Genomic DNA, 143232 nt, shown 5'->3' with positions numbered 1-143232 from the left:
CAGATATATAAAGGTGGATGAGATGAAATGGATTTTTTATTGGAACTTTAGATTGGGTCCTGTATTTATCTCACAGCTGGGGAAAATCAAAGTGAAGAGAGAACATCTTTTCTATCACACCATCTCATGAGATTTTTCAATCATTTTTGGTCCCTATAATGCTGAACCTAACTTCCACATGTTTGGGTGGTGTTCTAGGGGAACACAGGTCTATGTACTTAGTTTAACCTTCTAAGGTCCTGATCTCTGCAGGTGGAATCTCAGGCTACAATATCATCGGTGTAGTATAAAGAGATGGCCTTGGAAGAAGACTTTTGGTTTGGATCCTGCCTCTAATCTCTAGCAGTATGACTGGGCAAATCACTCTAATTCTGTGAATCTCAGTTTCCTTATTTATTAAGTGGTGATGATGGTATCTTCATTATTTAACTCCTAGCCCCATTGTGAAAGTCAAATGAAATAATACTGTATATGTTTTGTAATTCTATGCATTAGAAATGATAATATCATTGATATTATAATTAACTAAAGAGTAGGAACCAAAACTTAGGTGTCAGGACTCTTTTTCAACTCACTGTGTACCTCATTCTTTTGGGATAAGTAAAGCATTGCACTATTAAAATACTCTGGAAAAAGTGACATTATTAGAAAGTAAGGCACTATTAGACATTAATATTGTGACTGTGAGTTTAATCAGTTCCTCTAGTATTTACAACCTGTCTCTGAATAAATTACTTAAATGTCAGCTAGATAGTACAGTGGATAGAACACCAACCTAGGAATCAACAAGATCTGGGTTCAAATCCCACTTCAGATACTAAGCCCTGGGATCACCTAAAACCTCTGAATCTTTGTTTCCTCACCTCTAAAGTAAGGGAATTGGATTAGATGCCCCTTCAAATACCTTTTAGCTCTAAATCTAATGTAAGTTTTTGAAGGCAGGAATTTCTTGTCTTTGTATCCCCAATGCTAATCTCTAGCACACACTAGACACTTAATAAATGCTAATGTTATTTGTGAGAGCAGGTTTTAATAGTGAAGATGAATAGAAAGAAAAACTACAGTAGGTATTTATTAATGGGTATGCAGCCATTGGGCATTAAATCATACTTTGTGGGGAACAGGGGTCAGAGAGAAATGTGCCTATTTCAAAACTTTGTTTAGGTCTAACTTTGCCATTTCACAGAGAAGAAACTGGGTCCAAAGAGGTCAAAATCTGAGGAAATGAGTTTGGAGTTCTGATCCATCAGTTATTAATTTTGTGACCTTGGGCAAACACCTTCTGCTCTGGGCCTCATCTTTAAAGATGAGGGGATTAGACTAGATGAATTTTAAGGGCTCTTATAGCTCTAAAGTCTATTATTCTATTAATTTAGCTGGAAATAAAGTCTAATTCTTATTTAAAGTAAGCTGCCTCTAATTAATCAATTAAGCATTTATTAAACACTCACCTTAATATTTGGCATTTGTGGTAGGTTTCTGAGGATATGAAGACTATCATCTGTCTATATCTATCTATCTATCTATCTATCTATCTATCTATCTATCTATCTATCTATCATCTATCTATCAATCAATCTATCTACCTATCTATCATCTCTATCTATCATCTATCATCGATCTATCTATCTATCATCTATCTATCTATCGATCCATATATCTATCATCTATCTATCTATCTATCATCTATCTATCTATCTATCATCTATCTATCATCTATCTATCTATCTCTCTAATCATCTATTGGGCTAAATGAACTGGCTGGGCTGGTTGGTCAGACAGTCTGAAATTCCTACTTGATGCCACGAGAGGGCGCTTTAACCACAAATTCTCAGCCTAACGGGCCTTTCACTTCTTTCCAGGGTCCTGGGACTCCAAAAGAAGAAAGCAGGGAGGGAAGAGTAGAGTTTATAGAAACTAGGGAAAAAAGTCAGCTCAAATCACACCCATGACTAGGGGCTCTCTAGATTCCTCTAAGACCCTGTGGTCAACGCGAGAGCAACCCCCAGATGGAACTGCCTGGAAACCATCTTTGCAGGCTGGGAGAGGCGCAGTTGAGTGTCCCTGGACTTTGGGAAGTGCAAGCTGTGCCTAGGAAACTGAGGGATCTGGTTACAAGAAAGATTAAAGTAGCTAAATTGGGCCTGGGGCAGGGGGTGGTGTTAGAGAGAGGAAAACTGAAACTGGAGTTTGATGGGACTGCAGAGCCAAAGGTTGGAACAGTGAAAAAATAAAATCATAAAAACATGAACAGGAAGCCCTAATGACCCCAGAAAGGGTAAGAATGTGGGGGTCACCACCCCCAAACATTCTTTTTTAGAGCCTCTAGACATAACCCTTGAAGGGGGATGGTGTACAAGTAAGGGAGGGAGAAGGGAACAAGAGAAGCTTGTTGCAGTGGTGGGGGAAGGGGGAGCCCTTCTTTTCTCCTTCCCCACTGGAACTCTGAGGCAGACGTGAGCGTCCAGTCCAACCTCTGACACACACTGGATTGGGAAGAAAGCTGTAGAACAGTGGAATCCCACAGACTCAGATTTAATCCCTAAACTCTGCTATTTACTTAAGTGTGACCTTGGGCAAATCATTTAACACCATTGGACCTCAGTTTACCTATACATTCAGAATATTAGCTTGTAGAAAATGTCCTAGATTTGGAATCCTGATTTCATATCTTACCCCTGGTGCTAATTACCTATAATAAGTGTATGTAACTATGGTTAAGTCATATAGCTCAGCTTATTTGGGTTGGATCAGGTGGTTTCTGAGGTGCATTTTAGCTTTAAATTTATGATTGTTCGACTTGGATTAGATGACCTCTGGGGTCACTTCTAACTTTAGAACTATGAAACTACTAAGCAGGGGCTGGAAAGAACCATAACAATGTGTGACCTTGGGTAAGTTGTTTCATCCCTGAAGACCCCAATTTTCTCAGAATTACGTGACCTCTTGTTGGAACATTCTAAGTGTGTATGATTCAAGGATTCTCTTTCAGTCCTCTCAAGAAACATTTATGGGAAATGGCCCCCAGCCTTGCCCATGGCCACCCCTCCCCCCCAAGGAGAGTGAGCCACAGCACCTGCTGCAGCCCCTCCCACTCCCAAGGGCAGGCTGTCATCTGGCTATTCCTGTAATAGTACTGGGGAGAGACACCCTCTGGGTTAGAGTGGGGCGTGATATGGAATGAACCAAATAGGAAAGGCCACGTCCCGCTGTCCAGAGGGACCTTCGTCTAAAGAGAAAGGAAGGATTGACATTGCAGGAGACAGAGATCTCTGGTAGCCAGTGGAAGTCTTTGGAGGGCTCAGATGGTCCCGATATTGGAATGACCAGACCACGGGACAAGGAAACCACTTGTATCCTGGCCCCTTGTTCTTTCTTTAACTGATCACACCTCAAGGGAATCTCTAGCTGAAGAAAATCACACAGTTTTTGAGATCAGAAAATACAGGAGCCCAAAGTTAGGACTGAATTCTTGCTGGTCATGATATCATTGATTAATGTGTTGGCTCAGATGGAGTCTCACCCCTCAGCCCTCCCTATCTTACCAAGTCCTGATCTCGCCTGCTTGGGGGTGCTGCTCAAAGGCCAGTGGGGGGCACTCCTAACCAAGGGCCTCAGCCTGGAGGAGTCTGCACAGGAGGTCAGTTTGGATCTGACCCTGATTCTTTCAGCCCTCATCTGTGTACTTTCTTTATTCATGTTACTCTCTTGCTCAAATATCCTCAGTGGCTTCCTATGAAATCATATCTAACTACTTTTGCCTGAATTTCAAGGTCCTTCTCACTTGGCATCATTTTCAGACCACCATTATCCCTCACATGAAACTTCTATTCAAGGCAGAACAATTTATTTCCATATAGCTTTGCTATAATAGAAGAGATCCAGGCATATGGTCCAGACAGGGTTTAGTACTGCTAAACTTGTGATCTAATGAAGGGGGGGGGGTCTAGATTCCCTTTTCTTGTTCACTTAGCATTGAAGCCTTACTCTAGGGACCTGGTCGTAAATGATTTCAAACAGGCGTAGGATCATCCTCGTGCCCAACAATGACTGTTACTTGAGTTAAGTAGGATTTGGCAGGAATATTAGAAATCTTGTTAGTAAGAGGTGATGAATGTGAAGATCTTGACTGTTGGATAGTTTTTAATCTTTCCTCAGTGGGAAAAAAGAGTTTTCCTAGAATGGAGAAGTAAAAAGATAGAATGTAAATAAATTATGAAATAAATATTTATTTCTCACACACATAAATAATGTTGTTGTTAAGTTGTTTTTAATGGTGTCTGACTCTTCTTGACCTCCTTTTGGGGTTTTCTTGGCAAAGATGTACTTTTTCAACTCTTCTTATAGATAAGGAAACTGAGGCAAATAGGTTTTAAGTGACTAGCCCAGGGTCACACAGCTAATAAATGTCTAAGACTGGATTGGAACTCAGGTTCTCCAGATTCCACTGTCTCCATTCAATTGCCCCCATAAATGTAAATATTACTAAAATACAAATGACTGCTGCAGGCATACATTGATACAGTTTAAAAAAGAGTTCAGTAACTTAATAACTATTGCTACCATCTGGGAAACTGATAGTCACACTTCTTCAGAATTGGAGAGACGCAACTCACCTCATTTAATAGAGGAAGAAATGAAGCTCAGAGATTAAACGTCACACAGAAGCAGCAGAGCTGAGATGTGAATTGATGTTTTCTAAGTTGATTCGGGTGTGATTTCCACTGTACCATATGAGCTTATATTGTTCTTCTATTATTTCCTTTCCCTCCACCTCTGTTCATCCAAATCTCTCCCACATTTCAAGGCAAATCTTATATTTTTCCACGAAAACTTGGGGTCCACTCCAGCCCATCCTGATCTTCCCCTTCTCTAAATGAACAGCATCTAACATTCACAATAGAGTGTCTTGCTCTGCTGCATTTGCTAGTTCATTTATGTCTGCTAGTCTTGCATCCTAAACTAGACCATAAATTCTTTAACAGTAGAGACAGTGTCTTTTCCTTAGCCTCCAATGGTGCTAAATAAATACACACAAATGGATGAACATATCTTCCTACTTCAGGCTGAGCTCATACTAATTTAAGATTCTGAAGGGATAATAAAGAAAAACAGTACTTTATTTTTCTATAGCAGTTTATAATTTTTAGAGCTTTTCAGAGAAGTTCAATTCATTTGGCTTTCAATGATCCTATATAATAATCGGGTCAACTGTTGTTATCCCCCTTTTACAGATGAGAAAACTGAGGAACAGAGAGGTTAATTGGCTTGCCCCAAATCACTTGACTCTTTGGCAAAGATGACATAGTATTAAATAATCTGTATTGGAGGATCTGTGGAAGACAGGTCATAAAATGCAATGGGCAGAACTGTGACATTCTGAACCATTATAGAAAATAATATGGACAGAGCATAGGTTCTAGAGACAGAGCAGGTGGGTTCAAATCATTATCCTGATGCCTATGACTTATATGACCTTGGGTAAGTCACTTAGCTTCCTTAAGGATCAATTTCCTTATCTGTAAAATGATTTGGGATTGGATCAGATGGTCCCTAAGATTTTTTCTAGCACTATGACTCTAGAACCAGTGAAATTTATATGGCATCATATTTTCTCTCTTGTTCATGCTTAAACCACTGTCTTCCTAAGAATCTTGGCTTATGAGAAATCTGTGAAGAAAGGAGAGAGACTGGCAGATTTTTCTTTTTTTTAACTTCTCATACATCTTGGGGGGGAGAAGGAAGAATTTGTATAGGACCAATTTTGTCCTAAGAACTTCATTTGATCCTCACAACAAATCTGGGTTTTGCTGTTGTTTGGGCAGTGTGTTGCTGCCCTTCAGTATCAAAGATGTCTGCTAGATATTACTTCTACATGTCTGCTTCATGATTTCAAATAAAACTTCATGTCATACAAATGAGGGGGTATTGTACAAAGACACCATTCTCACTATCTCTTCCAGAATCATTTGGACCCAGTGGGCCTGCTATAGTAGGAACAAGACTGGTGTTGGCCTGTATATAATGGGAAACCTTGGCCTTTTAGATGTCTTTCCCAGATCATCAGGTGCTGTCTAAGTCTTCATGACCATATTTGGGAGTTTCTTGGCAAAGACACTAGAATGGTTTTTGCCATTTCCTTCTCTACCTCATTTTACAGATGAGGAACTGAGACAAACAGGGTTAAATGATTTGCCCATGGTCACACGGTTGGTAATTGTCTGAGGTCAAATTTGAACTCAGATCTTCCCTACTGCTGGCCATCTTTTCACCAAGCCACCTCACTGCCTCTAGATTGTTTTACCCGACTTCCTTGGATCCTTTAGACACAATTTTGAAACTTCCTGCCCTTCCTTTTTCCTCTCCCCACCCCCAGTTTAGTCCTTCTCTATTGTTATGATCTGACTCCTGATCCCTAGACATTTCTATCAGTTAATTAATCAATCAATCAATCAGTATGTAAGGGTCTACTATAGACTAGTCTCTACACTAACCATTGGGAATATAAAAAAAAGGACAAAAGACAGTTCATGCTCTCAAGGAGTTTACTGTCTTATAGGGGGAGAGAAGATATAAACAAATATGTACAAATAAACTGCATACTAGATAAATAAGAAATAATTAAGGAATATCTAGGAATAAGGGTGATTAGGAAATGCTTAGTGAAGATGGGCAGCTAGGTGGTGCAGGGGAGAGAGCACCAGCTCTAGAATCAGTAGGACCTGAGTTCAAATGTGGTCTCAGACATTTGACACTTACTAGACTTGGGCAAATCACATAACCTTGATTGCCTTGCATCCAGGGCCATCTCTAGTCATCCTGATTCATATCTGGCCACTGGACCCAGATGGCTCCGTCCTGATTCATATCTGGCCACTGGACCCAGATGGCTCTGGTGAAAGGAGTAAGTGAGGCTGGTTTTTTAGCACAGCACCTCTCTCTCAAATCCAATTCATGTGCATGTCAGGGCATTGCCACCCTGCTGTTATCTCTTCTTAGAGAACAAGGACAAACAACATCCTTAGTGAAGATGAAATTTTAGTTGGGAGTGAAAGAAATCAGGAAGTCAGAAGGTGGAGATGAGAAGGGAGAACATTTTAGCTATGAGGGACAGCCAGATAGAGAAAATGTCTGAATTGGAGAGATGGAGGGTTTTGTCTGTATAATGGCCAGGAAGTCATTGTTACTGGTATCAAGATTATGTGGTAGGAAGAAAGTTGTTAGAAGACTGGAAAGGCAGGTGGGGCTGGTTTTGAAGTGTTTTGAAGATCTGTTTGACTCCATTTGAGCTTTTTTATATTTGATCCTAAAAGTAACAGGAAACCACTAGGAATGTAGGGATAGACTTGAGGCAGGCAGACCCACTAGAAGGCTAAATAATCAAGGTGATGAGGTCCTGCATCAGAATGGGGACAATGTCAGAAGTGAAAGGGGATGTAACAAAGGTGAACTCAATAGGCTGGCAACAGTTTGGACATTGGAAATAAGCAATAGATAGAAGTAGAGGATGACTCTTAGGTTGTGAGGGGAGGATTTGGGGGAAAGATTATGAGTTCTGTTTTACGCATACTGAGTTTAAGATGTCTATTGGACATTCAGTTCAAGATGTCTGTTTTTTCAATGGCTTAAGGATGGGTTGTCTGTGGTTTGGGATTTTTTGGGGCCCTTAAAATAGATTTTTATTGATCTTTTTCTTACATTGCCTGAATTCCCCTCTGAATTGCTTCCTCTCTCACAGAACCATTCTTTAAAAAAATTATTTTTACATAGAGAAAGAAGAGAAAAAATTCAGCAAAACTAATCATATTGAAAAAATATTACCTCAAAATGTGCCATTTCACTCACATGGATCTCCACCTCTGCAAAGTAGCAAGAAATATGCCATGTCCTGGAATTTCACAACATTGAGTTTTTAAAAAAATAAGTTTTAATTGATAGTTTGGTTTTAAATAATCTATTTCTCCTGGTATGTTTCTCCTCCCAGAGAACTCTTTTTAAAAAAGAGGAAAAAAACAGCAAAATATCAAGACATTGAAAAAATCTGATAGTATTTACAATGCCCCTGCTGTTGGACTCCATACCATGGCAAAAGAATGGAGGGAAATGACTTCTTCTAACTTTTCTTAGGGGTCAAGCCTGATATTTGACCAATTCTTGGTAATTTTGTAATATTCATTTTTTAATTGTTTAAATATTCAGTTTTGGTTGATTTGTGTTCATTATTCTTTCCATTTTTAATTTTGTAGTTATTGGGTTTATTGTTTTCTTGGTATTGTTTACTTCACTTTGTATCAGTTCACATAAGTCTTTTGATGCTTCTCTGTATTCAAAATATTTGTCTTTTCTTACAGCAATTATCCCAATTCGTTCAACTTTCCTGAGTCAATTGATATCACCTAGAATCCAGGTCTTTGTTGTTATATAAAGTTATAAATATTTTGGTGAATATTGAATTTTTCTTTTTTTTAATGACTTGGGGAATATTTATTTATTTGTTTTTATTTTGTTTTATTCAAGATATTATTTGAGTTTTACAGTTTTCCCCCCAATCTTACTTCCCTCCCCCCACCCCCCACGGAAAGCAATCTGTCAGTCTTTACTTTGTTTCCATGTTGTACATTGATCCAAATTGAGTGTGATGAGAGAGAAATCATATCCTTTAAGAAGAAACAAGAAGTCTAAGAGGTAACAAGATCAGACAGTAAGCTATCTGTTTTTTTTGTTTCTAAATTAAAGGGAATAGTGCTTGAACTTTGTTCAAACTCCACAGCTCCTTATCTGGATACAGATGGTATTTTCCATTGCAGACAGCCCAAAATTGCTCCCAATTGTTGCACTGACGGAATGAGCGAGTCCTTCAAGGTTGAACAATACCCCCATGTTGCTGTTAGGGTGTACAGTGGTTTTCTGGTTCTGCTCATCTCACTCAGCAGCAGTTCATGCAAATCCCTCCAGGCTTCCCTGAAATTCTTGGGGAATATTTAAAACAAGCAGTGAGGTTCCAGAGTCAAAGAGTATAAACTCTTTTTAATTTGTGACAATTCCAAATAGCTTTTTAGAAGGGTGAGAATAATTTACAACTCCACCAAAAATGTGTATATTCAGGGTTGTTTTGATTTTAACTTCTCTTCTTATTAGTTATTTAGAGGTCTAAAATATTTTTTAAAAATTTATTCTTAAAAATTTGGATATAGCAAAGATCAAATAAAACAAGCATTTCTATGTAGAGTAAAAAAATCATACGTGAAACTGAATTTCTATCATGTATAGCTTAATTTTCTTTTAAAATTTGTAATAACTTCAAAGGTAACCTTAAATCTGTTCTGCTTGTTTCTGGCCTTCAATTATCTTTTGTGTGTTAAAAAAAAATGCTTCAGTGACCTATTTTTCCTCTCTTTTTTCCCTTTGTCTACCCTGTTCTTAATTATCTTATCTCTTCTACTTCTTCTCTATCAATTAAAAGAAACTCAGAAAAATATCATTCTTCATCCTGCTCCTACCACTATATGTATTAAATTAGCCTATATTTAAACTTTGTTGAAGATCTCTCTTAAATTAGGAAATTAGCCTTTCCATGGAATTGTCCCTGGGTGAAACTTCCCCTATGATTTCCTTTGAATAGTAGAGATGTGTCATAGGGGGCTTAGGGACCCTCTTTTTTTTTTTACCAACTAAGCAGAGACTTTCTCTTCTGCTCAGCCAACATTCCTAACCTTTTGATAACAAACAATTCTCTTCTTACTTCCACATACTATAGACTTTAAGTGTACATTCTGTAGTCTAAATCTTGGACCATAATGATGTTATATACTTCCTCAACTTGAACTTAGGTCTCTCACTCTGGAACCCTATACTCCTGAGTGGTGACAATATAACCAGTCTACCCAAATCTGCAACCCTGCTGCTCTTCAACTGTCTTTATCTCATGCCATATGAGAGGATATCATCAGGGAAGGCAGTTAGGTAGAACAGTGGATGGTGCACTGGCCTTGGAGTGAGGAGAATGGGAGTTCCAATCCTGCCTCAGACACTTGACATTTATTAGCTGTGTGTCACTTAACCCTGATTACCTCATATTCAGGGCCATCTCCATTCATCCTGAGTCATATCTGATTATTGGATCTAGAAGGTTCCAGAGAAGAAAGTGAGGCTGGTGATTTAGCATGGCACCCCCCCCCACTCAAATCCAATTCATGTGCCTGTCATGCCATTACCTCCCCTGATATCTTCTTCGAGAATGAAGGACAAGCACCAGAACTATTATCATGAGATGATATTTATCCATTCCTCCTTACCTCTTTCTATCTCTAACTCTGGAAAATCTATTTATTTATTTATTTATTTATTTATTTATTTATTTTTTGCAAGGCAAGGGGGTTAAGTGGCTTGCCCAAGGCCACATGGCTAGGTAATTATTAAGTGTCTGAGGCTGGATTTGAACTCAGGTACTCCTGACTCCAAGGCCAGTGCTCTATCCACTGTGCCACCTAGCTGCCCCTTGGAAAATTTAATAAATCAATTTCACTATTGCTGGAAAGGACATAGTAATCACTTGTCCTTGGTAACAGTCATCCCTAGGACTTTCCTGTCCAAAACACCTCTAGTTGGTTACCATTCCTCTCTGTATGTTGTCTTTCTGTATTAGATTGGAAACTCATTGAAGGTAGGGACTGTCTTTTTTGGGGGTTATTGCCAAATTTTAGCACAGTTCTTGGGGCATAATAACTTCTTAATAAATATTTTGATTCATCCAGTTCATTCATTCACAAGGAAAAAATAAGAAAAAAAAACAAATTCAGCAAAAGCATGTAAAAAAAAGAGAATACTTATCACATTGTTCCAAGTAGTTAATACTCAAGTTTATGAATCTGTCTTGACTAATTAATGATCAATGTTAATAACTGACCAGACTTGATTTAGGCTTTTATCTCCTCTCATCTGGACTACAGTAAAACCTCAATTATCTCTCTACTTCCAGGTTTCTCCTTCTTTTTCTAATCAATCTCCACAAATAAAAACAATACTGCTCAGGCTAAGTCTAACCAGGTCACTCCTTTGCTCAAAAACCTTTGCTGGTTCACTATTACTTGGAGGATAAAATACCAACTCTTAGCCTTGGAGTCAAGAGGATGGGAGTTTGAATCCCTCCTCAGACACTTGACATTTATTAGCTGTGTATCACTTAACCCTGATTGCCTCACATTCAGGTCCATCTCCATTCATCCCAAATCATATCTGACCACTGGACCCAGAAAGCTCCAAAGAAAGTGAGACTGGTGATTTAGCATTTAGCATTTACAGTTCTCTTTGATCTGGCTCCTAACTTAATTTTCAGTCTTTTTTTTTTCATACTGTTCCCTTTCAGTTACCTAACCTTTCCACCAAAATAGATCACTAGCTTATTCCCTAGGCCAGACATTCTATTTCTTTTGAGGTACAAGGGTTTTCCCATGTCTAGAACAAAGGCCATCCTCATCCTACCTTTCTGAATTCTTATCTGAATTTTCCTTTGACATTTTTTTCAGGTGTCACTTCTATGAAATATTTCCCAAGTCTTTACACATCAGGGTTCTCTCCCTTCTCAGCTCTTCCTATATTCAGGGGATATGAACTCTCCTCTAGGAAGCTTTTATGTTTGTCTTCTTAGAACTTGGTAGAGTGCCCACAGAAAACATTTAACAAATTTTGATGAATTAAATGATGTTTGGGGCAGAGTAGTTTCATGTAACAAATAATCATTTGGTGACAAAACATATGTTTCTCCCCACCAGGATGTCTTTATAACCTTTATTCTTCACGAGCCTCTCCTACCCCAGCTTTGGACCTATTATTTTGAATTTCCTTTCCTGACTGAACTTGGCAAGGATGTGTTTTCAGACAATAATCCATGCTCCAACCCTATCTCTAGGGCTGCTAAATGGTTCAGTAGATAGAGTCCAGCTTGGAGCCAAGAAAACTGAGTTCAAATTCAGTTTCAGACACTTACTAGTTGTATGTCCCTGGGCAAGTCATTTAACTTTGCCTCAGGTTCCTTATGTGTGAAATGAACTGGAAAAGGAAAGGGTAAACCACGCCAGTATCCAGTCAAGAAAACCTTGTATGGACTTATGAAGAGTTAGATGTGGCTGCCCAGAAACCCTATGTGTTCCTATGGCAGGAATTTGAGTGAGTTGATCCACCATGTAGGCCTTGCCTACATGATCCAAATCTTGAAATGTCACCTTTCTCTTTTGACCCTTTCCTTCCCACTATGATTTGAAATTTTCTTCCTGGGCCCTCTGGACAGAGTCCATTAGCTTTCCCTAAAATCCTAGGTTCTCTCTCAGCCAACCAGGAAGATTTCTGTTGACTGGTGGGCTTTTTGATACTCCAATCATACTTTAATCATGATCTCAAGAATTTCCTCATGTCCCAACCAAGTTGGAAAAGGATAAAAGGATGTCTAAAATATTATTACAGCTTTTCCCCATTACTTAGAAAAGGAATAATTCAATCTAACAGTTCATTCCCAAAGTTTACAGATATTCGCTTTTCTTCTAAAGCTAATTTATCTCATTGGTTTGCAATAGACATAATATATTTTTGGTTTACTGAATCTTCTGATACCTGAAACAAACTCATGTTTGTTCTAGAAAACCTGTGGAATCCTGCCTCCTGTTAAATGTAGTGCAATGTTCACAAGAAAAGTGGATGACGACTGAAGTAACCAAAACCAGAAGAACATTGTACACATTAACAGCAACACTGTGTGATGATCAGCTATGATGGACTTAGCTTTTCTCAGCAGCACAATAATCAAAGACAATTCTAAAGGACTTGTAATGGAAAATGCCATCCATTTCCAAAGAAGGAACTATGGAATCTGAATGCAGACCAGAGAATACTGTTTTCAATTTTTACACTTTATTTTGTTTTTCTTTTTCTCCCTTTTGTTCTGATTCTTTTTTTACAACATAATTAATATGGAAATATGTTTAACATAGTTATATGTGTTTAATCTTTATCAGGTTAATCATTATCACTATCAAACGGAAGGGGAGAGAAAAAAAATTGGCACTCAAAACCTTATAGAAAAATGAATGTTGATAACTATCTTTGCACATAATTGGGTAAATAAATAAATTAAAAAAAAAAGAAACAGTGTATGAGAAACCCTTCTCTGTTCTTGTCTTAGAATTCTGTCCATGTTCCCCAGAGAGGTGATAGAGGAAGTAGAACTCTTTTTTTTCCAACAACTTCCCTGGCAAGATTCAAGTTTAACATGAGGGGAAAAAAAACCACTGAAGAAAATTCACCAGGGACCAAGGAAGGAAGACCACAGTTTATAAACACAAATGGAGGAAGAGTAGGCTGAAGTGGTGGGGATGTTAAAGAAGGATCTGGGATCAGAGTGGGCCACAAGCTGTATGTGACAACAATATAGCTTGGATGCTGAGAAGAGGAGGTGGATTTTCAGGATATAAATAGCAGGGCAGCATGCTGGAGCTGTGAGGTCATTCTCTCGTTATATTCAACTCTCTTTGGGGTCCGTTTAAAGCACTGGTTTTTGCAGCTTCACAATGATGTAGGAAACTTGGAGAAAGTCCAGAGGAGAGTGATAATTACTGAAAAAAGACATGAGGAAAGATGAAAGGAATTGGGATGATTCAGCCCAGAGAAGAGAAAGCTGATGCGCTTATAAAGAAATGTCTTAAATGGGAGGGAGGAGAAGCTCTCTTAGATGAATTCCAGAAACTCTTTAATAGATCTACATTTCAAATCAACACGGGGTGGGGAGTTGGGGGTGGTGGTGACTTTTTTCTCAAAGAACTGACTTCTGGGATATCCAGATTGCCCCATCTGGCCTCATTAAGGAATGAAAATCTCTTTCCCTTTAATCTAATGGAAGCATTAAGAAAAGAAAAACATATCCTAAAACTTCAACAAACAAGTTTAGGAAAAGGAATCATGGAACAAGATTATAAAGCATATGATCTATTTACAGAGCTATTCCTTCATTTTAACCCTTTTTGGTACAGTCACCTGAGAAGGCCAAATCTTGAGTCCTTAAAATTCACCTTCACCCCTACCAATCTATTTGGAGAGCAGGGATAGTAGACAGAAGCACATCTCATCAACATCCATCTCTCTGTTGGTTGAGATGAGAGATTCCAGACCATGAAAGCTATGTTTTTTTTTTTCCTCTTTAAAGGTACATTAGATACTTGATAGTCTGAGAATCACCCAAGTGCTCACAATGCTGGGGGGCAAAGAGGAACAAAGGAAAGGAAGAACACAATCTATTCCACAGATATCACAGAATAAAGTGCAGGAAGGTCTCATGGCTCCAAATGTGATTGAGGAACTCACATTTCTATAAGTTTTACAAAGTAAAGTACTTTGCTCATAACAATCCTGGGAAGTAGGGAGTACATTTAATAGATGAGAAAACTGAGTTTCAGAGAGGGATGCGATTTGTCCCTGGTCACAAAGTGGAGCTGGGATTTAAACCTAGGTCCTGGGTTCAAATTCTACCTCTGACACAACTCTAAGTTTAGCTATCTTTTCACTACTCCATGCTGTTTTCTATGCATATAATAACCTCCTGAACTCTTACCTATTGGAGTCAGTTGATGACTTAATGGGTATGGAAGCTAGAAGACCTGAGTTTGAATCCAGCCTCCTTTATATACAAGCTGTGTGACCTTGAACAAATAATTTAAACTGTGTCTCAGTTACTTTAGTTGTAAAATAGGGATAATTAAAAACACCTTACCTTTCAGGTTATGAGCATCAAATAAGACAATGTTTTTTGAAAGTGCTTTGGGCAGTCCTGAAGATTACTGAATACAGGATTTATAACTAGAACAGACCTTGGAGTTTAAATCTAACCTCAGACATTTACTGGCCTTGTGATCCTGGGCAAGTCATTTAATCCTGTTTGCCTCAGTTCCTCATCTACAAAGAGAAGGACATGTTAAATCATTCCAATTTCTTTGCTAAGAAAAATCACAAATAGGGTCTTGAAGAGTCAGATACAACTGAAATGACTTAACAACAAATTTATTTCACATATAATTCTTTTGTATTTCCTTACATAGTTTTGTGTTGCCCTACTCCGTAGAATGTTAACTCCCAGAGAGGAGGAATGGTCCTGTTAGTTGTACTTGGATCCCTTTAACCTAGCACAGGGGTTGGGAATATAGAAAAGGATTATTAATTGATTGATTGATCTAGTCTAGACCCCTCATTTTTCAGATGAGGAAACCGAGGCTTTGACAAAAAGTCATTTATCAGATGAACTTTTAGTCTCCTCCCTTTCTGAATTCTTAGCCCATACACAACCTCCCTATACCAAACTGTTGAGGAATTTTATTTTTTTCCTTTAATGTTATAAAAGATGGGAAAGAGGAGGGCGAGAAGTTGGACTTAGGGTATGTATTTGATGTTGGGGAATGCCAGTGATCATTCTACTTAATGTCTCTTTGGGATTAGTTCCAGAGGGAAAGAGGTTATTGAGCTCTGTTCAATGGACTGAGACTCTGCTTGGAGGTAGAGATCTTCAGATAGAAGCTGGCTAATTATTTATTGGGTATGTTATAGAATGATGCTTTTCAGGACTGGATTGATCTGGATGGCTTCTGAAGCCTATTCCAATCTGGAGTTTCTGGGACTTGGTAGAGGGTATCACTTTTCCCTAAATCACACAGCACAGGATGGAACCTGGGAGTCGTTTTTTAAAATCCTTATCTCTCTCTCTCTCTCTCTCTCTCTCTCTCTCTCTCTCTCTCTCTCTCTCTCTCTCCCAAATCCTGTGAATCCCACCTCCACACGATCTCTCATTAGAATCAAATCCTTCTTCCTCCCTCACTCAGTTTCCCCTCTGGTTTGGGTCCTCATCATCTCTAGCCTGGATACATCATAATGGTCTCTTGGTCTCCTTGTCTCCACTCTATGCCATTTCCATTCTATCCTCTACAACTGCCTATTTAGGCATAGAACTGACTTTATCATTCCCTTACTCAAAAATCTTTGGGGGGGGGGTCATCCTAAAGTCAATAGAATGAAATACAGACTCTTTGCTCAGCTAAAGTGAGAGCCCTTCACATTTTGGCTCTAACCCATCCTTCCAACCTAATTTCACACTTCTGTTCATCAAGAACTTGATGTTCCAGCCAAATTGGATTACTAGCATGTTTTTGCCCCATGTTCACATTTTTACTTATTCACACAAGCTCCCTCTACCTCCCCTCACCTAGCTGATATTCCTTCATTTTTTTGCCTATTTTTGCCTATTTTTCTTTCTGGTCAAGCAATGGTGTCACCTCTCTTTGATTCTCCTTTGTCCCAGGTAGTCTGGATCTCTCCTTTGCTCATATGGCATTCTATCTTGTATCATAACCATTTGTGTTTCTATTTCTATTGTAGCCACCCCTCCTCATTAGATTGCAAGCTTCCTGAGGAGAGGGGTTAGTTTTCCAATTTTCACCTTCAACATTGGAGTAGTGCTTGGTGAATCTGAAAGGACTTAATAGATGTTTGCTACTGGGCCAAGCAGTTGGTACTGGAAGTATTTAGAGAGTACCTTGACAGATTTTGGAGGGGACTGTGGGACAATAAGATAAGCAAACTGATAGTCAGTAAAATAGATATGTTCAGGGGCAGGGAAGAAAGAAGCCTGAATTTTGAGAAGAAATAATCCCTGAATCCTCCCTCTCCTTTTTCCTGAGAGAGTAATGACCCGATTATCCCCTCATCTCCTTTAGGCATTCCCTTCCTCTTTCATTCCCCATCTTTCTCCTTAACTTACAGTGTTCTTCTCCCTGCTTGGTGATTTGAATGATTCCTGTCTTCTCTCTTCTGTCCAGACTACTTTTTCTCTGTCTGAAAAAACCATCTCCTATTTGGGTAGAGGAGGTGGGGGATGGGGCAGAGGTGAGAGGAGCAGCCTTGAACTTCTCCTACTTGGGCAGAAAGTTCCTAGCACTTTATGTCTGTAAAAGGAATAGAGGACAGGAGGGGGCCGAGCCAAGAATGAGAACAGAACTGGGGAAGAAAGGGAGGTCTGGACCTATGGAATCGGACTGGGAGCCAGAGTTTTTGAGGAGCAAGGGTGGAGGGGTCCTATGAATGAAGGGTAGAGTTCAGTGGGCTCTGGAGTCCAGGGGATGGGAAGTTAGGGAGCCTATCCTCTCACTTTGCAATTTTACTTTAAGGTGGTGAAAAGACATTTGAGAAGGTAGGGGAGGGACCAGAAGGATATGTCAGAGATTAATAAAGAGGAAAGTGAGCCTGCCCCTACTCCCTCCCATCATCCTTACTGCATCCCATCACAGAATATTGATTTCCCCTCCTCCAGACACACTCTCCCTCCCTCCCTTCCCACCCATTCGTGTTCTGTCTTGAAATTCCTTCCCTTTTACAGGCACCACTCAGGATCTGGTCTGTGGGGCTGGAGGGGATATCGGTGTTGCTGCAGCCACACATGAGACTGAGATTATAGGAAAGGAGAGGAGGAGAAGAAGGATGCTCAGAAAGAACCCTAAGGAATCAGAAATAAGGGGATACTATCTGCAGAGGAATGCTGGGATGATGGCCTTAACTTGATTTTCTAACTCTCTTAGTCCCTGATAGACCTGGGAAAGCAAACTAGGGTCTGCTTCTCCTTGTGCCTGTCATTATAGAATTCAAATACTGCATTATTCTAATCTGATCTCCAATAATATATAGGAACTCCCTAGACAATATCCCTGGCAGATTTTGATCCTGCTTCTACCTGAGTTTTTATGGAGGTAGAGAGCTCTCTACCTGATCCCTTCTCTCTACAAAGCAATTAACTGAAATTTCTGGAAACAATAAGCACTTATATATAAATATTTTTATAAATATTATTTATAAATACTTGTTGGGTTGAATTCAATTGGCCAAGGCAGGGACAATGGAGGCCTTTTCCTGGTGGGGACCCTTACATCTAGCTGGAGAGGCAAGAGGGTCACTCAAGACTCAGGAGTCAGAAGATGATTTAGTAGTGTAGACTTGGATTGGAAGAAACTGGATTGTTTCCCATTCAATTCACTCAATGTCAGTGTATTCCAGTTATGGCTTAGACTTCTGTGAAGCATTCTTTTGACTTTATTCATGGGGGCACATCTTTTTCCTTTGAGTCTTGGTTTGAATTTTTTCAGTAGAACTGAGTCAATTCATGCTAAGTTTGGTGAATGAGGTGAGTGGTCATAGGATAGCAATGCTTTCCTTCTGTCTAGCACTTGCTATTTACCAGAGGTTTGCTGCTCCTTTGGCTCATTCAGATCTAGCTAAACAATAGCCCCATAAAGTAAGCAAGGGAGGAATTCTCCTGACCTCTGTGTCTTTGCTTAGGCTGCTTCAATGCTGGAATGATTTACTCCTCCTTCTCTGTCTGCTGGGATCCCATCCATCAATAAGCAGTTAGGTGACACAATGAATAGAATGCCTTGGAGTCAGGGAGATGGAAGTTCAAATCTTATCTCAGACACTATTTGTGTGACTCAGCCTCAGTTTTCTCATCTGTAAAATGGGAATAAGAATAGCACCTATCTCCCAGATTTGTTGTAAGGGGAAAAATGAGACTTTTATTTATTTTGAGTTTTACAATTTTCCCCCTAATCTTACTTCCCCCCCCCACAGAGGGCAATTTGTCAGTCTTTACATTGCTTCCATGTTGTGCATTGATCCAAACTGAATGTGAGAGAGAAATCATATCCTTAAGGAAGAAACATAAAGTATGAGAGATAGCAAGATCAGACAATAAGATATCAGTTTTTTTTCTAAAATAAAGGTAATAGTCCTTTGTCTTTGTTCAAACTCCACAGTTCTTTGGATACAGATGGTATTCTCCATCACAGATAGCCCCAAATTGTCCCTGAATGTTGCACTGATGGAATGAGCAAGTCCATCAAGGTTGATCATCACCCCCATGTTGCTGTTACAAGGTTCTTCTGGTTCTGCTCATCTTGTTCAGCATCAATTCATGCAAATCCCTCCAGGCTTCCCTGAATTCCCATTCCTCCTGGTTTCTAATAGAACAATAGTGTTCCATGACATACATATACCACAGCTTGTTAAGCCATTCGCCAATTGAAAGACATTTACTTGATTTCCAATTCTTTGCCAACAGAAACAGGGCTGCTATGAATATTTTTGTTCAAGTGATGTTTTTACCCTTTTTCATCATCTCTTCAGGGTGTAGACCCAGTAGCGGTATTGCTGGATCAAAAGGTATGCACATTTTTGTTGCCTTTTGGGTATAATTCCAAATTGCTCTTCAGAAAGGTTGGATGAGTTCATAACTCCACCAACAATGTATTAGTATCCCAGATTTCCCACATCCCTTCCAACATTGATCATAGTCTTTTCTGGTCATATTGGCCAGTCTGAGAAATGTGTACCTCAGAGATGCTTTAATTTGAATTTCTTTAATAAGTAATGATTTAGAGCAGTTTTTCATATCACTATGAATCACTTTGATTTCCTCATCTGACAATTGTCTCCACAAATCCTTTGACTATCAACTGGGGAATGGCTTTTTTTAAAAATTTGACTCAATTCTCTGTATATTTTAGAAATGAGTCCTTTCTTAGAAATACTAGTTGTAAAGATTGTTTCCCAGTTTACTACATTTCTTTTGATCTTGGTTACAGTGGTTTTGTCTGTGCAAAAGCTTTTTAATTTGATGTAATCAAAATCATCTAGTTTGTTTTTAGTGATGTTCTCTATCTCTTCCTTAGTCATAAACTGCTTCCTTTTCCATAGATCTGACAGGTAGACTAGTCCTTGATCTTCTAATTTGCTTATAGTATTGTTTTTTATGTCTATGTCCTGTATCCATTTGGATCTTATCTTGGTAAAGGGTGTGAGGTGTTGGTCTAATCTAAATTTCCTCCAGACTAACTTCCAATTTTCCCAGCAGTTTTTACTGAAGAGAGAGTTTTTATCCCAATAGCTGGACTCTTTGGGTTTATTAAACAGCAGATTACTATAATCATTGCCTGCTATTGCACCTAGTCTATTCCACTGGTCCACCATTCTATTTCTTAGCCAATACCAGATGACTGATGCTTTATAATATAATTTTAGATCTGGTAGGGCTAAGCCACCTTCTTTTGCACTTCTTTTATTGAATTCCTGGAAATTCTTGACTTTTTATTTCTCCATATGAATTTACTTACAACTTTTCCTAACTCATTAAAGTAATTTTTTTGGAATTTTGATTGGTAGGGCACTAAACAGGTAGTTTAGTTTTGGTAGAATTGTCATTTTTATTATATTAGCTCGATCTATCCATGAGCAGTTGTTGTTTGCCCAATTATTTAAATCTGATTTTAGAAAATGAGATCTTTTAAAAGCATTTTGCAAATCTTAGAGTTCTATATAATCAATTACTAAACCCCAATTTAGATGCCTCTTCTTTTTCTTCCTCTGTGTTTCCAACAGTAACTAATCCCCACATAATTCCTAGTACTTTTCTTTATACTTAGCACAAATTATTATGTATCATTGTTATATATGTTTGTGTTATAGAATTACAGCTTTTAAACTGGGAATGTAATGCAGAAAGCTGAAAATAAGTTTCACAGCTAGTGTTTCTGTTAAAAGACTCATTTCTAAAATATATAGAGAACTGAATCAAATTTATAAAAAATATTTCATTTCCCAACTAATAAATGGCCAAGGGATAAGAACTTGGAAGGATCTTAGAAACCCTTCATTTTACAGATGAGGGAACTGTTAAAATGTGTAGATGAGTCTAAAAGTGGTCAAGGGATTTGCCCAGTCACACAGCTAGTGTACAAGATAGGATTTAAACTCAGGTCTTGGGAGCAGCTAGGTGTCGAAGTGGATAGAACACTAGCCCTGGGGTAAGGAGGATCTGAGTTCAAATGTGACCTCAGACACATAATTACCTAGCTGTGTGACCTTAGGCTAGTCACTTAACCCCATTACCTTAAATAAAAAATTAAAAATTAAAAAAAGATAAACTTAGGTCTCTTTCAGAATTCTATCTACTTAGATCACTTGACCTCTTGGTTCACTCCAATATATTGGGAGTTCCATGGGGGCAGGGACCTTTTACACAATCTAATGAAAAATTTTTAAACCTGAATTTGAATCCTTATTTTACAAATGAGGAAACTGAGTCTCAGAGAAGTAAAATGATTTGCACTGGTCACATAGTCAGTGAGGAGAGGAGTGATCTAGTAGAACTCAGAATTCCTTTTAAAAATAGGTTAAGTATTTAATATTTTATTTTTTCCCCAATTGCATGTGAAGACAATTTTTAAACATTTATTTTTATATTTGAATTCCAAATTTGCTTCCTCCCTCCTTCCTCTTCCCCCTCATTGAGAGGAAAAAGCAATTTGACAGAGAACTCAAAATTCCTAACAGATTCTTTTTTTGGGTTTTTTTTTTTGCAAGGCAAATGGGGTTAAGTGGCTTGCCCAAGGCCACACAGCTAGGTAATTATTAAGTGTCTGAGGCCAGATTTGAATTCAGGTACTCCTGACTCCCAGGCTGGTACTCTATTCACTGCACCAACTAGCTGCCCCCCTTACAGATTCTTGACACAAATTCCACTTTATCATGATATCTATAACTGGCTCATAGCAATACCATTTTCAGTCAAAAATGGGGTGTGATTATAAAGTGAGTAGACTTGTTTCTGTGAGTGTAGGTTGAACTGAACCCAGAGGTGCTCCCTTTAGAGGGTTCCAAGAGCATGAGACCAGCCAGGAGGCCACCTTCCAAGGGGTCCAGTTTGGAGGATGATCCTCTCTTGGACTGCAGAAGTTGGGTGTGCTCATTTAAACAACAAGAGGAAATAGCAGCCAGCAAACCAGGCTCATCACTTCTAGTCTCTGTTTAGATAAGAAGCATAAAGTCTCAGAATTGGAAGGGTCTTCTGAAGTTGTTTACTGCAATCCAAACTCCATTAAGAGCCTTTTCTACAGGAAGAAGGGCAACTAGTGAGTGAAGAGGACAAAAACCAGTTATGGAGTCAGGAAGACCTGAGTTCAAATCTTGCCTTTGACATTTACTCACTGGGTGACTTTAAGCAAGTCATTTAACATTGTTCTGCCTCAGTTTCCTTATCTGTAAAATTAGGATGTTAATCATACCTAGCTCTTAGCATTGTTATGAGGAGTGAATGACATATAGTAAAAACACCTAGCACAATGCCTGGAACATAATAAACACTATATAAATGTTGCTTCTTCTTTTTAATGTTTTTTTTTCCTTGTTCTTTTTCTGTTTAAGTGATCATCCAACCTCTGCTTGAAGACTTGAGTAAGGGAAGTGGAAAACCCACCATATCTCAGGGAAGATCATGTCATTTTGAGATGTTTTACTTGTTAGGAAGGTATTCCTTATATTGAAACCTAAATATGCCTCTCTGGAATTTCCATCTATTTCAGAGGTATTGTGTTATGTGACCAGCACACTGGACTGAAGGACCTGAGTTCAGATTCTCAATAAGACTCTGAATAACTGTGTGACCCTGGGCAGATCACCTAATCTGGGTTCAGATTTTACAACAGACACTTAATAACTGTGTGACTGAGTTCATATTGTACATCAGACACTTGATAGCTATGTGATCCTGGTCATATTATCTAACCTGGATTCAGATTTGACATCAGATAACTAATAGCTGTATGTCTCTGGACAAATAACTTCAGCTTGATTTCCTCATCTAGGATGCTACTTTGCCCTCTATTTCTAACTAGAACATGTAATCCCTTTTCTATATAATAGTCCTTCAAGGACTTGAAGACAGGCTATCTTGTCTTCTTTAGGGCATATTTTCCTTTAACTTGATCCTTGATCCTTGAACCAGTCTCCTCAGGGTATCATCTAAAGGTTCTTTCCCATACTTTTCTCTGGATGTCAGCTTACATTATCCTTCCTAAAATGTGATGCTCTAAATTGAGGACAATGTAAGATCATGGTTTTAGAGTTGGAAGGATCTTTGGAGGGCTCCTTTGAATCCGAACTCCTTTGTTTAGAGGCCATTGAGTACAAACTGCTCCCATTCAGATTATTCTAGAAGGTGATGTGAACAATGAAGAGTGAAGCCAGACAATTTTCTCTCATTGGAATAAGCTCCATGAGGGCAGAAACGGGCTTTCTTTCTTTCTCTAGCTCTTGGCATAATATCTAGTTTATTGTAAGAGCTTAAAAATACTTGTGGAATAATCTCCTCTAAATGCAGCCTAAAGTCACATGAGTTTTTTTTTTTGGTTACCATATGACATTATTGACTCATATTGAGCTCATAAGCTACTTATACACCCCATAGTTATTTTTCAGAACTGCTTTTCCAGCAATAATCTCCTCTCCTGTCATCTAGTACTCGTAGAGTTTTGCACTTAACCTTACCATTTCCCCAATTACATCTTGTTTGATGAGATTTGGGTTCTAGCCTGTTGGGATCTCTTGGGATTTCTTGGCAGTGCTTCCCCATTGCCTACCAAATACAGTTCCAATCTCTTAAGGTGCTACCCTTTCTGCTTTTTCAGCCAGATGCTACATTATTAGCCTTTGTGTATTTGTTCTACTTTCCAAACCGAAGTGAATTAGTCATCATTTAATACTCATAGTCTATATTTTCTCTCTTCTTTTTCTTTGCTGGTTTCATTCTGGGCTTAGGTGCTCCCTTAACCCTGCCCTCTTCAAGGCTCAGTTTGACATGGTGCTTCCTTTCCTTGCTCTCCAACCTGGAAATTATCTTTTCTTCTGCAATCTGATGGCTGTCTGTATTTCTCTTGCACACTTAGGACTTGTTTTATATTACAATCATTTATTTATCTCCTCTGAGGTCCTGTTTCATCATGGTCTATGGATGATCATGGTTTTGAAGTTTTAATGAAATGAAAATTATAACAGAGTTAGCCAATCTTGAAAGGTCAGAAAGAAATATGGTCTTTTGTTTGACCCCCAGAGTGGCTAAGGATGGAAAGATTTTTTTTTTTTTGGTTTGGTAACTAGTGAAATCATCTAAGGGTTTGAGAAAATATCTACATTTGTGATATCATAAAATCTCAAGATTTTAAGCTAGAAGGAACTCTTGTTCCAATCTGTTAATTTTATAGATAAGACCTTGATAGATTAGGTAATCTGCTGGATGTCACAAAAATACTGAGTAGCATAGCTGTGATGAAAGTACTGAACTTTTGAAATATAGTCATTTGTTTTATTACTACTCCTATATTGTCAACTGCAGAAAGAGGAGCACTTGTCTTATTTATTCAGTTTTGTATAAATGAGTACAGTTATTTGCCTACTGTAGGGTCTTAGTAATTACTTGTTAAATGAAATACAAGGAATGGATGTTGTGTTCTCAGTCTGACGTCATACAAGACAGTATTATGGTCCGTTCTAGAAAACCATTTGTGAAATAACTTGCTTATTTCTTTCTTGTAGTTTCATCAGGGATGCCTTCTGGGAGTGCACAGGTGATCCTCATATGCAGGATTTATAGTGATGAGCAAGTAGGTTTGTCCACCAGCATAACAGAATGTGAGAGATAGAAGGAAGCCAAGAGGCCACTGAGACCAAAAGAGACCTAAACATGAGGCTCCCCTAGAACACAGTTGACAGGTGATCATTCAACCTGTGCTTCAATACTGGTGAAGTTCTGAGGCAGCAAAGCACTTCCTATCTTCTGAGGCATCACCCTTCTGGATGTGTATCATCAAGATAATCCTGAGGACTCTTCATTGTGTTGGATCTGTAAAAATGAGTCAAAAGGCTCTGCTTTTTCACTCTTTTTATTTTTTGCAAGGCAAATGGGGTTAAGTGGCTTGCCCAAGGTCACACAGCTAGGTAATTATTAAGTGTCTGAGGCAGGATTTGAACTTAGGTACACCTGACTGCGGGGCCAGTGCTCTATCTACTGTGCCACCTAGCCACCCCCTGGCTCTGCTTTTTCAGAAAGATAAACACACAGACAGAGAGAGACAGACAGAGACAGAGACAAAGATCGGGAGATATAGAGACACAGAGATAGAGATAGAGATAGAGAGAAGCACAGAATAAGAGTTTAACAGTGGATCTGAATTTGGAGCCAATAATGGCAGCTAGGTAGGGACAGGGAAAGAGATTTATGGTGGTTGTATAGTTTTTCACTTAAAAAATATGAGAGGTTGCAGCAAGAGGCAGCCATAGGGCTTCTCAGCAATGTGGGTCTAGGTGGGAATGAAGTCACATGACCCAGACTCTTAGATAAATGAGAATTCCTGAACCCAGTAGTTTAACAAAACGATTTATGAAGTGCCTTTAAGGATACAAAGACTAAACAAAAACAATTTTTCTAGAAGCTTACATTATATTGGGGTATTATAAAATGTAAGCAGATTAGTATGTCTGTGGTAATTCAAGAAGTGGAGTGAGAATACTAGTAACTCAGGGGATGAAGAAATGATTCAGATTGGAGATGGCACAGGACCTGAGGTCAAGAGGTGGCGGCTCTGGAAAAGACAAGCATGTGAAGTCTTGGACTTCAAACTTCCAGAGGACTATCAAGAGTTTTTGAAACCTTAACCTTCTAGAGAAGTGTTTAAGATGTCCTTCACTAAGAGTCTAACCTATGACCCTAGAACTGGAGGGACTGCAAGGAATTGATTGAAAATTGTAAAAATCTGGATATTGTCTTCAGCTGCTACTTTGATTTAGTTGGACATAAAGGTCTGATAAATTGAGAGTGCCTCACTGACAACATGTTTTTTTTTTCCTGAGGGTAATCCATGTCTTTAGAGAGAAGTTCCACAAAGCTGGAGGCCTCCACAGGTCTTCCAAATGAAGATAAGAATCTGGTGGATTTTTTTTTTTTTTTTTTTAGTTTTTGCAAGGCAATGAGGTTAAGTGGCTTGCCCTAGGCCACACAGCTAGGTAATTATTGTCTGAGGTCGGATTTGAACACAGGTGTTCCTGACTCCAGGGCCAGTGCTCTATCCACTGAGCCACCAAGCTGCCCCAAGAATCTTTACTAACCTTTTTTATGAAGTACTGTTGAGTCCTTTATGTTGTTTGCATTTTCAGAAGAGTGAAAGAGAGCATATCTTGTACATGATATTCATTATTATCTTGAAAGCTTATCCAGAAACTGGGGCCTTTTTACCAACATCTGTGGAATCTGCATATTCTTTCTTATCTAAGATATTCTTTTTATAGAGTGATGTGTGGAACTATCCACAAAGAATATATTTATGACCTTCCTAATCTTCAGCCAATGTAAATGGGACAGCTAGTGGATAGAAGTTGAGCATGAAATCAGGAATTTTATAAGTGCAAATCCAGCCTCAGATACTTACCAGTTTGTGAACCAGGACAAGATTCTGTTTGCCTCAGTTTCTTCATCTGTAAAATGGTAATAATAACAGTGCCTATTTCCTAGGGTTGTTGTAAGGTTCTAATGAGTTAATATTTATAAAGCACCTAGCATGTGCTTAATAAATGATTCTTATTGTTCTTGAGTCACTTTTTGTCCAACTCTTTGTAATCCCATTTGGGTTTTTTTGTTTTTGGCAAAGATACTGGAATGGTTTGTCATTTCCTTCTCTATCTTATTTTTACAAATGAGGAAACTGAGGCAAACAAGGTTAAGTGACTTGCTCAACATCATACAGCTAGTAAATATTTGAAGTTGGATTTGAACTCTTGAAGCTGTGTCTTCTTGATTCCAAGTCCAGTGCTCTATCCACTGTGCCACTAGTTGCCCTAATAAATGCTTAATACATGTTTATTCGATGCCCTTCTGGAATTGTTGTGAAGATCAAACGAGATAACTATAAAATGCTTAGCACAGTGCCTGGCCCTGGGTAAGTATTAGTTATTATTACTATTATTTGTATCATCCATAATGATGCCCATCTTCTCACTAAATAAGAATCAAAGACTATATTCAATTCTTTTGGATGATCTTGCTAAGGGCCTTGTGGCAGTTCCATATATTTTCATCCTCCGAAACAGATGCTGGTACATAAATTACAATTATTTTCGTGGTGGCCTACTTGAACACACTCATAGTGAGCTCTCCACAGCAATATGACTAAGTATTCCATGAAACAATGTTTCTTGTTGCCTTTGGGCTCACCAGGAAACCAACTACATCTTAATTTGTCTCTTTTGTGTGAATCTGCGAGCTGTCTGTCCACACAGGTTCAGCTTCTGAATGTCTCCTGGTTTCTTTTATCATGAGAATGCCAATATTGATATAATTCAATTCCTTTAGAAGTATAGGAACTTATTCATCACTGTACAAAGAACTGCACGAAGAGTTCCAATAGTTAAGTGAATGTTTATAGATAATTTAAAGACTTATGATTCATTCTGTCCTCTGCTCACTTTCCCATCATTCTGCTGCCATCACTGAGGAATCTGTGGAGATGAGTTGAATATTCGTTTCATGGGTTGTCATAAATAAAGAATTCGTCACTCTAGTAGCCAAAGTCCTGGTAATAATTGCCTTGCTGATCAGTTAGTCTGGTCCTCGAACAGTAGGTAAGGTTTTTAATTTTTAAAAGTGGGGGGGGTTAAATTTTTAATTTTGCCATGATCATAACAGAAGCCGTTCCAACAGAACTTGCACTCTGTTGGTCAGTGTTCAGAAAACAGCCTCAGCAACACATCATAGTGAGACTTTGGTGGAAGGTTATAATAATACCCTGGATTTGTTGATTCAACAAGGTGTCAATAAACATTAGTTGAGTACTTACTTTGGGCCAGGCATTGTGGCGAACTTTAGAGATATAAAAAGTGGCAAAAGGTAGATCCTGTCCTCAAGAAACTCACAACCTAATGGGGGACAATGTGCAAGCAAATTTGTATATACAGGATAAATAAGAAATAATTTGGGGAAGGACGACATTGGAATCAAGAAGTGTTGGAAATTTTTTTTTTTTTGATTGAGGATTTTAATTGGAACTAAAGGAAGCCAGGGAAGCCAGGAGGTGGAGACGAGGAGGATGTATTCCAGGCATGGGGGACAACCAGTAGGCCAGTTTCACTGGATCAAAGGATACATGGTGTGGTAAAGAGTTGAGAAATTTGTTTATGGAAAAACCAGAAGGCCAGTGCCATTGGATCAAAGGATGAGAAGAGTAAGGTGTAAGGAGACTAGAGAAGTAGGAAGGGGCTAGATTATAAAGGGATTTGTATACCAAACAACATTTTGTATTTGATCCTGGAGGTGACAGGGAACTCCTGGAGTTTTTAAAGTTGTATGCTTTAGGGAAATCACTTTGGTGGCTGAATGAAGGATGGATTGAAGTGAGGAGAGACTTGAATCAGGCAGACTCATCAACAGGTTATTGCAATAATCTAAGGCAAGAGTTGATGAGGATCTGCACTGACTAGACTTGAGCTGGGGCAGCATTGGGGAGAAAAGGGGGCATGTTTGAAAGATGTTGAAAAGGTGAAACCACAGACCTTGACACCTGATTGGAGAGAGGGTGAGAGGTAGGGAGGTGTTCAGGATGAGTCCTAGATTGTGAACCTGAAATTCTGGAAGGATGGTGTTGCCCTTTAAAGTAGGATGGGGAGAGGGTTTTTAGGTGAGGAAAGAATATGTGATCTGTTTTGTATATGTTGAGTTTAAGACTCTCAGTTCAATGTCTATTGAAGGCAAGTTTTTTTTAAAGTTATTTTACCTGGTAGAGCAATAAGTGGCCATAGGAACTTCCCTATAGAAAGAAATAATTTATGTTTTACAACTTTTGCTGGAGGAAATTCTTTTAAAAATCATTGATTACTTAACTTTTTTCAGCACCTGTGGTTCCTGGTGTATTCCTCTTTCTATCTCAAGAGTCAACCCTTATTGCAAAGAATAGAAAAGAGAAAAAAAGAATACACCACAGTTCAGCCAAATTAATGAACAATTTAAAAAAGTACAACATTATTTGTAGTATTCCATGCCCATTTCCTTACCTCTCTAGAAAAAGAAGGGAAGGGCATTTTCATATTTCTTCTATGGGATCAAGCTTGATCATTTTAATCTCACAACAACAGTTTTGTGATTATTGACTTTTTTCCCTTTTACATTGTTATATAGTCATTGTGCATATCATTTTCCGGGCTCTGCTGAATTCACTTTACATCAATTAAGTCTTCTAATACTTCTCTGCATTCTTCATTTTAATCATTCCTCCAGCACGTTTATGTTCTATTACATTTATGTAATTCACTTTGTTAATCCATTCCTCAATCAAAGAGCTATTGCTTTCTTTCTATTTCTTTGCTACTACCAAAAAAAATGCTGCTTTAAATATTTTAGTGTTTATGGGACCTCATTTTTTAATCATTGACATCTTTGGGGCACATCCCTAGAAGGAGAATTCCTAAGTTGAAAAGTATGGACATTTTAGTCATTTTCCTCTAAATATGTCCAAATTTCTTTCCAGAGTCGTTGTATCAATTCACAGTTCCATATTTACACAACCTGTCCAACATCAACTATTGTAGGGGAAATTTTATTAACAAGACATGCTTATGGAGAGGTCACAAAGGACAAAATAGACAATTTCAAATATATAGAATTCAATAATTTTTTTAAACAAATAAACTGAAAATCAGAAGAAAAATATAGACTGGAAAAAGAATATGTTCATTTAAAATATTTGGCAAACTTAAAAAAAAATTTTTTATTTATTTAAGGCAATGGGGTTTGAGTGACTTGCCCAGGGTCACACAGCTAGGCAATTATTAAGTATCTGAGACCAGAATTGAACTCAGGTCCTCCTGACTCCAGGGCTGGTGCTCTATCACTACACACCACCTCGCTAACTTCTAACATCAAAAAATCTGTAGGGAATTGTTTTAAGTCTATGAGATTTAGAGCAATAATTTCTCAATAGATGGGTTGTTCAAGGATGTGAAAATTTTTCAAAAGAAAAAACCACAAGCTATTGGCAACCACATGGAAAATATTCAAAATTTCTACTAATCAGAGAAATGCAATTTAAAATAATCCTGAGATGTTACCACCCACCCACCAAGTTAACAAAAATAGTAAAAAAAAAAAAATAGGAAATCATACTGATGAGTCAGCTTGGCTTAGTTGATAGAATATTAGACATAGAGCTAGGGAAGATATGTCTTCAAATCTTGTTTCAGATGCTTATGGTGCGATCCTGCGAACATCATTTAACCTTCCTGAACCTCAATTTCCTCATCTATAAAGGGAAAGAAAAGGTTTTCGTGGTACTGACCTCACAAGGGTTTTTGAGAAGATCAAAGTAGATAAAGTAAACCCTTTTCAAATACTAATGATAAATATCAGTTATTATTATTCTGTTCATGGTTGGAGTCCTCAATTGGCTTAGCGGTTCTGGAAAACAATTTTGAATTGAGCAATTATTAAATTCTCCATACCCTTTGATCCAGAGATTCCATTACTGAGACTATATCCCAAGGATATTAGTGAAGCTAGAAAAAATCCATATGTACAAAATTTTAATAGTAGTATTATTTGTATTTTAAAAAAAAAACTGGAAACAAAATATATCCAATGACTGAGGAATGGATGAACAAACTTTGTTATATATTTATATAATAGATTATTATTGCACTATAAGCAATGATGGCTGTAAAGGATTTGGTGCAATATGAGAAGACATATGAAAAGATGCCAAGAGATGGAAGCAGAGTAAAAAGTAATATGTAACACAAAATAATTATATATATGTGTGTATATATACATCCATTCATACATGCTTGTATTGTGTATATATATGATTAGCACCACAATATGAATAATACCCATACAGAGAAATAACAGACCTTTGATCAAACATAATAGTTAATGCTAGTACCATACTATCACTGTTAAAAGTTAAGGGATATACTCTTCTTTTTTGTGAATTTCCTAAAAAAATTTTTTTCAGAAACATACTTTGCAGGGGATTTGTTTGGGTGTTTGTTGGATATCCGTTGTATCGAAACAAAATATATAAACAACTTTTAAAAAAAGAGCTTTCCAAAAGTTTACTATTTCATATATATATATATTTTTTTATAACATTAACATTATATGTACATATAATGTTAATGTTATAAAATTCCTTGATAGACAATCATAGAAATAACTTGGTTTAATAATCATATGATTTTATGAATCAAGACATAAAAGAGAGAAATATGCTCATCATTGTCATCAATATTTCATGCCTAGACCTACTAGAGAAGATTCCATCTAGATTTCAAAGAATTCTGGTATTTGTGGATGGCATTGCATTACATTAAGCTTCAGGATGTCACAGATTCCCCTCAGTGAATTCTCTAGCTACCCAAAAGAGATTGTCTTAGCAATTTATGAAAGGGGAAAAAAAGACAAACGGATGAAGACAAATAATTCCCTAAGATTATGACATGCAGCTGGATGGAAAGCCCATCACTGGATTAGTCCCTCAAATCTGAGGCAGTGATCGTAGATGGATAAAGAAGGGAGCCAGAACTGAGAAGAAGGAGAATGAATTGGATTGCTGTTGAGAATACATTCAGGATTTTTACTGAGCTCCAACTGCTCCTCCTGACAGAGGAAAAAAAAATTCAAATTCAAATATTTTCCTAGTGAGATTATAGGCTGAGAATAATGGAATATCATGAGCCCTGGAAAACCACCTTGTGGGAGAACCTCAAAGACATGTACATAGAGATAGATGTTCGTGGATAGGTACACAGAGGCAGCAGAGAATTATTAGACTTGTGTGCAAGAAAAGATACAATCAGGGAAATGTAAAATCAGAAGTCATGGAATGAGATCAAGAGATAACAGATGGGCAACTGAGGTCTTCATTTGTACCCACCAAAAGAAAAACTACATAGAGCAAATCCTCCAGTGTGTGCTGGGAAGATTCTTGAAGGACAATTTATGAGACGATATGGGCAAGACCAACAGAGTATAAGCTGGGGATGGATGGTTACTAATGTGTACCAGAGTGTAGGGAGTGATCACCTTCATCTCACTGACTCATTGATCAGTATTATTACATTCTTGATAGCCACTAGGAATGCGTGAGGGATGTGAAAGACACCCACACACCAAGGACACATCTAGAGACACACAGACCCACTCAACAATTTCAGGAATGTTTATTGGAGGAAATGTCATTCATGACAGATATTTATTAATGGGCTGGAAGGTGGGGAATGGGGGGAAGTTGATTGGGTATAACAGTGAACTTTTTGAAGTCTCATTTCTTCAAGAATACCATAGCCTTGAGGTTAGAGTGGATTGGACTTTGTCACACCAAGATACGATTTGATATTTTTATTCTCTTTATGACTTATCAGTCATCACCCCCCCCCCCCCATGCCCCTCCTCAGTCTCTCTGTTCTCTTGTTTCCTATGTCCAGGCTCCTATGTTCCAGGCTTGCTGCATTCTCTTCTCTATAAATACCTTGTGGCCCAAACTCTGGTATTTAGGGTTGGCAGCTGTTACTGCCAGGAAAATGGCTATGTCTGACAAGCTGACTCCGGACAAGATACACAAACCCTGGGATGTATATTGCAGGGTGTCCCTGGTGGATGGGGGAGGGAAGAGATGGTGGAGATGTTTGAATCAGAGAAAGAGATTTAGCTGGTGGATAGGAGGAGGGCATGGGAAGGAGGAAGGAACCAGTACTAAGGAAAGGAATAGAAGGGCTTTGAGGTAGTTGCTAAATTGGTTCTCATTCTGGGAAATAATAGTGTTGTTTATATCATTTAGATGTAAACAGTTCAATCCTGGGTTTGAATAGGAATAAGAGAGAGAAATCCAGGGTCTTGAGTCTTGAGAAAAACTGAGTTACAATGGTGTAACACATTTGTCCACAGTCCATACAAGAGAATGGATTCCAGGGTCTTTGGGGTTCATCCAATGGAGTAAACACTGGATTAGGCTTCCCCCTTTCCTCTTTCAATCTTTTCCTGATAGAAGAGAGGTTCTCCACTCTTCAGATCTTTACCTCACCTTAAGTATCAATAGAAAGAGACCTATACTTGCAAACAGGAAGACCTGAGTTCAAATCCCATCTCAGACACTTAGATGTGTAACTTTGAACAAGTCACAATCTCTCCTAGCCTCAGTTTCCTTATGTGTAAAATAGGATTAAGAAGTGCACTGACCTCTCAGAATTGTAAAATTCAAATGAATCACATCTAAAAAATATTTTGCAGACCTAAAAAGTATTCTATAAATGGTAGCTATTATTACTAATCCTTCTAGTTCTCATTCTGGGAGGGAAGGCATGGAAACAGATATTCAGCTTTCTGTGGTCAGGAGGATGGAGGGGCATATCCCCTAAGGATCACAATCGATTTCTCAGCTGGTGGTCCCCAACTTAGTCTCCAAAGAGGGAGAAGTTGGACTGGTCTTCTGAAAAGGGGATTGGGAGGGGTGGCTAGGTGGTGCAGTGGATAAAGCACCGGCCCTGGAGTCCCGAGTACCTGGGTTCAAATCTGATCTCAGACACTTAATAATTACCTAGCTGTGTGGCCTTGGGCAAGCCACTTAACCCCATTTGCCTTGCAAAAAAAGGGGGGAGGGGGATTGGGAAAGGTCAGGCATTACTGGGCCCTGGTGAAAGCTAGAACTAGGCCTGGGGTGGTTATTCCTCTCACCATCATGGGTAGGTCACTACCCCTTCATTCTATTCTCCTTTCCGTCTGAGAAAGGGGTGCTCTAGGGAAAAAGAACTGGCCTGGGGATGAAGCTCAGAACACGAATGAGGTGTTTATGTATGTCTCAGCAGGATGGATGGCTTACTGTTTGTCTTTACTTTTCCTTTCGAAAATGGAGAAGGCTAGCTTCCCCCCAGTTGGTGGAGGCGAACTGAGACTGGACTTGGCTCCGCTTGGGTTTCCCCCTCCATGAGACCCCCCTCTACTCCACGCACATTTCTTCAGCCTGGGGTCCCTGGCGCCCAATCTGCACAGGAGGATTCCTGAATGTGAGTTGCGAGATGGAATCCCTCCCCCCAGCCCTGCTTTGCTAGCTTTCCCTTCCCCCACGTAGGGGCCAAGGAACTTTGCTGGCAGGACAGTGGGATCCTGCAGCTGTCAGGAGGAGGGGCGGGGAGGGGGCTGATGTCAGGAGGGATACAAATAGCGGCCTCTGCCAGGGGCCCTGTCTCCCCCTCAAGCACATCCTCACTTCAGCTGCCCCGCAGGCCTGCCAGCCACCATGAGCCAGTCCTATTCTTCCAGCCAGCGCGTGTCCTCCTACCGGCGCACCTTCGGGGGAGGCCCGAGCTTCTCCCTGGGCTCCCCACTGAGTTCACCCTCCTTCCCCAGGGCGGCCTTCGGTTCCAAGGGCTCCTCCAGCTCCGTGTCCTCCCGCGTGTACCAGGTGTCCCGCAGCTCGGGGGGAGCCGGGGGCTTGGGGGCTTTCCGCGGCAGCCGCCTGGGGGTCCCCCGAGCCGCCGCCTCCTCTTCCTACGGGGCGGGAGAGCTGCTGGACTTCAACTTGGCCGACGCCGTGAACCAGGAGTTCCTGACCACCCGCACCAATGAGAAGGTGGAGCTGCAGGAGCTCAATGACCGCTTCGCCAACTACATCGAGAAAGTGCGCTTCCTGGAGCAGCAGAACTCCGTGCTGGCCGCCGAGGTGAGCCGCCTCAAGGGCCGGGAGCCCACGCGCATCGCCGAGCTCTACGAAGAGGAGCTCCGCGAGCTGCGGCGCCAGGTGGAGGTGCTCACCAACCAGCGCGCCCGAGTGGACGTGGAGCGCGACAACCTTCTGGACGACCTGCAGAGGCTCAAGGCCAGGTGACTGCACCCCGGCTGCCCCCTGCTGCTCTGCCCGGGCCCCTGGGCTCACCCCGCACCCCGCAGTCTGGCTCAGCATAGGGGGGAGGGCTTAGGAGTCGGGGTAACGGGGAGCCTCCTATCCGGGAGCTTGGGAGACGTCTGCTTTAGAGGACCAGAGAGAGAGGAAAAGGTTGTAGATTAAGAGCCGGAGAGGACCTCGAAGATCCATTCCTGCCCCTTCATTTCCTAAATGAGGAACTTTTACCGAGGGATTAAACGAGAGCGGCTCCAGTGGGTTTAGAACTCAGGGTTTTGGATTTCCAATCCTGTCCGATTTCCACTAGGCCATGAAATCTCAACTGTCAAAGTGTTTTGTCGACATCCAGCTTTGTGTTAGCTAGGCTGCTGAGACACCTGTCCCTGTCTGTCTGTCTGGGCTTGACCGGGAGAAGGCCTGATACACTCTAGAGTACTGGAGAAGATGCAGTGGGGTGGGGGAGCAGTCAAGTCAAGAGAAACTTAGGCCCTGGGGAGCTCCTGCTCTTACACCCCCCCTTCCCCTAAAGAAATTTTAGACCCAGATTTTTAGAGCTAGAGGGATCCTAGGCAGTGGGGGAGGTGGGGTATGTCAGGGAGTGAGGAGGGAATGAGATGGCCATGTGGGCAGACTGAGGAGAGTTAGACCAAAGATGGAAGAATTTTAGCGTCAGTCTCTAAGTCAGTTCTATCTCTGGGATGAGATTCGGTCTCATAACAAGGGGGTTTACAAAGATATAGGCACTGGGGGGATTGGGGTGGGGTGAGGATAGGCACTTTGGCCCAGGGTCTTTTGCTCCCTAGTCACACTCTCTGTCCCAACCCCTGTGACCCGGGAAGAGCGAGGAGCCTCCTGGGTAGGGCCTGCTTCCAACCACTCTGCCCCATTAAGGTGAGGCCATTATCGAGTCCAGTGTAGGTCAAATGTATCCCATTATCAGTAAATCAGCATGGGATTGAACTAATCTTCAGATGAAGAGTTTTTTTCCCCCCCAATAGAACAACCATCTGTTATCCGTTAATGGTGCCTAGTCCTATGACTCCTGGGGTGGAATTCCCTTCCTTACCAGCTTGTTTCACTGGAAAGAATATAGCCCTTGGAATCAAGGTTCAAATTCTAGCTCTATCTCTAGCTGTGACCCTGGGCAAGTCATTTAGCCCTTTTGAGTCTCAGTTTCCACATCTGTAAAATTAGATGGTAGTATTAGTTGGCCTTTACCATCCCTTACAACTCTAAATCTATGATTCTAAGACATCATTTGAAATTAATGCAAGGTTCATTAAGTCCTATTGAGTCATTTCACCCCTCAGGGAACCCAAAGTCAACCAGTTTTGCCAACCTATGTCTCATAGACTTAGGGAGATGTTGGGCAGCTGCCTGTCAGACTATCATAGACTATATGGTTTTATATTCAGAGCCAGGAGGGACCTCAGAGTAATACCCCTCCTTTCAGATCTAACATTCTGTGATTCTCTGAGCAGCATCCCTGAGGGAAGTTAACAGCTGTGTTAAGTCCTAAGGGTCTATATTTTCTCAACCACCCATTTCAGGCACTTTCAAAGGTCTCCAAGCCCCACAAATTCCTCTCTCCTCCTCCCCTTCTGGGAAGCTTTGGGCATCCCAGTAGTAAAACAAACATTGAATTTGGTGTCAGATAATTCCTAGAATCACTTTGTCTTTGCAGACCTCAGGCTTCTCATCTGTAAAATGAGAAGTTTGAGGCAAATTATCTCAAAACCTATTTACTACTCTGAATCCTTCAATCCCTGAGTCAATCTGTTAATACCTTGAGCCCAAGGAGATACCCTGAAATTGTCCCAGCCTTGAGAGTACAGTGTCAAAGGGTGCTACAAGGCACATGGAACAGACATTTAGAAAGGAGAAATAAAGAAGGAACTTTGGTCTAAGGAATAATTTGAAGGGAATGTGGGAAGATGGTTGCCAAGGTAGTAAAGCTAATAGTGGGAGTATGAAGTTTGGGTCTTATATTGTGTCCCCAGTTTCCCCAATGGATATGTCTCTAATCTCCTTAGGAGTCTGACTGAATTCTTATCCAACTTAGTCCCATCTTTCTCAACAGTGTGTGATTACAGTAAGAGAGTCAATCCTTGTACCTTCCCACCTCATTCAGGAAGTAGAAAGAGGGACCTGGTACCCTCTGCCCCTATCCTTCACCATGCCACCTCCTCAACCCCACCCTTAAGGGAACAATATAGTATAAGAACACCATATTGGAATCAGCATGTGTCCTTGTGTCCTTGGGCAAAAACTTCTCTGATCTTTCCTAATTCATAAAATGAGGGAAATGCTTGCATAACCTTTATCACATGTGTGAAAAAAGCGCTTTGTAAAACAAAAATCATTAGAGAAATATCAACTAGTATGAGGAGGCAGTTTGGGATAGTTGCTGAGTCGGCTATCTATAGCTATTAGTTCTTGAGCTAGTTTTTTAAATTTCTGATCTTGAGTTTCCTCATCTGTAAAAAAAGGGGCAATACTACTCAAACCTCCTATAGAGTTATGAGGAAAGTCCTTTATAACCTGAAAATGTAATATAAATGTTAGTTATTTTTAGTCTGTCCCTTCCCTGGACAGCTCTTCAGCCCTCTCCTTCTGTCCCTGAGTCTCCATGCCCATTGAGCCAGGCTGCTAAGAACTGGAGCCTCCAGCCCCGCCCTTTTTGCCCCATCCATCATTCACTTGACTATCTTCATGTTCCATCCAGACTGCAGGAGGAGATCCAGCTGAAGGAAGAAGCTGAGAATAATCTGGCTGCTTTCAGGGCGGTGAGTTGAGTTCCTCTGAGACTGTCCCATCCCTGGCGTGTCCCCATGGCCTTGTCTGTCTTCAGATTGACCTTTTTTGACCACTGTGTCTTGAGCTGTTGTTTTCTTTCTTCTTCCTACCCTACTTTTTGGCCAGGATGTGGATGCAGCCACGTTGGCCCGAATTGACCTAGAGCGCAGGATTGAATCTCTGAATGAGGAGATTGCCTTCCTCAAGAAAGTCCATGAAGAGGTAAGATCTCCTCCCGGTTTCCAGGGGACCACATTGCCCAAAATAACCTAGGGATGTTGGAACTAGGAGAGACAGCACAGCTTGGGGGAAACCTAGAAAGCTTGGGGGAGGAAGATTGGGTGGAGTACATAAACCTGACCCATAGCTCACCCTCTAACTCCTGTAGGAGATCCGTGAACTCCAGGCTCAGCTCCAGGAACAGCAGGTCCAGGTAGAAATGGATGTGTCCAAGCCAGACCTGACAGCAGCACTCAGAGACATCCGGGCCCAGTATGAGACCATTGCTGCCAAGAATATCTCTGAAGCTGAGGAATGGTACAAATCCAAGGTGGGTTGATTTGAACCATTGTAACCCTCACATCCAATCTGATCCTTTTTTTTCCAAGCTCCCTTCCCAAAGCTTCTGACTTTGAGTGAAGAGGGTAGACAATAGTCTTCATTCACTATATCTTCCTCTGGATTTGGGTCTTTGCAATCTCCATCTCCTCCTTCTTGGGGGTTGATGGATACTCTCTGATTCCTGATGTCCCACAGGTATCCGACCTGACCCAGGCAGCCAACAAAAACAATGATGCACTAAGACAAGCCAAGCAGGAGATGATGGAATATCGGCACCAGATCCAGTCTTACACCTGTGAGATTGATGCACTCAAGGGCACTGTGAGTACTAGGAACCTGACTTCCATGGCACTAACTAGTTAGGTGACCTGGATCAAGTCTCTTTACCTTCACTGGTCTTTAGTTTTCTCATCTACAAGATAAGAATTATACTTTCCCAACCTATCTCATTTGCAAACCTGCTTAAACATTGATAGATATGTTACTATATTTACGATTTCACCTCCATGTTGTCCTCTGAGGTTTCCTTTTCTTTTCTTAGACCACTAAAGGCTATAGCCAGGGGCTGTGTCTTATCCCTTTTCTTCCCTCTCTCCTCAGAATGATTCACTGATGAGACAGATGCGGGAGCTGGAGGATCGATTTGCCAGTGAGGCAAACGGCTACCAGGACAACATCGCTCGACTAGAAGAGGAGATACGGCACCTAAAGGATGAGATGGCCCGGCACCTACGAGAATACCAAGACCTACTCAATGTCAAGATGGCGCTGGATGTGGAAATTGCTACTTACCGAAAGCTACTGGAGGGCGAGGAGAGCAGGTGGGGTAGCCCTGGGCTTGCCCTGGGAGTGGAGGGCAGAGAGGCTGCTCACTGAGCCTATGGGATATGTAGTCTTACCCAGGGATTGGGGTGAGGAAGTGAAGAAGTTGGGATCAAAAAGAGTCTCGGTACCTGATTATCAGTCTTTTGTGGGGGAGTGGGCAACTAGTGGGCAGTGAATAGATCAAATCAAAGCCTGTCAAAACTGGAAGTGACTGGTTTCATTTGAGGGAAAAGGAAACTGAAACTCTAGGGGAGTGAGGGGAAGAAGGAAAGGTTGATCCCAAATAAGAAGCGAGCCAGTAAACAAAGATGATACCAGGCTAAGATCACAAGTAAGCACTCACAAAGATAGCCATTCCAGAAAAGATGACAGGAGATGACAGGAAATGAATCTGAAAGTAAAAGGTTCTAAGTGGACAGTGTTCTTCATGGTGCAAAGTCAGGAAAACCACAAAGTTGGGGAAGGCACATAACTTCAGTGGCTAATTATTTGTCTCAAAGGAGGAATTAGGTTGGCGCAGGGGACTTATAAGGGTCTGCAGCAATGGACAATCTAATGGAGTACTGGGGAACTTAGAAAGAATTTTTTTCATAGTAAAATGATACATAAAATCAAAAAGTCCAAGATATTTACAGTTTGCTAAAAGTACTATGTATATCTTGTTTGTTTTATAGAAAGATGTAGACATAGATATGAACTTAATAATAATAACAATATAACCTCTTATATGTTTCTTTGTATACTTTTGATCTCTTTGGAAACCTTTTCTAGCAAAGTCCTTGATTTATTCATCGAAAACAGCAGTTGAAGACTACAAAAGTAAAATTTAAAAACAATAATAGTAATAATAATTAGTGTACACTAAATTTTAGTATCACTATTATTAAAGCTGAAGATATTGTGCTAAGTACTTTATACATTTTAACTGATTTGTTCACAACGATCTTGGAGGTAGGCATTATCATTGTTCTCATTTTACAGATGAGGAAACTGAAGCAAAGTGAGGTGAAATGCTTTGCCCAATGTAACACAGCTTGTAAGTGTTTAAGTTGAAATTGGAACTCAGATCTTCCTGACTCCAGGACCATTGTTCTGTCCACTGTGTTACTGAACTGCCTTAAGTCTATTTTAAAGACAGAAATTAGCAGTGCTTTTGAAATAGGATCACAAAATTCTTTTCAACAAATATTTTATAAAATTAGAACTAGTGAAGGGATAGAAGATACAGAGGATAGAGAGGAGAGGGAGAGAAAAGTGAAAGTAACTGTCTGGAAATAGTAGCTGGAAGAGACACAGGATGTTGTTTTTGTCCTTTGATTTCCAAGAACACCATGAACTCAGGGAAGTGATGCCATGACAAGCACATGAATTGGATTAAAGGGGAGGGGGCTAAGTCACCAGTTTCACTTTTGTCTCTGGAGTCATTGATATGAATCAGGCTGACCCGAGATGGTCCTAGATGCAAGGCAGTTGGGGTTAAGTGACTTGCCTTGAGTCATCCAGATAGCGTCATGTGTCTGAAGCCATGTTTGAACTCAGGTCCTCCTGATTCCAGGACTGGTGCTCTATCCTTTGTGCCACTTACTTGGAAGAGACACAGGCTCACATTCAGAAATGGAGCAATAATTTAACAGAAAGGCAATTTAACAGAGACAGAGGGGAAGGGGGGGAGAGGGAGGGAGATAAACTTTCAATGCTTTTTAAAGATGCATTTTTTTTATAATTATAAGCACAAATGGGTAAATAACCTCTTAGTATCATAAACTGAGTAAATATTAATCGGAGAACTGGAGGTAAGTCTGGAGGTTCCCCAGTTTTAGTCTAAGATCCCCATTATATTTGTATAAATGTATGCAATATAGAAACAACTGGCTGGCATCTTGAGGAAATATGCTGAACTGGTGACTGATGGATTGACTGTTCATAGGATCAGGGAAAGACTGTGGTAATCCCTTCAGGGGTTCCAATTCCCTAGGATATTTGTCCAAGTCAATCTATGCCCTAGATTTTTGTTACTCTTGCCCACAGTTTGGGATTGGCGCCTGAAGTCCATTCCTTGTGTAGTGTCCATCTATAGCACAACAGGCAGAAAGGTCCAAAGAAGTAGTTGGGAGAATAGTGCAAAGTGCATTTAGATCACTTCCTGGACTCAGTTTCTTAATTGTAAAATAAGGACACTAGACTAGATGGTCTCCAAGGTTCCTTTTAGAACTTTGCAGAGGAAGAGGAGACTTATTCTGAAAGGAGGGAGAACCAGTATTATGGGAGAGATAGGAAAGGAAGAGTTTCCTAATTTATCTTGAACATTTGGGATCTTCTCCTCAGGATCAACCTCCCCATCCAGAGCTTCTCTGCCCTCAACTTCAGAGGTAAGTGTATAGGAGTTAATTAGGGGAGTAGCTGTAGGCCAGGCAGAATGGCCATCTTGGGGCATGGAGTAGGGTGGGAGGTGTTAGGGCTGTTGTAAGAGACAAAAATGGGAAAGAGAGGGAGGAAGGAGACAGAGCTGGGAGGGGACTTGTGAACTGGAGCTAAGTATGGAGAAGATTCTTGGAGTGGTAAGTAGGAGCAGAGGGAGGTATGCTAGTGGTATGCAAATGAGGTGTGGGCCTGACCCTATTATTCCCTTACATATACTGGTTTTCTAGTCTTTTCAATGTGTGATATAGGAATTTTAGAAAAACTTGGCCAGGCCACAAACCCTGAAAGAAACTGAAGATTTGAAACAGGTTTAGGACAGGCCCATGAGTAATATAAAATAACTAACTCCTCATCTTTGTGAAACACTGTACTTTCCAAATTTCTTTCACCTATGACATTATATTGGATCCTCATATCCAATTAGATCCATCAATCCAATAAAAGTAGACAGGGAAGAGAATTTTTCCCATTTGAGAGATGAGAAGACTGAGGTTCAGAAGGACAAAGTCATACTACTAATTAGAGATAGATCCATGACTGACTTTCTTTTCTGGGATAGTAAGCTACCCATAGGCTCCTGAAGGGAGTGTGGAAGGGTTGGGCTTTTGGCATGAGAGATAGTTTCAAGAGTTCAAGTCTAACTAGTAGCCATAGAGGGGAAGAAGTGAGAAGGGGGGAATATCTTGAGTTGACTCATTTCCTCAGGGGTTCCCCTGACTTTCTGGACCAGCCAAGCCTGGAGCTACCATTGGGCACAACTCTGAGTCAGGGTGACATTGTGGGGGCCCATCTATTTCTGAGACTTGTGGCTCATCCAAATATATTAGAGATTTAGGATTGGGGGCACATTTTCCTGATCATGCTGACATGGGTGGGTTGGAGTTTGATAGAAACTGGTTTCTAAAGAAGAGGAGGAGGGGCCAGGGAGAAGGACCCTAGGAGCTTGAACCAAGTTGATTTTATGTGTGATGTTACAGAGACAAGCCCTGAGCAGAGAGGCTCTGAGGTGCATACCAAGAAGACAGTGATGATCAAGACCATTGAGACCCGAGATGGGGAAGTGAGTATGATCCTTGGGTCTCCATCTCCTTCAGTCTCAGAGGATGGAGGAGAAGGTGGGAGGGTCGAGTCTGTTTTATGGGACACCAGATGGGCTTCAGAGGTACAGTTCCAAATGACACATTGCTTAAGTCATAACTTGGCTCATTCCTAGGGTCTCCTTTGCCTAGGGACTGGATTTATGGGGTTAAGGTCAATTAGAAGGATTGGGGGAAGAGGGAGCAGGAGATGAACTGAGTGGGTTTCTCCCCACAGGTTGTCAGTGAGGCTACGCAACAGCAACATGAGGTGCTCTAAAGGCAGAGACGCCATGGAGGCACCCCCTACAGCCCAAGACTGCCTCCCATCACATCATATCTTGAAACCAGCTTCCACTGATTCTGAGACCCCCCAGAAGGCTTTCTCCTCACTGCTACTGAGCAGCCCTCCTCACCAACCCTTCCTCCCTCACAACCAGGCCCCTGACAAGTCCTCCCACAGCCCCTTGCCCAGTCTTGAGTGTCTGCAGTCCCCTATGTTGACCTGAAGTCTTAGATGTGTTGGAGCCCAGAGTGAGATGTCTGCCTTACTTTGGCTCCCCTGCCCTGTGCCCTCACTAACTCTTGTGGAGAGAGGCAGTAGAGGCACTAGCTGCCCCTCTGACACAGGGGTCTGTTCTGCCCCAGTTAGTGCCCTGGAACAGGACTGGAAGAGGGAGAGGGCAGAGAGCCTTTATACCCCTTCCTTCTGCTTCCTTAATCCTCCTATCTCCCTTCCTTGCCAAGTTCAAGTTTTTAGAGTAGACCCTCAGGCTTGGAACAATTCACCTCTACCCCATAAATATCCTTTGACCTTTCTCCTCTCCATTAGCCTACGGTGAGGAGATAGATTACCCTCAGGAAGCTAGTGGTATAACTGGGGGATTGGATTCCTGCTAGGCAGGTGGTTGGGGGGTAACCAGGAACAACTCCCAATGTCCTTTCCTTGTTCTCCCACCCCTGTCCTAAGGTGGACCTGGGGAGAGCAGGAGCTGCAAGAGGGAACCCTGAAGGTGTTGGATGTGGGAGCAGGAGATTTAGAATGAGAGAGGGCGTGGGAGATGCTGAAGAAGAGAGAAGAGAGAGTCAGAGAGTGGTCCTGGGCTGGTGGGCAGGGGAGGAGCCCATTACTTCCTTGTCCCTCCTCTGCCTGGGGCGCCTCCTGGGCAGTAACAATAAAAATAGAGCACTTGCCTAACCCAGACTATTGTCTTTCTCTGGGGTCTCCTGGAATACGAACCATGCAGCATCCCTCAAACTTTCCAAAAACCCTAAATTTGATAATTTCTTGGAACCCTAGGCTTTTGCTTGCTGCCATCTTAATCTTTCTTTGGATCTCTGATTACATCCAGGACCTCTCCCACTTCAGTACTCCCCTAATCTTCTCTTCAGGTCAACACACATTTAATAAGGGCTTTCTAGGTGCCAAGCACAACCTAAGCATTATTAAAGGCTCAGAATACAAAGAAAGAAAAGAATATGGTCCCTGCCCATAAGGAGTTTACATTCAAATGGGAGAAAAAAATTCATAAATAAATGCTTACAAGATACACACACACACACACACACACACACACGATATGTATATAAATGGAAGATATTACAGAGAAGGCAGCTACAGTGGATAGAGTTCCAGACCTGGAGTGAGTTCAAGTCTGACCTCAAACACTCACTAATTGGATGATCCTGGGTACTTCACTTAGTCCTGGTTGCCTCAGTTTCCTCATCTGTAAAATGAGAAGGAAATGGCAAACCCACTCCAGTATCTTTGCCAAATGGGATCATGAAGAGTCAGACACAGAGTTGATAACAACAACAAGCAGTTAACATCGGAAGGAAAGTATGAGTAAGGTGAGAGAAGGAGGAGACTGGAGAAGTCGAAGTTGATCCTTGAAGTGGATTTTTGAAGAAAGTCAGGAAGGTGAGGAGGAAGAACATTCTAGACATGAAAACAAATGTGTGTGTGTGTGTGTGTGTGTGTGTGTGTGTGTGTGTGTGTGTGTGTGCAGTCTATCTATGTATGTGTGGTGTATGGTATAGAGTTGGGGAGAGCTTCAGGTAGTATCTGGATGACCCCTAACTATTTCTATCCCTTTACCACATTTTGGTTCCCATTTTTATTTAGATCAGCTTGCCAGGAACAGGAAAAGAGGGCTTCAATGAGGGAGAGGTACAGTCAGGGAAAGGGGAAATCAGTCCAAGGTGTGAGTGTGGCTCACCTTACTACTGTCCACCCAGGATGCTTCTCAGCAGTTGCAGAGAGGACCGACCACCTGCAGAAGGATAGGCTGGATAAGGAAAGCCCCCACAGAGGATGTTCTCAAAAATTAGCACTTTCTGGAGCTGCTAGGTGGCACAGTGGATAGATAGAGTACCAGTCTTGGAGTCTGGAGGGTCTGAGTTTAAATCTAGCCCCAGATTCTAGCTGTATGATCCTGGACCAGAAATGACAAACCCCTTTGCCAAGAAAACCCCAAATGGGGTCACGAAGGGTTGGACTAGACTGAAAATGACTTAACAACAGCAACATATATTAGGTACTGTGCTAAGCATCCAGATTACATAGTATTAGTATAAGCCTGAGGGTTGAGAGACTAGGTAATAAAGGTGGCAGTAGCTTTAACAGAAACAGGAAGAGGGGATGGCTGAAGATGTCTTAAATGTGGGACAAGAGGTTCACTTAGTGTGAAAGCAAGACCCAATTTTATATAAAACCCAAATCAATTCCAGGGAAGTCAAAACGAAGTGAGAGCAGAGGCCCTGAAGTCTATTAGGGCCCATGCCCCTTGATTTGCCCGTCCTCATTCCCTCTTGACATCTAAGCAATGACTCGAATAAACAGTTTTTAGGGAAGGAAATAGCTTCTTTAATAATGTTAAAATCAAAAGCAAAAATCTTAATTTGTCATCTGGTCAACTGGATCTAGTCATTCTACTCTCCAGCCAAAGCCCATTCATAAATGAGGTTGGAGAAGATGGACACTGAAGTCTCTTCTAGAAATAAATTCTATACCCTTTTTACTGCCTCTCTGCCCCCACCAGCATCTTTTTCATATTCATTTTAACTTACATTTCATTTATATGCCTGTGGGAGTCATCCAATAAAATTCTCTACCTGAAGCAAGATTCTGCTCCCCATCCTCAACATGTGATCATCAATCCAAATTTCTACTTAAACACTCCCAGTAATTGTGAGCTCAGCACTAATAAGGCAGCCTGGTTCGTTTTCAGAGAACTCAGATTTTTCAGATTTCTTTCTTTCTCTACACTCTTCCCTCTCATTTTTTTAATCACTGGAAACCCTCTTCTTTGTACTCCATCACTTTGCAAAAAATTTCTCCCATGAAGTCTAATCAACAGAAGTCTACCTTACATGGGGAGAATGTGAACCATCCCTGATAGCTGACCCTGAACCATTCTGCTTCTTTCTTTTGGCCATCATTCCCCTTGCCCCAAATACTGTCTGACTTGGGTAATCAGCCCAGAGGTCTTCTGTGATCAGAATGCATTGTGGCTTGGGCAAGCCTCAAGGTTTCTCAGGTGCTTCTCTACTAACCCCACAAATGAATTTCTCTTTCAGACAAGAAATTGCCCTGGGGTCACTCAGCAGTCTCATAACTGAGATTTAGATTAGGCAAAGGTCTGGGAGGAACATGCCAATCTGTCACCCCCAAGGCAGGGAGGAATGGCAGTATGTGTTTTCCAGGCTTAGGCAGCAGGCCCAAGAACACAGTGGGGTATAGGCAGAGGTACACATGAGGGAATCTTTATTAGGCTGCACAGAACAGCCTGTCCTGAGGGAAAGCAGCCAGAGATCCATTCTTGGAGTGTCTTCTGTTCAGCCACAGATGGGAGAATGTTCACTTCCAGCAGGGGGTGCCAGCTACGAAGAAACTCATCCATATGTGGGGGCTCAAGCATTAAATCTCATACAACAGCTATCCCATGACACATAGGCACCTGTGGAAATGGGGACACAGTTGCATTCATTCTGATAAAGGAATGATGCCCAGGATTTCTCCCCTCTTTCCTTCTTCATAATTACTGTACCTTCAGTATTCATGATAACTGTGGACACACAATTCATAAGATCCATGTTTGAATGGTTTTTATAGGACTAGTCTCTGTCTCTGTCTCATCCCCTGCCTTACATCCCCCCACACACACCCATACCCACAAATACTTGTAGAATTAGAAGCCATCTTGGTCCACACTTTGCAAGAATTCTCTCTACATCACCCCTCCATGCTTTCCAGTTTCTTTTTGTGTGTTGTGTATTAAATTGTAAGCCCATGAGGAAAGAAATTGTCTTTTTCTTATTTATATCTTCAGAACATAACTCTGTGCCTAATAAATGTTTTTGAATTGAATTGAAGTGGCCTCTAATTTAGATCTTCTAGTGAGGAGAAATCTCTTCCTCTTCTGGATGATTCTTTTTTTTTTTTTTTTTTTAAGATTTTTGCAAGGCAAATGGGGTTAAGCGGCTTGCCCATGGCCACACAGCTAGGTAATTATTAAGTGTCTGAGATAATTATTAAGTGTCTGAGACCGGATTTGAACCCAGGTGCTCCTGACTCCAAGGCCAGTGCTTTATCCACTATGCCACCTAGCCACCCCCTTCTGGATGATTCTAATTGTTACAAAGTTTTTTTTTATTCTGAACCAGAAGCTGTTTTCCTGAGTTTTGCTCTCTGGAGCTCAATAAAATCCATCTTATCCCTCTTTTACAGGGATTCCCTGTAACTTTTCTCTAGGCTAATCATTCAGGTAACAATCTAATTGCAATAATTGACATTCCTATGCTTACAGATTACATTTTTCTTATTTGTCACAAGGATCTATTCAATTAGAATTTATTAAAGGACCTACTATGTGCTGGGCATAGTGTTATGTAATAGAGATGCAAGCACAAAAATGAAACAGTCCCTGTCCTCAAGGAGCTTTATGTTTTAGTCCACATAGTATTCATTAAATGGAATATTAGGGAATGGGTAATACCTTTATTCACCTTTGCATTGCTGTAGTTCCGAGCACTGAACTTTATTTCTATAAGCATTTAACAGATATTTATTGAATAAGTGTCAATGAATGTGAGTGAACAAATCTGTTAAGTTGGTAAGTATGTGCCCACCTATTGATGAAGAAGTTTTTTATAAAGGAGGTTTAGAAAGATTAACTGGGTGGTCTAGGATTATACAGTCAGAAAGTTGCTATGACTTTTTTAAAATGCTATTTTATTTTTCCCATTTATAAAAATATTTTTGACATTCATTTTTTTAAATTTTGAGTTCCAATTTTTTTCCTTCCACTCCTCCCTTCCTGAGACGGTAAGCAATTTGATGTAGGTTGTGCATATACACCGTGCACAACATAGTTCCCTATTATTTATGTTGTGATGTAGTTATCCCTTCTTGAGCAGACTAAGTACTTTTCTACCTCAATATAATGCTTCTCTCTCTTTCTTACTGCTTTCCACTGCATAGCAGCAGCTAATGCACAATGTGTTGGGCCTGGGATCAGAAAGATCTGTTCAAGTTTAGTTAGGAAGTTGTGTGACCCTGGACAAGGCACTTCACCTCTACCTGCTTCAGGACTCTCAACTGTAAAATGAGGATAATAATCACACCTATCTCCCAGGATAGTAAGGGATCTGGCACATAGTAGGTACTAAATAATCCTTTCTGAGGATCTGAGCATTCAGAGGTGTTCTTATACCCCTGAGCCTAGAAGTAGAACTCTAGACCTTGGGGAACATTCCATATCTTGGCTCTCCCCGCCCCTCACCCCCATCCTTGAGTTTCTTTTCACTCTATAGGACTAACAACTTCAGTCAAACTTTCAAGGTTTTTGTTCCCTGATATATATATATATATGTATACACACACACACACACACACACACACACACACACACACACACACACACACACACACACACACACATATATATATATATATATATAGGCAGGAGAAAGTTGGAATGTGTGGGGAGTTATGTGGAATGAATGGGTAAGGAGTTTGGACTTGGGATCCCTGAATTAGCTGAGGGGAAATAGGGAAGAAAGAAGCCAAAGAAGGCTGAGATCCTGAACTCAAAAGCTTGGATGCATGGGTGAGAACAATGAAATGAGGCTATCGCCTAGGTTAAATATGTAGGGTCAGGGAAATGGACATCAGGAAGGAGGTAGGGGAGTCAGGGAGGTTCCATGGTATTTTGCCTTGGTCAGACCATATCTACAATATTACATTCAATGCTGGGTGATGCGTTTTAGTAATAACATTGATAAACTGGAAATGGAGCAAAGCAAAGAGATCAGGGAGGTAAGTGGCCCAGAGGCCATTATCACACAAAGACTTGATTAAAAGAACTGGGAATGAACCATAAATAAAAATAAATAAATAAAAGAACTGGGATTGGGTATCTTGGAGAAGAGAATTTGGGGGGGGGCTTGATCACTTGTATTCAAGTATTTAAAGGGCTCTTATAAAGAAATGAGGTGAGACTTGTTAGATTTGAACATGAAGGGCAGCAATAAGCTTCAGAGAGATAGAACTTCTCTATATTAGGAAATTCTTGGCCATTAGAGCTGTCCATCAGCAAAATAGGTGTGTTGGTGTTGTTTTTCCTTTATTCTTGAAGAAGGCTATGACATCAGGGAGGTGATGCCATGACACATGAATTGGATTTGAGTGAGGGGGGCTATGCCAGTGTCACTTTGTCCTCCAGAGCCATCTATGTCCAGTGGCCAAATATGAATCAGGACGACTGAAGATGGCTCTGGATGCCAGGTCATCAGGGTTGAGTGACTTGTCCAAGATCACACAACTGGTAAGTGTCTGGGGCTGAATTTCAGCTCAGGTCCTTCAGATTCCAGGGTCAGTGCTCTATGCACTGCACTACCTAGAGAATCTGAGTCACCTGCATTGTCATCATCATTTTCTTCATCATGCTCATCCTCATCATCTTCACAACTGATAGAGGTTCACAATGCATTTTATATGCAACATCTCAGTTAGTTTTCACATCTGTAAAATAGGAACTCTCTCTAAGTCCTGAGCTCCCATCAAGAAAGATCTTCAAGGAGAGTTTAGAGGACCACTTGTTGGGAATGTGGGTGAAAGGATTCTTGATTTGGGTGAAAGTTGGACTTGATTCCTTCTGACTGGAGCGTCTGTGATTCTTATGATTTGTCTGCTCAGTTCTTCATTTTCCTTTTCCCCACCTATCTCTTGTCCATTCTCCCCCACCACATTCCTTTCCTTTTCTTTCTACAGTTTACATCAGGCTTAAGGGAGGAGGATAGAATGGACTCAGATAATAATCCTCTTCTCTTCGTGGAGGGTGTAGGCTTGGGTTGGGGGGTGGGGTGGGTGGGGGTGGTATGGGACAAGCTTTATCAACAAAAGTTAATGATTAGCATGAAATCTCTGAGTAAGGCAGAGTATGTGGGGGGGTGAAGTTTGGAAGGAGGCTAGGAGAAGGGGCCCCTGTCCATATTCCCCCTTCTGCTGCCCCCTCCCTTTGCTATTACACAGGCAACCCGAGCTGGGGGCCTAAAAATAGCCCCCAGGCGAGGCGTAGCCACCAGCCGCCCCGGTGACCTTCTGGGTGGTACAGGCCGGCAGAAGACAGGGCTGCTAGGGCCCACTGGGGACTCCTTCAGGGCTCTGCTCCACCCAGGTGCTCCTGTGGGCTCCAGGGTCTCCCACCCCCACACCCGGCCTGCAGCAGCCATGCAGAAAGCACGGGGGACCCGAGGAGAGTCTGTCAGCCCAAGGGCACCCCCCAGCCCAGGTGTGCCCCCCAAGAGGGCCAAGGTGGGGGCTGGGGCTGGAACTGGGGCCCGGAGAACAAAAGTGGGGGCCCCAGTCTTCCTTCGGCAGCTGAAGAACACAGCCGTTTTCTCTGGTCGGGATGTGAGGCTGCAGGTGGTGGTGAGTGGGATACCCCAGCCTGTCCTCAGTTGGTTCCGAGATGGGGATCCCCTTCCGGATCCATCCCCAGACCCCAGCTGCCTCTGGCTGCGTGGCTGCAGGGCCCAGGATGCAGGAGCATATACCTGTACAGCCAGGAATGAGCAGGGCGAGGCTTCCTCTACAGGAGTGTTGACTGTGCTGGAGGTGGAAGGTAATGTATGGATGGGGGAGGCAGCCAGGGAGGAGGAATAGATCAGAAAACTGCTGGCAGGAAAAGGCTGGAGGAAAGGGAAGCTGCAGAAGCAGATCTGAGGAGCTGGGGCCATCTGAAAAAGGCAATCCCTCCCGCAGCCTCTGTGGCTCCCCTGCCTTAACTTCTCTTTCTTTTTTTTTTTTTTCCTTTACTTCTACTTGAGCCAGGGCTCTGACAGGGAAAGATAATATGGGGTATGTGGAGAGTAAGACAGGGCTCTTTTTTCATAGAGGCAGAGGGTTTTGAGAAAAGGTGGGGGCTGAGGAATGGGAAATCCTAGGTTTTAGTTTAGTTACTTCACTAAATGCATAATCTTGGTCAAATCACTTTTATTTGTATGCTGAAGGAGTTAGGTTGCAGATCCCTTTCCAGGTATAGACTTCTAGGAGTTTAAGTTTCATCTCCCTGGATCTCAGTTTTCTCTTCTGTAAATGGAGGATTTTTGAGTGGGTAATCAAAGATGCTTTCATTTCTAATTAGTATGTTGTATTCAATGTCCAAGGAAATCATTTTGAAAGGCTAGGGAATATACTTAGTCTCCTCTCTTGGAGCAGATGCCTTGAGGGGTACCCTGCTCTAGGGTAAGAATTCCGTGGTAAGGGTCTCACTGCCAATTCCCTTTAATCCTCCTTAAATATTTTTTGTATTTTAACTTGAAAGTCTGTGTGTGTGTGTGTTTGTGTGTGTGTGTGTGTGTGTGTGTGTGTATGTGTGTGTGTGTGTGTGTGTAAAGGGTCAATTCTATAATATCTCACGATTTATGGTTATTAGTATAACCAGAGCCCAGCAGCAAGGTAGTGAGGGATGTCCTTCAGCAAGGGATGATGAGAATCAGATCAGAAAAAGGTATATGGGCAAGTGGTTAATGTATGGTTAATGGTAGGTTTGAGGTTACTGTGGACCTTTGGAGAGATAGGTACAGAAGGAATGGTGTATAAGAATGAGGAGTGTGAGAGGTGAAGAGGCTGGAGGGAGGGGGTAAAAAAGGACTAAGATCAGAATAGGAACGGAGGGCACTTCTGAGAGATGGTACCAGAAGCCAGGCAGCTAGCTAGAGTCTCTCTGGTCTGATGCTTATAGGAGAAAGTAAGTCAGGGAGGGTGAGGAAGGGTGGTTGGGAGGCATGGCAGGTTGTATAGAGTTCCAACTCTGTGTTTGTGTTTGTGTGTGTGTGTGTCTGTGTGTCTGTGTGTCTGTGTCTATGTCTGTGTATCTGTCTGAATCTGTGTGAAGGGATGAGTGAAGAACTGTGGGAAGACTGTGGTATGGTGCCTAAGGACTGAATCCTTAGTCTAACCCCACAGAGCATAGATTGGGAGGGCTAAGGGGATGGACCTAGGCAGAGAGAGACAGAGACAGAGAAGGCAGAACCAAGATTGACTGGGAAGAAATTTCAAGCAATTTTGGGGAAGGAGGATGGTATTGAAGAATTTGATTTCCTTAAAGATTTCTGGTGTCCCCCTAGAGGCCTGTATGACTCAGGAGGGCATGCCCAAACTGAAAGTGTTGAAAATGGTTTTCCAGAAGAGGAAGCCCACTGACTGGGTGGTGGTGTGGTTCTAGGGGGCACAATTACGACTGTGATGGGGGCTGGGTAGGTAGAAGCGTGAACAGAGGGAAACAAAGAGGACAGGAGGATGAAAGTGGCTAGAAAGGTCATCCTGGGGTGGGTGGCACTGAGTCAGCCTGGGAAGAAGACAGGTGCTGCAGGATCAGTCTCTGCTGGTTGGTACCCAGCTCTCTGCCTAGGCTTCTTGAGTCCTCCAGGCAGATCCACACCCTATGGGAGCCCAGTTTGCTCTAAGTTGACCTGGAAAGGTGTTCCAGTTGGGATGGAAAGTGCTTGATGTCCTTGAGTCTTTCTGGACCCTTCTTTATCGTACCTCAGGTCCAGACCCTGGGGTCATCAGATGAATTTGTAATTCCCAATTTAGTCTGAGTCCTCAAAAATGACAGGGAGAGAGTTAGGTACCAGGACCACAAAATAATTGAGTATTAGAAAGAGATAGGAATATTATGAGAAGGAAAAAGAATATTGGGGGCATAGAATAGGGGATGCATTAGGGCAGGGAAATGGGGTATTTAAGGTAATGTTAGGAAAGGAGAATCTATGGGGAAAACATTATATGAGGGAAGGGGAATAATGGTTAAAGAGAATGGGAAGGGGCAGAGGGAAAATGGAGGATAGGTCTCATTTATTTCCTCTTCAATTTTCTGGGAAAGGAAAATTGACTCTGAGACTTTCCATTCAATAAACACCTATTTAATGTGTGCAAATGCTTGTGCTGCATTGGAGAGGAGAAGGAGATCAACAAAAACAAAAGCTAAGCAGTCTCTGGCATTAGGATATGATATAATAGAAATTGTATACTGGTTCTGGTGACAGAGAACCTGGGTTTGAATCCTGACTCTGCTTGCTTCTTGTATGATCTTAGTCAAGTCATTTCATTTCTAATTAGCTTCAGTTTCCTTGAATGTAAAGAGGTGGTTGTGCCAGATGGTTTCAAAGATAGCACAGGGGCTAGATAATGATGCTTGTCCTTCACTCTCGAAGTAGATCATGACATCAGGGAGGTGAAGTCATGACAAGCACATGGTGAGGGGCTGCTGTGCTAAATCACGAGCCTCACTTTCTCCTTCAGAGCTATCTGGATCCAATGACCAGATATGGATCAGGATGACTGGAGATAGCCCTGGATGCCAGGCAATCAGGGTGAAGTGACTTACCCAAGGTCACACAGCTAGTAAGTGACAAGTGTCTGAAGCTGAATGTGAAGTCCTCCTGACTCCCAAGGCCAGTATTCTATCCACTGTGCCACCTATCTGCCCTACAGGGGCTAGAGCATAGGACTGGAGTCAGGAAGACCTGACTTCAAATCCTGCCTGAGACACTTACCAGATGTGTGTTCCTGGGCAAGTCACTTAATCTCTCTATCTGCTTGAGTTTCTCCAACTATAAAATCAGTGTAATGATAGCCATCGCCTCCCAGTGTTGTTGTGAGAATCAAATGAGATAATATACTAGGTACTTAATGTAGGATGATATTATTCTATATTAAACAAATATTATATTTATATAATATAGCAGGTTTTTTAGATTTTTTTCAAGGCAATGGGGTTAAGTGGCTTGCCCAAGGCCACAAGGCTAGGTAATTATCAAGTGTCTGAGGTTGGATTTGAACCCAGGTACTCCTGACTCCAAGGCCGGTGCTCTATTCACTGCGCCACCTAGCCGCCCCTCAGCTAGATAATTATTAAGTGTCTGAGGCTGGATTTGAACTCAGGTACTCCTGACTCCAGGGCTGGTGCTCTATTAATATAGCAGTTATTTAATAGAAACTTGATTCCTTCCTTTCCTTCAAGAAGTAGAGGGAGATAGATCATGGAGTGAGGAAGGGAGAAGAACTATTAGGGAAAATATAGGGGAAAGCAGCTCTGGATTTAGGGAGGGGATTGAAGAAGGGGTTTGTTGGGGAGATAGGAAAAGGGCCCAGAGTATATGAGGAGATGTTCAAGGTCCTCCTTTATTATAATCTCTATGATCAGCCCAGGAATAGCTCATTTGGATGGAGCTTGTCTGGTTCCTCAGAGTGGAGTGATGGACTTGGAAGGATAAGGTAGGAAGATCAAAAAATCACTTTTATCCTTCTACCTCTCCCTTCCCCCTAAACACATATCCAGGTCACTTCTCCACTGTAATTAAGGTTAGTAAGTAGCTGTACCTACTTGGAAAAAGAGGACTATTTTTAATTGGGGCTAGTCCTCAAGGACAGAGTTGAGCTTGAGAAACCTTGAGGGACAAGAGCTGTCTGGAGCTTTGTGAGGATGCAGGCACGGGGATGGATTTCTATACAGATGGATGTTCAAAGAATCACTTTGTCTTTGTGACCAGAGACTAGCTGGGGGCTGAGGGGAGGGGAAGAGGAGAAGAGGAGGGAGTAGGGCTGTGTATCTTGTAAAGTCAGATGAAAATGAACATCAAGGGCAGCCTCAAAGGAGATGTCTGGTGCATTCCTCAATGAATACTTGATTGACAGGTTGATTTAGTGAGGTTTTTTTTTTTTAAACCTAAACAATATCTTGCTTTGGAAGGTCACTTTTGAGCCATAGTTGGTGTCCTGGAAAAGCACACAGGTTCTATGATGTCTCTTTGAGTCTCAGTTTCTTCATCTGTAAAATGAAGGGGCTAGGCTAGGTGACTTCTAAGATGCCTTACAGCACTAACATTCTAGCAGAAGGAGTCCTTAAAAGGCAACCTTCAGCCTTATGGGGATAGTGCACCTGAAAGAACACAATATTTGGATTCAGAGAAGATCTGGCTTTGAATACCTACTTGCATTTGTAATCTTGGCCCTTTCAGTTTATCTAAGTTTTTCTCTCTTCGTCTGTAAAACAAGGAGGCTGGTTCTCACCATTATAATTTTCTGTTTGTATGACCTTGGCATGTCACCTCCTTATTCTGGAGCTCAGTTTCCTCAACTGTAGAAAGGAGATGGGGTAAGTGATCTCTGAATTCCTTCATATTTAAATCTGATGAGATTGTCTCTAAAGCCCCTTACAGCTCTGAAGCTGAAGAAACCTTGGATTGAAAAAAAGAGACAGATTTAGCTACTGAATGGTGTTAGAGTGAAATAGGATTGGATTGGGCTGACTGTATGTATAGGAGCCTAAGGTGTTTTTAAAATCACCTGGAACCACTGAATCTCTGCCATACTGGGTATACCTGTGCCTTTGAAATAATAGTTTGGCTTGTAGTCCTAGTACACTGGTATTTTTCAGTCTCACTTATGGAAAACAATCTAGGTTGGTATAAACAGTAGAACTTCAGGGACACTGGAGGGAATTCAGTGTCCAAAACCTAATTCCTGGCTTAAGAAAGGAGGCAGTTTTTTGGCCAGGAACACTAGTCTGGCTCAGAATACTAGACAGCTAAGGTGCCTGGCATTTCAATAAATGAGGAGTTTTCTTGGAGATGTAGTCTGGGAGTGTGTGTGTGTGTGTGTGTGTGTGTGTGTGTGTGTGTGTGTGTGTGTGTGTGTTAGGGGAAAGGGAATTAGAGTGCAGTTCTAAGAATCTGGGAGAATGTTGGGATTAGGAGAGAGTGAAAAGCAATTAAATGATGAAACAACTTTGTAGTCAGGCAAGAGGGGCTAAGATGGAAAGAGAACTCTGGGGGAAAGAAAATAAAGGACCATGTCACCGATTTTATCCTTTGTGGAATTCTAAAGTCTTGGAAGGGGCTCTAGGGCTCAACTGATCCAACCTCCTGGCCCAGGTAGAAATCTTTTCTTTTCAAGATACTTTTTTTTCCCCAATGGAGATTTTATTTTATTTTTCCAATTACATATTATGAAAGTTTTTAATATTCTTCCACATATATATGCATATTTATAAGTTACATAATTTCCTTCTATCCTCCCTTCCCACCCCCCTTCCCTCATTGGTGAATAGTGTGGTAAACACTATACATATACATTTGTGTTTAACTTGTTTACAGATTAGTCATTTTTTGGTATCAGGAATTAGGACTAAGGCAAAAGAAAGAAAACCATGAGATAGGAAAGAAACACATAAGAGAAATTCTTAAAAAGTGAATGTAGTGTTCAAAATACTTTTAAAAAAATAGTTTATTAAATTTAGTAAATATACTGTCATACTGTGTTGAGTAAAGCAAATGACCTGGATGTGGTCTTTAAGGTCTGGGAGTTTAGAATATCAATGAAATAACCAAAATTTGGTCTGGGGGGAGATGGAGACTGAAATGAAAAGTTAGGACAAGAAAAGAGATGAGGGAAAAGAATAAGGGTGAAAACTGGTTAGATTTATGTTAGGGCTGAGATTTTAGAGAGACATCTAGGATCAGAAATTTGAGAGGCAGAAAATCCTATAGGAAGGGGCAATAAAAGGAAGAGGTAAAAGATAAAGAGATGAGGAGGTTATAAACCCAGATGAGGGAACAATAGAAGAAGGGTAAGAGGTAAAGAAATGGGGTGATAGGCAGAGATGAAGGGACAATAGAAGAAAGACATAAGAGATACATGGGGACGTATTACGGAGAGATGAGATGCCAACAGAAGAAAGTTAAGAGGTAAAGAGATGGGGATGTGATAGGTAGAGATGAGGGGGCAATAGAAGGAAGAGGTAAGAGATAAAGACATGGGAAATGATAGGCAGAAATCAGAAATGGAGAGTAATGGGGGTGAAGAATAGATGGAGAAACATTCAGGATCTGAATGGAGAATTCTTCACTCATTGCCATGTATATGTATAGTGTTTACCATACTATTCACCACTGAGGGAAGTGGGCATGCAGCTAAAAGGAAGACATTGCCCAGGACAGGATATTGGTGGATAAATATTCATTCATTGGCTCATTCATTCAATGCTCTGTGTGCCCATCAACATACCAGGTGCTAGGCAGAGGTGAGAAGAGGAAGTGGGCAGAGACAGAGTTGTGAGGAACCCTGGAAGAGAAGGGAGCTGCTTCAGAACCTAAGGAGCAGGAACAGAAAAGTCCCTAAGATAGCTCACAGGCAAAGCAGGGCCAGGGAGGATTGCCAGGCAGGAGAGCCAACAGTGCCCATTCAAAGAGTGTCTTCCTCTCAGTGTTTAGAATGGGAATAGACTAGGGACAAGTTTTGGACATACTGGAATACAATGGGCCAGAAAAGATTCTAAAGGGATTGAGAAGATGCCAGTTCATTATTTCCTTGCTTAGCTTCCTACTTTCTCAGTCCTTTTCAGGACAAAGGTGGGTTGAAAGGTAGTATGGTGAAGCTGTATAAAGATGAAATACCCTAAATCTATATAAAGATCTCAAGGATGAAGAGAGTATGAAGGAGAGTTACTGCAAGAAGAAAGAGACAGAGAAAAAAGAAAGGGGGAAAAAGAAGAGAAGGAACTTTTTGGGTCAAATGAAAGAAGGAGATAAAGATGGAAAATGTTGTAGCCCTCTGGATTCTGGGGTTCAGAGGGACCCAGTGAATGTCCAAATTGGTAGACAGAGAGTGAAATGGAAATAGCTATTAGGGCTCCACTTGGTAGTGAGAGCTGTCATTCAGGAAGACAGCTGTGTGAGTAAAGACCCATTTGGAGGAGGTCCCAACTCGAGAACATGGTACAGAGCAAAGCTTAGAAGGGACAGAAGGCTGAAATGAGGGGCAGCTTCTAGGGTAGGAGGCAGGGGCACAGTCTAGTGGGGTGAGGCAGCTCTGAGGCTCTGTGGATCCAGCTGTCCTGCCACTCACACCTGCTACCCAATAGCTATTTTTGACATGGAATGTGCCAGCCCTTAGGATTCTCCTGGAGTACAGGGGCTCAGGTTACTTTTCTCCCCAACTCCACTCCCCTTTCTGTGGGAGGGTGGGTATACTAGGTGGGTGTGTACCAACGCTTTGGCTTCCATGTGCCTTTGATAGGCACTAGGGGGACAGTTGTACCCTCTTTGGACCTGTGATAGAGTCATTGAAACATATATTGCGTTTGGAAGCATAGATCCTAAGTTCAAATTCTCATTCTGCCGCTCACTAGTAGCTTTTTTAGCTATGAGTGACATTGGGCAAGTCATTCAATCGAACAGTGCCTCAGTTTCCTCATCTGGTAAAAAAGGGAGGTTCAATAAGGTGACCTCAAAAGTTCTTTTCTCCCTGAGTCTATGAACCTATGCCTCACCACATGTTTATGGGCAACATCAACCTCTGAATGTCTGGGAAAAATGAGACTAGTTTCCAAGAGTAGCTTTGGAAATTGTTCTTATTATGTTCTAAGCCATACTTCTTGTTTTTATAGCTGCACTGATACTGTGTGTGTGTGTGTGTGTGTGTGTGTGTGTGTGTGTGTGTGTGTGAGGAATACATATTTGTATTGTTATTTTTGGCACAGCTAGTATATGTACATGTGACCTGTATTCGTATGATGATTTTAGTTCTCTGCATGTGTAGCTCTGTGAAGTATGTGACGGATGTGGAATACACATTTATGTTGTTAATTTGTATACTGTATAGTGTGGCCTGAATTTGCATGATGATCTTAGAACTCTGTGTGTGTGTGTGTGTGTGTGTGTGTGTGTGTGTGTGTGTGTGTGTAAGAGGGCAAGCGAATGTTGGGCGACATGGGATGACTGTACTAGCAAGGGACATTAGTGGGGGCTATTGCACCTTCCCTTCTGGCAGCTCCCTGTTCGGCCCTGAAGCCTTCCTTAGTCCAGGCTCCCCTAGGCTGGGAGGTCAGTCCTGGGCACTCCAGGAGGGCGGATGCTGCAGATGCACTGCCCCAGGCTGGCCCGAGCAGAGATGCCAGTAAAATTCATAGCCCACCTCACTCCACTGGTTTGGGGTTTATGAAGCACATTGCTCACTAACATCCTGGGAGTAGGGCGCGCAGGGACTGTGCTCCGTATTTGCCCCAACTCCCTGCTGCTTGGACCCTGGGACATGGCATGCGTGGACTGAAGGGTATAAAGGCCAGGTGAGCTGGGAGCCTGAGCTGGGCCACGCAACTAGGGGGTGCGGTGCAGGCCCCCTGGAGCCTTGTGGGTCAGCATCCTGGTGACCCTGAGTCAGCGCTCGCCCTTTCCCGTGCCTCAGTTTCCCCATCTGCTCCAAGGGCGCAAGGAAGCCTTGCCCCCTTGGTCTGGGAGGGTGGGCAGGACGGGCCCTGAGCTGGGAAGAGAAGCGAGGCCGGGTCGGGCGGACGAGCAGCAGCCCCCGGCCCCGGCTCTCTCCGCTCCGGATTCCGCTCCGGATTCCGCCGGCGCTCCCGGTCCCGGGAGGCTCCGGGGGCTCCCAGCCCGGCTGCAGAGGCGGCTCCCGTTCGTGCTCCGCTCCCGCGGGCGCCCCCGGCTCCTCCTCCGACTCCGCCCTCGCCCCCGCCTAGTCCCCCTCCTGGCTCCGGCCGCCCGGCCCGGCCCTGCCCCCTGCCATGAAGAAGCTGTGGGTGAAGAAGCGCTTCCAGGTAAGGGCTCTCCCGGCCGCGCGTGGGGGGCAGTGTGGGGGCGCAGGGCCGGGGCGCGCAGAGGGCGGGGCGGCGGCTAGGGGGCATCGGCCCGGGCCCTTCCCTGGGCGCTGCGGCCTCGCCCGGGAGCCCCTCCTGCCCGCTCCCCGCAGGACGGCTCCCCGCGGGGGCCCTGAGGCCCCCTCCCCGCGCTGCGCTAGCTAGGCCCATCCCGCCCCCCCAGGACCGCGACCGGGAGCCCACGGGATCGGGCCCCCCGTGCCTGTCCCTCCGGAGCTGTCATCAACCTTCCCTCGCTCCTCTTTCTCCTGGGGAGGGGGTGATCCTTACCCCTGCTGCCCCTGCCTCCGTTCTGCCTCCGCTCTGCCTCCATCCCTCCTTTCCCGGGGGCCGATTCCATCCACCTTTGTAATCTGTTTGGCTGGATCCCTAGCTAAGACATGCCCAGAAGGAACTCCGTCTCTAGGTGAACATCCTCCTTGTCCCTGGTGACCCAGCATCTTCTCCTGCCCCCGCGGAGACTCCCGCACCTCCTTCCTGTCTGATGTCCCCACCCATGTCCCTGACCCATATGTCCCATCCACGGGTACCCATCTTCCCCTATTCCAGTGACCAGGCCCTCTCCTCAGCCCTCTGCCTCCATGACCCTGTGTCCCCATGAGGTCCTAAACCTCTTCTTATGTAGAGCCTTCTCTCTCCCTTTGTTTTGCTTTCCTCAATCCTCCCTTTCCCTTACCCTCTTCTCCATGTGCTTCATGCTCTCCCATACCTCTGGAGCTCAGGATCCTCCCAAGGTCTCCCTGTTTCCTCTTGTCCTACCACCTTATGTTGAGGTTCCTGGATATCCAGACATTGGACACTGATTGGAGGTCTATCTCATGAGTGCCCTTCCCCCAGTAAAGTGTGACATTGACTGACATTTTTCCTTGACTGGCATAAACATATATACAGGCTTGGTATTCTGAGGTCGGGGAGGGTCAGATGCTTAGGAGCAGGGTTGTTGTAGGTATAGGGATCCCAGAAAACCCAATGGGGATTCCTATGGGGAAAGATTAGTCATTGGGTTTCCAGTAGGGAATCTCTTCCCAAAATGCTCTAAGATGCCCCCTGTGCTCCCTACTCCATGCCACAGGTCTCTGGGATTAGGAATGTCATTAAATTGGGGGTGAATTCCCATAACAACTCAATTTGATTTTTCTTTTTCAGAAAACTGGCCACTCGAGGCGGGCCTTTGGTCGATTCACCCATGGTGCGTGGGACTGTGGCTGTCCTTACTTTATACCCCTTTTCCCAATGGTACCCTCCCCAGGCTCACTTGGCTAGATTCTCCCCAGACTCCTGAATAAGGGGTCAGAGCTATGATGATTCCTCCCTGCTTTTAGTGACCTCTTGGGATCTGACATGGCCCTTCAACTTGAATGTACACAGCCAAGAGAGGGACAGGAGTCAGGGAGTACTGGAGTCAAATCCAAAGAAAGGACCTCAGTCTTCTGTTCCTCACTTCTGGGACTTCTATTTGACTCCTTGTCCCACTCATGGTTGTAAATGTGGAAAGGTAGACACCTTCACTTAGGCAAACTCCAAATGGGATTTATTTTCCCATTGCAAAGATGGAGAAACTGAGGCAAAGAGGGAAGAATGGACTCAGGATTCAACAGGATTGGGGGGAATTTGGAACCAAAAAAAAAGCTAGGAGTTCTGACTTTCAATCTATTGGACCTTTTAGAGGAGTGTGTCTGTGTGTGTGTGTGTGTGTGTGTGTGTGTGTGTGTGTGTGTGTGTGAGAGAGAGAGAGAGAGAGAGACAGAGAGAGAGAGAGAGAGAGAGAGAGAGAGAGACAGAGAGACAGAGACAGAGAGAAGGCCCCAGACCAGTGACTTGGGTGTGTTCATCTACACAATGTTTTGTTTGGTGTGGCAGAGTGTGTGTGTGTGTGTGTGTGTGTGTGTGTGTGTGTGTTTGTGTGTATGCCTGTGTGCACGTGTGTACTTAGTTGTTCCAGCTTTCAAGTGTGAGCACTGGGGTATGTCTGTATGTGTATAGGCTAAGGACAGAGTGTAATTGAGGAGGAAGGGGTTTGTGGGGAGAAAAAAATATCCTTTCATACCTGGACCTTGTTATTCTATGCATAATAGGAACCTTTAGCTAAATCCAGGGAGAGAAGAAAATAGTTGTCAGCAGTGTGGGACTCTGTTCCCAGGTTTCCTCATTGAGTCCCTGCAGAACATCTCTGGGAACTGGAAAGCCCAATTCCCCCCCCCCCCCCCACTACCCCATCTGCCCCATCTGCCCCATCATGCCCTGCCCCACAGACGCTCTGATAACAGTCTGTTGATGTCTCTCTCCTGCTGCTCCTATGGAAGCGAAGTTTTCCGCTCCTGCAGAAAGCAAAGTTACGGTAGGAAACGGATCCTTGCCCTGCCCTTCTGCTCCTCGGTCTCTCCTGAGGGTTCCTGGCCTCAAGGCCTGACTCCAACACCATGTGCTGGTCTGGGGTGGAGGATGGGGCTAGCCCTCTCTGAGAGTAAGGTGTGACAGTGACTGCTTGGGATGCAGTTCCCTTCTATTCTTGAAGTTGAGGTCCTTAGAGCCCCGGGGCCATGCTGGGTTATAGAAAGAAACCTGGAGAACAGCAGGCAGTGGTGTAGTGGGGGTCATCCCTTGCTTCGTGGGTGGCATGGGTGGTAGGGATGAGGAGGAACCAGGAGCCCCAAGGGATGCTGGGAGAACTTTAGGAATGGAAGTAGATGAGGAAGGAGGAGATAGGGAGTCTAAGCTGATGATGCAGTGGATCATATTGGGGTCGGGGCCAAGAAAAGAGAAACATTTGAGGAAAAGTTGAGGAGGTGGTGATTGTGGGTGGCAGATAGGGGCTTTGTCCATGAAGGCCCCCTCTTTCCTAGACTCGGAGACTGGTGAAGATGATATTAGTGATGCCCAAGGGACACAGCACCTGGAACTTCATGATGATGGGGCCTTCAGCACACCCACAGGTTTGTCTTTCTTACAGGCGTAGGGCAGGGGGAATACTCCCAGAAAAAACAGTCGTATCCTTGAAGCCCCCAAGCTCATGACTTTTACTCTTCCTAGGGGGTTCAGCCACCTTGGTGGGCTCATCCCTTGACACCCCTCCGACCTCCGTGACGGGCACCTCTGAGGAGCAGGCGAGCTGGTGGGGCAGCGGGCAGACAGTGTTGGAGCAAGAGGCGGGCAGCGGTGGCGGTGGCGGTAGTTCCCGCCGGCTCCCAGGCAGCCCAAGGCAAGCACAGGCAGCCGGGGCCGGGGCCGGGCCGCGGCACCTGGGGGTGGAGCCGCTGGTGCGGGCATCTCGTGCTAATCTGGTGGGCACAAGCTGGGGGTCAGAGGATAGCCTTTCGGTGGCCAGTGACCTGTACGGCAGCGCGTTCAGCCTGTACAGAGGACGAGCTCTCTCCATCCACGTGTAAGTAATGGCCTTGGTCGGCCCTGCTGCACCTCCACTTGTCCACACTCCCCTGCACTGCCCCCCATCACTGGCCCATTCTCCTCCTCACTGCTCCATCTCTCCTCTCTGTGACTGACCCATTTCCTCTCCATTGAGCTAGCCCCACCCTCATCCACCCCACCTCCACACAATTTTTGCCCCATGCTACCACACCATCTTGGGCTTTCATTCTTTCTTTTTTCTTTCTTTATTTTTCCAAGTACATGGAATGGTAACTTTCAACAAGGTTTTGAGTTTTACATTCCCCCCCCCCCACAGAAAGCAATCTATCATAGGCCCTACATGTATAATCATGCTAAACATAGATCCTTGTTAGTTGTGTTATGAGTCGATCTCTCATTCTTCAAATCCCTTCTGCTCCCACCTGCTCTGGTTTCATCATTAGGCCCCTCTTACCTCTCGGATTCCTTCATCCTTTCCTCTCTACCTCCCCTTCATCTCCATGGCCCTCAGGATCCCCATGCCCCTTCCCCCATTCGAGCTCCCACATCATTCTTAGTGTCTCCTCCCCATTCCCTCCCCCTCCCCCCGTGGCCCCCTCCGCTCCTGCTGTCTTAGCAGATGCTGTTTTTTTTTTCTATTTTCTCTTCATTTCCCTGTTCCCATTTGGCCCTTTTCTGTGAGAAACAGAACCTCTCAGCACTGCAGTTCCCAGGAGAGTGGGAGAGAGAAAGGGAAGAGAGCAAGAGAGCTGCTGGGAGAGAGAAGAGAGCGAGGTGGTAGGGCAGACAGAAGGGGAAGGAGGGAGGGCAGGAGGGGCAAAGGGAGAGAGCAAGGCAGGAAACAGGGCAAGGGTGGGGAAGGGGAAGCTGGCTGAGGCCTGTGAGAGGAGAAGAGGCAGGTTCATTAAGGTGAGGTGAGAGCCAGGTTCTCCCTCCTTTTGGGGAATGAAACGACTTGGGGATGAAGAAGTATTGGCATGGGGTTGTTCTTGAAGGAAAGCAGAGGGTGGGGCTGGAGTGGGGTGGCTTGGTGTGGGAAGCAATTCTGGGAAAGGAGCACAGTGACCTAGTAGGGGCTCTCTGGAAGGTGGTGGGGAGTGACTGGTGCTGGGATGGGGAGGAATAACATTTTGGAAGATGGGTGGGTGGGGGGCAGCTTGAGCTACAGGAGGTTTTTGTTTGGATCTAGGGGAGGGTTTGAAGGATGAGGGGAGGAGAATGGTTATTGATGGCAAGGGAAAGAGCAGGCGGGTTGTTGAGGAGATGGGAGAGGTGGTTGGTGGGTTGGGGATGAGGTGGTGGGAGGACTTTTCTGGTTTAGGGGAGACTTGTTCTAGGAGCATTAGCTAGGTGGTCCTTCTGCTTGGACATGCTGGCTCCTGTGGCCTCCTTCTCCAACAAGGCCCCAGCCGGAGCCTGGAGTTGCCATGGCAACCTCCCAGGCATCCATTTCCTTAGTGATGTCTGTGGCACAGAGACCCAGCCTGGAGCTGGGCCTGGAGTTGAGTTGCCAGGAAAAGGGCCTTCTCAACTCTGGCCCCTTGCCTCTCCATGCCACATTTCCTGGACTAAATGGGATTCCCTACTTCATAAATACATCCTTCTCTGAGAGAAATCAGCCTCCCTCTTCTCTTTCCCAGAATGCTCTCTATTCCTGTTGATGTTATTTCTAGTCTTGTCTTTCTCAAGGCACTTTGTGACCCTCCCCCATGACTCCATCATTGTCCTCACCCCTCCGTCAGAGGCTTAGCATTAGCATCAGCATCCAGGAGTCAGGTAGCCATGCTGCTACATATATATATATATATATATATATATATATATATATATATATATATATATATATATATTTTAAGATTACTACTTTGTGTGTGGCCCTGGTGTAGCTCTGGATTGGGAGTGATAAGACACCCCCCCCCAAAAAAAAAGAAGGTGCTCTGGCCTTCTTTTGAGAAGCATTCCTATTACATTTCCTCTTCTGATGGTCTCTTTTTTCCTTACCATAGAGATAAGGTAGTGTTTTAACAGAGATTCTTCATTGACCTGTAGGTCTGATGTAGGCAATGTCAGATCCAGGGGAGACCTGAGGAGCAAGAGTTGGAAATCAAAGACTTTGAACCATCAAGATCCTGTTGACCAGGGGTCTTGACTAGTTTCTCTGCAGTCATTCAGTCAGATAGTTTCTGAACTCATTTCCATTTGGGGAATTCTTTAATATGTGGGTGGAGGACTCTGAGGTAAATTGTATTATCCTAGAAGAATCCCATATAGACAAAACCCCTGTTGACAAAGAATTGCTACCTAGAGTAGGAACTTGAGAATCTGAGGTTCCAGAGATGAGAAATGCCAATTCCAAAGTCCATAAGCACTAGTGATGGTGATGTAGGGGATGGGCCCAGGGAGCACCCATGCCAGCTGTGTGCACTGCCCCCAAGAGTTGAGTGATTTTTGATTCATTTTTCCTGAAAGGATTGTGACTGGAGTTAGTGAGGCAAAGCCAGGGAGATAACACTCCTCTTAGGAGCTGCAGTGGCGGGGAGAATATCAAGGTTGAAAATGGGAGTGCTGGTGGCAGATCTGAAAGGACTGCATTCTCTTCAGGTTTTTCACCAAACTCGAGCTCTTTCTCTTTTCCCTCCCTCACCTCATACTTTAGACCCTAAGCCTCATTCTTTTCTTTTCCTCTTATTCAGTTCTGTCTCTGCTGCTTGCCAGCTTTGGTGGCTGGGGAGAGAAGGCTGGCCAGGATTACGAGGGCCAAAATTTTGGACTCTGGAGTTTATAGCGTTCTTCCTCCAGTTTGGTCCCTAATACTCAGAGCCAGCCTCTGTCTCCCAAGGATCCTGCCTAGGCCCAAGTTCCAGCTCTGGCTGCAGCCTGCACACAGCAACCCATGGGGTTCCAGTGGGAGGGATGGTTGTTCAACCCTAGGACGTCCCATCTTCCTTCCCTTTGGGCTCCTGTGTAGCTTTCCCAGAACCTGTGGGTGGAAGCCCAGTCCCTAACACCAGCTCACTCTTTCTGACTTGATTTACAGCAGTGTGCCACAGGGTGGGCTGCGAAGAGAGGACCCTGACCTTCAACCCCAGCCTGCCAGTGAAGCGCCAAGACGACCTGCCCAACCACCTCCTTCCAAATCAGCTCTACTCCCCCCACCCTCCCCAAGGGTGGGGAAACGACCTCCTCCTGGGCCTGGTACCCAGCCCACTGCCACCCCCACCTTGCCCCCTAGGAAGTCTCAGGAGCCAGTGGTACTGGAAGAGTTGGAAGAGAAGAGGGGAAAGAAGCCCAAGTCATCAGGGCCCTCTCTGACGGGCACCCTGGAGTCTCGCCCTCAGACACCTCTGAGTGAAACTTCAGGACGGCTTTCTGGGGTACGCTGCTCCCCTCGGTTGGTGCGAGCTGGCTCCCGGATCTTGGACAAACTGCAGTTCTTTGAGGAACGTCGGCGCAGTCTGGAGAAGAGTGACTCCCCAGTTCCTCTGAGGGCATGGGTACCCTTGCGGAAGGCACGATCCTTGGATCAGCCAAAGGCCGAGGGTGGGCAGTGGGACACACCAGGGACTTCACGGGAAGAATTACGGGATGGATCACGAGGTGAGCTAGGCACTGTGGCAGAGAGGCGCTGGGCATTTCGACAGAAGGCGGCCTCCCTGGATGAGAGGGTCCGACAGCGTAGCCCCAGCCCAGCCTCTGACCTTGAGCTCCGCTTTGCTCAGGAGCTGGGGCGCATCCGCCGCTCAACATCCAGAGAGGAGTTAGTTCGATCTCATGAGTCCTTGCGGTCCACGTTACAGAGGGCCCCATCTCCCCGGGACCCAGGGGAGCCTCCTCTGTTCTCTAGCCCCTCAACCCCAAAGACTCCCCCACCAGAGAGCACCTCCACTATCCAGCAACTGGCCCTGAGCAGCGTGGGAAGGGTTGGAGAGGAGGCAGCAGGAAAGGGGTCCAGTGTGACCAGAGGCCGAGGGCCGGCAGGCAGGACAGAACTTGGTGAAGGCCACCAGCAAGAGGTTCGTCGGAGAGAACAGTTCCCACTTACTCGGGGGAGGGCTATTCAGGAATCCAGGAGCCCTGAGCCCCCTGAACCCAGGACAAAAGCACATCCAGGCCGGAAGCGGGATCCCCCCATGCAAGCTGTACGCTTCTTACCCTGGGCCATGCCTGAGCCAGAGGGGACTGCCACTCCCCCAAACCTGGAAAAGAACCAGCCCGGGCCTGAGGCAGAGAAGAGACTACGAAGAGGTCCAGAGGAGGATGGACCTTGGGGGGCCTGGGATCGGCGAGCACCCCGTAGCAAGGGCAAAGGTCATCATCGGATACGGCCTACCTCACCTGACCTTGGTATGGTCCCACAGGGGCATGTGAGGGAGCATGGGAGACTGGGGAGAATTTTCAGAGATGAATTATCTTTTTTGAGGGAGTCCATCTCATCTCTTAATGAATTTTCCAAAGGAGGCAATTTTTCAGGGAAGGCAAACTAGAAAAGAGCAGGGTACATGTGCCAGTGCTCTCTATTTTCTTTGGACCAGTAGAATCTCCTTTTTCCTCTCCCATCTACCATTCTCACCTCTCAGTCTCTCCAGCTAGAAGTAATTTTTTTTTGTGGGAGTGGGTCAGAGATGGGGCAAAATGAGCAAAAGCAAGGGGCAGACCATTCACATTCCCACCTCATCTTTTCTTTCTGATGTTATGTTTGCTGAAATACCCTGAGGCCACCGGCTGTGGTTCAGGGTTTGCTGGGGTCCAGAGTCAATGAGATAAAAAAGAAGAGGTTGCAGTTAGATGAAACCCCTAGCTGTCATTTTATATTTTTTTTATCTTTTTTGGGTTTTGTGGGGTAATGGCATTAAGTGACTTACCCAAGGTCACACCCCCTATAAGTATCAAGTGTCTTAGGCTAGGTTTGAACACCAGGGCAGGTGCTCTTTCCATTGTGCCACCTAGCTGCCCCCTGCTGTGCAATTTTTTAAACCCCAATAATGGGCAAGGCTGTTGGGGAGACATGTCATTCTCAGTCTGAAAGACCCTCCCCTCTCTGTTTCCCTCTGCTCCCCTCAGAGCTCTGCTGCATTCCCTTGCTTCCCAACCAGAGCCCTGGCTCTCTACAAGCCCGTGATACTGCTTACATCATTGTTTTTTGAATCCTTGTAATGATTTTTAATTCTCGATGTGTTTACGTTTTCCTTCCTAGGCTTCTTGAGGAAAGGGACTGTAGTTGTTACCTTGCATTCCCCTCAACATCCTGTACAGTACAACGCAGCAGATACAGTCAGTGCTTGGAACATCTTTGTTGATTCTGCTAACGCTTCTGTCCCCAGAGTCCTCGGATGATTCCTATGTCTCAGCCGGCGAAGAACCTTTGGAAGCTCCTGTCTTTGAGATACCATTGCAGAGTGTGGTGGTGGCTCCAGGGTTCGACACAATGCTCAAATGTATTGTTACAGCCAATCCCCCAGCCCAAGGTGAGCCCTTGGGAAGGGGACCTAGGACACATGAGTGGAGACAAGAGGGATGAGCCAAGGGCTGTTGGGGGAGAGTTTTCCTGCTTTGTCTTGCTCCCTCTAGAGATCCTTGAGAGAAGGAGCAAGACGCTTAGGGTCCTAGAGTGAGTCCTTGATGCTTTTCTTTCAGTATTTTGGCAAAAGGATGGCACAACCCTCCAGAGCAGTGAGCGGGTCCTCATCCGGGCTGAAGGGGAGCGACACACTCTGTTGCTACAGGAAGCCCGGTTAGCTGATGCTGGTCACTATACCATCACCGCCACCAATGAGTTGGGCCAGGCCAGCTGTAATGCCTCACTTGCTGTTGAACCTGGTAGGGATCTGGCAAGGAAGGGGGGTTGGGAACTCTTTTTGTTTTTGTTTTAGGGGCAAGGGTGGAGGTGGTGACAGTCACCATGATGGCTTGAGTAGTATGGCCACTTATGAATTAAAGATTGGGAGGGTCTTCCTTACTCCATCCTCATTCTATTTTCAACCTAGAATTGAAGCTTTTTTAAAAAAAATATGTAAATTCTTTCTCTACTCCTTGGGTGATTTTGGGCAAATCACTCAAGTTCTTCAGGCCTCAGTTCTTTATTTGCAAAGTGAGTGTACTAGATGGACTCTAATATCCATTCCAGTTCTAAGTTTATGAGAAGCAACTTTGTGTTCTAGATTGGGTCTTACCCTTGGACTTGGGTTCAAATCTGTCCTCAGTAACTTATTAGCTGTGTGGCCCTGGAACAATAACTTAACTTTTGTGTACCCATTTCTTCCTTAATCTATATAATGATGAGGTTGGTCTCGATGGCTCTTTCCAATTCTAAATTTGAGTCTCCATCATGGATATGAGATTGAAAATTCTAAATGTCCTTGGGATCCTCTTGCTCCCTTTCCTGAACCCTACTTCCCCTGATTTTAGTATCACCAGGTCCCCTGTGTTCATTTTTTTTAGAATTCTCTCCTCTCAAAGAAAGATCATATGAGGTCATTTGTACTAGGAATTTGCTGGAGTTTTCGATTTTGTAAAGAAATATGAGAAGGGACATGGTATACCAGCTGAGCTTGAAGAACCTTCTTTGTGAGTTCATATTTATAGGCCTAAATCCCTTGTTATATCAGCCTTGATACCATCATTCCTCTCTAGCTCTTGGAGGTCCTTAGATTGGTTTACCTAGCTCTCTTTGCCTTGGTGACAGAGATAAACTTGTCTAGTTTGTTTCTTACTTGTGTGATGTTGGACCAGTCACTCACTTGTCCTCAGTTTCTCATCTGTAAAATGAGAGGATTGAGCTAGTTTGCTTTTAAGGTCCTATCAAGATTTAGACTCAATAGCCAATGTACTATCCATGTGACCTTGAGCAAACAGCATCCCTTCTCTGGGTCCCCATTTCCTCATCAGCACAATGAGCAGGTTAGTCTGGAGAGTCCCTAAGAATTCAACTTTCTGGTCCTGACTTAGTAGTCTTTCCCCAATATGGTCTGAAGATCCCTCATCTGTAAGAGGAGTATTTTCTAGAAGGTTTCTTCTTCCGGGTTCTGCTACTCATTGGCTGTGTGATCTTAGGCAAGTCTCTGCTTTTTTTTTTTTTCTTAAGGATGTTCATCTCAGAAGTTGGACAATTTTATTCAAGATCACACAGGGGAGGAGAAAGTGTCATACCACTGTTTCCACCCACCTCTGTTTCCTCCCAAACCTCTGATTATATCCTTGGTCAGAATGCAGAATGGCTAGTCTTGATAGTCCACATTAAGATAAATCTTTCCAGGATTCAAAGCTCTGTTTTCAATCCCTGCTTATTACATTTTTTCCCATTCAGGTCTGCATAGTCGCAGATCTTTCTGAATCACATTTATTAATCTTTCTGTTTCTTCTCTGCCTCTCTCTTGCCTTCTCTCCCAATTCTTCATGTCTGTGGTTAGTTGGGCTCCACCCCAACTTCAGGACTTTCTGAGAGGAAGATAGATGAAAGCAAATCACATACAAATCATATACACTTACTAATGGAGTTTTTCTGAATAATATTTAACATTTCCCAATTATGTGTAAAAACAATTTTTAACATTCTTTTTAAAAAAAAATTTTTAGTTTCTTTGTTTTTGTAAGTGGGGTAAGTGGCTTGCTCAAGGCCACACATCTAGGTAATTAATTAAGTGTCTGAGTTTAGATTTGAACTCAGGTACTTCTGACTCCAGGGCCACTGCTTTATCCACTGCGCCATCTAGCTGCCCAATTTTTAACATTCTTTTAAAGAAAATTTGAATTCTGAATTCTCTCCTTTTCTCCCTCCTTCCCTCTCCCTGAGATGTTAGCAATTTGACGTAGGTCATACACATACCATTCTGCAAAACATTTTTCTTTTTAGATTTTTGCAAGGCAATTGGGGTTAAGTGGCTTGCCCAAGGCCACACAGCTAGGTAATTATTAAGTGTCTGAGACTGGATTTGAACCCAGGTACTCCTGACTCCAGGGCCAGTGCTTTATCCACTACGCCACCTAGTCGCCCCTTCTGCAAAACATTTTAATGGAGATTTTTTAGACAGTTAAAAGGATACCTTTCAAATCAAACTAACTAGACTGCTCTGGGTGAATCTACCCCCCTCTGGATGTTCCTGTGATTATGTTAACTTAGTTTTAAATTAAGAGTGAATTTCTTTCTGAAATCATTGTGAGGTAGATACTGCTGTTGTTTATAAACCTTCAAGTTCTCTAGTATTGTGAACTGAGATTCCAGAGGGTTAAAGGACTTTCATCTAACTGCACAATTACTGTAGAATTATAATAAGTGAACCCTAATTAGAATCTAGAACCTAGAATCTTAGAATTAGAAGGAATTTTTTTGGGGGGGGGGGTAAGGCAATAGAGTTAAGTGAGTTGCCCACGGTCACACAGCTAGTTAATTATTAAGTCTCTGGAGTTGGATGTGAACTCAGGTCCTCCTGACTCCAGGGCTGGTACTCTATCCACTGTGCCACTTAGTCACCCCTAGAAGGAATTTTTAAGGTCATCTAGTCTGGCCCCCTACTGGGACTAGAATAATCCCTGTGGCATGCGTGATAAGGATCGTTCAGACCTTAGTTGAAGCAGTTAGGTATGCAGAGGATAGAGTGCTGAGCCTGGAGTCAGCTTCCTGAGTTCAAATATGCCTTAAGACATTTATTAGCCGTGGGACCGTGGACAAATCACTTAATCTCTAAAGTCACAACCCTTGTTTGCTTCTGTTCTTCATCTGTAAAATGGGGACATTAGTTCCAGTGTTTCTGGAAAACATAGCAACTTGGGACAAGTTTAGAGGACCCCTTAATAGTCCTTAACACATTGGAGAAGAAAATGGCAAACTACTCCATGGAGTCACATAGACTCATTTTATTAAACAACAATATAATCCTCCTTAATCTCACCTGGGCCTGAATGGGTGTGGGGATGAGGGGGGAGGCATCCAAAAGGAAGAGCAGCTTAATTTGGAACTTGAAGACTGGGTAGTTTGGGGGAAGAAGGGCCTCTCTCAGCCCCGCCATCTAAGACCAGTTCTCTCCTGATGCCTCTAGACAAGGTATCTCCTACCAAAAAAAAAAATTGTTTTTGTCAATAGGGACCCAAATTTGGAGTATCTCCTAGCATCAGGTTCCCCCACCCAGCTAGAGCCCTAGGGATGGGACAGCTGAGAGAGCTCAGAGTAAAAACATAATAGTGATAAGTGGAGGTCACCTTGTTTTCTATTTTTATTAAAAATCCTTACTTGGCCTCAGCCCAATTTCTTCTGGGCTTAGCCCAATCTCTTTCTAGTGAGGTGAAAGTACAAGGCCCATCCTTATTTGTGTGGTCCAAGCAATTCAATTAAGCAAGTATTGAATTCAGAGAAGCTATTCTGTGACTAACCCCAGCACAAGGACCTGGATAGGGATGCCGAAGGACTTGCCATAATTGTCCCTATCTCTGAGGAGCTAACAGTCTGGTTGGTGAGACAGACTATTATAGAATGATATAATGATATAAGATAGAAAGCGCTAGAGTTTTCGGAGAAGATTTCATAGGATCTGGATGACTGGGGAGGAGAGGGTGAGAGAATTTCAAGTAGGAGAGACTGTCTAAGTGATCTGCCCCATTCCCCTGAATAAACCTCATAAGAGAAGAGACATCACAGACTCCCTTATTCATCTCTCTTCCAGGAATGTTTTCTGTTTTCTAGTCACAATCCAAATAGAGCCCTTCCCACCACTGTTTCCTCCCAAACCTCTGATTATGTCCTTGGTCAGAATGCAGAATGGCTGGTCTTGATGGTCCACGTTAAGATAAATCTTTTCAGGATTCAAAGCTCTGTATTCAATCCCTGCTTATTACATTTTTTCCCATTCAGGTCTGCATAGTCACGGACCTTTCTGAATCATATTTATTAATCTTACTGTTTCTTCTCTGCCTCTCTTTTGCCTTCTCTCCTAGTTCTTCATGTCTTTGGTTAGTTGGGCTCCACCCCAACTTCAGGACTTTCTGAGAGGGAGACAGAGGAAAGCACATCCTGTGCAGCAATTTACCACCTTGGTGGGCTTCTTTTGGAAGTCCCAACAATTTATCAATTAAAAAAGCAATAGTTATAATAATTCTCTCTCTATATATATTTGAACCCTTTAGAATTTGTTAAGTGCTTTTTCATTAGGTATTATTCCCATTTTATAAGTGAAGAAGCAGACTCAGAGAATTACCTATTCAAGTTCCACAAAGATAGTAATTTGTGATTCTTGGGCTCAGAGTTTATTTGAACTCAGTGTATGGACTTGTATGTGACTTGCATTCTCCTTTGAACTCTAGTTTCTTTTCTTCCATTTATACTCAATGTTGTCATCTCCAAGCAGCTTATTTCCTTTTCCTAAATCTGCTGCTATTTTGTTTTTCTAATTTTTAAAAGACAATTTTATACATTTTTAAAAATAAAATTTTGAGTTCCTACTTTCCTCCCTTCCTCCATAAGACTATAAGCAATTTGATAGAGGCTTTATAGGTCATTACTATTTTTTAATTTTACAGGCTTGGAAGGAAATAATGTGAGGAGTGAAGAAACCTCAGGGAAAATTGAAATTCATTCCCATCTAATTTCAATTCTGTCCTTTCCCATGAACTGGTTCCTGCCTCTGGGAAGCATCTACTGTGGGTCCATTGGGAAGTAGAAAGGAAAGAGCTTAAGCTAGATTCTAACCATTTAATTAATTTGAATTGAACAAGTCTTTATTAAAAAACTGCTATATGGAAGGCAAGTTCCTCTGTGCTGAGGACACAAAGACAAAATTGCAAATGCCTGCATTGTGGGTCTATTAGGAAGGAAGAAAGCATTCAAAAAGAGTGACCTGGTGTCCCTCTTGCTGCCCCTCCCCCCCCAAGATCCCTCAAATGAGGCATTTCTTTGTAGTCCAGAACTCAGCAACAGCTACTCAGTTTAGCTTCCTACCAACATGCTAGGTCTTGGGAAGGACCAAATGATGCTGGGAATACAGATATAAGTTGCCTTGAAGGCTAAGGAGGTACAGACACATGAGTCTGGCTGCCATCAGTTCCTTTCTAGTCTTTGGATTTCCTGTTTTCCTTCTGATCCCCTGTCCATGAGAGGAGTGAAAACCCTCTAATCTAGTGGAGTCTGGGTCAAAGAAAATTAAATGAGAAGACCACTCAACAGTTTTGTAATGAAATCATGCTCGTTTTCTAGATTAATATCTTCCCTTTTAACTTACTAAAATTTTGGGAGTTTTTTTTAGCACTACTTTCTCTGCTTGGGTTTTGACATATAAAAGAGTAAGGAGGTCCTCAGAAGGGACTCTGGGACCTAGTTGTTTCTTAGTGTTGCTTCCTTCACATTTGGGGCTATTTGTTACCATCAGATCTGGGAATTTTATTGTGGTGGTGGTTGTTGTCATGATCTACAGTGATATGGCAAAATACCTCTTTCAGAGAAGGGAAGAACATTATAACTAGGTGCCAGATTAACCTAAGTAAGATGATATCTGATGCAATTCTTCCCATTAGAGGGGGCTGAAAAACTGATTAGAGTGATCCAGAGACCAGCAGAAAGACTATTTGCTTCTTTTCTGACTGGGACATTTCCATATCTGATTTCTACTTTATTTTAGTTCACTAAGATTCCATTGAGGTCCCTGGGATCTGAGGTACCACTTCCTGACCCAATCATACCTGTGAACTATAGAAGATGGTTGCACTAAGAAACTCAGAATGATCAAAGACTGGAATGTTGAATGATATTATAGAGCTGTACATGTCTCCAAAAGTCTTCATTTAGCCACTGTCCTTTTATATTCCAAATTTTCTCTGTGAATTCCATCCTGCATTGTCCCAGGTCTACAACCCCCAGGTTTCTTCCTGTGCTGAGTCTTTATAGCTCCTACCCTGCATCCAGTCTGGCTAATAAGTCTGTACCATTTGTTCATAGAAGGAAGTCAGAAGGTCTTACTTGGGAGATTTAGTCCTACTAATGATACCAATCTTAGAATTTTAGCTGGAAGGGACCTTAGAGTTCATCTAGTTGATTGTTTCTTAACCTAGGGTCCATGAATTTTAAAAAAAAGATAAGTATAATTAAATGTAATTGGTTTTCTTGTAATCCTATACATTTTATTTTATGCATATTAAAACATTATCCAAAAGAGACTGTGACTTCCAAAAGGTTAAGAATCTCTCAGTTCTAGTCCAATTCTTTTATTTTAAATTTTTTTGAAAATTATATACATTCAAATAAAAAAGAAAAAATTAAGAAAACAAAATACGAAAGACTAACAAAACAATTGGTACAAACCTTCCTCTCCTTTGAGCTTATAAAGAAATGTGTCTGTGTCTATAGACATCTCCTATTTACTGATTGTTTACTGATGTAAAGATGTGTGAATGCTTCACGTTTTTCTTTTTTTGTTTTCATGATCTTTTTGGACGCCTCTTGTGTCCATCCTATGGATTTATTCTTGCTGTTATCGGTAACTTCATAGCTGCCATTTGCGCAATGGAGTTTTACTTTTGTTTTTTGGGGTTTGGAGATCTGCTTACTGCCCCTCTGCAGTCATGTTATACAAATATTATAGATGAGGCACAGGAATGACTTGCTTAATAATAGAGCTAGAGATCTCTATATCTATACCCTACAGCCTTTTATGATGTAATAACATCTCTGGGGTTAACAGAGTTTTTTGTGGTAGGAATAACATCTCTGGGGTGGCTGAGAGAATTAGCTGCTTGGGGAATCAGAAGACATGGGTTCTAGTCCCATTTTGGTTATTAATAATATGGGTAGTTATTTCTTGTCCCTGGGCCTCAGTTTCTCTTTTGGTAAAATGAAGGGATTGGCCTAGATGATCTTTCTTAATTACTTAGACAAACCATGGTTCTGCCATCCTGTAGATAACTGAGTTCTGTGGAGGTTAAAGAGAAGGGGTTTCTGCTTCAGGCGCCTGTCCAGTTCTGATCTGGCGGCCTTCGAGGAAGCAGGCTTCTTTACCCTATAAGGCTCTGTTTGGGCCAAATGGCCTGGAGCCTGGCCAGCTGCCTGGAGAGCAGGGAGGACAGAATGAGCCAATAAATGGAAAGAGTGGGTAGTACGGGTGGATAGGGAGACTGTCCCAGGGTATGGGCATAGAAGAACTCTTACAAGGAGGCAGTAGGCACATAGGAAAACAATTTGTAAAGAGCTTGTACTCATACATGAAAAGACCTACAGGGAGCCAGCTCACTCCCACACTGCCTTCTTCCCTCCCTCTTTTCTTCCCTCTTTCTCTGTGCTACAGCAGCCAAGGACAACTTCCCTGCTTAGGACAGGGTGTTTATCCAAAGAGTTTGGAGCCAGAGTTAAAGGTGAACCTGATGTAATGTGGCGAGGGGAGTGATATGTGTGGCAACAAATAAATGGAGCAGGTTCTCTCATCTTTTTTAGCCATATTCCTCCCTAAAAGATCTCAGTATGCTTTGGCTAAGCAGGTGCTACCATTTTTCCTATAATAGCAACCTATGCTTTATGCTTTTCAAAGTGCTGTCATATCCACTGTGGAAAGCTGGCAGAATAAGAGTTAGTCTATCCATTGTGTAGATGGGAAAACTGAGCTTTAGGGTGACAGTAAGAACATACAGAAAGAGACTGGATCAGGAATGGGAAGACATGGATTATATCCTGTTTCCACCATGAACCTTAGGCAAATCAAAATGCCTTGTTGTACCTCAGTTTCCTCATTTGCAAAATGTGAAGATCAAAATTATATGACTACTAATGACTCCATAGTTATATGATTTTGTTATTCAGTGCTATGAAGGAGTTAGTTTGGTAAGGTAGTGTAGGAGTAAGAAGATCTGGGTAAATTCTACCACTTAATGTCCCTGTGATTTTTTTTTTTTTGGTTTTTGCAAGGCAATGGAGTAAAGTGACTTGCCCAAGGTCACACAGCTAGGTAATTATTAAGTGTCTGAGGCTGAGATTTGTTCTCAGATCCTCCTGACTCTAGGGCTGGTGCTCTATCCACTGTGGCACCAAGTTGCCTGCTTTTTTTTTTAAACTTTTAAAAAATATTTTATTTATTTGTTTTTCCAACTACACTGGTGGTTTTTACCAAGCATTTTTTTAACGTGGTTTTGAGTTTTCCAATTTTTCTCCCTCCCTCCCCTGACAGAAAGAAATCTGATATAAGCTTTATAATTATAACCATACTAAACATAGGTCGCTATTGAACATGTAAGAGAAGAATCAGATCCAAAGGGAAGAAAGAAAAATTAAAGAGAGGAAAAAAGAGATAATACATAAGATAACTTTTTAAAAATTGTGTCCCTGTGATTTTGAACAAATCACTTAATCATCCACCTTCAATTTCCTCATCTATAAAATGTGGAAAGTAATATCTGGACTATCTATTTCATGAGGTTATTATGGGGAAAGTGCATTGAGCAGCATCATCAATAGGAGCTATTGTTTAAGATCCCATCACTGAAGTCTGGATGAAAACTCATGACTTCTATCCTATGATTCTCTCTACTGCAACAAGATCTATCAACAAAGTCTATCTTATTTGGTCAGTGGAATGAAGAGTCACTCCCAAAGAGCCCAGTGTGATAGCTAGTGAGCTCTCAGAATCTGAAAAAGGGAGCTAGAAAGATGAAAGGAAGAGAAGAAAGCAGTTATTGGTTAAATCCTTTACAAATATAAACTTTAGTCCTCATGACAACCCTGAGAGGTAGCTATACTTATTATTCATATTTTACAGTTGAGGAAACCAAGGCAGACAAGCAGTGAAGTGGCATGTTCAAGGTCACACAGCTAGTGAATATCTGAGATTGAATTTGAACTCATGACTTCTTGACTGGGGACAAGGACTTTATCCATTGCTCTCTCTTGATGGGAGAGAACAAGTCGGCTATCGAATCAGGACTGGGGATTTCTTGACCTGTCAGAAGAGTAGAAACACTTAGAAGAGTTTTGAGTTCTCAGTGGAACGAAAACTCTGAAGGGGACCTGATGGCTCTCTTGAGATATTTGGAAAACTTGTCCTGTGAAAGAGTTATTAGACCTCAGCCAGCGCCAGGAGTGAAGAGTGGAGGTTTAAGAGAGGCTGATTTCAGGTCAATGTTAAGAAAAACTTGTGAAATAGAACTATACAAAATTGGAATAGGTTCTATAAGGAAGTTGTGGACCTCCTAATCAGGTAAAGCATAGAGGGAGATTACTATTCAGGTTCAGCATAGGGTTTTTTCTAGTGCTGAGATTTTTTTGTCAGGTTTCCTGGTTATCATTTATATCCATGCATCTTGTTCTAGTCTCATTTACTACTTAGTATGAGGCAGTTAGATGGCACAGTGGAGAGAGAACCAGTCCTGGAGTCACGAAGATTCATCTTGCTGAGATCAAATCTGACCCCAGCTACTTGCTAGTTGTGTGACCCTGGGCAATTCACTTAACCCTGTTTATTTTAGTTTCCTCATCATTTTCTCAGGAGTTGGAGAAGGAAATGGCAAATCACTCTAGTATCTTTGCTAAGAAAATCCTCAAAAGGATAAGACATAACTGAACAACAATAACCATGTAATAAGAATATCCAGAAAACTGAATAATAAGCAAGGAAAAAAATTGATCATGATATATATTTGTCCTATTTTCAAGTAAATGGAGGAGAATAGAATGGGAGTGAAGAACTGAAGATCTGGGATCGAATCTTGCCTCTAACTGCTATTACTTGTGTGATCACCTAATTTCCCTTGGTTGCTCCATAATGAAATGAGAGGGTTGGCCTAGATCATGGGTGTCCAACCTTTTAGTCCTCCTGGATGACATTGCCCAGCAAATACTTGTCAAGGGCCTCATATAGAATTTAATATTTATTTATGACTACAACGTAACCCATATTAACAATGAATATAATAATAAAATACAATAATGTCAAATGAGTGGTCTTTGAGGCCTTGGGTTGAGGTTTAGATGATTTTGAAGTCTCTGGATAGAGCACCAGCCTGGAGTCAAAGAGGACCTGAGTTCAAATCCAGCCTCAGAACACTTGATACTTGGGGTGTGATCTTTGGCGAATCACTTAACCCCATTACCTTACAAAAACTGAAATAATAAATAATAATGATAATAATAATAATAATAATAATAAAATCTCCTTTCACTTCTAAATTTATGAAAAGAATCAAGTAACTGTAAAGTGTGTTCAGGGTGTCACTTTGGAAAGGGTGCAAAATCCTATGTTAAGACCAATTATAGTTGAAGCAGATCTTATCAGTCTGGAAAGTCATTGTGGAAGAGGTGAAATTTAAGAATCTATATAAATTATAGAAAATAGAGTACTTATAAGGATATATATGTGTGTATCTCTGTGTGTGTATGTGGGGTGGTGGAATGGGGAGTAGGAGAAAGGGATTAGAGGGATTTAGAAGGCATTCCCAGTATATCACAGCCTGGAAGATTTTAAGACAGCCAAGATAATTATTTTTTTAAAACTTTTTTTATTTATTTGTTTTTCCAACTACATGCAATTGTAATTTTTACAAATTTTACAAATTTATTTTGGGCAAGATTTTGAGTTTTACATTTTTCTCCCTCCCTTCCTTCCCTCCCCCTCTGCCTAACAGAAAGCAACCTATTAAAGGCTTTGCATTTATAACCAGGCTAAATATAGATCCATATTGATCATGTTGTGAGAGAAGAATCAAATCCAAATGGAAGAAATAAAACATTAGAGAGAAAAAAATGACACAATACTTAAGACAACTTAAAAAAATTGGAGATAATAAGCTTTGGTCTTCATTTAAACTCCACAGTTCCTTCTCTGGATATGAGTGGCATTTTCCTTCACAAGTTTTTTAAAATTGTCTTTGGTAGGGTCTGCTAGGTGGAACAGTGGATAGGGCACTGGCCCTGGAGTCAGGAGGACCTGAGTTCAAATCTGGTCTCAGATCCTTGATATTTACTAGCTATGTGACCTTGGATGAGTCACTTAACACCATTGCTTCACACGAAAAAAGCAAAAAAAAATTTTTTTTTTGGTTATTGTGTTGCTGAAATGAACAAGTCTATCATAGTTGATCATTATCTCATGTTGTTAGTGTGTGCAATATTCTTCTGATTTTGCTCATTTCATTCAGTATCATTTCATGCAAATCTTTCCAGACTTTTCTGAAATCCCATCCCTCATGTTTTCTTATGGAACAATAGTGTTCCATCACACACACATATACCACAATTTGTTCAGTCATTCCCTAATTGATGGGAATCCTTCAGTTTCCAATTCTTTGCCATTACAAAAGATAGCCAAGATAATTAGATAAAGGAAATATTTGGTGAATTTGCCAAGAAGAGCAAAGGAGATGGCTGAAACCCAGAAGCAGAACACAGACGTGATTGTGGTAGGCGATGGTTTGGAGTAACTTTTCTAAATTCATGGCTTCAGATTTTGGTTGTGAAGAGGCGGCTTGTTGTTCAGTCGTGTCTGACTCTTCGTGACTTTGCATGGGGTTTTCTTGGCAAAGATACTGGAGTGGTTTGCGATTTCCTTCTCCAGTTCATTTTACAGATGAGGAAACTGAGGCAACCAGGCTGAAGTGACTTGCCCAGGGTCACACAGTTAGATTTGAATTGGAATCTTCCTGATTTCATCATGCCACCTAGCTGCCCCTGAGGGTCACTGTAGAGCATTAAGTAAGGCTGCCAGACTACTATCCCTAAGGATTTACAGGACTAGGGACATTCCTATGGAGTTAAAAAGCCAGGGTCAAATATTTCCTCCCTCTGCACCCCCGCAGACCTGAAGCATTTTTAAACAGGGGGAAATGAACATTAAGGGAAGTCTTGAAGTAGAACAGATACCATAAAAGGATACCCTGAGGGGTGTGCTGGGGTGGGGGTAGTGTGTTTGGGGCTGCTCCCATGTACATTAAATTTTCTTTGCTATCTCCTTCCCCTCACTTCTCAGCCATTGTCTAGATATTAGCAAACTGCTGAGCTCTGTGGAAGGGGGTGGGTGGGGGTGTTGGACAGGGGTTGGTATGATCTGAGCAACAGGCCTAGAAGACAATTTTGTCAACAGAACCAGTGAAGATTCCCTTAACAAGTGTTACTGAGACGTGTGTGTGTGTGTGTGTGTGTGTGTGTGTGTGTGTGTGTGTGTGTGTGTGGAGGGGCAGGTTCCAACGTCATCTTTGTTGGAACTTCAACCATCTCCTTGGTGATAAAATTATCAGAGTAGGGAAGGTCTGGCTACTGTCTTGTGTTAGGGAATGAGCTAAGATGACTCTTTCTAGGTTAAAGTGGGAAGATACTACCAGAGAGATGATAGTCTGAACTTTTTTTTCTGAGATGGAAATTAGTCTCATTAATCTATGTTGAACCAACCATTAGCATCTAGAATGGTCTTGGCATTTTTCTCCTAAAAGATCTGTTGCAAAAGGGATGAGGGACAGGGAATAGAATAGGACCTTCCTTAGAGAAGCGAAGGGAAGACTCAGGACCATCAGCTCCCTCACTTGAAAGGGGGAGAGGAAGGTGGGCTGGGACAGGGTAGTAGAATGGATAACATACTGGCTTTGGAGTTCAGAGCAAAGAGGCAAAGTTTCTAGATTCATCTACCTATTATCCATCTGATTCTGGCTAAGCCATTCAGATCTATATAATGAGGGAGTTGGAATACATAAATTTTAAGATATCATCCAACTCTAGATCCTAATTTCTATCTTTAAGAAGGCCAGAAACTAATGTATAGAAGCTGGTTGATGGTGGAGTGGGGGAAGATACTATCCCCTCCTACCATTTTAGGTTTGATCTAGGCATCTATAATAACGACTGCTTCCTTGTGGTGGTGGTGGTGGTGGTGGTTGGGATATACTCTTCCTTCCTTCCTTCCTTTATCATCTATTGCATTTTGACTCAATGGAAAATACTGGAGTGGCTACAAAGAGAATCAGAATATTATCTAGTAGAAGGGAAATGACACAGAATTAGAAAAGACATTATTTCTTGGGATCATGTTTTTGAAACTGAAGCAAACACGAGGGGTCAACTAGTTCAGCTGCTTCATTTTACAGATAAGGAAACTGAGGCTTAGGTAAATGACTTGACCAAAGTCAAACAGGATTAAGTAGCAGAGACAATATTTGTTTTCAGAACTGACACTCTAACTTGAGATCTAGAACTCTCTCCACTGAACCCCACTAATGAGAAGGACTTAGTCACTGGTTAGTCAACAGTCTATAATAATGAAGTACAACGTGCTGTGCCAGTTAAGGAAAAATCACTACTAAATGGAAGGGCTCAGGAAGGCTTCTTGGAGGAGGTGGAATTTGAGCTAGGCCTTGAAAGGATGGATAGGATTTCAACAGGTGAAGATGGGGGGTTGGGGTGACATTCCACCAGGAGAGAACAGCGCCTTGTTTAGCCCTCAGGACTCAGGAGGAGGCTAACCTGGCAAGTGCTTGGAAGCCACGAGGTGGGTGGGGAGGGGGGAAGCTGGAGAGGAGGAGGAAGGGGAGACGTCAAAGCTGTCTGAGTCACTTCGTTAGAATGTCTCTTGGGAATGGGGATCAGGAAGCCGGAGAGCCAGAGAATGACCCTGGCTTGTAGTATCTCAAATAGCCACCAGGAGCCGCTGAGCCTGCTCCCATACTTGGGCAATCCTCTAAGTCTCCCTTCTGCAAAGAGATAGATGACTGGGCAGGACTGGCTCCTTTCTCCCTGTTCCACAGTGCCCAGTGGATGTTGGGGACAAGGGGAATCAACTAAGGGAACCCCATCTATTTTTTAGGGAATAGCACACTGGGTCTGTTTTCAGAGAGGTAGAATTTGGACTGAGCACTTCAACTACTTATGCCTATTTGACCTTGTACAAGTAGCTACACCCTCCCTGGCCTCAATTTCTTCAACTGTAAAATGGAAGGGGGGTTGGACTTATTGCTCTCTGAGGTTCCTTCCAGGAGAACCTAGGAGGACCTAGGCCCTACTTTGTATTCTCTTCAGAGCTGAGTAAATAGCTGGTTGTTAGAGAATATTTCTTGGCCCCCAGCTCCTTTTCCTTTGTTTCTATTGTAATTCTCTGACATCCACCTTCCTGTCTCCTAGCCCTGGGGGAATACAAATCTGGACAATAGGGATCTTTGGGATCCTCTTCAAAGGATCTTTTTTTTTTTGTTTTTTTACAAGGCAATGGGATTAAGTGACTTGCCCAAGGTCACACAGCTAGGTAATTATTAAGTGTCTGAGGTCACATTTGAACTCAGGTCCTCCTGACTCCAGGACTGGTGCTCTATCCACTGGCCACCTAGCTGCCCCTCCACTGTTCTACCTAGCTGCCCCTCAAAGGATCTTAATATCTAAAATGGAAAGGAACTTGAAAAGTCTCCTGGGTCATCCACTTCATTTTGCACATCAGTAAACTGAGGCTAAGGGGTGAGTGACTTGGTGGAGGTCACATGAATAGCAAATAAATGTTCAAACCCAGGTTATGACTCCAGCTTCTGTTGTTGCTAATGCCCTACCTAGCCAACTAGGTGATATAGAGGAGAATGTGTGGGACTTGGGAGTCAGAAAGACCTGAGTTCAAATCCAGCCTTAGACACCAACTAGCTGTATAATCCTGGATAAGTCTCTTCACTGCTGTCTACCCCAGTTTCCTCAACTGTAAATTGGTCATAATAATAATATCTGCCTCCCAGGGTTGTGTGGGTAAGTTACCTCACTGCTATCTGTCTCAGTTTCCTTAACCATAAATTGGTCATAATAACCCTCCCAGGGTTGTTGTGAGGAACAAATAAGAAAATAGCCACAGTGTTCAATCATGTCCAATTCTTCTTGACCCCATTTGGGGGTTTCTAGACAAAGATACTGGAGTGATCTGCCATTTCTCCAGCTCATTTTACAGATGAGGAAACTGAGATAAACAAGGTTAAATGACTTGCCCAGGGTCACACAGCTAGCAAGGGTCTGAGACCAGATTTAAACTCAGAAAGATGAATCTTCTACATTGCTTCCTTCCCCCTTCCATTCCCTTCCATTGAGAAGCAGATGTCTCTCTCACTCCATAGCCAGTGTAGCATGCTGCTATTATTACCTCTGGCTTCTCTACTTCCTACATCACTGCCATTATAGCTGGAAAAATCCAGGGCCCATTCAGTATGCAGAACTCTGGGGGATCATTTAGATGGGGAGGAGGCCACAGAGTTCTACCTTCTCTCCTTTTGTACCTACCCTTGTATAACCAAATAGGAAAAGGTTGATACTTGAATATGGTACAAGGAATGAGGCTGGTATGGATTGGATGGGGCCATGTTGCCAACAGGTGCATCTGGTAGAGGGCCATGGGCAAACTGACACTGGTCCAACATGGCCGAGGATGGCTCTTGGACTGGCCAAATTGGTCATGGTCTGGTGAAGGGAGTAAGAGAAATGATCTTTCAAGTTCAAGTACCATTTTGAGAATAATATGGTGCTAAGGGAAATATGTAGCTTAAGTAAGACATAGATGACCATAAAATTGTCTCCCTTGTTATTCCTGTCTTTCCATCTAGAGGCGGAGTGTAACAAGGCCTAGGGGTCTATAACCATGATCAATGTACTAGCTAAACCAAAGGGCTGTAGGGGAAGAGTAGATTTTTATATAGGCCTGGTTTGAGCCTCTTTTCTTGAAATTCTCTGAATTCTGGAGGTAGTTGGGACAGGACAATGGGTGGGAAAGAGCATGGGGTGCTAGGATATAGAATTATAGGCTTTAGAGATGAAAGAGATCTTGGGTTGGATGGGTTCAGTCCAACCCATGTATTGTACAGATGAGGAAACTGAGGTCAGGGGTTTCAGTTGACTTGTCCTGCTTCCATGGGTTGTAAGTAGCAAGACTGTTTTGAAGGCAGACCCTTCTAGGCTAGAATGGATTCTAAAACCATTGGTCTTTCCATTGTATTCTGGAAGTGTCAGGTGGCTTGGCATGGTATGGTGGTTTGCCAAAATCTGCCCTGGGCTAGAGGAGTTGTTTGCATTTCGTCTTTAGGGAGTGGGGCAGTGGTAGCTTTAGATAGGCACCTAAGAGATGGGTGCTAGGGGTGGAGAGTGTGGTGTGAGGAAGGCTCCCTCTCAAGCCCTTTCTGCCTGAGGGACCAGGGCGTTTCTACTCCAGAGGAGGTGCCCCTATGTGTCGGGGTCCTGAGCCCGCAAGGAGAGAAAGAACAGACACAGCTGCTGGGGAATGAGAGGGGTGGCTAAATCTGGCAGCCCCTCCCCTCTCCTCCCCCTTGCTCCTCTCTCCTGGACTCTGGCTGCATATGGTTTCGGCAGGCATCACCACTACTCCAGCCAGCTGCCTTCTTGCGGCCCAGACACTGCCCTGGCCCCCTCCCCCTCCCCCACTGAGCGGGCTCTCTGGACAGACTCTCAGTGGGGCCCAGCTAGGCTAGGCTAGGCTGGGTTGGGCTCTCTCTTCCCAGGGGAGCAGGGCTAGGGGTGGGCAGCTCGCCTCCCTGCAGACCATTCTGGACCAGGCTCGAGGAGGCAAAAGCTGAGGCTAGAGGCGGCAGGACCCAGGCGGGAGTCCATGTGCTCCCTGGGTGAGTTGGGGTGCGGCAGGGCCAGGAGGGACTTGGGGGAGATGGGGGAGGGAGTTAAGGAGGAGGGCCTAGAGGGAGCTGGTAGCGGCTGATTCCTGTCTCTATTTGGCAGTCGGATCAGGGCCAAGCAGGACCAGCCTGGGCCCTAGGCCAGCCACTGGGGAGGGCCTCTGGGCTTGGGTCCCCTAGGGGGACACCCCCTCCTTGGGAAGGCTTTCGTTTCTTCCCTCCCTTCCCTAGGCTGACCTACCTTCCTCCATCCACTAACTTGGAAGATCACTTCCTAGCCCCCTCCCTGCTTTGGGGTCTGTTTCCCTAGCAGTTGTCTCTGGGGTAGGAAGCTGGGGGGGGGGGCAGGACAAGTTAGACGCACAGTAGCCTTGGCATGGCATTCTGAATTGGAGGTGGATGTCTAGACTAGATAGACTTGTAGGCCTGGCACCCTATCCTTCCTCTAGAAGCCCCATCCAAAGAGGGTCTTAGGGGAGGGAATAGCAGGAGAAATGAAAGGGGTCTTGGATTCTGGTGTTTATTACCACACTGGGCCCCTGGAGACCAGTCTTATGAGATCAGGATGTGACATGTTGGCCCCTTGCTGCCTGCCTCTAGTTCCCAGCCACTAGCTCCCTAGCCAACCCCTTCCCTCAGTTTCCTTTGAGATGTTGATCTTCCCAGTGTGGAGAGACGTGGAAATCTCCTATGCCAGGTCTTCCTAATGGTAGAATTAAGAGATGGAAAGCATCCATCTGTCCCAGCTCTTCTCTTTTGAGGGAGCTGAGGGCCAGGGAGCTCAAGAGTTTTATCCTAGATCAAAGTGACCCTCTGCCCTTGGCCTGTTAGTTGAAAGCGATGTGTGTGTGTGTGTGTGTGTGTGTGTGTGTGTGTGTGTGTGTGTGTGTGCATGTGCAATCCCTAATTTCTTTTAGGCTAGGTGGTCCTGGCTTTTGTGGTTCTGAACCCAGGACAGCTAAGATTATCCTTATCCTCAGTCCCAGGGGACTGATTTCTTCTTCTAGGTTCTGTTGTGTTCTCTTCCCTTACCCTACCATATATCTAACCCTCCCCCTTTCTTTTTTCCTCCTCTCTCCATTTTCTCCAGGAGGGGCCACGTCCCCTTTCAGCAGCCCCATCACATCAGATGAAGAGTATTTGAGCCCTCCTGAGGAGTTTCCAGAACCAGAAGAGGCCTGGCACCGAACTTCTGCCATGAAGCTCAGCCCCAGTCAGACTCAAAGCACCCCAGACACCAGCTCCAGGGCTCCCCCCATCTTCAAGGTTAGATCTCTGAGAGCTCAGCTGGGAGGTCTCCCCGGGGAATGCTGGCGGGGGCCCCTTGCTCCTATATCTTGTCACCCTTAGTTCTTGCATAGCCTCAGAGACAAGGAGCTCCCAGCTTCTTCCTATGTCTCCTGCCACTTCCCTACATCTCTGTCCATAAGGATTCACTCCTTCCCTGATGCTTATTATCAACCAGACAACAGGGCTGTCTCTACTCAGTTATCAATATCCAATCTCCTCCCTTCCACTCCCTCTGGGCCCACCCCTGCCACGGGCCTTGGTTTCCCCAGATATAAAATAGTGTTCTACTCCATACCTTGCTTCCTCCCCTTTCGACTCCAGAACCATTGTCCCAGTCATCCTTACCTTGTATCACCTCAAGTCCCCCCTTTTAGGTTTCACTCATGGACCAGTCAGTAAGAGAGGGCCAGGATGTGACCATGAGCATCCGAGTGCAGGGAGAGCCCAAACCTGTTGTCTCCTGGTAAGTACTCAAAGCCCTGGTTTTCTATTGACTCTTCTAATGAATTCTTTTAACCCTTACTAGAGATCCCACAGTCAACCTGGAGATGCTAAAGATGGCAGCAGGTGGACCTTCTGTAAATTGTTATGAGTCTGCAGAAGGTCCCAGTATGGCATTATCCCCCACCATCCTCAGAGAATTGGCATAGTAAATCAAAGACCCTACAAGAGGAGGGAGGTCAGAACAAGAAATTCTGACTTCTATGAATTTCAAGAAATTCTGATCTCCTTCAAAGGACCTCTGGTTTCCAGATCTAGATATAGCTCTTCTCTCAGAGATAATGATGGATGATGTAAGGTATATCATTGTATCTCATATTTATCCATATCTTACCTAAATTAGTACTATTAGATATACTGTAGATACTTAATAAATGACCATTTGGTAGAGGGATAGTAACTACTCAGTTTCATGTAGTAGATGATCAGGTCCAAAAGCTTCAGCCAGCTCCTCCCACCCCAATCCCTCTTATTGGTCTTACTACTACCATCATCATCACCACCATTGCCACCATCACCATCACCAACACCACCACTTCACCCCCACCCTCACCACCAACGCCAACACCACTACCACAAAGAGTGTGATAGGTTTCTCTTCCATCTTTGAGAAAAAAATTCCTGCTTTCTTTATTCATTTGGCAGTGTTTCTCTCTAGAATCTAGAATAGGGATTCTTTACTTGTCCATGAACTTGCTTTTTGATTAAAAAACTATTGGTGCAGCTTGGTGATGCAGTGCATAGAACACTTGTGTAACCCTGGGCAAGTCTCTAAAAAGATGACTGATAGTTTTTTCCAATATAATTCATTTCCTTTGTAATCCTATGCACTTTATTTTGTGCACATAAAATCATTATTTTGAGAAGAGGGTCTTCTTTAGCCTCTACCAGACTGTCAGAGGGATCTTGAACTCATCCAAGGGTCCCTAGAAACAATTAAATCAGACAGTCTTAAATTGAGTCTTGTCCAACCTCCTTATCTTACAGATGAGGAAATTGAGACCTAAAAAGTTGAATGACTTGCTCATGGTCATACAGCCAGTAAATATCAGAGTGGCAGGATTGGAAATCATGTCCTTTTGGCTTCAAATCCTGCATCTTCATGCTTCTACTCCAACTCCTTAATTTTATTAGTGATGAAATTGAGTTCCAGTGATTTGACCAAGCCCTTATAGCTAATAACTGGCAGATGTGGGACTTGAACTCTCATCTTCTGACTTGAAATTAGTTGCTTTTTCAAAGGAGATGATTTGTCTAGAATAAATTCTTATTCCCTTCCCCTTTTTCCATTCCACTTTTTCTAATCCACTGCTATTTGTCAAATAGTGCTATTTGCTCTGCACTGTGTTAGATCATGTGTGTGTGTGTATGTGTGTGTGTGTGTGTGTGTGTGTGTGTGTGTGTGTAGGGGATATAAATCAAGGAGATGACTATTTAATATTTGAAATATCCAGAAGGTCATTGCAAGGCAGTGGGGTGGGAGGGCAAGAGGGTACTCTGTACACCAAAACAAATTGTGCTTTATATTTCTCCACCTCTTACCTAGATTTTGTATCATTGTTCTGTGCATACAGTAGGTGCTTAATAAATGTGAATAGAAGTATTTCTGTTTTCTCTGTGGCCCATTTCCAGCTTCTCTTAAAGTCAGATGATTATTTTGTGATTAGCAGATTAGTAGATTGTAATTAATAGGATTAATTTGCTGAGGCCAATCACCTGTCAGTGGTGACTCTCCTTGAATATAGGTGATGTAATGGATAGAGTACTGGCCTTGGAGTCAGGAGGATGGGAGTTTGAATCTGGCCCCAGACAATTGATTCTTACTAGCTGTATAATCTTGGGCAAGTCACTTAACCCTCCAGTTGTCCTGATCCAAATCTGGCCACTGGACCCAGATGATTCTGGAGGAGAAAGTGAGGCTAGTGGCTTAGCACAGAACCCCCTCATTCACATCCAGTTCTCATGCTTGTCATGGCATCACCTCCCTGATGTCATGATCTTCTTCAAAAATGAAGGATAAACATTAACATTAGCTAAACTAGTCATAGATTGCTAGATATAGCTAAGACCTCCCACTGGTGCCATCTTGGAAGACACTTCAGTGAGGTGGATCTCTCCTTGCCACAATGAAGTGGTAGAGTTGAGCTTAGGAAAAGGGCGTGAAACTACTGTCTGTTATTAAGAATTTCATGGTTAAGCTGCCAAATTTATTCCATTTGATTCTCTCAACAACCCTATGATTTTAGTAAAATAGATATGAGAATCCTGATGTGAGAGATAAGGAGATAGGTTCCAAAAAGTTAAATAATTTACCTAAAGTTACACAGCTGCTAAATGGCAAAGTCAGAGCATGAGTCTAAATTGTTGGTTTTTTAATTCAATTTTATTTTATTTTCAGGTTCTCATTTTCTTCTTAGTACTTTCACCTTTCACACCCTCCCAGCACTGAGAAAACAAGAAAGAAAATCCCATTACAAAAGTGTATAGTCAAAAAACCCATTAATAGTCAAGGGACATTGACCATGCTAATAGATATTAAAAGTATGTATGTTTATGTATGTATATAGATAGAAATAATATATAATTAACATAGATAGAGGCATACGTATGTGATATGCATGTATGTGCCATGTGTATATACCTATGGGATATATATAAAGGTAATACATGTACATATATAGTTATACACTTATAGACATATTTAAACATAGTAATATATAACTAGATGTATATGTAAACATAATATGCATGGATACACATCTGTGTGTAGAAATATAATGCACATGCCCTTCACACCTAGCTTCATGTATATTCAACACACATGAATACATTCAACAGGCTACATACATCTATGCACATTTCTGTATTCATATATGTGTGTGTATATATATATATATATATATATATTTATATATATTTGTGTGTATATTTCTTTATCTCTATCTCTGTTTGCCTTCTGAGTCCCTCACTTCTCTATGCAGTAGTAGGTAGGTCGCCTGGTTTATCATGAGTCTTTTGGAATTCAAGTCATTTGAAATCCAATCCAGAGCTTTTCCAGGATGTAATGCTGACTCTAAGAGAAATATAAGACCTAGTCCCTTCCCTCCAGAAGCTTACAGTCTTTATAGGGAAAGAGGCAAATACTTTTGGAAATAGGTCAATTAAATGTCTACATGTCCCTGGCGATAAATATTAAGAGGCAGAAGAAGTCATTGTGGGTTAGAGACTTCCTGGGTCTCATCATGTAAGAGTTGGAATGGTATATTTGTGTGTGTGTGTGTGTGTGTGTGTGTGTGTGTGTGTGTGTGTGTGTGTGTGTGTGTGTGTTTGCACCTCTTTCTTGGGCCCTTGCCCATTGTAGAGTTTTGCATATTAGTAGACCCAGTCTCTAACACCAAATATCAAGGATCTCAGGAATGTTTGTGGAGTGTGTGGTTTGGGGGGCCATACTCTATCCTTGTCACTCTCTGGGAAAGGAGGAGGAGGTTGGGAATCCAAGCCCTGAGGCTGAGGGCCTTGTTCCCACTGGCAGGCTTCGGAATCGCCAGCCCGTCCGCCCGGACCAAAGACGCTTTGCGGAGGAGGCAGAAGGTGGATTATGTCGGCTTCGTATCCTGGCTGCGGAACGTGGAGACGCTGGCTTCTACACCTGCAAAGCAGTGAATGAATATGGCACCCGGCAGTGTGAGGCCAGACTGGAGGTCAGAGGTAAACCTCCCGCATGTCTCTTCGCTTCATGGTTCCAGAGACTCTCATCCCCAAGCCCAGTAGACCCCTAAGAAATAGAAGGACTGGTCTGATCCAGGGAACCCAATGATTCATCATCACCTTTGATTCATTTCTGTACAGCAACTATCTATTCTTAGGGTTGGGGTTCACCACAGACCACTTGGTTCAAACCCCTTATTGGGACTGGTAAGGGATGAAGTGATTTGTCCAAGGTTACCTAATTAACCAAGAACAGATCAAGGACTAGAAGCCAGATCTTTTGACTCATAGTCCAATGTCTAATCTATCGGGTCTCAGTCAAGACCTCAGATTCTGCCCCCTATTCTGAATTCTGTGCTGGCCTATTTCCTGAGTTTTCTTTCCTGGTACCCTTCCTCTTGCCCCCTCCCTCCCACAATGTCATGCCCCTACTGGTCTTTCTCTTGCCCTGAACCCAGATTTCCTAACCCTCTCTACTCCATTCCTCCAACCCCCTTTTCCTTTCTCCTCCCTTCTACCTCTCTCACCCCATCCCTATTTTTTTCCTTATTGATTGTAGTGTTTTTCAGAAATTGTCATTGTGGTATATTGTATTGGGGGGTTGGTGACTGGACCCGTTCGGAGTGACTCTTGGGAAATATCTCAGAGTCACAGGAGGCCCAGGGGCAGCTCCAGGACTTAGGGATGGCAGAGAGTAGGACAATGAGGGGAGGAGTTGATAAGTGCCTGGGCAGGGGCAGTGGGGGTGAATCAAGCCATGTGGGTGTGTTCCTGGCCTCTCTTGGGGCATAGATGATAGGACATGGGTAATTGGGATATAAGGAGTGGTGATGGATAGCCAGCTGACCAAAGTTATGGGTCTGCCCTGCACTTAGTTGGCTGCTTGAATCTTTGCCTCTAATGGGCAGACGATGGCACATTGTCTCTTCTCTTGCCTTCCTCTCTTCCTCCCTTTGGTTCCCCTTAGTTTCTGACCTAAGGATCATACTTCCTTCTGGCTCCCTCTGAGTCTTGGCTCTCTTGTTCCCCTGGCTGCCTTCTGTCCCTTGGGATGCCCGTGGTAGACTTGGTGTAGCTAGGGTGGTATTTTTCATGGGGAAAGGAATTTCCAGTAAAATATACTGTTCTCCCAGCCCCCAACCTTCTCTGTCCAGCCTCCATTGGATGCGCCTTTCTTTGTCAGCCCCACCATAATGGCCCCCTTTTCCTGAGTGAGCCAGGGCCCAGACCCAGAGCCCCGTTCCTACAGTCACCATTCCTGCTGCCCCTATCTCTGCCATGCTTTTCTGTATTAACCTGTGTCTAGCGCTCTTCTCTCTAGACTTGTTCTTTCTTGGTGTTTAGCCCTTGTAGGCAGTGGTTGGGGCTTCCAAGGCCATTGAATGTGTGACTTTCCCCTGACCTGGTGGAGGAGAGCTTGCTTTTCCATGCCACTGCCAGACCTTAAGCCATCCCCTTTGAGGGAAGTGGTGACGAGATGCCCTCTTATAATAGAGCCACCCAAGCTGCCATAGAAGCAGCTTCTTGGAGTTCTTCCTGCCTGGGTCCCCTGTCCAGCCAAGTCCCCTAGCCACCCACTCTCAGGTGTGTGGGCATGTGGGCGTGGGCATGCATGCATGTATGTATGTGTGTGTGTGTGTGGGTGCGTGAGTGTGTGTGTGTGTGTGTGTATGTGTGCCAGACTAACCTGCCGCTTGCTGACTGCGGTTTTTGTCTGTACACAGGCGAGTGAGCTCAGGGGGCCGCCTGCCCTCCCTCCCGCTGCCCTTCGTGGCACACGCCTCTGGCTCAGCCACCACTTGGACCTCGCTGTGTCTCACTGCCTCCTGCCCACAGACCCAACTGGCGAGCCGGCCCGGACCCCTGGCCTCCCGGCCTCCCCACCCCGTGTGGTGCCCCGGGTCTGCGGAGCTCCCCCCTTCCCTCCCCAAGTGGACGTATGGACGGGCGGGCACCGAAGCCCCCAGTTGGACCGTGTGTAGGGTGGGGAGGTGGGGTCGTATTGGGACATTGAAACCCCCTTCCCCCTGTTGTGGGAGCACCAAGCACATGGGCTGCTGCTGCTACTGTTGCTGCTGCTGTTGTTGCTACGGCTTTGGGACACTGTCTATCTGTCCAGGGCTCACTGTCTACCTGTTGATCTCTCTGTCGGTAGTACCTTTGGGGTGGGGTGGCTCAGAGAATATCCATCCTGGGCAGAGTGGGGTAGGGAAGGGTTCTGAACAGGGTAGGATGGGGGGGATCCATGCTGGTTGGCATCAAGGACCATTCTAGAAAAAGCACAGCTAGGGGTGGAGGGGGCATGTGGAGGTATATCGGGGACCAAGGTCTCTGCTAAGATTCCCCTCTTCCCTTCAGGATCTGGAGGAAGGCTGGGGAGGAGGACCATCCCAGAAATGGTTTTCAAATGGCACAAAAAATTTTCATTTCCCCAAGTGACCAAAAGCCAAATACCTCTCCGATTCCTGGGATGTAGGGTAGGTGAGGCAGAGCACAGGATGAGGATGAGGATGGAGCTCTGGGGCACCAGATGGCGATAGCCATGCTGGCTTGGGTCCCTCTAGTCTGCAGGCTGGATTGGGGGGGTCTTTTGGCCCATTTTGTAGCTGCCCTTGTCTCTGCCCAGCAAGGACAAGCTCTGCCTCAGGATTGGGGGGCGAGAGGGGGTGGTATCACCAGGCATGTGATGTGGGAGGGGGTGGGGAGCACTTGGTAATGCCTGGTCCTAAGCTCTAATAAAGTCTGGTTTGTACCCAGCTGGTGTGGTTGTTTGTTGTTGTGCCGCCGCCGCCCAAATCCTACCCAACCCTTCTCGATCTGGCATTGCCCTCTGCCCTCCTTCCATCCCTTCCTCCCTTCTCCTCTCTTATGTTTCCCTCCCTGAGGCCCAGCCTAGGTCAGCCCCCAGTAGGACCATTGCCTCTCCTGGAGCCTTTCCAACCTGCTCTGCTAGCACCAGGCCCTGTGGCTTCCTCCTCCCTAGGTTCTGGCCCCATTTCCCTTTCTTTAGGGACCAAATCGCATCTCTCTCTCTCTTTCTCTCTGTTACTTGTCCGTCTGTCTGTCTGTGTCTCTCTCCTCCCCTTGCCCCTTTCCCATTATGTGTGTCTTTCTGCTCTTTGTGTATCCCCCTCCCTCCTCTCTCCTGCCTCTGCTCCCCCAGCGCACCCTGAAAGCCGGTCCCTGGCGGTGGTGGCCCCCCTGCAGGACGTGAACGTGGGGGCCGGGGAGATGGCTCTCTTTGAGTGCCTGGTCACCGGTCCTGCTGACGTGGAGGTAGACTGGCTGTGTCGGGGCCGGCTGCTGCAGCCTGCCCTTCTCAAGTGTAAGATGCATTTTGATGGGAGGAAGTCCAAGCTGCTGCTCACATCTGTCCATGAAGATGACAGTGGCGTCTATACCTGCAAGCTTAGCACAGCCAAAGGTAGGCCTCCCCCCTGGGGGGGGGGACCCGAGACAGCATGGGACAAGGGAGACCCCATATTTCTGAACTGTGTTGAAGGGTAAAGAAAGGCAATGTGGGAAGCTGGACAAAGACTGACCTGGACCCCAGAGCTTCCAGGAAATTAGGCTTTTCTTGAAATCATGCTCTCTAGGACCCATATGAATGTTGGGAGCTGGCATCAATATGCCACTGGGGATGGTGATAGAAGGGATAGACTTCTTCCTTTTCCTGCCTGAAGATAACATTTTCAGGGAAGGCTAGTGAGGGACAATGAAGATGGTTACCTAGTATGGGGATGGAGATGAAGAGTGCATGACTAGAGGTGATAGGGAGACACAACAAATGAGTAGAGAAGAGGTGGGTTCAAGATCTGGGTTGTACTGGAAGGATGTTCAGTGCAGAGGGGTTCGTGAGTAGAGCATGCCAGCTCCAAGTTCCTCTCGTAGGAACTATTGGAACTATTGGAACTATTGGTCCATGTCCCAGAATAGGCCAACCTGGGTGGGGCAGGTGGGTGAAATAGGATGGAAAACTCTTCCATCTATATAGATGCATATATCAGGGGCCAATTCAAGGCTTCCAAATTCCTTCCTAGCAGCTCTTGCTTAATACTATTCTTTCCTATGCCTCCTGTCAGACCCCAGCCTGTCCTTGCTATGTTCTTCATCCAGGAGAATGTAAACTCTTTCACATTTTATATTATTTCTGTGGATCAATTAAATCCAACAAACATTTATCAAATTAATTGAATTAATAAGTGTTCTGGACAAGGCATTGTCTTAGGCATTGGGGACACTTAAGACTGAAGTGGAACCATCCTGGTCCTCCGGGAGATTCTTTTCTTCTGGAAGCCACACTGCACACCCAGATCAGTGTAATGAGAGAGTGAGAGAGAGAGAGAGAGAGAGAGCTAATCACCTGGAGGATGGGATAAAGCCTCATGGAGAAGATAGCACTTGAGCTAAACAAAGAGTTCTAAGAGGTGGAAGCAGAAGAGAAGTGAATTCCTAGCAAGAGGTTGGAGATGGATTGCTAACTTGGGAGCACAGCAAACAGACCAGTTTGACTGAAAGGGAGATTGTAAAGGAGAATAAGCTGGAAAAACAATTTGGAGATCTGAGTTGCACATTTAAAAATTTTTTTTTGTTTTTCACAATGTAATGGGGTTAAGTGACTTACCCAAGGTCACATAACTAGAAAGTATCTAGTGTTTGAGGCCAAATTTGAACTCATGTACTCATGTCCAGGACTGGTGTTCTACCCTTTGCACCACCTAGTTGCCCCTCACCCCCCAAATTTTGAAAACAACTAGCAGTGCAGTGGATAGAGTATTGGATTTAGAGTCAGAAAATCTGAGTTCAAATCCTGCCTCAGATTCTTACAAGCTAGGTGACTGGGAAAGTCACTTAACTCACTCTTTCAATCTCAGTTTCCTCCTCTGTATAATGGGGTTAATAATAGAACCTATTTCATAGGGTTGATATGAGGTTCAAATGAGATAATTTATGCAAAGTGTAAAAGTACTGTATAAAAACCATCATTATTGAAGAGTCTGATTTGAAGGACTTTACTTGCTAGGCTGAGGGATTTGAATTTTACCCCAGAGGCAAAAGGGAGTCATAGAAAATTGTGAGCAAGAGAGTGATATATGAATCAGAGCTTTAGGATAGATTGTTTTGACAGCTGTGTGGAGGATGGATTGGAGAGGGGTGAGACCAAAGGCTGGAGGACCAATTAAGATATTATTGGAAGTGGCTAGGTGGTGCAGTGGATAAAGCACTGACCCTGGAGTCAGGAGTACCTGAGTTCAAATCCTGCCTCAGACATTTAATAATTACCTAGCTATGTGGCCTTGGGCAAGCCACTTAACCCCATTGCCTTGCAAAAACCTAAAAAAAAAAGATATATTTCAACAGTGTAGGTGGGAGGTTGTAAGGGCTTGAATTAAGGTACTGCCCATATGAAAGGGGAAAGAAATAGACAGAGACAGAGAGAGATAGAGATACAGAGATACAGATAGAAAGTGGTATGGAGATATCATATTGGTAGCATTGATGACTAATTCAATAGGGTATTGTGGGATGTTAAGGGAAGAGTCAGAATCTGAATTCAGGTGCTTGGAAGGATAGCACTACAGAAATAGGGAACTTGTGAAGAAGTGGCAGATTTAGGTGGGGGAAAATATGCATTCTATTCTAAATACTTTATAAGCTTAAGTTGCCTGTGAGTGGAGATGTTCATTTAGAGGTCAGTGATTTGGGACTGGTGTCCAGTAAAGATTAGATTGGTTAGATTTGGGAATCATTTGAATAAAGATAGCAATGGAATCTGGGGGATCTATTGAGACCACCAAGAAAGAAAGAGAAGAGATCCTTGGAAGATGCCCATGTTTGAGGGACAGACTAATGGTTAGTGATTCAGCAAAGGATAATGAAGAGTAGATATTTAGATGGATGGAAAACCAGAAGAGAGCAATGTCACAAAAATTAAGAGAGGGGCCAGTATACAGGAGAAGGAACTGCTTAACCATGTCAGTGAGGATAATAAAAATAATAACTAGCATTTGTATAGTTCTTCAATGTTTTCAAAGCACTTTATATTAGCTCATTTGACCCTCAAACCAACCCTATCAAGTAGATGCTGTTATCTCCATTTTACAGATGAGGAAATTGAGGCAGACAGAGTTAAGTGATTTTCCCAGGGTCACTCAACTAGTAGTGTTTAAGACAGGATTTAAACTCAGGTCTTCCTGGCTTCAAGGTCCACATTCTCTACACTGCATCATCTAGCTGCCTGCAAAAAAAGGAGGAGCAAAGAGAAAAAGGCTATTTAATTTAGCAATTAAGAGATCATTAATAATATTGGAATGGGTATTTTCAGTTGAATACTGGATTCGAAAATGAGATTACATATAACTGAGAAGTGTATGGAAGGTGAAGATATAGGTGCAATAAATATAAATAATCTTTTTTTCTAGAATTTTGGGTGAGGAAAGAAGAAGAGATATGGGATGTTAACTTGTGGGGATGGCAGGGTAAAATGAAGGCTTTATCTTGGGGTAAAGGGAGGGAGGGAGACCTGATCATGTTTTTTGGCAGTGTAATGAAGAGACAAGGAGAGACAGAGACAAATAGAGACAGAGACAATGATTGATGGAACAAGTTATTGGAAGAGACAAGAAGGAATAGCTATATTTGTTGGCAGAGTAACCAATAGATAAGGGGGGAGAGAGAGAGAGAGAGAGAGAGAGAGAGAGAGAGAGAGAGAGAGAGAGAATGATTGATTGGACAAGCTCCTGGAGGAGACAGGAGGGTATAGGACCAAGAGCTAAAGTAGAGGGATTGATCTTGAGAAAGAGAAGGGTCACATGAGAGAAAAATGGGGGACAAGGTAGAGAGCTTTTGAAGTATGGAGTAGGAGGGGAAAGGGCATTTCATGATGGATGGCTTTGATTTTCTCAGTAAAGTTGAAGGCTTGCTTCTCTGCTGAGAGGAAAGATGGAAGGAATAATAGAGGGGAATAGAGGACAGAAGATGAAGTTTGGAATAGCCTTTTTTTGTGAATTTGAAGAGAATCAACCAAGGAAAAATAGAAAGATTGGCATGGAGCAGTGAGCAATGAGACTGGTACATACTAACTAGAAAACTTAACAATTTTTATGAATTGATTTTTTTTCTTGGTTGAATTGACTTCCCAAGGTCTTTCTCTCTGACTGAGCTAAACTCTGTCTATTCTCAGTGGTGGGCTCCCTGTCCCTATTGTTTCTCTATAATGGTCAACCTCTGGTTGGTACTCTATCTAGCATGTTCCTTTTGGGAGGAAAGGAAACTTGGTACATATACTGATGTCCCTGCTTCAGAGGACTCCTCTTCTAGAGATAGTAGGTGGTACAGTGAATAGAGTCCTAGGCCTGGAGTTAGGAAGACCTGAGTTCAGATCCAGTTTCAGATATTAATTGGGCAAGTCACTAAATTTCTGTCTGCCTCATTTTCTCAACCATAATGAGAAAAATAACATTTTCTTCCAGTGTTTTTTTGAGGAACAATTGAGTAAATATTTGTTAGGTGCTTTACAAATGTACTTGTAAAGGTTTATAAAAATTATAACCAATATAATATATGTATTTATGACTGATAAAAATTATATTTACAAATGCATTTGTAAAGGATATAGTAGGTACAAAATAAATGATTTTCTTTCTTTTCCCCTTACCTCTTCCCTCCAAAACCAGATGAACTGACCTGCAGTGCCCGACTGACTGTTCAGCCCTCTCTGGCACCATTGTTCACCAGGATGTTGGAGGATGTGGAAGTGTTGGAGGGCCGTGGAGCTCGGTTTGATTGCAAGATTAGTGGCTTGCCATCCCCCACAGTCACCTGGACTCATTTTGGTAATGGGCTTTAGTAAGCTGTGCTGGGGATGAACCAGAGTTGTGATGTCACCAGTCCCCTTCTCCAAAACCTTCTGTGACTCTCTAGGGTCCTTCTCCATCTGGATCCAACCTACTTTTCTAGCATCATTTCCTAGATTGCCCCCTCTCCTCGTGTTCTTCCTTCTCCAACCTGAGACTAGAACCTAACTCTAAATTTCTTCAGCCTTTAGTCTCTCTGGGTGATAGTGCTGGGGTGACGTGGATCATCTTCTCCGACTGCCCCACTTCTCCTATTTGAGGTCCATTGTTTTCCTGCCTCACCTGTTTTCTTCCCCACTTTTTTTTCTTCTTTGATACTTATTCCACTCCCATCACTTTACTCTGCCTGCCTCTTTACTATTCCCCCACCCACCCTTTCAATTCTGACCCCTTCTTTGTCTTTGGATCCCTCTATTCTCTGGCTCCTTCCTCCTTCTTTTTCTCTCCCTTTTTCTTTTGTCTCCTTTCCTTGTCCCCTCATTCCACCCCCTCTGTTTCTCAGGTAACCCTGTGGAAGAAAATGAGAATGTGAGGTTACGGCATGATGGAGGTCTTCACTCCCTGCTCATAGCCCATGTGGGCAGTGAGGATGAAGGTCTGTATGAAGTCAATGCCACCAATATTCATGGTCAGGCCAACTGCTCCGCCCAGCTCTATGTGGAAGAACCACGTTCATCCACCTCAGGTCCCAGGTATTTCCTGGGGGACCCATGGGGTAGGGTAGGGATGAGTTATGGGGGGGTACTACCCATCTCCCACAAATAACTGCTTTAGCTGGAGTGTCCCCCTCCCTTCCTCCAAGTTGAGGAAAACTGGTTGGGGCAAGGAGAGAAGCTAGTGTCCAGCAGCCTATGTGTGGGAGGTCTTCCTCTGGTGGGCAGGGTGAGGTCCTTCAGTTTCCTTGAGCAGTTGAACCATTGATTATAGCTCTAAGTTGGAGAAGATGCCTTCCATCCCCGAGGAGCCTGAGCAGGGAGAGTTGGAGCGCTTGTCCATCCCAGATTTCCTTAAACCACTGATGGACCTGGAGGTGGGACTGGCCAAGGAGGCAGTGCTGGAGTGCCAGGTGACTGGGCTGCCCTACCCCACCATCAGTTGGTTCCACAACGGTCAGCGCATCCAGAGTTCGGACGATCGTCGAATGACACAGTGTAGGTGTCTGCCATTTCTAGCTGAGGACTCTTGGGTGGGGGTGGGAAGTGGGAGAAGAGCTGATGGAGGAGGGAGAGGTATTATTTCAGATCCCTGGTTACCTATGCCCATTTTCCCTTCTATTGGGGGTACTCTGACAACTTCTATAAACCTATTTCCTGTTTTCACACTTCAATCAGACCTTTGCCTGGTCAGAGTCAAAGACCCAACAGGGTGGAGAGAAAAGGATTTTAGACATCCAGAGAGCAAGAAGAATGAGGATGGGTTCTCCAGCTCTGTGCTGGCTTTCCCTCAATCCTAGTATACACACTTCCTATGCCACACCGTTTCTGATACTGCAACCTTAGGGGCCAAAATGCTCACTTCTTTTCCTTTCTTTACTTCTCATTCATATACATGCCCTCTGCCCTTATGTATGTATCTTGGCCTAAATTTCTATTTCTTTGGATTTTTAGGAGAGACAAGTGGCACAAACAGAAGGGCAACTTTTTGATCTCCCTAATATAACTAAATTATCTCCCACTTTCATCCATAAATTGTGGGGTTTTAAGTTGAAATAAATTCAGAGGTCATAGATAAAGCCCTGACAGGATAATTATCAAGGGAAATAAGGAATGCTGTGATTGGTGATCTTGACTTTTGAAACTAATTCTAGGAAGATAGTCATAGGATTTCAACTTGAAAAGAATCTTAGATAGCTAGTTGATGTAATGAGTAGAGCATAGAAATGGTGTCAGGAATACAAGTTCAAATCATGCCTCACTTAGCAGCTATGTGACCCCTGGGAAAGTCACTTCACCACCTCTTTTTAAACATTTCTTTTTTAAAAAAATGTAAATAGTAATTCATTTTTTCCAATTACATGTAAACATTTTTTATAAACCTTTGAGTTCCAAATTTTTCTCCCTTCCTCATCCCCAAGATGGGAAGCAATCTGATATAGGCTATATATGTACAATCATGTTCAACACATTAATCACTATTTTCTGCTTCAGTTTCTTCATCTATAAAATGAGGATAATAGCACTTACCTTTCAGGGTGGGGGATGTCAAAGGAGATAATATTTTTAAAGTGTTTTGAAAAACTCAAAGTACTATATAAATGCTTGCTATTTTTATGGTTATTATTGTCATCTGCAGTTAGTCTAACATAAATGGGGAAACTAAGGTTTAGAGTTGGAAATTGATTGCTTAAAATCATACAAATTGAAAGCAGCAGAGCCAAGACTTGAACCCACATCTTTGGCTCCAAGTTTTCTCTTCTTTCTGGTGCCATATTGACCTGCATTCTCCCATGGCACATCCCCTTGGTATCATTGTTAGAGACAGAATCTTTCTCCTCAACAAACTTTGGGCATCTGCTATGTATAGGGCATTACTCTCCACTTTGGGAAGATGGAGTCCAGGAGGCTTCCAATCTAAAAGAGATGATAAGAGATGTACCAAGGAAAAGGGAATTAACAACACAAGGCAATAAAATATAGTGGATTTGTAGTGGATAAATTGCTTGTCCCGGAGTCAGGAAGACTTGAGTTCAAATGTGACCTCAGACACTTATTAGCATGTGACCCTGGGCAAGTGACTTAAGTTTCCTCATTTAAAATGTTTTTAAAAATGTAAAAATGTAAAAAATGAACTGGAGAAGAAAATGGTGAATCATTTCAGTGTCTTTTCTAAGAAAAACCTCAAATAGGGTCACAATGAGTTGAACTTGACTGAAAACAATTGATTGAACATAGCAGAGATTAGAGGAAAGATCATTGAGTGTTGGGGGCAGTGAGAGACTTCACCAGAGAGGTAGATTGGGTCTTGAAGGAAGAAGAAAACGTAGATATGAGGAAAAAGGGATTTTGCCTAAGGAAGTTAATGACATGAGCTTGATGCAAATACAGTGTTTTCAGAGAGCCAATATAGTTGACAGGTTGAAGTGGTGCAAGGGGCTTCTATAGAGGAGTTGTGGGAGCTTAGTCTGGAGTGAAAGGGAGGTGTTTAATTGAGTGCTAGGTGGGATATTATCCTGTAGGCATTTGAGAATCATTAGAGGGGCAGCTAGGTGGCACAGTGGATAGAGCACTGGCCTTGGAGTCAGGAGTACCTGAGTTCAAATCTGGCCTAAGATACTTAATAATTACCTAGCTGTGTGACCTTGGGCAAGCCACTTAACCCCACTGCCTTGAAAAATCTAAAAACAAGAAAAGAAAAAAAAAGAGAGAGAATTATTAGAAAATTCTGAGCCCATGGGTCATATGGTCATATGATGGTCAGAGCTTTGTAATCTTTATAAAAGTTGTCAGATTTATCTGGTAGTTGTTATGAGTTGGATCAGAGGGGAGAAAGACTAAGGAGAACACCAGACTTGAGAGTCCCCAAAATCTGAAGTGCTAGTCATATTGAAGCCCCTTCCATCCTCTGGGTCTCAGTTTTCTCATTGGAAAATGAAAATGAGAAAGACTATTTGGGTTCAGATGAGAGAGACTATGGATTTAAACTAGGATCATGACTGTGATTAAGATATAAAGGAAAAAGTGTAAGAGACATTTTGGAAGAAGAATCAAAGAGATTTAGTGATTCACTGGTGTAGGGGGAGAGGGAAGAATCAGGGATGACTCCAGGCTTGGTGACAGGGAGACTGGTGGTACTACTAACAGAAATAGAGAAATTGGAGGGGGTGGAACTAGTTTTTTGGGGGGTGGGTGGGTGGATCATGGTAGAAGATGATAATTTTAGTTTTAGGCATATTTAATTTGAAGTGAAGGGGCTTCCAAAATTCTCAGCAGAAATTCAAGTCTAAAGACTAAGGGACAACCTGTGTGACCTTGGTCAAAATGCATATCCTTCCTAAGCCTCAATTTCCTCATTTGTAAAATAACATAGTTTGATTAAGTGATCTCTAAGGTTCCTTCCAGTTACAAATTGTATTATTGTTAAAAATCAAAGCTAGTGATGGAGACCTGGGAATCTTGATGTGACCCAAGGATGTGACCCAAGATACCATTCTTCTGTTCTCTCCATTCTTCCTCTCTTTCTCTTTGGGGGTACCAGCAGAAGGGATGTAGTTGACACCATGGAATACATACAGAATTCTTGTCTCTCTGGCTTCCTCAAGACTGACTACGACTAGATTTAAGTCTCTCAGCTGAGCTATGAGAACTCCAGCCTTTGTAGAGTCTCCCTAGCCCCACCTTGTGTTTGTTTTTGCTATCCTTTCCCCTCCCCAGACAGGGATGTACATCGACTGGTGTTCCCAATGGTGGGGCCACAGCATGCTGGTGTCTATAAGAGTGTCATCGCTAACAAACTGGGCAAGGCTGCCTGTTATGCCCACCTCTACGTCACAGGTGAGAACCTTCTTCCTGACAGCAATTTTCTGATGGTCCCTTTCCAGCCTGAAATCTGAGAATTTTTGGGTCAGAAAGGGCTGCTCCATGGAGCTATTAAACATTTATCTAAGAATGTTATGTGACATTTCTTTTACTTTTAGAAGGGGTGGGGATTAGGGGAAAGAACTCTTTTTATTGTTATTATTTTTAAATTTAATTTTTTTATTTTCATATTACTACAATATTTTTGTTGTAAAAGTAAACTTAATCCTTCCTCCCCCCACAAAGATAGAGAAACCTCAAGAAAAATAAAGTGAGAGAAAAAGGAGGAAAAAAATTGTACTTCAGTCTGTGTTCAGATACCATCAGTTCTGTCTCTAGAAAGGATCGCATTCTTTATCATAAATCTGTCATAGAAGTTGCTACAATATTTTTTCAGGGAGAAGAACTCTAATGGCATTTCCATGTCAGAATCAAAAGATTAAAATGCAGGTGCTTATGGATCTTACATAGTGTTCTGTCCCTAGGAAGTTTGGCTTACTCTGAAGTAACAGGGATTTCTTTTTTCTTTTTCTTTTAAATGATATTTTTTCCAATTACATGCATCAACAATTTTAAACATTCATTTTTTCATTAAATTTTGAGTTCCAAAATTTCTTCCTTCCTCCTTCTCTCCCTCTATCTTCCCTAATTTGGTAAGCAATTTGATATAGGTTCTATTTGGGCAATCATGTAAAACATATTTCAATTTTAGTCATGTTGTAAAAGAAGAAATAAAACAAAAAGGAAAAAATATGAAAAAATAAAGTGAAAATAGTATGCTTCAATCTGCATTCTAAGTCTATCAATTCTTTCTCTGAATGTGATTAGCATTTTCTATCCATGAGTGTTTGGGAATTATCTGAGATCATTGCATTACTGAGAAGAGCTAAGTCAATCACTGTTATCATTGCACAGTGTTGCGGATACTATGTATAATGTTCTTCTGGTTCTGCTCTCTTCATTTTGCATCAGTTCATGTTATAGACAGGGATTCTTGACCTTTTATGTGTCATGGGCCCCTTTGGCAAACTGATGACAATTATGAGCCCTTATCAGAATAATGGGTTTTTAAAATAATTCATAATAGAAGGAAGTGGTAATTTTTAGTTAGACTATTGAAAAATAAAGATTTTTTTTTGATATGGACCCACTGAAATCTATCCATAAACTGCTTGGAGTATAGGGAATGGACTTGAAGATATTTTGACCTAGTGTCAGAAAATTTGGACCCAAATCTTGCTCTGATACTGTGTTACCATAAACAAATCACTTAACCTGCTATTACTCTAGGCTAGGCTAGATGTGTCTATATTGTGGGTCACAGATGGTTCTTGGGGCATGTTTTTGACACATCTAGCCAAGTGTGGCCTGAATCAGATTAAAATATATTTGGGAAATATATAACAAAATAAATAAAATTCTAGTAAATCATAGATAATATTGCTTCTAATTTTTCCCTTTTTGAATGGTTTTATTTTCCTTAATTATATGTAAAAACAATTTTTAAAATTAGTTTTTAAAAACTCTTTGAGTTCTAAATTTTCTCTCCCTTTCGTCCTTCCTCCTTCCCTGAGATGGTAAGCAATTTGATATAGGTTATACATGTGCAATCATGCAAAACATATAATATTACATTTTCAAACTAAGTCCACATGCAGCCTGCAGGGATCCTTATGCACAGTTTAGTGACCTGGTTTCTATTTGCACAGCTCTCTAAGCCTAAATTGCCAAGAAGGGGGTCACCCTGTGTTTGTAGAGAGAGGACCCTAGATTCACCCTGGTCCTCAGACCCTTTAACTCAGTCTGGAGATGTTTGTCACCAGGTTGGTGACAGAAAGTAGCCAGGGGGAAATGGTACAGAGTGAAATGAACAGGTCTGGAAGAATGATTTCTATAATAGCAATAGTACTGGATAGACAAACAACTTTGGAAGACTTCAGAACTTTGGTTAATGTGTCACTAGTGATGAATCCAGAGCAGCAATGATGAAGCATCTCCAGATCCAGAGGTGATAGACTCAGGGTGCAGAAAGACATACATTTTAGAGTATGGTCAATGTAGAAATTTGTGCCTGTTTGTTCCATAGGTTTTCTTTTTCTTTTTTTTTGTCTATGAGGGTAGGGTGGGAGGGAGGAAAAAAGTAGAATTTTTTATTGAAAAAAAATTAAATTTAGAAACTTAAGAAATCAGACAACAGGAAGTTGGGTGATAAAATTTTTAGCCACAGAAATTTCCAAAGACTGTCTACCAAGTTAGGATGATTAATGATGATGATGATGATGATGATGATGATGATGATGATGATGATGATATTGTTTATGATGGTATGACGATAACTGATGTGCATTTGCCTGGGATTTATTCTTGGGTATAGCCTCTGTGACTCTGGTTTTCCTTCTAGGGAGATTTAGGGTTCACTTCCACTTCACTGAAATTACTTCTTGTTATGGCTTTCAGATTTAGTGCCTGGTCCTCCTGATGGGCCCCCACAGGTGGTGACTGTGACTGGGAAAATGGTTATGCTCAAATGGAACCCTCCAAGAAGTGTTGACATGGCCATTGGTGAGTGAGGGCTGCCCAGGGACACCAGAAGTCCAAGTGGACTTGTTTTGCTGTAGGGGAGCATAAAGGTTTAAGGGGAACCACAGCTGTTGAGCAAAGTTTGCTAAATGGAGTGAGAACAGAGGGAAGAAAGGCTGCAGGAAAGAACAAGGAGGAAGGTTGGATTAGTGAGACTGCAGCCTTTCTTCCATTCCTCAGTCCTCTCCTTCCCCTCCCCATATCACCTATGAGCCATCTCTGGGAATTAAGGCTTAGGAAACAGAAATTTCACTGCATCCAGCTGAGTCTGCTAACTACTGATTTTACCCTTGGACTCGGGACACCAACTCTATGAGTCTCCATCCTGGGACTGTTGGGGGCTGTACTGCTGCTCTAAGCCTCAGTTTTTCTGCTTGGAGAGGTGTTGTTGGCTGTGCTCACGACACGACATGATGGAATAGAATGAGACTGGATTTCAGTCAGAAGACCTGGGGTTGATTCTTGATTCTGTACTTTCTAGATAAATCACTTAACCCCTCTGGGTCTTATTTTGATTATTTGTAAAACAAGGGGCTTGGACAGATAACTTCTAAGGTCCCTTCTATCTCTAAAACTATAACCTTATGATTCTATGATATACTATGTTTCCTTCTACCCTGAATGTCTAGAAACTGGGTCCTAGACCTCCATCCTCAGCCCCATAGTCTTGAAGCCTGGTGCAGCAAGAGTCCCTCTTTTCCTTCCCAGGGAAGGAAAGCCCAAGGTCCTAGTCTGAGAGTGTCAGGGACTAGAGCAGAAGCAGGAAAGCCTTCCCTCATAAAGGTCTTCCCTCCCTGCTTTCCCTCTGTTAGATCCAGATGCTCTGACCTACACAGTTCAGCACCAAATGATAGGTTCAGACCAGTGGACAGCTCTGGCCACAGGCCTACGGGAGCCAAGCTGGGCAGCCATGGGGCTACGCAAGGGTGCACAGCACATCTTTCGCATCCTCAGCACCACAGTCAAGAGTAGCAGCAAACCTTCCCCAGCCTGTGAACCTGTGCAGCTACTGGAACGGGGTAGGTGGACAGCAAGAGCTGGTATTGGGATGCTCTTACTCCCTGGAGAATGGGGACAGGGTAGGAGCAGTGGTTAGAACCCGCTATGGATGGTGATGAGTGACAGAAGGGAAATCTGAGGTGGGGGATTGATAGGGTAAGATGGGGCTGAGAAGGGGGCTGTGAAAAACCAAGAATCCAGGGAGAAAAGGAGATGAATTTTTTTCATCTTACCAAAGATCAAGCAATAGCATCTTCACCTTCGAAGCTTCTGTGAATGCCTTTCATGATTTTTACTTAATAGCACCCTACTCAAGTGTCCTGTGTCTCCTGCTGCCCTAGCACCTGCCTAGGCCTGCAGGCTGGTTCTTTCAGATTCTCTTGATCTAAGGGTGGAAATAACCCATTTCCTTCCCCTTAGCTCTTCTGAGAATATCTATGCATATGGCCATCCAGTATTACCTTTGTAATTAATTACAATTAAATTGTAAACTGGAAAGTATTTCCCTGGTGGAAGGGAATGGAGCTATGACTCAGCCAAAGTAGGCAGAGATTTGCAGATATGACCACTGGGAGGACTAACTGAAAACTAATGAAAGGAGACCCTGGTGTGTGTGTGTTTGTGTGTGTGTGTGTGTGTGTGTGTGTGTGTGTGTGTGTGTGTGTGTTAGCACTGAAAGATGAAATTGAGTCTTTCAGAAGAAAAAATCTTTACTAGAATTCAAGAGACAAAAGGGTCTAAAATATTAGTATGATATAGAATTGTAGCATTATTGAATTTGGGAATCTTATCCTAAATCAGGGTTTCTTAACCTAGGGTCTCTCAACTTTACAAATAATTAATATTTTGATAATTGTATTTCAATAGAATTGGTTTTTTGTAATCATATATTTTGTTTTATGTAGTTAAAAACATGATTCCTAAAAAAATTAAATCAATTTTTTGAGGAGTCCCCAGGCTTTGCCAGACTAGCCAAAGGGTCCGTCCAAAGTCCCAGAAAAGGTCTTATAATACAACAGAGGCTGAACTCAAAAGCTGAGCCTCAACTTTACCTCCTAGTTTTGTTAAGTTTGGACAAGACCCTGAAATTCTCTGACCCTCTGTTTCCCCTAAGGCAATTAGGAGAAAGGGGATTTATAAACTGTGACACAACATATAAATGGGACTTATTACTATTAATAAGATAGCCCTAAAATAACCATATATAATTATAACTATATAATATGACTATATTATATAAAGCTCAAACTTTATGATTGACTAGCTACCTTCTTTTTTCACCTACCATTTCCCATCCAACTATCCTGTGATAGCCTTAGAAAATATTCCATTACTATGTATCTCCAATCCAGCTCCTTCTATCAAGGCTAGCAACCCTCCTGGGTCTCCTGGCATCAAAAGCTAGAGCTACTCCTCCCCGTGGCCATATCTGCAAAGCTCTATCTACTTTGGTTGAGTCATAGTGCCATTGCCTTCCATTAGAGAAATACCACTTTACAACACCCTTGGGCAATACCATATGGGCATGTGCACATATAATTTGAAGCAGCAAGGGAAGGGTCTTTCTTTACAGGAGTGTCACCTTATAGATTTAGATGAAGGAGTAGTATAAGACCCTATGTGAACAGTAGAGAGAATACCAGGTTTGGGTTTGGGGGACCTCATTCGGGTCTCATTCCCTGCCTCTATGCTCTTCAAACATGGAATCAGATGAATTCTCAGGTTCCTTCCAGCTCTTAGCTTTCTGGATTTCTATGATGGATTTTTTTTTCTTTGCTTCTATAGCTCTGGATGGATCCATGTGTCTCACTCTACCCCCATCCCATCTACTTTCCTGGCTCTTTAGGTCCTGTTTTGGAAGAGGCCCCTGTCGTGCTGGACAAGCCAGATGTGGTGTATGTGGTCGAGGGGCAGCCGGTCAGTGTTGCTGTCACCTTCAACCATGTGGAAGCCCAAGTTGTCTGGAGGAGGTGCTCTTAACAACTGGCTCTTCTCTTCCTTACCCAGTGCCTACTCACCCCAGCCATATTTTGTCCTTGTTCCATTTGGTGGACTCAACCCTACCCCATTTGTCCTCCCTATACCTGCTCCCTCTAGGCTTGAATGCTCCTAGCTCTCAGTTGAGGTAGTCATTCTTCTCTTCTCTATCCCCTTCCAGCTGTCGAGGGGCACTGCTGGAGGCCCGTGCAGGCGTATATGAGCTGAGTCAACCAGATGATGATCAGTACTGTCTGCGTATTTGTCATGTGAATCGTCGAGATGTGGGACCCCTTAGCTGTACAGCACGAAACCGGCATGGTATTCAGGCTTGCTCCATCACTCTGGAACTTGCAGGTGAGGCTGGGGTCTGGGGCTTACACCAATACTCTTCAGAGACACTGCTGCCTTTTTCAGGGACTTTGCCAGCGTTTAAGGGAAAGAAGTCATTCTATTCAACAAACCAGCCTTCTAGCATACAGAAATCTTATCCTCATATCAACCCGATCTGACTGGCACAAGCTATCTGACTAATCAGTACCAACCACTCGAAGCTAGTTTTCATTTGTCTTGACTCAGGTTCCAGAATCATTGCATGTCTTCTATCCAGCTGTGCCCAAGATCAACCCCTGACTTCTTCTAATCAAAACTAGGACTCCTTTTGGTCTTCCTACCAGTTTCTGGGGTCAATGCTTCGAGGCACTAATGAGTCCATCACATTTGCAAGGCTCCTAGCCAGACTCATTCAATTCAGGTCAATTAAGTCCAACAGATAGCTATTTATATTAAGTGCCCACTACATATAGAGCTCTATGCTAGACTTGGGGAGATTAAATTTGAGAGTGCTTGTCCTCTTAGAAGTCAGAAGGAGGACATGATAAACACTGGCAAATAGAATACAAACTAATCCCTGAAAAGTGCATTGTACAATAAAAGACACAAGCTAAAGTGTTAGGTGGGACTTTAAGGAAAAAGTCATGACCAGTCAAGGTGGGGGGGTGGGGGAGGAAAGGCTTTCTGGAGGAAGTGCCTTTTGAATTGGATTATAATGAAATTCAACAAGTGAAGAGGAGGAAAACATATTCCAAGCATAAAGAACCCTATGAGCTAAAACATGGAATTAATAAGGCTCAGGGTTTAGGGGCTAAGACAATTCCAGTTTAGTGAGGTATGAGGTATATGTAGCAGAATTAAATAAACTAAAGCTGGAGAAGTAAGGTGACACCAGCATGTAGACGGCCTTGAATGCTTATTTTTCCTAGCTGATAGTGAGCCACCAAAGAGTCTTGAGCTGAGGGGTGACATGAACCCATATCCTATATAAATAGCCCATTATCTTATAACAAAGAAGTCCATTTTCCTGAAGGAAGGGTCATTTCTTCAGACCCTCCACTTCAAATCCCTTGTGTTTCAGAGGCACCACGGTTTGAGTCCATCATGGAGGATGTGGAGGTTGGATCTGGAGAGACAGCTCGTTTTGCTGTCGTGGTGGAAGGGAAGCCACTGCCAGACATTATGTGGTACAAGGTGAGTGTGGAATGAAGGAAATGGGTAGCCTCAGATGGGTGATTGGTTCTAAGGGAGGATTGAGGGAGTTCAGGGATGAGAAATAATCCTGGGGGGGGGGATCCCAGGTGGATTATGTAGAGCATGAGTTTCCCTATTCTAAGAAAGTGGCATGAGTGACATTATAAAGGGGGGGGTGTCAACCTTGGAAGGATAATCTACAAAGAATTTTATATTCCTATGGAGAATCAGGATTGTAGGGGGCATAGAAGAGATGTGGGACTTTGGGTATGATTGAGACCCGGGGGTAGAGGTGATCTCTTGCTCTACAGGAAGAGACCCTGTTAGAGGAGAGCAGTCATGTGAGCTTTGTGTACGAGGAGAGCGAGTGTTCCTTGGTCATTCTGAGCACGGGATCCCAAGATGGCGGCGTCTATACTTGCACAGCCCGCAACCTGGCGGGAGAAGTATCTTGCAAGGCTGAGCTTGCCATTCGAACAGGTGATTGGGCTAGTAAAGTTCTTGGGGTTGGGGGAATACCTACTATCCCTTTTTCCCCTAGGGACCTTACCTTTCATAGATCCCTTTTGTCAAGGTACTTGGTCCCCAAAAGAAATCCTTGTATCCCAACCCTCTCTTGCCCAGTTCCTCTATTCACAGGTTCACAGATTTAGAACTAGAAGAGATCTTAGAGAACATCATTCTTTTTGCAGATGAGGAAATTGAGGCTTGATTTGCACAGAATCACATAAAATTAATCATAACTATCTGATGCTCTATTTTAGCTTAGATCTTCCTGACTCCAAATTCATGACTCTCTTGGTTATTTTTTTTCTACATGCAGTATCCCAATTCCCAATTACTGCCCCCAAAACATTTAGCCCCTTTTCTTCTCCCAATGTACCACTTTCTGACCCACCTTCAACTTTATTGATTGCTCCCCTGTCCGTGTTCCTTTTTCCTATCTTCATTCTATCCCTGTTTTCTACCCTTTAGCCTTCCATCCATCAGCCTTATCTTTCTTCCAGCTCAGACATCCATGGAGATTGAAGGAGTAGGGGAAGATGAAGAGCTGCGGGGACGGAGGCTTAGTGACTTTTATGATATCCATCAGGAGATCGGCAGGTAGGGCAAGTGGAGTCCTGCTCTTGCAAAGCAGGCTGAATATCTAGTAGTTTTGCTCTATCCTTGGGAGGGTGAGGATGAAAGGGAGAAAAGCAGAGAACAGAGGACCCAGGGTTAGGGAACAAACTCTAACTCTTCCCCCTGGTTTACCTGTGTCTCAGAGGTGCCTTCTCCTACCTTCGTCGGGTGGTGGAACGGAGTTCTGGCCTTGAATTTGCAGCCAAGTTTATCCCAAGCCAGGCCAAACCAAAGGCATCTGCACGTCGTGAAGCTGGGCTGTTGTCCAGGCTCCAGCATGACTGTGTCATCTACTTCCATGAGGCCTTTGAGAGGCGACGGGGGCTTGTTATCGTCACTGAACTGTACCCAGGGGACGGGCTGTGGGGGGACATGGTCACTATCTGCTGATGAGTTGTACTTAGAAGAAGTTTATGAGAGGGCTGGTGGGAAGCACACATTATCACAAGGGAGAAATAGGGCATTTGAAGGCAGGGGACACATTAGGACTGGCCTTCCTAAGTGAGGCGGAGGGGGGAGCCCAGGGGATTGATGAGGGTCAATCCAGGCCTTTTTTTTTCTCCTTGACCCTGGTTTCAGCTGTACAGAAGAACTTCTAGAACGAATGGCCAGGAAACCAACCGTGTGTGAGTCTGAGGTGAGGGCAGGGGGTGGGTGGAGTTGGGTGGGGGACTCCCTTTCCCTGTCTAAACCTCTGCAATGGCTACACTGGCTAGGATCAGACTTTGGGGAGATGGCTCTGTCCATGGTGTGGTTGGCGGCAGTGGATGGGGCAGGACAGAGAGCCATGCCTTCTTTAGGAATATAGACCCTGCCCAGGAACCCAGCTAATCCCTGGTGCTTTTAGGAACAGCTCTAGACTTTGAAAACAATGCTATTTAGTAATTAGTTTTTTATTAGTAATTTTAAAATGGAAACAACATGACCAAAAATCTGTCACAGAATTTTAAATCTATTAAAACAATATGAAATAAAAACCCCCCAAAATCATTCTCTAGTGAACTCAGTTTACTTCATCCAATGTCTCATTGATTTCTCCTATCCTCAATATCAGCTACCCTTACCAAAGATACCCCATGTCAACTATTTCTGCAACTCCTTTTTAAATAATTTCCCTCATCATTATAATGTAAAATTCTCTGAGGTCAGGGTCTGTCTTTTTTCTTTTCCTGCTTGAATTGGTATTCCCTATACTTAGTCCAGCACGTAGAGTAGATGCTAAATAAATGTTGTTAATCAATTGACTATTCTTCCTAAAGACCCCTCTTCCCCACACCTGCCTTCCCTTTCCTGGGCTCATTCTTAAATCACAGCTGAGCCCTACTTAGCTTATGCTAGCAAGCTTTTTTTTTTTTCTCCACTGTGAATCTATTCTACCTGGATAACAGTTCTGGGTATGTCCCGTGGGCTCTGGGCCCCACTGTCTCTCCAGATCCGGGCCTATGTGAGGCAGGTGTTGGAGGGGCTTGCTTATCTTCACCAGAGCCGAGTGCTGCATCTGGATATCAAGGTGAGAAGAGGGCAAGGGAGAGGGGAGGCTGGCAGCTGAGGAGGCAGACAACAGTTGTCTAAGCCCAAGAGAGCCCTGGTTGACTAGGACACTTTCATCTCATCCTCTCTTGTTCCTTGTAGCCAGAGAATCTGCTGGTGTGGGATGGGGCTGGGGGTGTGGAGCAAGTGAGAATCTGTGACTTCGGCAATGCCCAGGAATTGACACCAGGGGAGCCCCAGTACTGCCAATATGGCACCCCTGAATTCGTGGGACCTGAGATTGTCAACCAGACTCCCGTGTCCAAAGTCACTGATGTCTGGTAAGTATGAGGTGGGAGGAAGAATAGGGTTAGGTGACTTTGTATCAGGTGCTGGAGGGGATACAAAAAAAGGCAATAACTCTAATAAGTGGATTGGGAAGGAAGGATATGGTCTACACTGTAACACCTCTTCTTTCTTTTCCACAGGCCAGTGGGTGTTGTTGCATTTCTCTGGTAAAGACTACTCTGACGGTTGAGTCCCTTCCATGCTTTCTCTTCTGTCTTAAACAGCATCTCAATTTGGGGAGGGGAGGGAAGACCCCATGGGGATGGAAAGGAGAGTCCATGGTTTTGATCCTTGTTCAGGTTCAAATCTAGATCGTCATGGCTGGTTGGGCCTTGCCCTTTTCCTATCACTCTGATGATTGCATTCCTTCCCAATTTGTACCTTGTCTCCTCTGAGCCCTCATCTCCCTCTGCTTCTGCCCCTAGAATCCACCTGCATCCCTCTCCTTCCCCTGGCCCACCCCATTAACACACTTTTCTCACCTCTTGCAGTCTGACTGGGATCTCACCTTTTGTTGGAGAGAATGACCGGACGACGTTGATGAACATCCATAATTACAATGTGGCCTTTGAGGAGACAACATTCCTCAGCTTGAGCAGAGAGGCCCGAGGCTTCCTCATTAAAGTTCTAGTTCAAGACCGGCTGTGAGTCCCAGGATGCCCCTTGACAACCCCCTTTTACCTTTCATTGATCCCACCTAACTTGTCCTGGTGGCTGCCTCATTTTCCTACTGCTCGCTCGCAGCCCCTTAGAGCAGGGTGTCTCCATGAACTTGTTTCTTTAATATTTTGGCATCTAAATTTCAATGTAACTGGACTCCTTGGAAATTCTATGCATTAAAAATGTTATTCTGGGAAGGGGGTTCACAGGCTTCCTCAGACTGCCAGAGAGATCCATGATGCAAAAAAGGTTAAAAACCCTGCTTTAATAACTTTATAGTATTAGTTAACATTTATAGTACTTACTTAAATCAAGCCCTAGAAGGTTTGCAAAGCATTTTTATATATGTATATACATATATATATATGTGTATAAAATCTCATTTGATTCTTAGGATAACTGTGTGAGGTAGGTGCTATCATTATTTATAGATAAGAAAGCTAAGAGTAACAAGATAAATTTGGTTCAGTTTACAGATAAGGGAGTTAAGGGTAACAGTATAAATTTGATCCATTTTACAGATCAAGAAGCTAAGGGTAACAGAATAAATTTGGTCCAGGTCACCCAGATAGAAGCCAGGGTTTGAAATCATGTTCTGTGGCACCAAAGCCAGTGCTTTTTCTATTGGACCATGGTGCTGGAGTTTTGATATATTTTGTCATATTTCCCCTCTCATCTAACTCCCATTTAACCTATGTCTTTGTAGGCGTCCCACAGCTGAGGAAACCTTGGAACACCCCTGGTTTAAGGTGAGACTCTTTCTATGAAGTGGGTAGTAGATATGAAGGATACCCATTTTCATAGAGCTAAGTGGCATAGTGGGGTCAAGTGCTGCTCTTGGAGATAGGAAGAGTTGAGATCAAATCCTGCATCAAAAATTTTATTAGTAATTGTACAGTGGATAGAGTATCAGGCCTGGAACCAGAAAGACTCATTATTCTGGGTTCAAATTTGGCCTCAGACACTTGCTAGCTGTGTGAATCTGGACAAGTCACTTAATCCTGTTTGCCTCAGTATCCTCATCCGTAAAATGAGGTGGAAAAGGAAATGGTAAACCAATACAGTATCTTAGCCAAGAAAACCCCAGATGGAGTCACTAACAGTCAGGCATGATTAAAATGATATAATAAAACCAAAAAAATGATTCTTCAGTTCTCTCAGTCTCCATTTCTTTATATGCCCTAGTTACTCCTCAGTTTCTGTTGTCAGTAGAAAGAGGTTGGAGCTAAGAGAGGGTAAGGGGAGGTTGCACAGAAAGTGAAGGGCTAAAGACACCACCCTTATTCACTCTACCTTCCTCCTCCCATGTTTATAGGCAACAGCAAAAGGAACAGATATCAGCACTGATCACCTGAAGTTGTTCCTGTCTCGGAGGAGGTGGCAGGTGAGTTTCAATCCCTCACCCCCTACTCTGACCTCCCTCTGCCCACTTTCACATTCTCCCTCTTCTTCTCTCTATCCCCTCTCCTCTCTTCTTTCCCTTTTCCATCCGTGCCTCTCATCTGCTCTTCCATCCTTCTCTCCCTTCCCCCTCTTCTCTTTCTGTTTCTCTCTCCCTCTGCCTCCTCTCTTCTCTCCTTTCTTCCTCCCTGCTTCTCTCCCTGTTTCTATCTTCCTCTCCCCCCTCTCCTCTCTTCCCCTTCTCCTTCTCCTCCTTCCCCTCCCTCTTCCATCCATGCCATCTTTTATCTCTCCCCTCCTGCTTCTCTCCCTCCCCTTCTGCTCTTTTTGTTTCTCTCTCCCTCTGCCTCCACCTCTTCTCTTCTCCTCTCTTCTATCTCTTCCCCTTTGCTTCTCTTCCTTCCCCTGTTCTCTTTCTGTATCTTTCCTCTCCTGAGCCACCCCCCCTTTCTTGAATAGACACCTCCCTAGAACACCAGCAGATGCCATTACTTAGGTTACCATCACACTTGGCTTCTAGGGGCTGATCTGAGGAGATGGGTCCCCAGACAGGAAAGAGACTGGCTCTCATTGCCTTAGCTCAACCCCACTTGGGATCCTTTTCTGCTTGCTACTCAATCTTCTCTCCTTGGTGCCTCAAAGACATTGGGGGTGCTGGAAAGAAGCTGATAGCCCATCAGCAATGATTCTCCTGTATCTTCCAACTACCAATAGTTCCTAAATCCTCTTGATTGCCATGAAGTGAATGGCCCTTTTATTTTTCATTAAGAATCCAGAAGTTGTAGTTTTCAGGACTTGGCTAACACATTTTTTAAAACTAACATTTAATGGGGAACAGATAAATGTAAACTAAATTTAAAGAGTGCAGGAATCTTTTCCTAAGATGCCCCTAATTTAATTTTAGAGACCAGCACCAGTTATCTAGGCTAATCATCTCTCTCCCTAACTAGTATCTAGGCCCAGTCTCACTATATGGCTAGGTGCCATTTTGCCTCTGGAGAAAAACCCCATGTGTGAGACTCTTCCAGCTGTGCCTCCTATCATAGAGCTGGTGCCCCTTCTGGGCCCCCCTGCCAACTTTTGGGCTGTGATCTGAAGCCATCAGTCCTCTATATTAACAAATCATTGCCAGTTTCCCAAAGTGTGCCACAGCATCCACGAGAAAATGTCTCTGCTAGCAAAGGCTGGAGGGAAGAAGGGAAGAGGGGGTGATGAATGGGGCAGCCCCCTGGGAATGCAAATAAATCTACAGTAGCTGAAAATGGACACAGGAAGGTCTTCTCCATCCTGCCCTAGGTGTAAGAGAGACACTCTATGCTCACCATGCCAAAGTTAGGTTTCTATTCTCATAATATACACACTTATCATCATCATCATCATCATCATCATCATCATCTTTTATGAATATACATCTGAATATATGAATATACATTTGAATATATGAATATATAAATATATTTATTGCTTTAAGGTTTGCAAATTGTTTTACATATATCTTCTTGATCCTCATTGTAACCCTTGAAGGTAGGTTCTATTATTTTATAAGTATATATATATTTCAAATTTCCATTTTGTAGATAAGGAAACTGAAGTAATTAAAATAGTGACTTGCCCAAGATCATACAACTAGTAAGTGATATGATTTGAAATCAGGTCTTCCTGACTCCATATGGACTCTGTCAACTATACCAACTACCTGCCTTATCATTTCATCCCTGTTCTCCTTGGTATCTCTACTTATATTCTTCTTGGTCCTTTTCAAATCATGTTTCGACATACCACACATTCACATATACATACATACACACAAAACCCCTTTAGTCATGCCCTAAGTCTGACACTATATGCACATCCCAGTATCCTGACCTTATAAGGTTATGGGCCCTTCTGGCTATAGTGGCCTTCTGGTTTTTGTTACTGTTCCAAGGGACTGACTCAGGGAATTCCTTTTTGCTGCATCCATGGAATTCTCCCACTCCTGGATCCAGAAGACAGGTCCCTAATCTGGTGGCTTCAGCCCTCACATCTCTCTACCTTTATCTGATTCTATCCCCCCTTCTTTTGTTACTGCTTCCATCCCTGGCTCCAGGATCCACACCCTCTTTCCCTTCTTACACCTTCCCCCATGCTCTCCAGACCCCATGAGGAAGAAGATAACATAGACATAATGAGAATAGGGTGAGGACAATTGAAAGTATGAATATGGGAATCCTTTTAACTCTGGCCTGGATAGTCCCCAAACTTGCTAAGTCATGAGTCACTAGGCATGGAGTCTACACCTTGGTATGCCACTCACACTCTGACTTAATGAAAAATGTTTTCTCAAAACCCAGAACTTTCCTCCATTTTATAATCTTAGTCCCATCCTCAGCCATTGGGCAGGCTTTTGGGTAGCACCACAGCTTTCTACTTAATCTCTAAGTGGGCATCCACTTAACCCTACTAGAGACATGCCCCAACACCAAAGGAGAGCATCAGCTGACCATTTTGGATGGACACTATCCAATCCCAGAGGATCATGAAAAGAAACCCTCTTTTATTTAAAATCACATCCCTTCATGGAGGATATCATGAACTCACTTCATCACATACTTCCTCCCACTGTGTCTGACTCTGGTCCTGGACCGTTCTGTCTCAGTTGTTTTCCTAAACTTAGGTATGAGTCTGTTGTTAAGGGTGGTTCTTGCTATTTTGTTTTAATCTTTGTTTAGTCTTGGACTTGATGACAGCTAGGTGGCACAGTGGGGCTGGAGTCAGGAAGACCTGACTTCCTGTACAACCTCAGAGACATACTAGAGGATGACCTTGGACTTAATCTCTGTTTGACTTGGTTTCTGTAAAATGGGGGTCACCTAGCATCTCCTTCTAGGGTTGTTGTGAGACTCAAATGAGTTAATATTTGTAAAGCTCTTAGCACATGGTATAATAGCTGTATCAATGTTAGCTATACTTAGTTGTAGGATTAGGCAGGCCCCATGGTCCACAATGTCTGTCCTAGCATCCCTGGATTTGAGAAAGACTGTTCTCTGCCAGAAAACCCGAAAGGGACAGATTCATTGTTCCTGAGAACATAAGATTTAGCCTGGGTGGGCACTTGGGAGATCATTTGGCCCATTTTACACATGAGGACATGGAGGGCCAGAGACATTTCCCTCAAGGTCACATTGGTCCTAAGTAGCAAGATTAGGAATCAAATGCAGGTCCTGCAGCTTTTCAGCTAGTACCACATTTGATTACCAAAAGCAAGACCCCTCCCACCAAATCCCATTGCCAGGGCACCAGCAGCTCGAGCCCATTTGTGCAGCTGGGATGACAGCCAGGCTCTGAACCCAATCAACAGTTACCAGCTTTACCCCTGAGGCAGGTTAATTTTGGATGATACTCCTCCACTATCTTCTGGGCAGCCCCTCTACCCAGAATCCAGATGATCATTTTTTGAATGTCACAAACACTTAAAGTACATAGTAATAATGCAGACTTTTTGCCAGCAATAAAAAGGGTCATTTTGCCATATCTTCTCTGTCCTCTCTCTCTCTCTCTCTCTCTCTCTCTCTCTCTCTCTCTCTCTCGCTCTCTCTCTCTCCCTCCCTCTCTCTGTCTGTCTCTGTCTGTCTCTCTCTGTATCTCTCAACCTTTCTGTCTCTCTCTCTGTGACTCTGTCTCTAGGTGACTCTACTCTGGCTCTGTGTCTGTCTGTCTGTCTCTGTCTCTTACTCTTGCTCTCAGTCTCTGTGTCTGTCTCTAGTTGACTCTGGCTCTGTCTCTCTGTTTCTATTTCTGTTTTTGTTTCTCTCTGTCTGTCTGTCTTTCTGGTTCTCTCTGTCTCTGGCTCTCTTTGTGTCTCTGTCTCTAGCTAGTTCTGGCTCTGGCTCTCTCTCTGTGTCTGTGTTTGTCTTTTTTCTGTTTCTCTATCTCTCTGTTTCTTTTTCTCCCTCTCTGGCTCTCTTTCCATTTCTATTTCTCTCTCTCTTTATGATTGTCTCTGACTCTTTCTTCCCAGTCTCTGTCTTGTCTGCCTCTGACTGTCCATCTCTCTCGAACTTTCTGCTTCCTCTTAGATGCCCATTTCTCCTCCCTTCCTCTTGGTCCCTGGGGTGGTTGGCCTGCCTGTGCTCGGGGCTCCCACCTTCCCTGACTCCCCTGTTCCCTTCTTCCCAGCGTTCCCAGATCAGCTACAAGTGCCATCTGGTGCTGCGCTCCATCCCAGCCTTGCTGCGGGCTCCCCCTGAGCGGGTGTGGGTGGCAGTGCCTCGGCGCCCACCCCCAGGGGGTCTTTCATCTTCCTCAGACTCAGAAGAAGAGGAACTGGAGGACTTGCCCTCCGTGCCTCGCCCGCTGCTGCCTGAGTTCTCTGGCTCTCGAGTCTCCCTCACTGACATCCCCACTGAGGATGATGCCCCTGGGGCTCCCGACCCTAGGGACTCCAGCCCCATGGACTGGCAGGAACAGGGTGGGCCCCCCCCAGGGGACATCCACGTGCCCTCCCCAGGGGCCAGCCGGGCTCCAGGCTCTCAGGCTCTCCCCTCCCCAGGTCCACCTCAGGTGGCTGCCAAGGCTGCCCCCCGGAGAGGGGAGCTCCGCAGGGGCAGCTCGGCAGAGAGTGCCCTGCCCGGGGCAGGGCTGCGGGAGCCAGGCCGGGGGCTGCAGAAGGCCGCCTCTGTAGACCTGCCCCAGCGCCGCAGCCCTAGCCCGGGGGCTGCCCACCTGACCCGAGGGGGCCTGGGGGAGGGCGAGTATGCCCAGAGACTCCAGGCCCTGCGGCAGCGGCTGCTTCGGGTAGGTCCTGAAGATGGCAAAGTCAGCGGTCTCAGGGGACCTCTGCTCGAGAGCCTGGGGGCTGGAGGAAGGACCCGGGACCCCCGGCTGGCCCGGGCTGCCTCCAGTGAGGCAGCCCCTCGACATCCACTGCCCCCTGAGGCCCGCAGCCTTCAGAAAAGCAGCAGTTTTTCCCAGGGGGAGGCAGAACCCAGGGGTAGGCACCGTCGGGCTGGAGCCCCCCTGGAGATCCCGGTGGCCCGCCTAGGGGCTCGGAGGTTACAGGAGTCCCCTTCCCTGTCTGCTCTCAGTGAAAGCCAGTCTCACAGCCCCACCAAGCCCAGCCCTGCCAAGCTATCTCCCACAAAACCTGCTTCCCCAGGACCCACTGAGCAGGCCTTGGCCTCCTCTAGGGGCTCTCCCCGGCCAGGGCCTCCCAAGACTGCTCGACAAGAGCAAGTGCCTAAGCCAGGGCCTTCCAGGACCCCAGAACCCCTAAAGGCATCTGAGGTCCCCCCAGTCCCAGAGACCCCCCTTACCCCATACGCTCAGATCCTACAGTCTCTCCAACTGCCTGGTGCCCCAAAGATCATCTTGGGCCCTCCACCAGAGCCCAAACCCCACGCAGCTGTCTTTGCCAAGGTGGCTTCTGCCCACCCCGGGAAGCAAGGCCTGGGAGTCAAGGGGCTTGCTCCTCCTGGGGAGAAAGTGGTGGCTCCCCCGAGGCCTACTGGCTCCGAAAGGAGCTTAAGCAGCATTGAAAATCTGGACTCGGAAGAAGTATTTGAAGCTAAATTCAAGAAAAGTCGCCAGTCTCCTCTGGCTCGGAGGCTACGGATGCTGAGCCGCTCTCAGTCTGAGGAGCGGGGCCTTTCCCGGGGATCAGAGGAGGAAGACGGCATGTACAGGCCCAGCCCAGCTGGGACCCCACTGGAGCTGGTGAAGAGACAGGAGCGGTCCCGTTCTGTGCAGGACCTTCGTGGGGCTGGGGCATCCAGGGAGCTGGGGCTGGTACGACGCCTCTCCCTCTCCCTGTCCCAGAGGCTTCGCCGGACACCCCCTTCCCAACGTCACCCATCTTGGGGGTCTCCCCGGACTGGGGATGGTGAGAGCTCAGAGGGAGGTGACTCAGCCAGGGGCTCCCCAGTGCTGGCTGTTCGGAGGAAACTCAGTGCCACTCTGGAGAAGCTCTCAGGGCGTCTACACCGCAGTGGCAGCAGCGAGGAGTCCGGAGGCCGGTCTGGGGGGAGCACTCCACTTCTGGGCCGGTTGCGTAGGGCAACCTCGGAGGGAGAGAGCCTGCGACGCCTTGGCTTGCCCCACAACCAACTGTCGGCCCAAGCGGGCACCGCCACACCCTCAGCAGAGTCACTGGGTTCTGAGGCTAGTGCTACCTCAGCTTCTTCAGGTAGGCTTGCTCAGTTGTGGCTGGACTCTAGGCGGTGGATGATAGAGACAGCAGCAGAGCCCCTTGGGATGGAGAGGAGGGGACTAAGACTGGGAAAACCCAGGAGTGGGGGGGCATGACAGCTAGACTGGAGAGCTGGGGGACGCTGAACAGTCAGGAGACAAGTCTGGGACAAAGAGCTCACTGCCTTAGAAGTACAGGGAGGCCGGGGCTGGGGGTGGAGGGCTAGTTCTGAAGAAAAGAGGCCCTGTTGATGGGAGTCAGCTCTGAAGAAATTCCACCTCCTCGTAGACAGTCCCGAGGACCTGATCTAAAACTTCCTTGATCTGGAAGTCCTCCAGACCCTTTTGATCCTTATGAACCCAAGGATCCTTCCCTTCCTCTTCTTTTCTGACTTCTATGGAAGGTCACCCCGAGTGCAAGCTTGTTCCATGAACTTCCCTGAATTGATTATAAGAGTAAGATTTCCAGGGTAAGAAGACTAAACAAATTTAAAAAGCCAACACTAGGGTGAGGGAACCAAAGTGCAAAGTCTCACTTAGAATAGCTTACACAGTGCTCCAACTAGAGACACCTAGGCTGGCCTTGCTTGGTCCGTGACTCATTCTGGTTTGGTAGAGTTGAGCTCTACTTGTCTCCTGGCCTTGGAGAACTTTGGCTCTTTCCCATCTAGAGTAGAATCTTCTTTCTACCCCCATGCCCTTCCTTTGTGAAACCTTCTGGTTGCGTGGGATTTGTGGCTGTTCTAGCTCATTACTAATTATTCCAACTTGTCCTTCTCTCCTACCTTCCCCATGCCCAAAACAAGGAAATGTAAAACCAGGTACATAAGTTTCCTAAAAATAGAATATGTTACAGTCCTGAAAATACATAAGGGTAAGGTATCTGTCCCAGGTCTTAGGGAATATGAAGTCTCTCAAGGGCTGAAAGAATTGAAGTCCAAGGCATGAGGCAAGGGGAAGTCTTAGAATAGAATGAGAAGACAGGAAAGGGGGTAATTACTTCCCATCTGTAGCCTTCCCTGTGTTGGGTCATCTGCAAAGTCAAAATAGGAGGATAGAAGAGGGCCAGGTGGGCCAGTGCCAATGAGTTAAGATTTCTGCAGGTCCTGGAGAAGGTCGGACTCGGTCCCGCTGGGATCGCTGGGGCCTGCCAAGGTCACGGAAGGACAAAGGGTCATCACAACCTAACCTTCCATCCAGTGTCCAGGAGGATTCTACTTTGGGCTACGAGTACATTCGCAGTGAGTCAGGTAGGACATCACTGGTGTCACCAATAATCTTGTCCTTGGTTATTTTTTCCCTTTATTTTGGGGCAGTGGTGGGAGGAAAGGCATTCTGGGGTCTATCTTGGAGGGGGAATGAGGGTGTCTTGGCAGGCTGTGGGGTCTTGAGGTTACTTGATTTCTTTGCCATGCCAACATGGATATATATTTTTCCTAGGTCATTCTCCCCTTTACCAGACCAGTTTCAGATAACTGAAAGACTTTAGGGGACATTTGCCTAAGATGGAGAGAATCTAGCCCTCTGATTTTCCAGATCCCTAAGACATTGTTTCTGTCTCTTCTTAGCCCTAGGGTTCCCAAATCTACCCTTTTTTTCCCACTCCTGTTGCAATAACTAGCATTCACATAACTGCCCTCCCCACCCTTGCCTTAGGAAGCAGAATCATCAAAAATCAGATCTTGAAGGAACCTTCTGGATCCTCTAGTACAAATTCTTCATTTTACAGATGAGGAAACTGAGGACTAGAAAAGAGAATGTGACTTACTCAAGCTGATACAACTCTTCAGTGTTATAGAACTCTGGTCTTGTTTGCTTATCTTATCAACCAGGACTGGCCTTTAGAAAAATCCCTGCTTTTCCATTCTCCTGTCCCTTTCCCCATCTCCCTCCTTTACTTTTCCCCTCCCAGGCCCTTTCTACCAGCCAGAGTCTTCTGTTTGTTAGCCCCAATTCTCATTATCACAGCATTCAGGTCACCCTGGGTATTTGCCTTTAAAAGAGGGAGGGGGTAGTGCTTAATCTAAAAGAAAGATCCTCTATTTGTAGAGTCTCAGCATGGAGGTTGGGAGGAGGAGGTGGAAGGAGATATTTTTGGGTGGTGAGCTATTCCAGCCCTTCTCAAATCACATGGTGGAGTGACCACCCAGCCTGCTCACTCAGTTTCTGATCTTCCTTTTTCTCACTTGTCCTTCCATAGGCTGATGGGACAAAATAAAATAGATCCCTGGTCAGAAGGGCCTCTGTTCTCCACACTGGAGACTTATTTTCCCATTATTTTCAATAGGTAGTGGTCCTTCCTCACCACTTCCCTCCACCTCCAAAGTACTGGGTGAGCCATCTCCTTTCCCCTGTTGCCACTGCCTCTAGGACATGAACTCCCATTTTCTTTCTCCATAACTTGTTAGAGAAAGAGGAGATTGACCAACAATTACAAGAAAGAAGATATAAACCAAACTTAAAGAAAATAGATCACTTGTCCTGAATTTAGATATTAATGAGTCGTCCAGCTTTTTTAGCTAACTAGCCCATTCTCAGACATCTGACTATGGCCAGGCACCGTGACACCCTAGGAGTTAACTAAGAGGAATCTCCAAAAAGATTAGAGTGTGATTATCTCCTTTTACAGAATAGAAAACATGCCCATGGAGGTTTTAAGTGACTTGGCTAAAGTCACACAGGTGATTAGAAGCAAAGTGAGCTCGGAGATCCAAGTCTTTTGACTCCAGATTTCACTCTGTCTGATACAGCTAGTTGGATAGATGTGGGCTTCGACTCAGCAAGACCTCAGTCTCCTCATCTATAAAATTGGAATAATAACAGAATCTAACTCTCAGGGTTGTCTTGAGGATCATTTAGGATGATATTTATAAAGTATTTTTCATAGTGTCTGCCACATGGGAGGTCCCAATAGATGCTGATTTCCCCCTCCCTACCTCCCCATTCTTTGTTTCCAAGCTGATGCCTTTTCTAGCCCCTTCCTATTTTCATGACCAGGCTAGGCTCGCACCAGCTGGGTCCAATTAAACTTCCATAATAGTGGTCCCAGCCTGGCTGTTGGCTCCGCTCCCATAGAGTAAAGAGGAAGGTTGGCTTCATACCAGCCGCGTTGTCCCTCTCATCTCATGGAATTATTCCTCCCTGCCATCAGTCAAAAGTAAATTTTCTCTTCTATGAATACCCCTAGCACGGAGTACCTCGTATGGATGCTGGCATCCTCCTTTGCAGTCATTATTTCTATACGATATACCGGGGTGGGAAGATAGGCAGCTAGGTGACACAATGTCCTAGAGTCAGACTCCTCTTCCTGAGTTCAAATCCAACCTCAGACACGTACTAGCTATTTGACCCTAGGCAAGTTACTTAATCCTATGTACCTCAGTTTCCTCATCTGTAAAATGAGTTGGAGAAGGAAATGACAAAAACCTTTCCAGTATCTTTGCCAAGATAATCCCAAATGGCATCATGAAAAAATCTGACAAGACTGAAAAAACGATTCACCAACAAATGTGAGAAGAAAATGGAATCTCAAGTCAGGAGAGACTTGAATCTGCTTTCCTATCTTAGATATTTAATGACTGTGTGGCCTTGGATAAATAACAATGTTTTCAGCCTCAGTCTTTTTTTTTCCTTAGGTTTTTGCAAGGCAAATGGGGTTAAGTGGCTTGCCCCAGGCCACACAGCTAGGTAATCATTAAGCGTCTGAGACCGGATTTGAACCCAAGTACTCCTGACTCCAGGGCCAGTGCTTAATCCACTGCCACCTAGCCACCCCTAAAAAATCCATCCTTTGATTCATTCATCTACCTATCTGTTTGTTATTTTTGTTCAATCTTTCTTTTCTTTAAGCCTCAGTTTTTTCAACTGTAAAATGGGGAAAACAATGCCTGTTACCCTTTTTACAGGGTTGCCATAATAATCAGATGCCTCTAGGTGGTACATTGACTAGAAATGCTGAAGACCTGGGTTCAAATACAGTCTCAGAGCTTGTTTGACAGTGGAGTCACATAATCTCTTTGCCTCAGTTTCTTCATCTGTAAAATGAGAATAATAGTAGTACTTACCTTCCAGGGTTGTTTGAAGGAGAAAATGAGATATTTGTAAAGTATTTAGTGTAAGCAGGTGCTCTAGAGGTGAGAGCTGTTGTTGGCTAATAAGAATCTGAATCTTGCTTCAGGCACTTACTAGCTGTGTGTGTGACACTGGACAAACTACTTAATTTCCCTTAGCCTCAGTTTGCTCATCTGTAAAATGGCAACTATCAAAGTTCCTACTTGAATAATAAATAATTGCACCTACTTCACATTTTTTGTTGTAAGGGGCATTTAAATATAAGCAAATATATATTGTATTTTACAAATCTTATAATAGTATATAATTGCTAGCTATTATCAAATTAAATTATTATTAAAAGTTAATTATTGGGGCGGCTAGGTGGCGCAGTGGATAAAGCACTGTCAGGAGTACTTGGGTTCAAATCAGGTCTCAGACACTTAATGATTACCTAGCTGTGTGGCCTCGGGCAAGTCACTTAACCCCATTTGCCTTGCAAAAACCTAAAAAATAAAAACAAAAAAAGTTAATTATTAAAAGTCATATATAATTTCTGCTGTCATTGGTACATGTCTTTATTTCATCCACTTCAGGGGAAGGTTTTTGAGGACAGGGCTCTTATCCACTAAGCAGGCCCCATCACTCCTTGCACAAAGAAGAGTTTCTACAAATGTTTATTGGCTCGTTAGTTCTTTCTCCCCCTAACATTTCCTCTGTTTTTCTCTAATTCTCCCTTTAGACTTTCCTCCTGTCTTTCATATCAAACTGAAGGACCAGGTGCTGCTGGAGGGAGAGGCAGCCACTCTCCTGTGCCTCCCAGCAGCCTGCCCCGCACCCCACATATCCTGGACAAAAGGTAACAACAATATGTTTTTTCACCTTCTGCCACCCCCTTACCCCATCATGGTGCCCACCCTCATTCTGTGATCTGGTGACCTGTGCATTCTGTGACCTCCCCTGACCCTTAATTTGGAAGAGATAGACCCTACTTGACTGACTCTTGAAAGCCAGGAAATGCCTGGCAATAAGAGAGAGGGTCCAGGGTTGTCTGGGAGATCGTGAGGAGTTAAGACTAAAAGACTGACATATCCGTGGTCCTTTCTTGGCCCCTGCAGACAAACAGTCCCTTCGGTCAGACCCATCAGTGACTATTGTATCCTGCAAAGATGGGCGGCAGCTGCTGACCATCCCTCGTGCTGGGAAGCGTCATGCTGGGCTGTATGAGTGCTCTGCCCGCAATGCTCTGGGCAGTGCCACCAGCTCCTGCACTATGGCTGTGGCCCGTGAGTACATGGGGCAGGATCAGTAGGAGTGAGAGTGGAGGGGTGGGAGAGGAGGAGAGAACAAATGGAGAACTGGAGTTGGCGTTGAAGGGCTCATGAGATCTTCCTCCAACTAAGGCCTGCCAGGGAAGCTGGCTCCCCCTGAAGTGCCCCAGAAATACCAGGATACAGCATTGGTGGTCTGGAAGCCCGGAGATAGTAGAGCCCCTTGTACATACACATTAGAGCAACGTATAGATGGTAAGACTGGGCAGAAGGGTTCCTGGGAGTTGAGAGAAATCTGGGAGGGTCTGGGACAATGGGAGTATGCAGAAATCTCCAAAGGAGATGAGGGAACCCTAATAAGAAGAGAGCAATTAAATTTGGGCTTCTTTCTTCTCCCCTTCCCCTTAGATTCTCACCACCAGCACACTAACCCATTTACCCCTCCCTTGTTTCTCTATAGAACTCCTGGGGACCCTGTTGTGTGGGATAGACCCCCCCCCTGGGCTCCCTCATGACAGCCCCCCACTGCCCACCTCCAACCCTTATCTCCTCTCTGTCCCCAGGGGAGTCCACATGGCAGTGTGTGAGCTCAGGCATCAATGATTGTTACTACAATGTGACTCAACTGCCACCGGGCATGACTGTGAGGTTTCGAGTGGCATGTGCCAACCGAGCTGGGCAGGGCCCCTTCAGCAATGCATCAGAGAAGATCCTTGTGGGGAAATCCACAGGTCAGGAGGTTGGGGGGGACTGGGACCCTAGAGGGATGGATGGTGGGAAAAATTCAATATTGGTGGGATGGGGACCTATGGTTTTGGAATCAGTGGGATTAAAATAATACCCCTCAGTTGCCTGAGCCCTCAAGACCTTGGGATCCTTGGGGCTGCGTTTTTAACTTTCTCCTTCCAAATTGATTCATCTCCAGGATCTCCTCCTACATGGAGGGTTCTATAGAAAATGCTTTCTCAGGGTGGCTAGGTGGCATAGTGGATAAAGCACTGGCCCTGGAGTCAGGAGTACCTGGGTTCAAATCTGGTCTCAGACACTTAATAATTACCTAGCTGTGTGGCCTTGAGCAAGCCACTTAACCCCATTTGCCTTGCAAAAAAATCTAAAAAAAAAATGCTTTTTTTCTCTGCCCAGATACCCCAGTTTTGAAAGCTACTACTCAACAAGAAATTCCTATTACCTCAGAGCCTTCTAGGACCCCCATTCCTTCCACTCCTACCTCACCTATCTCTCCCCCAGCCCCAGCCTCTGCAGCCTCTTCAGGCCCAGCCACACCACCCTCTGCCTCTCCAGCCCCAGCTTCTCCAGCTCCAGCCACACCAACCCCTGATACCTCAGCCCCAACCTCTCCAGTCTCCCCAGCCCCTGTCCCTGAGCCTGCATCTTCTGTGGCTCCAGCCTCTCCACAGTCTCTTCCTTCAGCCCCAACCACCTCCTCTCCCCTATCACCTCTCAACCAGGTCCAGTCTCACCTCAAGGCTGTAGGCCCACCTCCCCCAACTCCTCCTCGAAAGCACAGGGGTCTGCTGGCTGCACGGCCAGTAGAGCTCACATCCTCCAGCGATCAGCCCCCACCTCCTGAGACTCAGTCTCTTGCCTCTAACACAAAAGTTCCATCTCCTAGTATCCCTGAGAGTAAACCAACTTCCTCCCCAGCCCCTATGTATGTGGTAACTTCTTTTGTGTCAGAAGCCCCTACCCCTGAGCCTACCCCCAGCCCCACTAAGGTGACTGTGCAGAGCGTCACCCCAGTCAAGGACAGGGTCAGCTCTCCAGGACGTGGATCCCCCAGCTCTCCTGGCCCTGAGGGCACCACTCTTCGTCAAGGACCTCCCCAGAAACCCTACACCTTCCTGGAGGAAAAGGCCAGGCAAGTTCAAAAGAGGGATGAGGATGGTTCAATTAATAAATGCTGGTTGTTGGGGGGAAGGGTTATGGTAGAACTGGGGGTGGGCAAATTGATGCAGAATCCTGATGTTCAAACCCACAGGGGCCTGAGATATAGGAGGGGACAAGGATGCCGAAAGACCTTTTCTCTTTCCCCAGAAGCCTCTGTTCTGGCTTCCTGCCATTATTTGGGGTTTCCATGTCACTTGGCTTTACCCATGTCTTTCATTTCCCATGACCTCACCCTGTGGTAGACTCAATCTGTTCCCTTCCCCCCCACCTCAATCCTACGTCCAGGGGTCGTTTTGGTGTGGTGAGGGCTTGCCGGGAGAATGCTACAGGCCGGTCATTCGTGGCGAAGATTGTCCCTTATGTGGCAGAAGGGAAGCAGAGGGTGCTCCAGGAATATGAAGTATTACGCTCCCTACACCATGAGCGACTCATGTCCCTGCACGAGGCGTACATCACCCCACGTTACCTCGTCCTCATTGCGGAGAGCTGCGGTAACCGCGAGCTGCTCTGTGGACTCAGTGAACGGTAGGGCCAATGTGGAAGGAAGGAGGGAGATAATGGAGGCCTCTGGCCACATGATGTAGAGGAGAGGGGGTCAGCCCCAGAGAGCCCCTGGGTCCTCCCCATGCCCTCCTGTGCCATGGCCCTTCTTTCCTCCCTCAGGTTTCGCTACTCCGAGGATGATGTGGCCACGTATGTGGTCCAGCTGCTGCAGGGCCTGGAATACCTACATGACCACCACGTACTCCACTTGGACATCAAGCCTGACAACTTGCTGCTGACCCATGACAATGCTCTCAAGATTGTGGACTTTGGCAGTGCCCAGCCCTATAGCCCCCAGGCCCTGCAGCCCCTGGGGCACCGTGCTGGCACTCTGGAGTACATGGGTGAGGCCTGGTCAGGCTGAATGTTGGTTTGTGCTCCTAATTATCAGGGTGGCACTCTCTGGGTATCATTCCCACTCCAGTCCCATTAAAAAAAAACTACATGATACAGTTAGGCCTTCTCTAGGAAACCTCAGGGAAGTGAGTTGGGCTTTGGGAGCTTAAAAGGGGTTAGCTTGGGGCAGCTAGGTGGGGCAGTGAATAGAGTACTGGTCCTGGAGTCGGGAGGCCCTGGATTCAAATCCAGTCTCAGATACTTACTTAGCTGTGTGGAAATCTCCTGTCAGAGGCTAGGTGTTCATGGAATCCTATCCCTTCTGGACCACTTCAAACAGAAAGTACCTTGCAAGCTCTAAAACCTGGGGTCAGTGGCAGCTTTTTAAAAGCACTGGGTATAGGGGCAGCTAGGTGGCATAGTGGATAAAGCACCAGCCCTGGAGTCAGGAGTACCTGGGTTCCAATCTGGTCTCAGACACTTAATAATTACCTAGCTGTGTGGCCTTGGGCAAGCCACTTAACCCCGTTTGCCTTGCAAAAAACCTACAACAAATAAATAAATAAACAAATAAATAAATATATGAATAAATGAACAAATAAACAAATAAACAAATAAATAAATAAAATAAAAGCACTGGGTTGACTTCTGGGCAGGAATAAGGGGTCCCACAACTTGGCCAAAGGCTGAAGATGAAAGGAACCAAGGGACCTAGACTTACATTTGTACTTGCTAACTCCAGCTCTAACCTAGCTCAAAGAAGCATTGGGATACAACAACCCTACCCAAGTCATAGCCTTGAAAGTTTCCTAAAGAATGCTCTTCCATGGATATCCACCTGGGAAGACAGTGACTGCCACATTGGCTGGGCAGATATGCCTTCCACATCTCAACTTTCTCCAACATGAATTAGCACAAGAAATTAAAAGGGAAAATTTGGGGGAGTTTTGTGGAAACTGAAAATAACATGCAGACAACACCAAAAACATTTATAAACTCAGAAATGCATAATAATGTTTAGTATCATATAATATCAACATTTTTTATCTTTTGGTACCAAAATAATTCAGACTTCTTCTCTGGTATGAAGGAAAGACCAAAAGTTTTTATGTGGATTTTTCAGATGACTGGGGTACTTCATGCCTGGCGCACTTGTGATGTGGAAGGGATAACTGAATACATGAGCTAGAGGCACCTAGTGACCAACATATGTCTATGGCCCTTGATGCTCTCATTTGGCAAATTAAAATTAGCAAATTTTTTTAAGTACCTGCTTATACAAGATCTTGTGCTAGATGCTTCAGAGGTATAAAGATGAATAAGCAAGGTTCTAGTTTTCAAATCAAGTAGGGAGAGAAGACATATGCCCTAACTATAACAGAGAAATAGAGGGTGAGGAAAACAGAACTGGTGATGCATTACACTGAGGTTTTAGACAAAAGAGGAGAGGTCACTTCCCTTTCCTTCCAGACTTGAAGAATGGGAGATGGGGAACTAACATACTCTGTGTTGGCAACAGTTCAAGTAAGGGCACTCTCCAGAAACTGAGAGATGTGTTTGGAGAATGAGCTGTCTAGTTTCTCTCAAATATAGGGTATAGGAAGGAAGGAAATAAGGATTTATTAAGTGCTTACTATATGGCAGTCAGCTGGACTGGAAAGAGAATGATCAGGAGACAGGACTGGAAAGGCAGCTTGGAGCCAGAAAGGATGCCTACAGTTAGGAATCAGGAAAAGAAAGCAAAGATGGCAAATAGTATAGTGAAGGAAAGGTCAGACAAGCAGCTGAGAATACAATGGCAAGAAAGCAAAGAGAGGAGAATATACCCAGAAGAAGGGGGTTAGGGATGTCCACTGCTGCAGAGATTTCAAGGAGGGGTAAGAAATGGGAAGAGGCCACAGGATTTGGCAGTAAGATGGTCAAGGATGACCTCAAAGGGAGAAATATCAATGGGGGAAGTAGAAAGAAAGCTAAATTATCTGGAGTTAAGGAGTGAGTGAGTGGAAGGTGAAGAAGTAGGGCTATGAAGGGTAGGCTGCCTTTTCTAGATATTTAATACTGAAAAGAAAGAGGAAGGAAAGGCAGGTTGGAATTTTTTGAAAAGGTCTTGAATACCAGCTCACAATTTTGGATTGTATTCCTCAAGTGGTAGAGGCTACTTGTAATTGTGTTGAGTGACGTGGTGGGTTGGGGCTTGACCCTGTCACCGTTACTCCCCATTGCCTAACAGGGAACCCCCATATTCAGCAAAGACACCATCCACAGGTAGCTAGGTCAACTCTGTCTCTTCTCTTACCAGCTCCTGAGATGGTGAAGGGTGAACCCATTGGCTCTGCCACAGACATCTGGGGTGTTGGTGTGCTCACTTACATCATGTGAGTGATCCTTAAGCAGAGGAACCCATTCATACAACCCAAGTCCTTGCCCTCGTACTATTCCGCCTCCCTGTACTTGCTATATTCTGCTCTTACTTCACAGTTCGCTTCTGTGGACCTGATGTAAGAGGTAGGATGGTAAAGGAGACAGAGTGCTAGGCTTGGAGTCAGGAAGCTCTGGATTTAAATCCCACTTCAGACACCATTTGCTTGGGTGACTCTTGGGAAAGTCAACAACATTGAGTGCCAGTTTTCTCATCTGTGAAGTGGGGGGATAGAATTTGATGGATTCTAAGTTTCCTTCCAGCAACAAATCTCTGTTCGCAGAGACCTCTTTTTCATTTCATTAGCTCTAGGCAGCTCTTTCCCCAGAATTTTTCCAATCCTTTGCCTCACAGGCCAGGGCGGTGGTGGTGGTCTACATTGCCATATAAAACAGAGTTCAAATCAGTCCTTGCATTCCCAGTTTCTCTCCTGCCCTCAACACTGACCTTTTTATTATGTCTTTCCCCAGGCTCAGTGGACACTCCCCATTTTATGAGCCAGACCCCCGGGAGACAGAAGCCCGGATTGTTGGGGGCCGCTTTGATGCCTTCCTGCTGTATCCCAATACCTCCCAGAGTGCTGCCCTCTTTTTGCGCAAGGTTCTTTCTGTCCACCCCTGGTGAGTGGTGGGGCTGCCCCCTTGCTTTTCCTTGTCCATTCTGGTTTCTGGCCTCCTGCCTTGAATGAATTCCCCTAACTTCTGCTGACTTTCTCCCAGCTAATCCTGCTCTCCAATCCATCTTGTTTTCTAGGAGCCGGCCTTCACTGCAGGACTGTTTGGCACACCCCTGGCTTCAGGATGCCTACCTGATGAAGCTTCGGCGGCAGACACTGACTTTTACCACCAATAGGCTGAAGGAGTTCCTGGGGGAACAGAAACGCCGAAGGGCAGAGGCTGCCACCCGCCATAAGGTGCTGCTACGCTCCTACCCTGGCGGCCCTTAGCCTTCTGGATCCCAGATCCCTGGCCTCCTGGACCTCCAATCCCTCCCCCAGCCTCCTGGACTCTGAACTCTGGGATGCCTATAGTCTAACTCCTGGACTCCCCTGCCCTTGCACATGGGACATTCCAGGGCCTTCTGGCAGCACTGGGGTAGGGTGGGGGAAGGCAGAGAGGCCAAAGGGGACCGGATACCACCAGCAACAGCCAACCAGGTGTCATTACCTCATGGACCCATGGGCAATGGGAGCCCCAGGGATAGCATAAGCCCCTCCTGAGGTACGACGAGCTTCAACCAGGCTGAAGGACAGAGGACTGAGGGAGATGAGGGACAAAGAGAGAAGGAAAAAAGAGTCAGGGGACTGAGGGGTAGAGAGAATGAGAAATGACAAAGGGGAGGACACAGAGGGAGTCTAGCTGTTGGATGGGGAGCCTTTGGGAGAGAGATTGAGGGGAATGATGAGAAGGGTGGGTGTAAGCACCAATTTACCAAAGAGAAGAAAGTGCACAAAAAGGAAATGAGGCAGCCTGTGTCATGAGGTCGATGGGATGGGAGTGATCAGTGAAGGGATTGATAAACCAGAAAGAGTAGACACAAAAGAGATGGGGATAGGACATCAGCAGACCAGTTAGTTGGGTAACTGTTGAAGCCTAGGAAACTGGTGAGGAGATGTTAAGTCTGTGGGCACGGGATGGGGGGAACTGGGCTGCAGAACCACTCCTAACTCAAGGAGGTTCAAGGACAGGATAGCATGGAGACTCGGAATCAGTGAGAGAAGAGGCTAGAGAGGCCTTCCTTTTTCCTCCTCTCTCTGCCTAATGGGGGGAGGGGATTTGGGGATCTTCCCTTGTCCTATCAGCTTGTGACCCAAGGCTTCTTGCATTGGGCCTTCCTCCTCCCTCCCCGCCATCCTCAAAGCCTTTGTCCTCACTGCCCTCATATTTATTTATTTATTAACTTTTGTGAAGTTTTTCCTTCCTCTCTCCATCCTTCACCCAACCCCTATCTCCAGTGTTGTCCTGAGCCCAGCCTATCTCTCCATTCTCCATCCATCTGTCTGTCTGTCCCAGGGCCAATAAAAACAAGCAGCAGGGAGACCTTTGTGTTCTGTCCGGGGACTTTCTGGGAATGTGGGGATGGGGTGAGGGGGGTGAGGGGGAGTAGGGCTTATTTTTGCTTTCTTTATCCAGGGTCTATGGATGGCTCCATTGATGGATTTTAGGAAGTTCATGTATTTGAATGGGCAAAATGACCATTTATTTTCACTAGCCTTTGGTTTCCTTTGAAATCCTATATATGTTTTACACAATTTAACACTATTTTGAGAACAGTAGCATCTAAAGGATTTACCAGACTGCCATATGAGGCAGCTAGGAGTTGCCATAATATATAAAATACTAGACAGGGAGTCAAAAGACCCAAGTTCAAATTTGACCTCAGAAACTAGCAGTATGACCCTGGGCACTTAACCTTTGTCTCAGTTTCCTCAGCTGTTAAATGAGGATAATAAGATCATATACTTCAGAGTGTCATTTGAGGCTCAAATGAGATATTGGTGCCTATCCCCTTCCCCTATTCCCCAATTCCATCTGTGAAGTCTTCTCCTTTCCAAACAATTGCCCTATTATACTATCCAGACTCTGACACTGACTCCTCATGCTTAGTAGCTTTCCCCATCACTATTTTCCTTCCTTCCTTTCCCCAGTTTCTACCATCTCTAGCCAAATCTCTCCTTTCCTTTATTAGTCTTTAGGTTGTTTTGGTTATCATAAATAATACAATCTCTGGTTTAGGTATAACATCCTTCATCAAATGATACCCCAGGAAACAAACTATCTTCTAATCTCTAAGGAGCCACATTGGGATGGTGACCAAGTAGAACTTTGTAGTAGTCAGGAAACCAGGGGAATGGGTATTGGAGCTCAATCTGACCTCCTATAGCTCTGTTGGCTAGATTCTTTACCTCCTCTGTCTTCAGCTCCCCCCGCCCCCATATCAACCCTGAGAATAAATGAGAAACTATTTGTAAAGCCCCTGACAAAGTGGCTGACACAGAATAGATATTCAATAAATACATATTTCCTTCCTTCCTCCTTTCCTTTTCTTCCTTCCTTCCTCTCTTCCTTTCTCCTTCCTTTCAACCTCCCTTCCATCCTTCCTTCCTTCCTTTCCTCCTTCACTTGTTCAGCAGGCCCAAATCCTAGCCCAGTTTATCACTGTAAACTAATATTTTGAGTTTGCATTTACAGATTCTTTTTTTTTAATTTTTGCAAGGCAATGGGGTTAAAGTGACTTTCCAAAGGTCATACACTGGATTTGAACTCAGGTCCTCTTTACTCCAGGGCTGGTCCTCTATCAACTGTGCTACCTAGCTGCCCCCCATTTACATGATTCTTGATAGTTTACAAATTCCTTAAAATCACCCTGTAAAGAGGGGAATATAAATAATTTGCCCATTTTACAGATGAGAAAACCATTACCAGGGTCTCTGGAGGCACTGGGATAGTTTGGGGAGGACAGAGAAGCCAAGGTGAACCAAATATAACCAGGAACAGATTCACGGGAGCCCTGAGGACAGCATAAGCCCTCTGTGGATTAGGAAAAAATTCATCGAGGCTAAGGGACTAAAGAACTAGGTTTCAGAAAGGTTAAGTCATTTGCATGGATCACACAGCCAGTACCATCTAAACCAAGACAAACATAGACCTGCACTCTCTTGACCATACTATCATATTTTCCAACTGATTGCTCAAACATATTTCCTATGTGGAGCTCTGTACTAGGTGCTGAAAAAAGACTCCAAAGAAGACTGGATAAGGTAAATACAACTGGTTCATGAGAATGGACCAGTAGGCACCTGAGCAGCAGCAATGTTTGCACCCTATTGTTGGGAATAGACCCCAGAGCTGAAGGGTCTATCTGTAGTGACAGGGCCCAATCAAGGACCATTTACCTGGGCCTGTGGGAAACTTAGGGTAATTCTACCTATAATCACAAGTCAGCAGGCTGCAGTTTTTTTCCCTTTCTTTTTTTTTTTGAGATAAACAAATCATCATGTTAGAGCTTCAAGATCTCATGAAACCTGGCAGGGCTGAGCCAGAGATTTATAAGGGTCCTGAATAGCTGCAAGATACCTGGAGGAATCAATTTTGAAGCACATTTCTGAGGTTTATGGAAACCTTCCACCTGACCAAGAATACTCTCTAAAGCATCCTCAGCAAACAGCCAGCTTGCTTGAAGACTTCTGATTAGGGGAAACCTGCTCTCCCCCCACCAACCCATTCCATTTTGGGATTGCTTTATTTATTTAGAAATCCTTATATCAAATCTAACTCTTTAATTCACTGCTATTTCCACACTAGGTGGAGAGGAGGGGATGAAGCAAACACACAAATCCTATTCCCATAATATCTTCAAAATCTTCAAGATAGGTAGCACCAGCACTCTTGACTTTGAGATTCATCTCTTCTCCAGGTGAAACATCCTCAGTTCCTTCAAATGATACAGATGAAACATTTTCTCCAGAACTTTTGGCCACTTTTTGGATGTGCTTCATCTTGTCTTAAGTAGCATCAAATACTGAACACAATCCTTCAGTGATGGTCTGACCGGAATTATGGCCTCTCCTATTCTGGACAATTTTTCTCAATGCAATCTAGAAGTTATTTTATCTTCTTTTGGTTCTTTTTGCTCTTGACAGCTTTTGATTGACACTTCCTATCATTGACTTATCCTGAGCTTGTAGTAGTCTCTCTCTCTCTGTATCTATCTATCTATCTATCTATCTATCTATCTATCTATCTATCTCTATATATATATATAAACACACAAAGAATATACATGATGGTGATATAGAAATATATAAAATTTTATAAATTATAATTTATATCTTATATGCACTTTTAAAATGAGTAAATGAGTTCAGGAACTCTACATTTACTTCTATCAATTCCATCTAATTCTTTAACACATCAAGAACTTTCTGGCTCCTAGTTTGGTCACCCAGAGCTAGACTAAATGCTGACTAGTTCAACTTGGAAGTGTCCTAGAATTTGGGGTTTGGGAGGAATAGTTCTACAGCTGCAAAGCCTCATGTAGTAACACCCTCCTCTCCTGTGTTTTTCCCTCAATCTTGGTTATTCTTCCATGGGTAAAGGAGAAAAAAACCTGAGCCCTATGGAAATGAACCTAGTGACCATTAAGAGATTCATGACTTGAAAAAGGCATTCATTGGTGATTTTCTTTTCTGGCACTTGAGTTTAGCTGATCCCCCACAACAGTCCTTGGGCTTTCTGCTCCAGCTTGGACAAGTCCTTCTTTGGACTCTGGTGAAGAGAATTATAAACTAAGAGAATTTTAGATTGAGGAAAGGATTTTATTTACCTCCCCCTCAAGAGTATCCACTGCATAATCAAACAGAAAGAGCTATGGGGTCAGAGGGCCTGAGTTCAAATCCCAATTCTAGTGATTACTATTTACATGACTTTGGACAAATCTCATTTTCCTGGGTCTCAGTTTCCTCAGCTATAAATAAATGAAGGGTCTGGACTAGATGACTTCTGAAGTCCCTTTGGCTCTAGATCTTTCTGTTGCCTAAGGTCATGCAGGTCATCAGAGATCTAGGGCTGGAAGCTATCTTTGACAGCCATTTGTCGAACTCTCTCATTTTCTTTTTTTAAATAGTTAAAATTTTCCCAAATTAGCTGTAAAACAATTTTGAAATTTGATATATAGATGTCTTATTTTAGAAAGTATGAATTTACCTCACCAGTTTCACCCAGGATTTGAAACTGGGTTCCTTGACCCCCTAATTCAATATTCTTTCCACTAGAACACTCTGCCTCTCTAAACCATATTCAGACTTAGTCCCTCAGGTGACTATTGTCTTGTTTCCCCAGACATTCTGACTCTCCTCACGCTTCAATCAGACTAAGACTAAAGGATGAGGTTATGTCTAATTATAACTTACATTTATAAAGGATTTTCTTCACAATAACCCATTTTCTAGGTGAGGTAACTGATTCTCAACTAGGCTAAATAATTTGCTCAAGGTCACATAGCCAAGAAATGTGAGATCCAACACTGCTAGGCCAAAACTAATTGGATACTGCGAGAAGGGAATAAAAATTAAGCATGCTAAGCTCTTTGAAAATACCTAATTTGATCCTCATAACAACCTTGTGAGATGGGTGCTTTTATGGCTGAAGAAACTTGAGGCAAAGAGAGGTTAAGTTAGTGTCTGGGGCCACCTTTGAATCCAGGTCTTCCTCACTCCAGTCCCAGCACTGTCCAAGGTCACATAGGTCATCAGTTGATAGCATAGGTTCATAGAATAAGAATTGTAAAGGTGGAAGATACCTTTCAGATTATCTAGTCTAACTTTCTTCATTTTACAGCTAAGAAAAGTTCTCTGACTCCAAAATCTAGTGATATTTCTACTATAGTGCATTGCTTCTCTAAAGGAGGTGGGTATTGGGGGGGGGGGGATCAGAAGTGTGGGAGTGGGAAGAGGCTATCTAAACCAGTCTTATCCATATTCTTAAAACAGGGTATAAAAGTGTGGGTGCTGGAGGGGGAGGGGGCTGGACCTCTCCCACCAGGCCCTGGGTCCTCCTATCAGCCCATTGGTTGGTATGGGGGGTGGGGGAGAGGAGAACTGAAAGCTCCAGGAAGAAAGTTCAGACTGGCTCATGGCTGGGCACCTGAGGGCTCTATCTGATTGGTCACAGTGGCCCTGTTAGCCTCTTGTGATTGGGTGGGTGGAGATATTCGAACTTCACCCGGAGAATTGAACTTTCTGCTTCAATCCTCCCCCAGGAACTCTGCAATTCGAGGGGAGGGGAGCCGGGGGCGGAGCGGTGTCCCGCTGTCCAGCTGTCGGGTCGCTGACGCTATGAGGGCCCCAGTGCCACTCGGGTTTCCCCCTCGGGTTAGCAGCGACGGCTGAGCCAGCATCCCTGGCGTCCTCGGGCTAAATAAGGATCCAGGTCGGGCTGGGTAGGCGAAGACTGGGGTCCCGGGGGGACCAGGGGCTACCAAGCCAAACAAGGCCAGGAGGGAAGCTGTATATAAAGGCAGGGGCGCGGGGCCACCTGCCCTCCCCGTCCGGTCCTGTGCTATCCCGGGGCCTCCGCGCAGAACTCTAACTTGGCTCTTCGATCCAAGCCCTTCTATTGGTCCCTCTGCCCTCAGCTCCGTGGTGAGTTCTACCCCTCTACTGTCCCATTCGGTTTCTGTTCCTGGAGGGCACGACTGGGGATTGGGGAAGAATTTCTGTCTAGGCCTTGAATTTCGTGATCACCATCTGTTCCCCCAGATGTCCAAAGCAGCTCCGGCCAAGAAACCGGCCGCCCCACCTCCGGGCTGCACCCTGGACATCAATGACCCCCAGGTGCAGAGCGCTGCCATCCGCATCCAGGCCTCTTACCGGGGCCACAGGTGAGGGGGTGGGAGTGTCCTGGGCTTGGTCCTCAATGACCTCGTGACACACATCAGTAGGTTATCTTCGGAGAGAGTGTGTGTGTGTGTGAGAGAGAGACAGACAGAGACAGAGAGACAGACAGAGACCAGAGACAGAGAGAAAAGTAGAGAGACAGAGAATAGAGGAAAGAGAGCCAGAGAAGGGAGACAGAGAAACAAAGAGAGAGAAATAGAGAAAGAAATAGAAACAGAGATGAGAGACAGCTAGCCAGAGAGACAGAGAGAGAGAAGGGGGGCTGTTCAGAGATCAGGAGAGTGTGCTTGATTCTGGGTCAGTACCCTATTGAGAACAAGTGAAGAGAGGGTTGTGAGTTAGGGTACGGGGTCACTAGTTTGAGGAAAGACTAGCAGGGGAAGCTCCTGGTGCGGATGCGTTGAGGGGAGGATTGGTGTGGAGATGCGCCCCAAGGGTCGCCATCGGCCTGGCATTGACCTGAACAGGTCCCGGAAAGAGCTGAAAGAGAAGGGGCCCCCGCGCGTGCTGCAGCCGCTGCAGGACGTGGTGCTGATAGAGGGAAGCGCTGCCAAACTCTCCTGTCGGATCTCGGCTTTTCCCGACCCCTTTATCCGCTGGAGCAAAGACGGCAAGGAGCTCCGCGACGGGCCCAAGTACCGCTACGTCTTCGAGGACCCCGACGTGGTGGCGCTGGTGGTGCGTGACGGAGAGCTGGCCGACCTCGGCCAGTACAGCATCAACGTGTCCAATCCCTTCGGCGAGTGTTCCGACTCTGCGCGGATCCTCGTGGAAGGTAGGGCCCCCTACACTTGGGCTTTGTCGCACGTCTGGCTTTGCCCCTAACACGCCCATTTCCCAGCATACCGCCTCTCTCCTCACCACCAGCCTGCCAGGTAGGTGGGGGCTGCAGGTAGGATTACAAAGGTCGTTACCACGGCTTGCCCAAGGTCACAGGAGGTTTCCTCACTTTCCCCAGAGGGCCTGATTCTGTTGGCTCATTTTTCAGCACCACATAGTGCTCATCTGGTTTTCTGAGATTTTAAAGTGCTTTCCTCACAACCTAATGGATTAGATACTGCAAATAAGAACCGTCGAGGCTCAGAGTGATTTGCCCTGGGTCACACAGCTAGCAAATGACAAGGCTGAGACCTCCTGCCTTCGTTTACCCAGGCGTAAAATGAGGAGACTGGACTATCTCTGAGGTCCCCTTCACCCTAAATCCTGCGATGGGGAGGGAGCAAAGAGCACCTTCCTCATCCATCCCTTTGCCCTCTTATCGCCCTCCTCCCCACACACCCTCCAGTCCCAGCGAAGATCAAAAAGGGACCAGACAATACCAAGGCGCGCAAAGGAACCACGGTGACGCTGACCGCAGAAATCCTGGGCGAGCCGCCTCCTGATGTGGGATGGACCAAGGACGGGCAGGACATTGAAGAAGATGACAGGCAAGAGACGGGGCCCTGGAAGAGGAGGGAGCCTCGAGGAGGGGTGGGGGATGGCTCCTGGGGAGTCGGGTGGCCTAGGGGACCGGCAGCGCAAGCTAGCCCCTCGCCTGCCCTCCCAGGGTGTACTATGAGATCGGCAGCACTAACACTACGCTGACCATCCGCCGGGCCACAGCAGAGGACAGCGGCAAATATGAGGTCTACGTGGAGAACAGCCTGGGGATGGATCAGAGTTTCGCCCGTGTGGATGTTGCCTGAGGGGCATCTTCGGAGCTTTCCTCGGTGCTCCCGGGGCCAGAGCTAGCCCAACGTCCTTTCTTTCTCGGCCTGTGGATAATAAAGTTATGTCGGTCCGATTCCCCGTGTCATCTTCCTGTGGGGAGATAGGGAGAGGGCAGTCAGTCCGGTTTCCCAAACTGGACCCAGCCCTTCCGCCTCCCACATCACGGAGGGGGGTGTGTCACAGAATGTCGGAGCTGGAAGGGTTTTAGAACTTAGGCAGTTAACCTGGTGAAGCGGAAAAGATCACTGAGCAGAGGTTTCAGTGGAGGCCCTATAACATTGCTGTTCCACCTGGGAAAGTCACTTAGTGAGGCTTGGGGGGCTTGGAGTCGTTTGTATTCTGCTATCTGGTCCTAGGCAAGTCACCCTAACCTCTCTAAACCTGTTTCCCATCTGTAAACCGGAGATAATAATGATAGCATCTAGTTCCTAGAGATATGAGGATCACATGAAATGGCATGTAAAAAAGGAAATAGAGGGGCAGCTAGATGGCACAGTGGATGGAGTACCGGAACTGGAGTCGGGAGGACTTGAGCTCAAATCTGATCTCAGACACTTAATAATTATTATTTAGCTGTGTGACCTTGGACAAGTCACTTAACCCCCCCATTGCCTTGCACAAACCCAAAATAAAAAGGAAATATATATGGAAAATACTATATGCAAACCTTAGAGCTATAGAAATACTAGTTATTATCTCTCTGAACCAAAGATTTTTCATCTTCAATAAGGAAGCATTTATTACTTATAAAGGGAGAGAAGACAAGTGCGTTAGCTGGTCTGTGACTGTTCTTCGCTAGCGAAATGGAGAAAGGGAATTGATTTCCAAGGTCCTTTCTAGCTCTAACTCTATGATTTGATGACTCGTTGGAATAGAATCGATTCTAAGGTTCCTTCGGTTCTATTACTCTCCATCATCACAAGAAAGTCTCAGGTCCAGATGGCCCTGTGATAGCCTCTTCTCCTCTATCTCCTCCTTTCCCTTTTCTGCCTCCTCCTGCTCCTTCCTTTTCCCACTTTTCCTCTCTCTTCCTGCCTTCCTCCTCCCCTCCTCTTCCCCTCTTCCTCCCCCCTTCCTCCTCTTCCTCCTCCCCTCCTCTTCCTCCTCCCCTCCTCTTCCTCCTCCCCTCTTCCTCCTCTTCCCCTCTTCCTCCTCTTCCCCCTCTTCCTCCTCCCCTCCTCCTCCTCCCCTCCTCTTCCTCCTCCCCTCCTCTTCCTCCTCCCCCTCTTCCTCCTCTTCCCCTCTTCCTACTCTTCCTCCTCCCCTCCTCTTCCTCCTCCCTCCCCCTCCCGCTCCTGCCAGTTGACAGCTCCACGCTGGGTTGCCATTTTCTGGCCTTGCCCTGCCTGCATGGCGCCTGCCCTCTGAGCCGGGTCCCCGCTGCCCCTCGGACCCTGGGGGTGGGGGTGGCCCTGGATTTCGGAGGACCCATTGACTCCGCGATCTTGGGGGCTCGGCACCCCGTCTCTGGGCCTCCGCCCCTCCGATTCCCCTAGTGTAAGGGAGACTGTCCCGCCCCGAGGCTCTCCCGGGCCCCGAGGCTCTCCCGGGCCCCGAGGCTCTCCCCGGCCCCGAGGCTCTCCCGGGCCCCGAGGCTCTCCCCGGCCCCGAGGCTCTCCCGGGCCCCGAGGCTCTCCCCGGCCCCGAGGCTCTCCCGGGCCCCGAGGCTCTCCCCGGCCCCGAGGCTCTCCCCGGCCCCGAGGCTCTCCCGGGCCCCGAGGCTCTCCCCGGCCCCGAGGCTCTCCCGGGCCCCGAGGCTCTCCCCGGCCCCGAGGCTCTCCCCGGCCCCGAGGCTCTCCCGGGCCCCGAGGCTCTCCCCGGGCCCCGAGGCTCTCCCGGGCCCCGAGGCTCTCCCGGACCCCGAGGCTCTCCCCGGCCCCGAGGCTCTCCCTGGCTCCCGCGGCTCCGGAGGCCCCGAGGCTCTCCCCGGCCC

General features: G+C 44.2%; 3 protein-coding genes across 10 annotated transcripts; all 3 read left to right on the top strand.

Moving 5' to 3' along the window:
• The first annotated feature begins 34118 nt into the window (after positions 1-34118).
• On the top strand, positions 34119-43658 carry DES (desmin). Its single transcript, XM_074191299.1, has 9 exons — positions 34119-34762; positions 37507-37567; positions 37704-37799; positions 37966-38127; positions 38334-38459; positions 38739-38959; positions 41289-41332; positions 42362-42444; positions 42699-43658. Exons 1-9 carry the CDS (start codon positions 34179-34181, stop codon positions 42738-42740), a joined length of 1419 nt encoding a protein of 472 aa, XP_074047400.1. The 5' UTR covers positions 34119-34178; the 3' UTR covers positions 42741-43658.
• Positions 43659-50119: 6461 nt separating this feature from the next.
• SPEG (striated muscle enriched protein kinase) lies at positions 50120-134244 on the top strand. 8 transcript variants are annotated; one of them, XM_074191293.1, is made up of 43 exons: positions 59504-59580; positions 60787-60829; positions 61949-61978; positions 62484-62573; positions 62671-63022; positions 66044-67350; positions 68328-68471; positions 68641-68823; positions 86639-86814; positions 87213-87301; positions 90872-91047; positions 94211-94471; positions 98724-98882; positions 99406-99595; positions 99831-100054; positions 103274-103393; positions 105875-105979; positions 106810-107016; positions 108843-108966; positions 109155-109330; positions 110388-110500; positions 110812-110980; positions 111508-111604; positions 111766-111966; positions 112202-112259; positions 113055-113132; positions 113255-113433; positions 113581-113607; positions 113932-114084; positions 114807-114849; positions 115416-115484; positions 119660-121664; positions 122770-122916; positions 126459-126575; positions 126835-127002; positions 127120-127242; positions 127551-127718; positions 128131-128866; positions 129181-129420; positions 129559-129782; positions 132074-132149; positions 132664-132813; positions 132947-134244. In XM_074191293.1, the coding sequence occupies exons 1-43, from the start codon at positions 59548-59550 to the stop codon at positions 133137-133139; spliced, it is 9723 nt and encodes a 3240-aa protein (XP_074047394.1). In that variant the 5' UTR covers positions 59504-59547; the 3' UTR covers positions 133140-134244. The 8 variants fall into 8 exon arrangements, with proteins under 8 accessions (XP_074047399.1, XP_074047392.1, XP_074047393.1 ...); XM_074191298.1 differs by lacking the exons at positions 59504-59580; positions 60787-60829 and adding an exon at positions 50120-50586; XM_074191291.1 differs by lacking the exons at positions 59504-59580; positions 60787-60829; positions 61949-61978 and adding an exon at positions 50120-50586.
• Positions 134245-138950: 4706 nt separating this feature from the next.
• On the top strand, positions 138951-141365 carry SPEGNB (SPEG neighbor). Its single transcript, XM_074192555.1, has 5 exons — positions 138951-139334; positions 139452-139573; positions 140057-140364; positions 140875-141016; positions 141136-141365. Exons 2-5 carry the CDS (start codon positions 139452-139454, stop codon positions 141272-141274), a joined length of 711 nt encoding a protein of 236 aa, XP_074048656.1. The 5' UTR covers positions 138951-139334; the 3' UTR covers positions 141275-141365.
• Positions 141366-143232: the final 1867 nt, after the last annotated feature.

This window comes from Macrotis lagotis, chromosome 6 (genome assembly GCF_037893015.1).
Source record: "Macrotis lagotis isolate mMagLag1 chromosome 6, bilby.v1.9.chrom.fasta, whole genome shotgun sequence".
Classification (NCBI taxonomy): Eukaryota; Metazoa; Chordata; class Mammalia; order Peramelemorphia; family Peramelidae; genus Macrotis; species Macrotis lagotis.
The sequence above is the reverse complement of the archived record's forward strand: the minus strand, read 5'-3'. Positions and strand labels throughout refer to the sequence as shown.

Bases quoted from the DNA above. Each gene is read 5' to 3' on its own strand.
- DES (XM_074191299.1), top strand. From the start codon at position 34,179: ATGAGCCAGTCCTATTCTTCCAGCCAGCGCGTGTCCTCCTACCGGCGC. The intron at 37,800-37,965 runs GTAAGATCTCCT...TAACTCCTGTAG, and splicing joins TCAAGAAAGTCCATGAAGAG to GAGATCCGTGAACTCCAGGC. The intron at 38,460-38,738 runs GTGAGTACTAGG...CTCTCTCCTCAG, and splicing joins TTGATGCACTCAAGGGCACT to AATGATTCACTGATGAGACA.
- SPEG (XM_074191298.1), top strand. From the start codon at position 50,193: ATGCAGAAAGCACGGGGGACCCGAGGAGAGTCTGTCAGCCCAAGGGCA. The intron at 109,331-110,387 runs GTGAGGCTGGGG...CTTGTGTTTCAG, and splicing joins CATCACTCTGGAACTTGCAG to AGGCACCACGGTTTGAGTCC. The intron at 127,243-127,550 runs GTAAGACTGGGC...CTCTGTCCCCAG, and splicing joins ATTAGAGCAACGTATAGATG to GGGAGTCCACATGGCAGTGT.
- SPEGNB (XM_074192555.1), top strand. From the start codon at position 139,452: ATGTCCAAAGCAGCTCCGGCCAAGAAACCGGCCGCCCCACCTCCGGGC. The intron at 140,365-140,874 runs GTAGGGCCCCCT...CACACCCTCCAG, and splicing joins TGCGCGGATCCTCGTGGAAG to TCCCAGCGAAGATCAAAAAG. The intron at 141,017-141,135 runs GCAAGAGACGGG...CTGCCCTCCCAG, and splicing joins GACATTGAAGAAGATGACAG to GGTGTACTATGAGATCGGCA.